Source organism: Corvus cornix, chromosome 6 (genome assembly GCF_000738735.6).
Source record: "Corvus cornix cornix isolate S_Up_H32 chromosome 6, ASM73873v5, whole genome shotgun sequence".
NCBI lineage: Eukaryota > Metazoa > Chordata > Aves > Passeriformes > Corvidae > Corvus > Corvus cornix.
The window spans coordinates 25,408,220-25,517,922 of record NC_046336.1 but is presented as its reverse complement, the minus strand read 5'-3'; the positions used below and the strand labels follow the sequence as shown (position 1 = coordinate 25,517,922).

General features: G+C 40.0%; 5 protein-coding genes across 11 annotated transcripts; 2 read left to right on the top strand and 3 right to left on the bottom strand.

Moving 5' to 3' along the window:
* The first annotated feature begins 3,192 nt into the window (after positions 1-3,192).
* LOC104690210 (rap1 GTPase-GDP dissociation stimulator 1-like) lies at positions 3,193-34,854 on the top strand. The gene is made up of 13 exons (XM_019286601.3): positions 3,193-3,548; positions 14,750-14,860; positions 15,686-15,808; positions 15,967-16,092; positions 17,686-17,814; positions 18,965-19,090; positions 19,817-19,960; positions 24,097-24,231; positions 25,828-25,953; positions 28,986-29,125; positions 30,017-30,143; positions 31,168-31,296; positions 32,482-34,854. Exons 1-13 carry the CDS (start codon positions 3,413-3,415, stop codon positions 32,613-32,615), a joined length of 1,686 nt encoding a protein of 561 aa, XP_019142146.1. The 5' UTR covers positions 3,193-3,412; the 3' UTR covers positions 32,616-34,854.
* TSPAN14 (tetraspanin 14) lies at positions 34,325-69,617 on the bottom strand. 3 transcript variants are annotated; one of them, XM_010400880.3, is made up of 9 exons: positions 69,519-69,617; positions 55,131-55,228; positions 48,101-48,151; positions 43,288-43,434; positions 42,298-42,468; positions 41,599-41,724; positions 40,340-40,384; positions 39,693-39,812; positions 34,325-37,969 (listed from the first exon to the last, which is right to left on the bottom strand). In XM_010400880.3, exons 2-9 carry the CDS (start codon positions 55,209-55,211, stop codon positions 37,898-37,900), a joined length of 813 nt encoding a protein of 270 aa, XP_010399182.1. In that variant the 5' UTR covers positions 55,212-55,228; positions 69,519-69,617; the 3' UTR covers positions 34,325-37,897. The 3 variants fall into 3 exon arrangements, with proteins under 3 accessions (XP_010399182.1, XP_039409677.1, XP_010399183.1); XM_039553743.1 differs by lacking the exon at positions 69,519-69,617 and adding an exon at positions 68,823-69,152; XM_010400881.3 differs by lacking the exon at positions 69,519-69,617 and adding an exon at positions 67,801-67,821.
* Positions 69,618-74,844: 5,227 nt separating this feature from the next.
* Positions 74,845-85,532, bottom strand: PRXL2A (peroxiredoxin like 2A). Of its 5 annotated transcripts, none has more exons than XM_039553487.1 (6): positions 85,343-85,532; positions 78,817-78,996; positions 78,361-78,452; positions 76,362-76,502; positions 75,446-75,610; positions 74,845-75,326 (listed from the first exon to the last, which is right to left on the bottom strand). In XM_039553487.1, exons 2-6 carry the CDS (start codon positions 78,992-78,994, stop codon positions 75,228-75,230), a joined length of 675 nt encoding a protein of 224 aa, XP_039409421.1. In that variant the 5' UTR covers positions 78,995-78,996; positions 85,343-85,532; the 3' UTR covers positions 74,845-75,227. The 5 variants fall into 5 exon arrangements, with proteins under 5 accessions (XP_039409421.1, XP_039409420.1, XP_019142147.1 ...); XM_039553486.1 differs by having other exon boundaries at positions 85,282-85,388; XM_019286602.2 differs by lacking the exon at positions 85,343-85,532 and adding an exon at positions 84,463-84,737.
* Positions 85,533-88,179: 2,647 nt separating this feature from the next.
* EXOSC3 (exosome component 3) lies at positions 88,180-95,201 on the bottom strand. The gene is made up of 4 exons (XM_039553490.1): positions 94,896-95,201; positions 94,644-94,793; positions 93,623-93,774; positions 88,180-92,193 (listed from the first exon to the last, which is right to left on the bottom strand). Exons 1-4 carry the CDS (start codon positions 95,160-95,162, stop codon positions 91,992-91,994), a joined length of 771 nt encoding a protein of 256 aa, XP_039409424.1. The 5' UTR covers positions 95,163-95,201; the 3' UTR covers positions 88,180-91,991.
* On the top strand, positions 95,161-102,543 carry LOC104690214 (translation initiation factor IF-2). The gene is made up of 6 exons (XM_039554021.1): positions 95,161-95,422; positions 96,379-96,776; positions 97,881-97,991; positions 99,373-99,480; positions 100,361-100,447; positions 101,490-102,543. Exons 1-6 carry the CDS (start codon positions 95,161-95,163, stop codon positions 101,535-101,537), a joined length of 1,014 nt encoding a protein of 337 aa, XP_039409955.1. The 3' UTR covers positions 101,538-102,543.
* The last annotated feature ends 7,160 nt before the right edge of the window (positions 102,544-109,703 follow it).

Here is a 109,703-nt window from a genome sequence, read left to right as displayed (position 1 = left end):
CAATAATGGTATTTGCTAAGATGGATTCCCCATCAATGTACTTCAGAGTAATCTGAATTGCAGAGATTAATAAATCTCTGATGTCCTCCACACAGCTGGAGCAGCACTGCAGCATGCCAGGAGGTGCAGCCACACCTCTCAGAGCACTGTGAGTTGTGCCCTGCTCCCTGTGTGGTGATGTGTCCCCATGAAAAGGATGGCACTTGCTGTGCATCTTAATGTGCTGCTGTAGATCAGCTTATTCCCAATTCTTTCCCCAAAGCAGTTTACTGAAGCATGACCACAGGCTCCAGCTTCTCCTCTCAGATATGCTCACCCTCCGCTCCAACTCCTCCATTCTCCCTTCTGTTCTGTTAGCTTTATTTTCACCACAGTTACAAAAGTTTCACACTGAGCAAGTAAAATGATAGCTCCTTTTCTAAAAATCTTCTGATGTTTCCCAAAATAACTGTATCTACTAGACCTGTGAATCAGACCAAAATACCCTTTCACTAGTATTCAAAGGCAAAGATAAACAGTACTATATATGAAATCAGCGCATGTTCCCCAGTGCAGAAAGTCCTTTCCAAAAAACCTTTTTCTGGTATTTTACTGCTCAGAGCAGTGCAGGTACACACTGTCCACCTTTTTTTTTTCCTCCTAGAAAAAGGACAGTTTACTTGAAGCCACAATCAAATGAATCCCATTTCCACCTTGTAAAAAATTAAAGCATCAAATTAACCCTCAGATGAGATACATCACACTGCAGAATTATTAGATTAACTTAACTTAAAGCAATCCATCAACTAAGAAAGGAAGGAAGACTCATCCATTTATTCTAGATAATTTCTTTTGCTGAAAGGAAGCTTTTTCATTGGTATCTGCAGAGAAAATATTTTCTCCCTGTCTATCAGTCCTGGGATGTGTCTAGAAGAGGAGGCATAAATACAGCTCAGGTCCCCCAGGTGGAGGCCCAGCTTTACCTCAGAAGCTGTAAAAGCACAGGGTCTGCCTGAGACTGGAGCACATTGTCCCTCTCAGCAGTACTGACCAGTTAATGCTTCACCAGTGCTGAGGTTGTTCCTCACCTGAGGAGCAGGAACACTGCTGGCTCCTCTTACTGCCTCTGCCACTGACCCTGTGCCAGGTTACTGATGAGGTATCTTTTGATTTTTCAGTTTGGCTGTAAACTTTTCCAGTGCAAAAATTGCTCCCTGTGCATTTGTACAGCACCCACCATAATCAGCACCTGATACTGGTAAGAACCTCATGCAGTGTCTCTTACAACAGATTTGCAGGATTATGTGCAAACAGAAAGAGCATTTTAGCTTGACAGTGCAGTTCTATAAATTTGGATTCTCATATTTTGTCATAATCTTTGAAACTGATTAGTTTCCATATAAAATCACAGTTCATTTGGCACAGGATTTCCATACCTGGCTGCTTGTCAGTGCTTTGTGCAGTGTTATGAACCTCTCTTTCCCCATTAGTATTCATTGCAGCAAGATGATGAATGACACTGAAGATGTGTTTATCTGATGTGATTTCTTACTTGTCTTCACCCATTTACTAGATACCTCGTTTTGTTTCCCTTGTGGTCTTCAATCTTTTACCAAGGAAAGATGTTAATTTTTTTTCATTATTACCATTTTCTACATATCTATGAGCCTGATCCAGGTTCTTTGAAAAAATTCCTATTGACTTCAAAACACACTGGAACTGGCTCCTATGGAGGATGAATGTGTCTGGTATGTCTAACGCTGCAGTACCGCCTCCTACTCATCCCCCTTTGGTTCTTGTCCCTTTTGGGGCTTCACACTTTACCAGCTCTGCCAATAAAATGCTCTTGCTTGCATTTCAGAGATATCTCAACCTCTGGCCATGCTGACAGCATGTGGCAATCCCACCTAAGCCTCAGTCTGCACTCTGACCTCAATAAACAGTGGTACCTTTGATACCCCAAAGCCAACAAGAACCAGCTCATCTTGTCAATCTCTGAACCAGCAACAAGGTCTCATCATTTTGTGACATGGAGCTTAATCCATGACTGATCCTTGGTCCCTTTTAAGCAGTCAAGCATACATGCTCTATTTCTCCAGCATCTGCAAAAAGCATTTTTTTCTGGATGTGACAATGCAAACACAGTGCAATACACACAAGAATTTTCCCCATTACAGGATGTAAGGTAGCAATCTTTACCTTAGGACTATTACCTTCACCTTTTGTTTTCCAAATCATATGCAACTTTGGAAGACATGTCATTTCAAATGGAAAAAAAAAAAAAAAGTCAGAAAGAATTCAGCTCATCCTCCCTCTCCATAAGCCCAGTCAAAGGGAGCAGCTTCTTAATTACTGAGCAAGAGAGTCAGTAAAACATCTCCACCTCCTTTACAGGATCCTCAGGCTCCAAACTCATTATCAGATTGCTTTTTAAGAGTCAGCAAATTAAACTCCCTCCAGCGTTATAATCACCACAGTGATTATAATTCCATGGTGCAGTGAAGTTTTAGGATGCTACAGACTTGCAGCCACTGTTATAGCCACAGACACTGCAATACACAGCCCCCACCAAGCAGCACCACACTGGGAAGCTCAATCTGCTTACTGGAACAATCTTTAAATAGTATTAACTGGCAGACAGCATTTCCTCTAACTCAGGCTGCAGCAGGGGTTGTAATGCATCCTGAATAGAACACAGCACATGCTTCTTAAGTTGTCCTATAACTGGCTCTTACTTATTACAGGTTCGACTTTCCCATAAAATGGGCTTAGGCAACAGAAAAAAAAAAACAAACCCTGTACATTTTTTTCAAACTATTGCTCTCAAAACACCATTGCTTTTTTGAGAACCATTACAAAATAATAATTGAGAATATTTCAGAAAACATTCTACTTGATCAAAAACAGTAAGCCAGAAATAGCACCTTCAGGCTCTAAAATTTCCTTTAGAGAAAAAAAAAAAAAAATAAAAAAAAAAAATAAAAAAAAAAATCCTCTTTTATATTTTAGCCACAAACTTGAAAGGTGAGTATGAAGAATAAGAAGGGCTTGGACCATGCTTTCTCAAGGGCTTAGCACCTGCCAGGTGGGGTCCAGGTATGGATGAAATTTGGCTACACTTTAGAATCAGCTTCTAGGAGCACTCTTAAATCTGGCTGTAAGTAGATGCCAATCAATCTAGTCTGTCTTGGAACTCTGTCCCTTACTAGATTCAATAATCACTCTTCTGAATGACAGCAGAGGGAAATACAGTATAAACTGTTTTGAAGATCTGAAAGGTTCTCTCCCAGAGTGATAATTACTATGTTTCCATTTCTGTTAATGACATCTAAGAACTGGAAACAAAAGCCGTGGTGGAGGATTAAGTAATTATGGAGTATTAGATGCATTTGAAGAGCAGGGTCACAGAAAAAGGCAGGAGGAAAGAGTGAGCATGCTGTGGGCTGCTCATCAGCTTGAAAGCTATAAAATATTCTCCCTTATTCACAGCTTGGGCACTGCAAAGGACACAGACTCACAGATCAGCTATTCTTTATTGTCCCCATTCTGGAGAGCTACAGCTTTTATGGGTAAGTAAAGTTCTTGTTAACTATAGATAGATACAATCTCTACTATGTGATTCATTTTCTCTCATCTAGAAATTGCAGATGTGTGTGACAGAAATAGAAAACTAATTTAGGATCATTTAAATATACAAGCGTAGGTCTATGTTAAATGCAGTAATATAGGAGACCTAAAATTCTTGTGTCTTCTAATTCAAACAACACTTAACACTTATAGTCACATGAAAATACAGGCTGGTTTAAAGAACACTAGCAAATTATGAGAATGGCAATGAAAAGGGAACTTAAAGCACTGGAAAATGATGAGTTCTCATGAAATTTAAGTATTTGAAAGAGAACTAAAATTCATTCTTCTCTATTGACAGTACAACATCCATCAAAGCAAATATGCTCACATGTGCCTCTGCATACATACTGCACTTTGCCAAGTGCTGCTGGAAGGACTGGAGCTGCATTTAAGTGGTCCAGCCTTTGAATATGCTTCCTTATGACTCAGCCCTCAGGACAGGCAAAGCTGGAGAACAAGCCCTTGGCTATGACCTTTCCATGTGAAAGGAATGCCTTTCATACTGCATTTAAAATACACCTTTGAGACTTTAATTTCCATCAGTCTCCAGATCATTCCAAGGTATTGGTTAACTGGATCAAAGGGTTCAGTCTTCCACCTTCATTCACATGATGGCAACTCACGTCACAAGTGGACCTTGTGACATCAGCAGAACTAATCTTAGTAATACTCAGTATGTTTAAGGGCAAAATAATCTGTCTTTAAGAGCAGTATGACAACTGAGCAGCCATTTAGAGTAATTATCTTCCTAGTCAATTAAATAATTATTCAAGCAAAGTTAAACATCTCAGTAGTTGTGGGACACTGATAAAAAAACAGATCAAAATATAACTTAAAAGGACCTTAAACAGTCAGAGAGATAGGAACAAAATATAAGTGGACTAAACCAGTATTAGACAGGCAGTGCTTCTGGCTAAACTACCTCTATTTGTACAGGGTCATTTCTGCAGGACTGACTTTCTATCGCAATTCAGGTGGAGATAGCTGAACTTGGTGGATTGTTTCTTCTACTCCTCCATCATTTATGTGTACCTGTCCCACTTTCTGAATGTTCTGCTCAGAAGGCTTATCCTTTTGATATATTTGCTGGTCGTGGCTCAAAGTTTTTATTCCCACTTTTGTTCCTACTCTTTACAGCCTGCTTTTGCTCACACGGCACTGTTCGTGCTGCCCAAGTATGAAACTTTGGGCAGCATAATAATAAACAACAAACAGAAGCCCATGCACTTCTAAGTTCAGGTTTGTCAAACTTACCTTTTCTAAAGAAACATTTATTCATGTAAAACCATGTAAGAATTCAGGCAATTTTTAAATGTAAGCTGTATTACCTTCCTTACAACTAATACTACTAAAGCCAGCCTGGACAATATTACAAATTCCTTGTGTGTGCAGTTTTCAGCATTCCCCAGCACCTTGCCATTTGCTTCAACAGCATTATAAATCCATAATATATCAATACCATAGGGAAATCCCACAGCTGCTGCTTTTAATTCAAGTTGTTTGGGTTTTTTTTTTCCTTCCACGTTTTAAATCATTGTGTCAGAGGCACTTAAATTAGAGTCAACAAAGCTTGTTGCTAGAACCTAATGAAAATTCAGCCACTCTTACTCTGTAGAACTAGAAATATTCTGCACCAGAGTCAATAAAGCCATCCTGACCCGTACAGGCTGCAGGAGGGCAGACAGAGTCCCAGAAGCAGTTTTGAACTAACTCCTCAAAGGCTCTCAGCCTCATTTCTGAGGGGCTTTGTGAAACAAAGCTCTTGCACTTGAGGAAGGATGAGATTGTGTCTGAAGGCCCATAACCTGTATGTGTTTCCATCTTCTCTGTTTCTAAGGACTTGTTTGCATCACAGGGTCACCAACAATCCAAAAAAAAAAAAAAAAACAACCACCACACCACCCCTCTTCTTGCTCTGTTGCAATCCAAGTAATTTTTAATATCCATTCAGCTAAAACTATCACTCTTGTGCTTTGGGATCCTCTCCACACACATTAAAAACCCTAAATTAAATAAATAAAATACGGTGCTGCTTGGAAAGAGCTAAATTATCTTTTCACTATTCTAATATCAAAATCCAGTTTTCAGGGGGAGCTGTTTTGTAATGGAGATATAATTTAAATTAAAATCTATACAGAAAAAGTACTTCATCCAGGACCCAGTCCAGGAAAAGACAGTGCAGTATATTGTTATTTATAAACTGGAATGGGGACTTTGCTATGGTGCTTGGTAGTCAAGAGTGCAAAACTATGTCCTGATCAGTCTAGAAACATTTGGGAATAAAAGCAGCGCAGCTTTACTGAAAGACCTGTAGAAACTCCTTCAAAAACATCAATTCCAGAAAGGAAAAACAAATACCCATTTGAAAGAAATTAGCCCATGTTATAAATTAGAGCATATTTTAAGGCTATAAGAAATATCAGAAGTTTTTGGAATCAGCGCTGTTCAATGCAGATGTTGAAATATTTAGCATCCCAAAACAATTTTATCCAAATAATTTTATCATTCTTTAACTTACTTGTGCAAAAAAAAGTAGAACAATAGGAAGAAATCTAGTCAGAAAGTAATTCAGCTAAGATGCACAAGCTCAGCACAGCAAAAGAATCTTATGACTTGTTCAGAGACAGTCCCTCCCTCCCTATATTAAACATTTCTTTTTCCTTTTCTCCAAAGCCCCTCCCATACACTTTGATAATTTTGATATTATTAAGATTATTTAGATAATTTCTAATGATTGCAAGCATTTCTTCCAGACAAATAAAAGTGAGAGAAACCTGCCAAGATTTTGGAACCTGATAGTGCTAGGTACTCTCAAAAAAGCTTACACAGCATTATGTAAACATATACTTGTCCAGGAAAACCTTACTGCGACCTTCAGTGCCCAGGTAACACCAACCCACTCACACAGCAGAGCTCAAACCTACTCACACAGCACAGGTAACCAGGTCAACATGATTAAGTTAAACCAAACAAAAAATTACCCAGCAAAAAAATACCAGATTTTCAAAATTGTTAAGACACCTGTGTCCATCTGCATACATTTAAAATCTGATCCTTCTTGCTCTGCTGGGAACAACCATAAAAGTAACACTTTATAGATATTGATAAAGTGATGCACCAGTAAGCAGATTCTGCTGAGCAACTCAGGTTTGGAGCAGAGCTCTGAATTATAAGTCATATCTTACAGCAACATGTTACTTGCATTAAGCACCAACAGAGCTTATAAGGCCATAACTTTTCAAACGTGTGTCAGACTTGAGAATGGTCTTTTTTTACAGTACAAAGTCTCTTATACTGCACAAAAATAGCCAAACACACACACAGACCCACTAAGCAAGAAAAAAATATTCCTGGCACATCCACTATGCAACCAACTTTAATACTGTGTTCCAAGGATCTTCACATCTCTCTCAAGTTATAAAATGGGTCAAACACACGTCAGGATCAACATTATAATACTCAGCACTACAAAATTGCAGACAGCGTCACAAAAAAAATTTACATTCAACAGAATTTAGGCAAATTCCCACTGCTGTCCACTTTATTCTGGAGACCTCTGAAATTAAAAAGACACCTCACTCCACAGGTCATACAATACCCTTATCTTCAACAGTGCAGGAACAAAATCCTCCTCTCTCAGTGTCTTTTTCCAGATCTTGAGTGGAGTCATACAAGCAAGAACAAGACAGGTGCAGGTGGCAGACAAGCTGCAGACAAAATATACTCTTTTTTTTGGTGTTGTACCAGAGAAGCAAAGAGAAATGAATGCCTTTCAAGGCCAACAATATATCTTTGTACTACAGCCTCTTCAAACAACATTTGTCACACACAAGCAGAACAGACAAATGCTCAGGCCTATGAGTTTACTTGCATAGAAGCAATCATTAATTAAACCCTAGAAGTTCAGGAATCTTAATCTGGACAGTGGGACCTTTGTGCTGTGCCTGTTTAGGTGGAGCCCAGGCACAAAAGGCCAATAATTGCATTTGCTTTGTTATTTATCATCACTCCATATAGCTCTCCTGCCACTGGGCTCCCTGGCAGGGCCTCCTTGCTCTGCCAGCCGTGCCCATGGCTGGGTTTGCAGCCCTGTTTCCTGCACCCTGCCTGGTGATGCACTGCACACATGTTCTGGCTTCTGCTGTGCATCAGCGTGCTCCAGTAACACCCACACACCAACCAAAACACCTGCAGCCAAGCAGGGCTTTGCAACAAGTCCCTGTTCTGGTTCACACACACTGCCATGGCCAGGGATGAATGACCCTGCTTCACTGCAGAGGCAGCAGACACTGGGGTCAGGGATGGAACATCTTCCCAGCTCTCCAACCCACCATCCTGTGCCCAACACCCACTGACATCTTTCCTTGTGACAACACATGCTGGGCCTGGACACTGCAGCTTTCTTGTCACTGTCCACAGTCTCCAACATCCACCTACGCTCCCAAGAGACTGCTTAGCAGGGAGAGATGAGGGCTGGGCTGTTGCTTTCATACCAGCAAAAAGGCTTATTTTTTCACAGCTGTTTTTTGCTTGGCTAAAAAACCCCTTGTAGGATTTGTCAGCCAAAGGAAATTAGTGTTTTCTCTGCCATGGAGCCTAATTGGTTTTGCCTCCACTGACAGCTCTTCAAGCTAAATTTAGGGAGCCAGGAAAATGAGGCTGAATGCTCTTTGGCTGAGACTATGGCATACTTCCCATACAGACACGATAACCGTAGGGAAGGGTTCCTTTAAATCACTTTATGCTGCAAAACTGAAGATGTATATTAACTGTGTGATCAAAGGTATCTTTAGAGACCAACATCATTCAGCAAATGCAGAAAACTAGATCTCCAGTGAGCAAGACACAGACTTCATTTGTTTCCGTAAATGAAGCCAATTTATCCCTAGCAGTCACAATTTGTCTGATTGCTTACCTGCTCACATGTAGCTTTGCTGTACTGACAATTTACTCCTCTTTCACAATACATGATGAAATCAACACCTCCTGGAACCAAACAACTGTGAAAGAAGTTGAACTTTGATTTAAACCATCAAGTTTTCTGACCTCTTGTTTATTAAAAAAAAAAAAAACTACCTGAAAATATTACCCAAACACAGATTGTGCTGATGGTACTTTACTTCTTGCTTTTGAGCACAGCACATTTGTGGCTATTCCTGCTAGCATAACTTCCAGCCTTTGGATCTAGAATTTCCTTACCTTGCATAATGAATTGGAGCATCTGAGAGCTCAGGCTCAGCATTAGCCTGTGAAGTTGGTCTATATCAAACAGACCTAGTCCCTAAGCACTAAGTCACAGTTAAATTATCAGGCATGAAAAAGGCACATCCTGGTACACAAGTTTACAACATTTTGATACCCTTACACTGAAGTGAATTTTACCCCTATTCTCCACCCCTCAAAAAAAGGAGTAAGTTTAACAGAATACAATTAAGCAGCTTTTCATGCTATAGGTCATCTCTTTGGCACATATGCTCTCCCTGACTGCACTTGGCTGGCTTTCTTTTGACTTATCTCACTGACCTGCTTTAGGTTATCATATTTTTCCTCTTATCTGTTTTCAGTCAGGGTTCTGCAGCCATTTTTCTCATTGACTCCACAGGGCATTACATCAGCCACAAGCCAACAGGATCTCCTTTCTACCCACAGCTTTCCTCATACACATTCTTTCCTGTAGTCCCTCCTTGGTGGGAATTCAATTATCTGAGAATAAAGCCAAAAATTATAAAAATATAGAGTTGCTTTCCCCCTCCCAAACAATCTTCATTTCACAATCAATCACCATTTTTTCTCACCATAATAGTATATCAGTATGGGTTACCACAAGACTATCAGTATCTCCTTTTACTAGGGCCTCTTCGGAGCCTGCATTTCTCTACTAGTTTTCTGAAAATTTCTTCGGGCCATCTCAGTTTCTCACTGTTAAGGAAGAAAAAAGCCTTTGTTTATGCACTTAGAGCTTCATACTCCAGTCATGCGCCATGAAACTCTAAGCTTCAACCGTACAATTCCCAACCAAATGATGCAACACTTGACCATCTCCTTTCACTGCTTCCATTTCCAACTTCTCCATTCACTCAGTTTCGCCCAAGTTAGAACTATGCACAGGTTCTCAAAGGGTGTTATCAATTGGAACCCCTTCCTGCATCAGCACACTCTTCTTTTGAAATCTCTCTTTTAAGTTTTTTCTGCTCACCACCCCTTTGCAGCACCCTTTGTCTAGCAGTTGGTGTTCAGGCATTGAAAATCCAACACTCTGTATCAAGCCATGGAAACCAGATGATGACCCACTTATGTTCCGTGCCTCTTTTCTTCTTCTACTTTACTGCTAGGTGATTTCTTTATCTCATTTAAAAAAAAAAAAAAAAAAAAAAAAAAAAAAAAAAAAAAAAAAAAAGCCATGCATGACACCACATCAAAGAGAGCATTTGTGGCTCTCCGATCTGATTTGCGACAATTAAGAGAATTTTAGTCATGGATTATAGAAAGTTTTTGTAAATCCCTGTGATTAATAGAGAACATTAACGTAAGTACTAGCCAGCCAGGCTTAAATTCCTGTCTTCATCATCCTTTCAACCTGTGGCTCACGCTAAACACTAAAATCTCCTTTGAAACCTGCTGCTTTCTCATATTCTTTGAATAGTAAAATGTTCAAAGGTCCATCCCACAGGATCACAGGCATTGAACAATACTTTAAGGAGTTCAGGATGGGCCAATGCAGTCCAGAAAGGCTGCAAAAGCAAGGGGCAAAGGCTAGATTTTGGGGAAAACACAGTGGGCTTTCCTCTATTTTCCAGTTCTTGGCAAGAGGTATTTTTAAAGCATGCTTGGAAACTGTTATGTGTTTGGCCATTAACATTGAGAATAATTACCTACAGTCTAGACCAGGAGAAAAGAATATTGGGGAAAATATGGCCCCTCTCAGATTCTGAAAGTGGGTGAAAGGAGATATTTCAATTCCCAGATAATGACAGGGTTCCAGCCTTCAAGGAAAAACTATACTCATACATTCCCACTCCTTTCCTCCTTGAAGAGAGTTGCTGAAGAATGCAGAGGAACAAGAGTTAAAAACCAGCCAGGTCAGGAGTTGTTCATAATTATATCCCTTTCATCCTCAGGATACTAGTTTTAAATTCTCTCCCCAGGTCCTTTTAAATCTTGTGATTTTTCTCCTACATCTCATCACCCTCGAGTGCAGTGACAAAGACACAAAATGTATCTTTTAACATGGCCGTAAGTGGCTTTTCATGGAGACACAGATAATAGCTTATCTGATTTATAGAACAATTTTCTTGCCATGGGTTTGAAAGCCTGAAGAGATGGAGGATCTGTTCCTCCAATACTTTACTTCATGCACCCAGATAAGATAGTTCTATTGGAAAGAATATAAGTCAGCCCAGTCCCAAAACAGTTGCATAACTTTCTGGAGATGAAATACAATAATTCAACACTGGAGAAATTTAAAAAAAAAAAAAAAAAAATCTTTCCTTGAATTGAATGGCACCTTTCTTCTCCCTTCCCTGATAACAAAATCAAAAGCAGCAACTTTTGCTACCGTTGGTTTACAGCAAAATGCTATAATCATGTAGCTGCACCACTCACAGCCAGCAGGAATATATGTGACCTTACAGGCTTTATTTGCTCTTAACACACACACACTTACCAGCTCTCCTGGACTTCTCCATCTCTAATTTACTCCTTCATGTCTCATATGAAATAAATTTAATATCACATTCCCAGACAAGACCTAGAGCTTTATTTCGACTACTGTGCAATAATACTTCTACTCAGCATACAGGTACATTTATCACCATAGGTTTATATAGGTCATGCCACAAACCAGGAATTCTTTTTTTTTATTTTAGGGAAGAGCATTAAAAAAATACTGTGAGAAAATGGAGACTTACAGCTACATGATTTTGCAGGCTGCCACACTAACATGAATGCAGGTCAACTTTGCTTTTTGCTTTGCTTTTAATTACATTGCTAGACACACCCAGCAGCTATTTTGCAGTACTGAGTTGAGCTTTTAGTTTCTTCAGGCCACATCTTATGCCTTTCAGCTACTCTTGACTTGCAGAACTCTAGCAGTTTCTCAGCCCTAACCCTCCTCCCTCAGCCGTTACACAGGATATATCAAAATAGAGACTTGTGTGTCCTGCCCTGGTGTTGCAATACATTTAGAGAAAACTACAGTCAAGAGAGGGCCAGATGACAATTTCAACATGAAAAAACAAGAATGAGTTATTTTCTCTCTCAATCCATAGTTACTTTGTGGCACTTATCTCTAGTCCATGTTCTGCAAGCTAAATTTCAAACAAATTTAGCATAAATACTTTAATGAATTTAAGTGCAACCGAGCAAGATTAAACTTCTGGCAAAGAAAATCCCTATGGAGTTGATTACTAGAAGTTAAGAAAGCATACCTGGGAAAGGATATATAGTGTCTTCTTTTACTGTTCTTTAGCCATCTATTACAAGAGACATTAGACAGAGCTAAATAGACCTCTGTTGTGAATAACTACCACATCTTTATACTCTGGAAAAACACATTACCTTGTTTCCCTGCCTTGAATAATAATGATGATAATAATCATCCATGGAAAAACCTTCTAAAGTATACTAAAGGTAAGTGACAGAAGAATAAGCTTAGTATGGGAAATTACCAAAGGAAGAAGCAGCAAAACACAAGGTATTTGACTGGATTAAGTTGTTTCAAGCCCTCCAACAAATTGGCTCATACAGACCTCACACTGCTCAGGACCCAAACAATAATAAGTAACACCAAGAGTACCATTTGTATTGAAGGATAGAGTCTATACTTCCTCCAGAAAAAAAGAGAAAATAATTTCTACACATGTGAAGTGCTATGAAAATGAAAAAATCAGAAGCCATTGCTGTTTTAGAGGGGGCAAAATCAGTTGCTGAGAGAGATGCGTGGGATTCTTCTTCCTCACTCCGTGAGGACTTTATAGGTCAAAACACAGCAATGGGTCAAGGGATTCAAAGAGCTCACCCCTCATGGCTCTTTCCCCACTGCAGAAGCCAGATGAAATTCCTGTGCTACAGCACATTTTCTGCACTATTGTCTCTGCTCTCATTAGGACGATCAAAAACCAACTCCCACAGCAAAAATCTGTTACTATGCCTCTCACTCAGTATCTTATGTACAGATTTATATATGAATTAATAATCTATGCCTTCAGCTCAGGAAAAAAGCCTTTTGTACCTCAGTCTCAAGAGATTTCTAAACTCAGGCCCTGCAGGCAATGAGTGACCATTTCCCCCACTTCTACGGTGAATTACTAAAGCTGATGAGCAATATTCTGGCAAAAATGCTGATTCAAGAAAACGAACAGTATTCCTTCAGAACATGTTTATTCTGCTAAAACCCTCCTCAGAGGCCAGGCGGGCAGGCACTCCCTGCTGTCTGACCAGCTGGCTGGCCTGGCTGGCACCATTCCAGCCTGGCTCCCCACCGGCCGGGCAGTGCGCCAGGCAGCCCTGGCTGGCAAAGAACCACTTCTGCAAAAAAACTAAAACAAATTGTTCTGGTTTGCCTCTAGTTCCACCATTTCAACAATCTATTCCAGCATGGGATGAAACAAAATGTCAACACCCCAGAATTTTCCACAAAAGAGAAATAAATATCCTTTTCTGGTCAGTTTTAGTCACAATCTGTAGGTGTTCTACTGCCTTTTCACAAAAATAACTGTCTTAACAGGGTCTGCTTCAATGCCCCTGCAGAAGCATGGAATTAAACACAAGGACTATTGAGGAATCAGTCCCAAGATGGTTAAATTAATCAAGTTTTTATAAATTATCTGATGAAGTCTGAGGAACTGAATAAAGACTGCTTTTACAATAGAAAGCCAAAATTATTGAGGTTACCTTTACTGGAGCCTGTGTAATTCAATATATTCATAAGTGACCTAGAAATAGCAGAATAGGAAGGAGTTTTTTGATTATTTGGAGTACTCAAAATTGAAATTTACTGTAGAGAATTGCAGGAAAATTGTATCATCCTGCATGACTTGGCATAAAGAGGCACATCAAGTTCAGTGCCTGCAAATGTAAACTACCTACATGGGGAAAAGATGGCCAAATTCTAAAGGATGGTGGGGTTTAAGTAACTCCCTCTGCCCAGAAGATAATGGGTCATTTTGATTAGCTGCACAAAAGCCATTCTCAAATAGACAAAGAATTAACAGAGTAGAAAACAAAACATGACAATCTCTGTCTTAATCCCAGTCCACCTGAGTCTTGAGAACACTTTCAAATTCTAGATCCTCACCAAAAAGAAAAAATAAATAAAAGTGAACTGGAAAAAGATTCAGGCAAGTTATCAAAGTTTCTGTAAATCCTAAGCCAATTGGCAGAGGAATTACAAAGGAGGACTATAACAAAAATCCATCTGATTATGACAGACATGGAAGGGCAAATAGGGATAATTCCTTTCTCTTACTACAGCAACTCAAAGGCCATCAACTCTGACCTTTTTGGCAAATATTTTAAAACAAAGGAAAGTGTCTTCCTCTTACAACAGTCAAACTGTGGAACTGAATGTCACTGTGTGATGTGGAGATAAAAATTGTGAATTAACTTATACAGATAAAAAAATTTTCGAATACAAGTTGATCAACATGTATTAAATGTATATTGATGCAAATACTAGGTATGTTTCTAAAGGCCAAAGTTGACAGAAATAAAGGGAGAAGTATTTGACCTCATCTGTTTCTTGTATTCATTTGGGGCCTGCTACTGGCCACTATCACTGTAGGTACCCAGTTAGCTGAGCTGCAAGTACTGTCTTTATGATAAACAGGTATTTGGAAATGACAGACTTGATTTGGGTCCTGTAATTATTCCTCTCTCCTTCCCACCTCAAACTCTGCCACAGTTATTATATGTTAATTTCTGTTTCCAGACAATTTATCTCTACGTGTTTATGCCTGCACAAGAGCTATGTGCTGTATGAGAAGTGACCAAGCCTTTGACCCCATGCTCTTGGATTAAATGAGCATATTTAGATCTTGACCCTTCAGGAAATGATTTTATAATAAGATGTTAGCACTGTTCCACAAGGAACTCAGTATTTTCCATGCTGCCTCACTAGAGTTTTCTATCCCATTCTGTATAGAAACCCTGAGTAAGCACCTGGAATACCTTGGGCTTTGTGAAGATGACACAGAAGCTGAAGATCAGATCCTTGAAAGTTTGAATGGGATTCTCCTGGCTCTTACTGAAGATAGTTAAGTATCATTTTGGATCACCAATTTGCACAATTCAAAAGCATTAATTGCAGGTTTTGACTATTGTGATAGTCTGTATTTCAAGGAGTGATTGCTGCTGGAACCATAGCTGTCCTCAGGCTGTGTTGCTTTCTTTTATCTCTGTATAAAAATCACAAAGTTACTGGTCACTAAAATACCTAAAACTCCAGAGAAATTCCAGATTTAATATTCTATTTACTACACACTCCTAGGATTAATTTAGGGTGACCCTATCAGGTCAGGCATTTTAAAAGCAGTTTCTAGTCTACTTACACAAAAGTCCCTAAAGCCTCTGCACAGTCTCCTAAAATGACATAAAGCTGCATTTATTTGAGTCTCCTGGCAGATGGTGATTTACCACCTTCAGGACAGCTGGCCATATTGTCAATGAAAAAAGGCTATGGGAATTGTCTGCTCTAATTGCTAGTTTAATAAAAGATGCTGTGCCTAGCTACAAAATTAATTGCTAGGCCATACCTCAGGAATAGCATCTTAATCCCTGACTTCCCATGCCTTATGCAAGCATCCTCTTATAGTCCAAGAAGATGAAACTCTTTTCCTCTTTGCTTTGCCACCCCTGCTTCAATTCAGCATAAAGCAGAGTAATCAGCTGGAAGCACACTTGCTGCAATTCAAGTAGATGACTGTGCCCATATATTCAGAGTGAGACAGACTTTAAGAACCTTGTTAAATCAGAGCCTTGGATCCCACAGATACCCACTCAGAACTCCAGGAAACAAAGGAGCATGTGAATAAAACAGCTGCAAACCTACTGTAGGTATTGCTAACACTTATCATTGCAGAGCAGAGATCCTTCCACCTACTCAGAGAGACTGGCATCTTCCCAACTTTGGCAAAAATCCTGAAGGGCAATCCACAATGCGCAGTGAAAGCAGCCCACGTGCTTTCAGAGATAGCCAAAAATGGTAAGTTGTGCTCAAGTATTACTACAAGGCATCTTACAGCACATTAGCTGCGTGTTTTCACTCCTGAATTTTGTTTCATGGCTACCAGCCATTGCTATTGCAATTGTTTCATTCCTAAATTGCAAAAGCCTGGAATTCCCTCTCTTTTATCTATGCAGAGGAAATGAAGAAACCATGTATTGAAGCAGATTTGGTTCTAACACTGATACCTTTGCTGGAGAGCACAGACCAAGAAATGCTGCTTCATGCTGGGAGGGCCATTGGCCGTATCTGTTACGATAATCGTAAGTATCCACTGAAAAGAAGCTGATTTTCCCTGGCTCTAAGGCATTACTTTAAAAGGCATTGTAACCTGTAACTCATAATAATTTTATGAGACCTGAGCACATAATGCACTTCAGCCTCCAGTTAGGTATACAATTCACACAGCTCACACAAACCTGGCTGAATGCACCCTAAGCACTGCCTGAACTCTGGGTTTCCCCCCCGTATTTTTGACTTCAGGGTAGCACATCTCTGTCAGAACTGCGTTGCAATTACAAGAGGAGCAGAGCCTCATACATATCTTAATCAATTTTGCAGAACTGCCTTGGGTCCAAATCCTGAATGGCTTGGACTTCTTCCAAAGTAATAAGAACATCTATAAGGGAAAGCACTTGTTTAAAAACCATGTTAGAAAAAAGCAGACTTGAAAAAAAACACCAAACCAAACTGAGATATCTATCTATGCAAGGAGTGGTCTTTTCTGAAGACCACTACTTGTATGCAAGAGAGCTTTGTGCTCCAAAGTACCTGGACACCAGCTTGCCTGCTGTCTCACAAACTAAACAATTTTCATTTACTTGCCCAAACCGTTTAAGATTTTTCTTTTAACTCCCAGACTGACCAAAATATTTATTGTATACTGAAAGTAATATGGAAATTTTCACCCAGTATCTTCTATCCACTACCCACTGCCTTCAACCTATCTTCTCTTATCCTTCTGGTGTGGATCTGCACAGCTTTACTTAGAAAGCTGTGGGTTTGCCTCCCTGCACTGTTCTTATGAAATCCAAATGTGATGGATACCTGGTATAGATTCCACTAAGCTCCCTGTGAATTACATGTATTTGCCAGGGAATGACACATAATAGATTAAAAAAAGCTTTTCCTTGCAATAACACTCCTGGCTCATGCAGCTCCTGTATACCAGCATTGCTACAGCATATGGCCATACTGCACATCTGCTTCCCTTCTGGCAGAGCACAGGCCCAGCACAGATTTGCCAAGACGACTGTGATGTGCTTTAATAAATTCTATTACTAATACAGCAATAAATACATCAAAGAGAAGAAAAATTAACTTCACCATTCCCTGTCTGAATTTCCATTGCCCATGCTACAATAGCACCCAGATCCTTCCTGGTGTCTGCCATACACGCTGTGACCCAAGCAGGAGCCCAGCTCTCAGCAAGACACTGCTGCACAAGCAGTGCCCTTGTGCTGGTAAGAAACCATCACTGGCCAAGTTTGTATCTTATAGTTCTTGGCATTCTCAAAATCATTTTAGATATTAAGCAAGCATTCATTACAAAACTAACTACAAAAAGAAAGAAAACGGTCATCAGGGATTTTCCTCAGCAAGCACATGTGGATGGAGAGAGTGGCTTAATTACTTAAGTCAAAGTAGAATCAGGAGGTTTAGCAAAAATTTGTTCCAAACTTGCATTTCCTCCATACACACATTAGCCTGAAGCTACCACACAAAGGCTTTACAAATTCTAACAGTGTGAGAAAGAACCAGACTACATTACTGCTAAGCATCTCAGCTGGACCCTTTCCACTGATTTAATCAGTTCCTGATTTAATCACCTTTAACATCTATGCTTTGCTGACCAGGTGACCTTCAGGAGGAGCTGGTGAAGGTTGGAGTAATCCCATCACTGGTTCGAATATTAACTGACTATGCAGAGAGTGAACCACTTGTCCACGTTGCTCTATTGGCCTTGTACAATCTTGCAGACCTTGGTAAGTAAGGTCTTTTTTAAAAGTTTTTTAAAGTTTTTGCATCTTAGAGCAAAATATCATCTCCACACTGTCACTGCACTTCCATGCCCACACATTTGTTGGCTTTGTTTTGTTTTTCCTTTGGTTTTGTGGTGAGGCAGGGGTGGCGGTTTTTTGGGCTTTGTTTTTAACACATTACTGATACCTAATCAGGAACTGGCCACACTATCTGGATTGGAGAAATAACTACTCTTCTATGGAGCAGCAGCATTTACTGGTACTACATTAAAACAATTCAGATTTAACAGACAGCTTTTGGCCCCAAAAGAAGAGATGGCATAACTTCATATAATAAATTGAAAATTTCAGCTACTTCAGAGATGATACATTAAAAGCCTGTTTATTAAAATCTCATTTCTATTTAATAATTAAGTATCCATACTTACTGAAACAGCTTCAATTTTCATTTACACAATTTTCAAAGCAAAAGCTTTGAAATCCTCTGATTTAGAATATATTTGCCCTACTTTACGCAAGTTGTGAGTAGTAATAGAAGAAAAAGACCAAGTACAAAATTATTATCACTCTCTATATATGGTCTGGCTAAAATTTGATCTACTGCTTCCTCCTTTTAAGGGGAGAAGCAGGGAAGGGGACATGGTATCACACTGTCACATTATTCTCTAAGTAGGTCTGTCCTTATTATAGCTCTTACATTATTCAATATATGCCATTAAAATGTATTCTATGTCAAACAGTGGCAAGCTTTGCTAACATACATCTTGATGGTGTTTAGGAACCCAGCAAGACTAGAAGCCCCTAATCAAGGCAAAAAATATACTACTACAGCAAAGTGACATGTGCTAATGACACTTTCTTGTGTTAAATAATCATACTCCAGGTGGATTTGTAACAGTCAGGTAAATTAAGCCAGGATTAATCTGACACCTATGAGGTCTACAGGAATTACAGAAAAAACAGTTAAAGCAGCTGGAGGGAGAAGGGATAGAGCTTTCCTGTCTCAGTGCTGTCCAAAGAAATAGAGGAGTCTGTCAGAACAGAAAAAGCCTTCAAAAACAGGGTCTAATCACTTCAGATCATAGAGAGATATGCTCTAAACATTTAATCAAATAAAGAAACATTCAAAATCCTGACTTTATCACATGTACAGATTCAGCCAAGGAAGCTCTAAGCATGACCAAAGTTGCTGAACAGCTGGTGAAACAACTGAGGAGAGCAGAGAGCCATGAGAGGTTAGAAATTGTCTTTGAGGTCCTGCAAGCACTTGCAGAAAACGGTAAGGCTCCTTTTGGTCTGGGTGGAACAAGGGGAGACTGGGTATTGAACTGGTTTAAGCTCTGGGTTCCAAGTTTGCAATGGGAGCCTGCTAATGGAACTAGTAACCCTTTCAGGAGAAAAAACCCAAAAGAACATGCAAGATCCTGGCCTGAACAACATTGTAAGAGGTGAGACAACAAAGAAAGGAGGGAGAGAGTAGCACTCCACCGCATTTCAGTAGATCCAAAAGACAGCAGATTCAAATTTATTCTCCACGGTGGGTAAGAGGAAAGCAGCAACACAGATTGTATTTTTAATTTAAAAAATCAGAACAACTGGGTACCAAGTTCAATTCCTGTTTAGGTCATTTACTTAAGAGCTCGACTCACTGCTCCTTGTGGGTCCCTTCCAGCTCAGAATATTCTGTAAATCTGTAAAGATGTGTACTCTAAGCAGCAGTGCCAACATTGGTCCACTAAAAATATCTAGATATCTGACACAGATTTTAAAGACATGAAAGCTCATGACTGGCAACACAAATGTCAAAGACCAATGCAGAAAGTTTTGCTCATTCTGCCTTGGTGTCAATCCTAGCTCCAGAAAGCTGTTACAAACAAAACCAAAACAGTGAGTGCACCTGAAAAAACACTAGCTAAAGTTCAAGGATTTAGCTTTCTATTTAGCTTGAAATGCTTCCACAAAGAGCCAAGAAGTTTTTAATGTACTTTTACTGTGATCTCTGCAGATGCTCTGAAAGTGCAGTTGGTGGAGGCAGGTGTGGCAGAGGTGCTGTCTAAAATCCTGCTGAGGCTTCAAGGCAGTTCACAAGCTGAAGATACATGCATTGTGAAGGCTGCATCGGATCTCATTGTCTCTCTGCTTCTTGGAGGTAAAAAAGGGAATATTACAGGCCAGGTACATAAAGAATCAGCATCCAGAAGTCCCCACAGCAGAGGAGTTGCCATCTTCTCTGTTGCTTTCTTTTACTTAACAGGGACCCATCCACAATCTCTTTTATCATCTGTACAGGAATCCTTCTCAGGCACCACACTTTTCATTTCTATAGCCTAGAGCCCAGTGCTTGGGCTACCATGCTTCCCTTCAGGCACGTACGTGTGTTGCCTCAGGTGATCTAAAACCCCTGTGTCTGTCCCTGGCCAGGACACAAAGGCCACGTGCAGGAGCTTGAGCCATTGTAGCTGTACTGTGGCTATAAGGTCACACCCTGCTTCTGTAACTTTACTTCCAAAGCTGGCTCAAGAGCCAGTCTTAAATTTGAAGCTAATCACATTGAGTTGCAGGGTATTGAACTACTCCCCCATTCACTATTCCAGATCTGTTAGGTACTTTTGAGTATCTGGGTTAGCAAATGAAATGTAGTAACTTCTTGTAGTCCAAGTTCTGCATCTATCTATTAGGAACAGACTACACACATTGGTGACCCAGATGTTTTACTAAGACTTTAAGCTGATTTCAGGAACAACACAAAAAGGCTCAAACTTTGTTTATATTGCTGCTATGCTGTATTTTGGGTAATACAGATTAAAACATCAAGAACTGGACACTTACACTGCATCCCACCACTCTCAACCCCAAAGCAATCAACAACATAAAGGTCTTAAATTATTAACCTTTACAACAATCTAAGTCATCACTTAATGACAGAACAGTTCACTTTGGGGCTAATTATAATCAGATATGAGATATTCTCTATTTCTCATAACACAAATAAGTACATACAGAAGGTTTTTGCCTAGGGCTGTGGCATCATCTCTTAGAACATGGATACTTGCACCACATCCAGACACTTGCAGCTACCAAGACAGGGGCAATGCCTATTGCTAATTTTACAAAACAAATTGTAAGGTTGGTTATTCTCTACCCTTCAAAGATGGAAAGCCACTGTTTGTGAGTGCAGAGAAAACCAACACTATCAGATTTCACTACTCCCTGGTTCTGAAACAGTTACATTCTTTTCTGCAGACTGGAGACTTGCATGCTTTTAAGTTCTAGATGCTAGTGATACTAAAGTAATTTGGGGGCCATAATCGTGAAAAATGGGTCAATCAGGTAGGCAAGCTTTTGCACTTTTCTTTTTCCTGAACCACACCTTATTACAGGGGAGACTCTGGAAATATTTCATCGGGAATATATTTTTTAGAAATAAACAAAAACAAACAAAAAAAAAAAAACCAACAACAAAAAAAACCAAACAACAAAAAACCCCAACCAACCAACCAAAACCAAAAAAACCCACCAAAAACAACACCACCACACAAACAAACAACCCAAAAAAACCACCCCCACACAGTTATTGATGTTTGAGGTTTTAAATCACTTTTCCGAAAGGGAGGGCTACTCAGACACATTGGCAGGGGGGAGAGAAATCTCAAGATAAGCCATTTTATGTTTCAATTCCTATTATAGAAAGCAATGAGCCTTTATACTATGCAGAAGGAAACAGATTCTTATAAGCAGACTCCTGGAAGGCATGCTGTGCTCAATCCATCAGCGAAAGATCCCCACCACACTTCCCGTCCTTTGTCAGCGACAGCTACCGTACTTGCTTCAAACAGAGTTAACAAAATTGCTCAACTTTCTGCACTAATAGGTGCTTAATTATTATAAAAGATTCCCTCAAATCTGTCTGAATATTGGTTTTGTTGGGTTTTTTTTTTTTTAAGCAAGCTATCATCCACACATCTCTTCACCTCCACCTCCATCTTTCCAGGCTCCCTTTCTTCCTTGCCTTATACCTTGTTCTGAATCAGCCATTGTGCCTCATGGCTCTACAAAGGCCATGGAAGTGCCCCCAGTGCCTCTAACTGGCTATTTCAATTTACTCAGCTGAATGGCTTGCTTTGTCTCTTGCTCTTCTCCCCCCATCTTCCCCACCACAGCATTAGATGTTTCATGTGGAAGAAGCAAATAATCTCTCTCATGCCTCACTATGTGCCACTGATGTGTGCACAGTTTTTAATCTGGGAGAAAAAAAGTCCTATGGAAATCTGATCTCAGCATCAAATGACTTCTAGGCAACGAAAAGATGACAGACAGCTTCTGCAGCTATGAAAAGTGGTTGTTCCTATCAGACTTTAACTATGAGCCATTAAATTGAATGTTCTGCTGCTATTAAAGCAAAAACTCCATAGGAGAAAAAAGCAATTTGGAGCTCTGAGACAATCAAAGCAAGGCAACCACTAATGGGCTCTGCCTATTTGCACTTTACTACATGAGAAAAAAAAAAAAAAAAGCTCTGACATTCTTCAGTTTGAGAGGTGGGGGAGAAGAGAGAAATTAAGTTCAATTAAGGTTAGTCTATATGAAGATCGAAATTTTTTCCCTGTAGAATTTTATCAGGCCAAAAGAGGTGACCTATTTCTATGGAACCTGTTCCTAAAGTGGACTGGGCAATTTTTCCTCATATACTCTGATCTCCAAAGATTAGGAGCAGGCAAGAGAACACTTGAAGAATGATAAGCAAAACCATCAGCTTTTCACAATGTGGGCATAAAACGGTATCAAAAGATTTTTGCGTGAGTAGAATTCTAACTATTTCACAGACTAACAGATCTCTCAGGAAAATATCCAATTACATTTTATAAGCTTTTGACAAATTCTTATCTAACATATGTAAGAATACAGGGGAAAAACAGGCTACTAAGTGAAATGTTAAGAGACGAGAAGAATAATAAGCACTTGTTCAGAAGACAACATGTTCAAAGGACAACAGGAGTGTCTATGACTTGGAGGTGGAAATATCATCCAAACCAGCAAAGGTGTTAAAATTACTAAGGCCCTTTTTCACATGCTATACATACAAAAATTAGAAGCCTGTACACCTCAGTCTGTAAATTTAGTTAGAACCATAACAAGTACTAAAGATACTTTTGGCCAGACCATGTATTTGCACGAGGTGTGTACAGTTCCACGGATAACTCTTTATTCCAAGTGAACACGTAGTCTATTTAGTGTTCACACTGTTTTGCCATTATTTAACTAACACCTTCACAAGGTAGGAGCACAGCAATAAGGAGATGTTCGTATGTGTCAGGCATATACTTCTCTTGAGGCATAACAAACTGCATAAAGGAAAATACAGAAAATTATTTTCCAAATGGCATCTTCAAAACACTTCCTTCAGAAAGGATGCCATCAGTAGCATGGAGGGTTTCCTTTTGCTCTTTAGCAGAACTTTCTCATTTCCTAATAAGGTGAGCTAAGCAGCTTCTGAAAACAAAGCTGCCACTTGTACAGAGCCAAGTTCTCAAAGACAGAAGGAGACAGAGACATGCACTGACAAAATACTGCAGAGCATTGCTGGGGAAAGCGGTAGTTTTTTGGAATGGACAAATCTGCTCCTTCACTTGGATTAAATAAACCAGATCTCTTCAGGTCAGGTCATATTTTCCTACCTTTATGTGAGTGCAACACCAATAGACTTTTCATTTCAGAAAGTGTGTTTCTCAAAAGAGGTAAGAAAAACCTAGCTCTGATTCTTTCAAGGAGTAGTTAATGATAACTTATTTCATAGAAAACAAGGAATAACAGCAGTACAGAACTAGTAATCAGATTTACTGTTGGTGGATAACATCCCTGGTTTCACAATAGTGTCTTAAATCAGTAGAATAGTGAAATTAAAGGAGTGTTAAAGGTATCCTGGGAAGAAATGGAAGATGCCACTGGTATTCTACTACATATATAGTGGAAAATACAGCAGCACTGAGGAAAACAAACAAACAAAGACTGGAAAACCTAGGGTTTTGAATTTGACAGTGACTGTCCCTTGAAAGCTCTCTTAAGCTAAACTTTACTGGAGTCTGTCTCAGCATCAGTTTACAGGTAGCTGAAGCTTACCTCTATCTAGAGAGCTGAAGGTTGCAAAAAACAATGCAATATCTATAGCCTTGATCTTAGCAAGACATGAAAACAGTCAAGACTCCCTGAATTCTGAATTTGCATTATTAGTTTCTATCATTGTGTTTCTTACCTGTCTCACCTGCTTGGTTCTGCCCCTTTCTTCAGATAGCAGCTGTTTGCGCATGGTCCAGCTGGGAGTCATACACCAGCTCCTGGACCTGCTGGAGAAGCACGTCCAGAGCAGGGACACCTCTGTCCAACAGGCTGCACTCAGTGCACTGCAGAACCTCGCTATTCCAGGTACAGTCTGAAGACAACTGACTCACTGCGACTCTTTGTAAAGATGGGTCATCTGTGCAGCTCTGTCCAACTCACCAATGCCAGTCCCTTGTGTTTTGAGGGGCAATTGACTTTTCCCCCTCTCCTGCAGGAACATACAGTTGAATAATTCATCAGGACTTCCTCATCTACATAAAGAGTTTAAATATCATAAACCGTAATCTCATTACCAGCTGCTAAAATTGTTTCATATTAATAGCATACAGCAGCTCAAGACAAAAAAAAAAAAAAATCAGAACAGGGTTTATAGCTTAAAATACAGAGTACAAGGTGGAGATAGCTGGTAGGGATGTCAGACTTTCTCTTCCATAAAGCCAATATTCACTGCTACATACAGAACCACTAAATCGTAATGTTCTTTGAAGATGCGTTGTAAAAAGCTCAACTGAATTATAAAATATCAATATATTAATACAGAGCATTGTGATTATCTGTTCTGTTCAAGTCTATTACAAACGATTTTAGAGCTTTCCAAGTGTGTGGACACTTGAAATGCTATTCCTACACTGCAGTTTTCCTCATCAATTCATAAAAATATCTGTAATATCTGTTACATATTCTAACAGAAATGCAACACTTCTAGAAACACAAACTCTATCACTTTCAACAGTATAATCTGCTACCTGAAAAAAAAAAAGAAAAAAAAACACTGAGTGGAAATCCATAAACATTAATTAAATATGGGTCAACACTTGGAAACAGACACAGAAGAACTCTTCAATTCAAGTATTGATCTTAGAGAACAGATGCTTATAAAAAAAAATTGAAAAAGTCATTATGGTCTAGTAAAATGAGTCAGTCTGTGCCACTGAAAAACAAGGACATTAAGAGCAATTTACTTAAGAGGGTCTGCTTCCCAATTTTCCCAATAAAAGGACAAAGGGATATAACAGTTCTCTCATTTCACTGTCCAATCTTCCTCACTACTCCCCCAAAAATGCATGCAGAAATGGGAAAAAAATTGCTCTGGGGGAAGCAGCTTTTGGTAGCACAGCTAAGCAGTATTAAGACTCCTTCCAGACACGCTTATGATTATTACCAGGGATTACTGCACCAACCAGTGGAGTAAAGATGCAAAAATGAGGAGAGGGAAGCACAGAAACAAAGGCATGAACAACAGGGGATCAGTGAGCTCAAATATGAAAAGAAAATCCATTTTCAAGAAATATGGCTGAGTAAATCACATCTTCCCCCCAGTTCAGTTAAGATGAACTGGCACAGAAAGGTTTCCTCATGTGAGCAGGCAAGTGGATGGATAACCTATTACAACTAGAAAAAGGAAGAGAAACAACAATGTTGTGTTTTATGTACTTATTCTGGCCAGGGCTAAGTTCAAAATCAACCAAAATAACCCGAGAGCAGTTCCCTAGGGAAGTTTTAGCCCAACAGAGAAGTCTAAACAATCATGTAGTCCTGACTTAATTTCCAAGCTCTCTAACAAGTTGAACTTTTTGCTAGAAGCCTAACACAGCACACAGTTCACAACAGTTATATCTATATTTCAGATGTTTGTGTCATTACTGAGCCTCGCATCAACATCTCTTTTCCATGTTCTAGTTGTCAGCAAGGTTCAGATGCTGGAGGAAGGTGTTGCGGAGCGGATCGAGGCGCTTCTAAGGTCAGAGAGTCCTCCTGTGCAGTGTAAACTCCTCGGAACATTACGGATGTTAGCAGATGGTCAAGGTAGGCACCTACTAATGTTCACTGAGATCAGCTATGAACTCCCCTCCTCCCTTACCCTGCAAAACAAGGGCTGTGCAAGACTATGGGCTAAGTGTCCTCCTAACCTAATTCCACTCAATCTGGAGAGCTTCCAGCAGAGATTACTGCCAGAGGCTGCACACTTTCCAGACTGACCCAGTCAGCCTCAGAGGTAGTTGAGAAACAAACCACACAAAGAATCCACAGTAGTCGGTGAGAATGGGCAAAGGCCTTAAAAGATGATGTTTTTCACCAGAGATACAGCAGCAAGGCATGAGTATGATGAAAAAGAGCCAAGCTGTAGTGTCAAATCACAGGACAGCAAATCAATAAAGAACTAGAGAACATAAAAGGAATAAAGGGGGCTGGGTTGGAGAGAGGCAGGAGAAATTCATTTCTACCAGTCTTTCTATACACATTGGCAGTTTTATCGTGCTCATGTGGTTCAAATGTTGAATTTACTTTGCATGTTAATGTATTGGATTATCTATTTGCACTTCAGTTTAACACAGAGGGGGGTATGCAAAAGCAACAATAATCTTTCTGTGCACATCACTGCATTTTGAGAAACATGCACAATGTTGGAATTACATTAAGATCTACTTCAATATCTTAATATACCCTTAGGCTTACTTAGCTCTTACCAGAGCACAATACAAAAACAAGCGTCGTGGGGTTTGGTATTGTCTTTCATATTGCCAGAGCAGCTGCTCTAGAGCACTAATCAGTAGTGATCCCTTGATATGCAGGAATGAGATATGCCAAAACCAGAACCAGAATAGTTCTGACCATTTTGTGACAGGAAGTGACAACTGACATGGGACAATTACAGACACCACTTCATTAATTATATGGAAGAAGATAAAACCTCACTCTCCTACATTTCACGCTGCTTTCAATTGCACTACTGCAGGCACCCCTTAATATGACAGCTACTTGCATCTTTTATCAAATTAACATGCACAATAGAAAATTTAGATCTAGCCCTTGTATTACTTTCCACTGCTTCCAGTCCAGTGAAAAGCTGCTTTTACTTATATTTCACTGTGGTAGGAAATGAACATTACAAGATATACAGAAACCTAGAATCTTCCTGCTCTGAGGCTTTGAAGAAGTCATTTTAATGTCATTTCTCTAAAGTTGTATCTCAATTGTGACAGGGGGGAGCATTTAACATTTGAAATTGAGACATCACAGTAACACAGATCTAAATTATCAAACACTAAACTGTCTTTTTTTTTATTTACCAGCCCTAATACAAAGTTGGAATTTGGCACAAGGTACAACTTCTAAATCTGACACAACATTCTTATCAAAATGCAAAGTAGAATAAAATATGAAGGAGATTCAGTGTTTATCCATTCCCACCTCTGAACATAAAATTCTATCACTTTTAATTACCTTCTATTCTGTTTACCCATTGCCCTTAATTAACTCAGCCTGAAACTCTTATGAATACACATCTACTAAGAAGTCCACACTAAATTAGTTAATTGCCTTATCTAGTATAAATTCATTACTCTGACTATCAGCAGGCATGCTGAGGCTTACAGACTAGAAGAGGTAGGTTTCTTCCTAACCACAGAAAACTGCAGGCAGATCTGTCACCTTCATTACTATAAAGAGATGTTAACTCCTGGTTCTTCTACCATTTTACTTCAGAGGAGCAGAATAATTTGTGCACTTCAATAGCCAAAGGACTTTCAGCACAACTGAAAGTTCAATCCTATAAAATGACAAATTTGAATAAATTTTAAGTTAAAAGGTTTTCCTGTTAGGAAAAACTATCAGGTTTTATCTCAAAGAGCTCTATTGCCTGCCAAACTGAGTAAAGAACCTGCCTTTGCAACAAACCTCTTACACTGGTTCCATCCTCCAGCCTCTTTCTTCAACTTCCTGTACTAAACTGATTACCATGATCTCTGCAGACTAATGAGTAACATCTGAGTAGAAAGAAAAGTCTTGTGTTACAGGCAATAACATGCAGGTAGCTGTGCAATGCCCTGTAACTCTTATCTCAAACTATGGCAGCTAGGCTATAAGCTCCCAGATTCCTTGTGGGATTTTGACCTGTGGATTGTTCCTTAGTGGACTGGACAAATTAAAAAGGAAGTGTGTGTACTTCCCCACCTCCTTCCCCCAAAACAGAGTATAGGCTAATTTACAGCTTCTTGAAAATATCCAGAGCAATCATGTGGTTTACTGACACTGACCTTCTGGTGCATGCTCTATTTGACCCTGCCAGCATATTTCAAAAGAAATGCAACACACAGAGGAAAGGGCCAGATAAAGGAACAGGAGCAGGGTGATGCCTCTATCAAATCTATCCCTTCTGTTACAGGCGTTAATATAATTAGAGTTCCACGTCTCAGGAAAAGTTATCTAGTGAGGTTTTTTCAGATGTCAACCATACAGACTAATATTTCTAGCAAGTCTTGAAATAGGATTCCTGAAACACAGGGGAATGCAAATTAAAAGGCTCTTCCACACTCAAGGGGAATTTCTGATGATGCCTTATATGTGGTTCAACACACATCCTTAAGACTCAGGTCATCCAATTACTGACATGCTGCAGTTCTGTACTAAGACTTGACTTCCCATGCTACCAACAGTAATGAATTATCACTGTAACAGCACAAACAGGCTCCCAAGAGCCCACGGTTACATTCGTGCAGGGCTCAAAGTGCAAGTGCAAAACACCAAGTGGGAAAGGGACAGGCCCCCTGAAGTATCACAACAGATTATTTGCTTTCATAGAAAGCTGCTCATTTTCAGCCCTACTTCAGCAGCCTCTTGAAAAGGATACGTCTGTTGGAACAGCTTGTTTTGTCCTTCCCCTGCACAATTCCTTTGGTAAGTATTTCCAAGATCCTTTAAAAGCCCAAAGCTTCAAGCAGAGTTCTTAGAGGATGCTGAGTGCATGCACGGCCCTAGTGACTTCCACATTCACATTCCTGTGGCAGACAGACAGAGGTCTGATTTCAAATGCCTCTTGATGATGCTTTTCTCTTCAGCTGACGCAGCTGAAATCCTGGGCCATGACCCCATGCTGCTCAACAGGCTGGTGCAGTGGGGCAGTGTGAGTGACCACAGCAGCATCTGCAGAGAGGCAAACCGGCTGCTGGCATCGATCCTGCACCACAACAGATCCCAGGTATGAGAACTACTGCTCTGATACATTTCTACTTCACCCTTCTCAAATATTTTTAGAGCTTGTTGACACAGCTAGGGATTAAACAGCACATACAGCTTTACAACAAAAACCATGAAGGCTCACAGTAAAAACCTCTCTGGTCTGCCTCAACACCAGTAAGGGCGAAGTGAGGGGGAAACCTGTGCACTCTGTAACCACAGACACCTCACAGAAACAAGCACCATGGTCACTTACTGTCACTTGTCAACACTGACCCTCCTCAAGTAAGGCTTGACAAATGGTAAGCAGGTAAAGCTTTTCTATGTCCATAAATATGTTTCAAATTTTAAATTAAAACGGTAAAAAAACCCCAGGCCTGTCCTAAATGTCAGTCCTCCAGCAGCTCCAAAGAGCCCAGTTATCCATGATGAATGAATCTGGCATGATCTTTATCTGCTGGTACTTTAGAACAGGCTTCTGTCTTTTGTAAATTGTGCTATTACACACAGGCATCCCAGCCATGCTTTACTATGAGGTAGTGATTAAAAACGTAGATATTATCTTCACAGGCTTTGATAAAGCAAAACTAATCCTTGCTAGTTTGACGACTTGAAATGAAAGAGTGGAATAAGGACAAACTGAAACAAGACAAAATATATATATCTTACAGATATGCATCTATATTTAATTCTAAGTATTGATATTCCAGGTAAATTAGACCAGCTCTAAGCAGACACATATGATCAGTGCCAAAAGCAGTGTTATCTCTAGTCCTTGAATACCATCAGTTTGCACTGCAGCAGACAAGTAATTTCCATCTATTCAGAAGCTGAAGAGTGCAATCTCATTTCCCTCTCCATTCTACTGTATTCCTATGTCAGATTTCCATCTGTTTTACCTTTGCTTTAACAGGAAGTGGTCAGAGCCATCCAGGCAGCACAAGGAGTGAAGCATCTGGTTTCCATGACTACAAGTGAACATGGTGCCATGCAGAATGAGGCTCTGAATGCCTTGGCAATAGCATCTACAATCGATTTAGGTATTTTCCTCCAGAAGCATTTATCTGTGCAAGATCCTCAATTATTAAGAAACATTGTCATGCTGTTAATTCTAGGTAACATGTATGAAAAAGCATGTTTCCTTGTCTAGATTTAGCTCTTCAGCATGAAATAAAGGTTGGCAGCCATTCAGATCATAAAATCAATAGGCTTTGGGAATGGCCTGAAGTTTTGCTTCTTATTTAGGATAGAGTCAAATCATCATGCTGTGTGGACAGGCACTAGCTATTCGAGTAGCATGATATGATACTAGAAACCTACACAAAAAAAAAAAAAAAGAGGGAAAGTAAAGGTGACTGAGATAAGAAAAGATGGTAAAGGCTAAATGAAGGACAAATTATATACCCGAATGGTCAATGAAGACTATAAGTAAAGGAAATAATCTTAAGACATACATGAGGAAAGAATAAAGCAGAAGCATAAATTAAAATGCATTGTAGAAGCTGCAAATGAAGCAAATAAGAAAACTGTAGATTCAAATGACTTTTCCCTGAGCTAATTTTCAGTTACCACACAATTTTTTTCAGATTTTTCCTGTATGACTTGAAAATGGGTCTCAATTTATTACACCACCACAGAAATCTACAAACATCAAAAGATGAATTGAAAAGAAAAATAAGCTTGACATTTGTAACTTCCTACAACAACAAGTATGATTGTGAAGAGCCCACATTACAACTTGCCTACCATTAAATTCTCAAACTCATTTGGCCAACTAATGTGAACCAGCATTTTTAGCACTGAATATTTCAGGTTTTAATTTATTATGAGGTTAACTTTATACAGCCAATAGTAGACTGGTCCTGTCTTCAAGAATGAGGCCAGTAAAGAAATTCTGTACAGAAAAGAGCACAGAAATTCTTCAGTACCGAAGGCAGATGCTCAAGACACAGCCAATCTGAAATGAAGCCAGTGAGGAATTTTTTTTTTTTAAAAAGCATATTCACTTTCTAATTTCTTTTCAGATAACAGCTATGGGTTACTATTTGTTTACTTATTTTTCAGAAACCCTTGAAGAATCTTTTAAGGAATCACAACTAGTTCAAAGCTTACACAAACTTCTACAAGATGATGATACAAGTCCTGAGGTGAAATACAATTCAATGGGCCTTTTGTGCAGACTTCTTAATTCAGGTAACTTCATCTTAAGTTGTCTGTGATGGAAGGATGGGTATTTGTGATGAAGTGTTTTCTGTCACCAAAATATGCTGCCTGCAATGCTCCAGTGAGTAAGTAAAGGATATTAGAGGTTCATTCTGTATTGATCACCAAGAATCATAGTCAAGTAGCTTCCTTCTTTATGAAAAGCTGATTAAACCATCCGTTGATTAAAACGAATAAAAAAGGCTTTATTCCACTGAGTCAGTGGCATAATCAAGTCCCAAAATAGCAAAATTAGGGCCTTGGAGTAAAGGGATCTTTGTCCAACTTGACCACACACAATTGCCTGGCAGTCCCAGAGAATTTTTGTGTCCAAAGACACAGTCTGTACCATGCTCAGAGGCAGGCATACATTTGCTCCGCCTGTGCAGTAAGCAAACCAAAGCTGAGATAAAGCAGCCACTTCAGCAACGCTGCCTTCACACAGCAACTTTCAGTAATGCATAGCAAGGGTATTATTTCAGTTTCACTCCATGGTCAGGGAAGACTTAAAATGCTTCAAGCAGGATGGGACGATCCTGGATGTGCAGCAGTACACAAAAACAAGCACCTTGAAACCAGGACTCCGAAGATCTCATTGCAGTTTCTCACATCTAAACACAAAAATTACTTAAATTGAAAATAATGATTGTACTTAGGCAAAGATGGATCACAAGGTGAGCTGCCTTTCAAATCCTGGAGCCACCCTGTATTGACAGACAAGCTGGATTTTGCAGTATACTCTGTTTTATCCCTGTAGCCACACAGATACTGGAATAGGACAAAGCACTTGCAGTGCTACTATGAAGTGTTGACATAACAGATGAGATCTATAAGACTTTTTTCCAGAGATGTAGATACTTAGCATTTTATAGACTAACTAGAACACTAAGAGCTGTCTTACTAGTGTGGAATGGTAGCAAAAAGTGCTAGAAATTGTCCTGTATTAAAATTTCAAAATTTGGGTTTTTTCTGTTGATCAGCTCTTGGAAGTCAAACAGGAGGAAAAAACCTTAATCAGTCCAATACTTCCAATGGCTGAAAGAGTACCTATTGAAAAAAAGAATGCTTTAATTAAAGTAGCTCATTATGAACAGCAAGTACTCCAAACTTTTTATCTTACAACAATTGTTGGGAGCCACTATATCATGGCAGGTCAGCATTTCATCTCTCGTTCAGGTGATCTGAGACAAGAAATAGAAGAGGACAAGATTAAAGACACACTTGAGCGACTCTGCAGTCACAGCAATGCAAATGTGGTCAAGGAAGCCATCACAACATTACAGGTTTTGAGAGGAGAGACACCCCACTAACCTCCCTTCTCCCACGTGGCAACCCAGTACTGCTGCGGAGGCAAACACCACCAGCTTTGCAACCCTTGCATTTGTCATGCTGCTGCATGAAGCCCAGCTGCAGCTCCTGCTTTGAAAGCTGTATATAAAAATCCCTCATTTGCACGTCTCTTTGGCCTGATACTTGCACCACTGCTGCTCTTCACTGAGCCTCTAACACACAGCAGTAGGAATATGTCCTGTCAAGCAAGTGGTGTTAGAAAACATCACAGGAGAAACATCAGGCAATTATCACTCATACATTTTTCAGCTGCTTGGTTTTGTGACATTAGGACACACACTTGCAATTTTTCTTGTATCAATAGGACTTTTAAATACTTATATAAAAGTCTTAAGCTTTTATCATGCAACCTGACACAGGAGTTAGATTACATCTGTAGCTTAAACAATACAAAGGGTTAACCAGCACCTGTTCAACCTCTGCACATTGTGAATCACACTGTGAGCTCAATTGTTAGGTGAACATGTTAAAACCAAAACTGTCTTTAAACTAACTCCCCCTTCAATCTCCAATTTTAAAGCTCATCTCTGAAACTTTACCGGCTCCTGTCACAAGTTATATTCCTAAATACTTGAGGCTACAGTCTTGTCCTGATTTCAGAGGTGCACGTGCTGTAAACCTGGAATGAGACTCTGCAAAAGCAAAGTTTTCAAGAAACTGCAGTCAGTGAACACACAGTGCTTGCACAAGACACAACAATAAAGTTGGTTAGAAATTACAAGTGGGCAGGGGTGAGGATGTGAAGGCAGCCATTATCACCCATAAGAGAAACTGGGTTTAACTTCAGATAATGGAAAAAAAAAGTAGTAAACAAATGTCTTTGAACATTTCTGTGGAATCCCTTTGTATCTAAACAAGGTCACTAGATGAGAAGGTAACAGATTCTATTCCACAACTTGTTCTTATGGGAACTTTTTGAAGCAGTTGAAGGTATGTGGTAATCATGTTGTCCAGACCTAGGAGGCCAAATTCAAAATCATGTAGTGGTAGAGATTGAAAAGCTCAGGAGCAATTACTTTTTTTCCAGCCAGCAGAAAAGCTGAGAAAAAAATAGACAAGCACTGATCTTCAGAAACCTACTATAAAGCAGACTGTATTTAGAAGTCAACAAGACCTCATGTTCTCAAACAATTTGAGAACTGGCCTATGTCTGCAAACAAACATGACAACTTTGTTCCTGCAAAAGCTTTCCCACTTGCAAAACTCAGTAACGCTACCATGTGCACTACACTCATCATGAAGTATCACTCTCAGGAGTACTCTTCAGAAAGGGAATTTCATAAAACCACCCCAGGCAAGTGCCACTTGGTGAGGAACACACAAGCAGGTTTTTACCACATAACAGGAGAAAAGAAAAACAGAGGTTTTAACTTCTTTGATGTCCAGAGATTTAATAGTTACTCTACACCATTCTGCAGCTGTTCCCTTGTTCATGGCTTTCCATTAACAGAGCAGAGAAAAGCATCAGTCTTATCTATTATTCAACAGACCAAAGTGAAAAGAAAAAATATCAAGAATTAGTTTCCGCAAAATACACAAACAAGCACCCCTGGACCTTCACCATTTCTGAGTTATCCACAAACTGCAGTCTCAGTAGCCAGGCTAAACCTTAGAGAGTGAAATACTAGTGGACTGGAAACAACAAATCTTAGGAATCATACTCCAGGAGTAGAAAATATTAAATTTTTATTTAATCAAATTTAAGGCTTGAGAAAAAATATATTGAAAGTCACTCGGAAAAGCCATCTCAGAAGAGGAGACAGAAGCTCCCCTTCCAATGGCTGAACAATGTTCAAGCAGCATGACAATGCACAGGCAGTAAGGGGAAGAAAGAGGGAAGGATGGAATGGGGAGACAAAACCCAAGGCAATTCTACACAGAAATCAATCGCCACATCAAGCTCCATGGACTGGAAGCACAAGTCTGTCCACATGGCACTGCATGAGGTCACCAAAGCTTAAGACCTCTTGGGAAGAAACATTCAGGTTTTCACAAGGCAACCCAAGGTCCTCTGGTCACAGCACTTTTTTCAGTGCTTATATTCACCCTCCTCTTCATGTACAGGGAAACTGTGTCCAAATGCAGTTATATTAATAGAAACAGAGGCAGTTGCACTGTCAAACAGACTGACAAATACATACATTGCTTAACAGAAATCAATTGTACTCATTTCTGAGAAATAAAAGTGATCACATTTAAGTTTGCTTCTCTCAGTCCAGTTCTTCAAGTCTGACCTCATTTGACATCTTCATTAAAAACCTTGGTTCCACTGTAGTGTTTGTGAAGTTGTTCCAAATGCAACAGCTGAAATCTCAACATCAACAATGTATCAAACCTCACTGTGAGATCACTGAATTACTTTCCTTTGAGGTTTTAGAGGCAGGCTCACACCCAGCTACTTTTATTGACAAGACTTTTTTTAGACCATAACCTAAATCTTTCGCCATGAAGTCACTGCAGGTCCACAGAGAAGGGGCTAAATAAAACTAAGTAGAAAGTATTCCCATTACAAGCCTGAAATTACACTAGCCATGTACGGGGGTACTTCAGAATGTACAGAGGCAAAACAGGATTTTAAAAATGATACTGAATAAGCACAAAGAAGTTTATCCACAGTGGCAAAAAAGAAAAATCACTCCACAGATTTAAAGATCCTCAAGTAAAGTTGAACTTCTCTCTATTTCAGTTCCAAATAACTGAAACACTGATACAAAAGCTGGTGTTAATATGGCTAAAGCCATTAAGAACAACCTGTGGAAATACAACACTTCAGTTAAATTCTGTCTTGCATGCAAACAGTACTTCAAAAAGAAAAAGTATTACTTCATCTTCAGTTAACTTGGTAAGATTTGCAGACCCTGGAATCCTAATCTGTAATGATGGCTCCTGTCAGCAGCTAATTTCAGTGCATGAGCTCCACAGCCATCTTTGACACCGGGATGATTTTCACCAAACTGCTGAAATTCCTTCCTAGCACTAGGAGCTGACAGTGCCAAAAACTAGCAAAGGGGAATGTACTCCCTAGCTGGCATTTTCAGTGCACTGTTTTATGAATAAGAAGTTACAAATCAGAAGCATCCTTCTCCAATTTTACATCTATCAGATTATCACACATAACCTTAACCAAGCAAGTTGGTTGATGAGGTGTTGCAAAGTTTCAAGCACCAGAATTTAAAGCAAAGTTTGCTGGACACTGCTCTGCTGCTTGCAAAGTTGTAGTACAATCACACATTCCTGGCTGTTTCCTCATGGATCAGATTCAACAAATAAGTAATACAGACCTCACATTCAAGGCTTTACAGAAGAAATGCCTCTTGCTCTCCCCTCAGTGATCTACTGCTATGGTTTTCTTGTTGTATACCAAAGTTAAGAGTCACAGGTGTACTTCCAGCCATTTTACTTTCAGGTTTTCAGATGAGTTAATAGCAGACTACCCTCTGCTACTGTAAGGAAATCAGCCATCCTTAGACAAGCTTCCTTTTCCTGTTGTGTCTCGATCACTGGCCAGAAAAAGAACTATGAAAGCTGAAGTACACATGAGGACTGTCTGAAGTGCTTCACAGATTGCAAGCTAGAAGGATGCCTGGATAATCAACCAGAATAGATTTTTACTGTTGATCAACTTCAATCAGTAAGAAAAGATTCTTACTGTTGATCAACTTTTGCCAGTGAAATGTTTGTTAATACATGCATAATAGAAAAAAAGGACATAATATATTTAAAAGTTTGGCTTCCAAAGAAAGCCATATACATTAGAAATACAAGTATTAAATCCTTCAGGCACACTACATGTAGTAAAATATCATTATAAAAATAGATACTTTTCTAAAATTTACACTGTTAGGCACTGTAAATGAACCTGCTCTCCCTGAAAAACCTGGTGTCACTGGAAGCAGTAAACGATGTTAGTTATATGGCCCACAGTAAAACTGACAGCTACAGCTACTTCCAAGAACTCTTCAGACACATACCTTTACCTTAAAGCTATGGATACACCACCACAGTCTTACAGAAAAGACTTGAACTCCTACTGAACTACAGATCCATCTACTAACCCCCACATAGGGAGGACTGGAAGAAGAGTTTTGTTTTCTCTAGATTAAAATAAAAACCCTGACATAGGAAGGACTAGTTAAGCTTCATGTAGAAAATGACTGAAGAAATCATTCTGGTTCACTGTATTTTGATTCACATTTGAACCATGAACCAGGCAGAACTGATAATTCAATAGCTTTAAAGATGACTTCAAAGTTCAACTTAATCTTTTGCTAAATCTGTACTTCCTTACTTAAAAACATACTTCAGTAAGGATTAACACTGAATTTGTAAGTCTTTCATCAGTCCTGGTAGTGGCAGTTGAGACTTGTGAAGATCAACACAGCAATTGTGAGAGAAACTACAGGAATAACAAAAGCCATCAACAGCTAGCACAGCATGCTTGCTACCTACTGAAACAAGCTGCATTTTGAAGTATGTGCAGACAGCACTTTTTAAAGATATTACTGATCATTGAAAGGATAAGCATTTTTAAAGAGGTTTTTCTTCTATAAATAAAGAATATTTACATTATTCTCAGACAGGAAACAGCATGAGGGTTTTACACCCTCTTGCCTGAAACAGAGATTTGTAACACATAATGCTACAGATAGTCAGATTTTTCCCATCCTGGGAACTGGCTTGCATTTTTCAAAACAGAGTGGGGTTTGCACAACCAAGAATCAATTAAAGATCTAGACAGTTTGTGATTTTTTCCCAATTTCCAATTATGGTTGCTGGATATCTTGCCAAAAATGACTGGATAAGTCTACTGTAGAGATTAATACGATTGCAAGATTCTGAAGAAATCAGCACACGACATTTGAAAAGATTATATTTTAAGACAGATGACAGGAGTGAAGACAGGACAATCTTCACAGCAATCCTTCAAGGAAAGGGCTTACAGCAGTTTCATGTCTCCCTGCTACAGTCTTAAAATCTGTTCTGCCAAGGTCTTGGGAAATTACATTTCTTCCTCAGAGAACAACACTGGTGCACTGAGTTGTCTTGTTAGAGAAAAGGTAGACAGTGTGCGTTTGGCAATTCTTTTGTAACAGCTTCAAACAAAAAGCATAAGCAGGGGAAAAAAATCCACATAAGGCTTTTAGCAACAGAAGTATTTCATGGTCCGTGCATTTCTTCCACCTTGGTGTCCAATCAATAGTCTCAAAATAGATTGTTTTGCAACATGTGTCTGCTTTCGTATTCAGAAGGCATTACTTGCTTTTACAGCTTCAATATCAGAAATCAATGTCCTGGCTAGGAAAATCCCAAAAATCTAAAAAGATAAAAAAAATACCATTTGTGAGATAAACTTGTAATGTACCAGTCTATAAGATGTTTGTTTGCAGGTTCAGATATCATTTCATAGCCAAGATCATCCATCAAAGCATAGCTATTACTAAGAAGTAGTAAAGGCAACAGAACCTTGCAGGTAATAAAACTCATGAGAAAGATGCTTTCATGTAAAACTTCAGCAGCATTCTAAATAATAAGCTTTCAGATGCCTTAGAGCTAGAAGAAATCTACTCATCCACTAAGTTTGAGTGTCATAAACACCCATGCTTGCCTATTGCTAAAGCTACAAACCAGACATTTTCATTTGTTCCACAGCTTTGAATAACAATCCAGTCAATTTTCAGATCAATTTTTTTAAACAGACTGGACAATTACCTGTACTAAAATGAAATTATTGTCACAGACAGCAGAAAGAGAAGTCCCAGATTTCTCAGAGACATTTAAATTTGAAATTTTAACATTCATGTCAGTTCTCAGGGAAATCTTCCTTTACAAATTGAGGATAAATTTGTAACTCAGCCAATTTCCTGTAACATTCTTACAAATAATATAAAACTGGGGTGAAGTTTTTAAAAGCTAAAAGATTTCATTTAAATGTAGTTAGGTTATGTCTAATTCTCAGTCCCACCATGAAATAGCTTAAAGCACAAGAAAGACCCAATTGGAAAACACAAGTAACTGAAAGTGGTTTCACAGAGACCAGGGACACAAATAAAGAACAACATTGTCAAGTTATTGTCAATCTACACAGTGCAAGAAGATCAAACTTCAAGTCTTGACCATCTTCCTAACAAAAGATCCTGTTCTTAGCACAGCATTTCTCAAACCCATGGAAGGATTATCACTAGATAGTGATAAACAAGTATCAAACCCTAAGCTACAGAGGGCACTATTACCAGGGCTGGAGAAATATATTTTACCAGCACTCTATACTCCACTCTTGTCAATTACATGGAAAATACTTTCTGTAGCAGATTTACAAGTTTATTTCCCACTGAATGAATTTCATAGCAGAGAAATTAATGTAGTGCAAACAACTGCCACAACAAAAGTAAGATCCACCTTGACAGCTGCAATCTAACATGCTTTACTGAAAATTTTAGCTCTCTTTGATGTACCAAGCACTGATGAGGCAATAGAAGTCACAGTGACTCTTTCATCTGGTTCTGCTAACATTGCATTTGCAACCTGGTCACCTATTTCCCTGCTCTTACATTCCCAACCTTTGTGAGCAGCATGCTACACCCACTTACAGCTGGCTGAGGTAACCCTAGCATGAAGGACAAGGTTGTATCTTAATCATTTCTGGTTTGGGATAGAAGGCTGAAGTTCAGATCTACTGGAACAGACAGCAGATCCCCCCTCCTTCATGGCATTAAAACACAAGGAGTATTTTATATAATAATCATATATTATATACGACTACATTAATATTACAATATATATATCAATTATCACACACTATTATTAATACACTATTTTTATAATGACCTTCACTGCTTCGAGCAAGAGGTATTTTCACACTAACTCCCCTTTACTATAATTGCTGTTTCTGCCATATTCTTCTTGTAACTTAAAAAATCCATATTCAAGATATTTATTTTACCTCTGTCCATAACTCCTTTTACCTTCAGCAGGTCTGTATCTGCAATCATGTGCAAACATGACATTTTTTCCAAAGAATCATAATAACAACAACTAACCTGGAGCAGTGAGATAGCTATGAAGACACCTGCAACAATGTAGATATTTCGGGGCAACCAAGCTTCAAGTGCATGAATACATCCTTTGACAAAAATCTGATCATCCCATTGACTTTTGCTCTGAATGTAGAAAGGAAAAAGAAGAATATTACTTTTCTGCTCCAGTTTATAATAAGATCAATCACATGATCTAGCTAAGCTAGTGTTTTGTCACTTTTGCAGTGAAGTTTTTAACCACACTTCAAAAATACACATTTGGATCAGGGAGTGCCAGACATTGATATTCATATCTTCCTGAAAATCCTGTTATTAGAACACTGTAGAATTATCAGTTAATAGACTAGCAGATAATAGATCAGCAGTGTTAGACTATTAAAATTGATAATTGAAATGCACACTTGAAATCCCAGTCCTACCCCTTTTTGAAACACACCTTCCCCTTCACCTGTTTTATCACTTGTTTTCTCTACCCTCCCACAGTACAAGCTTCTTTAAACGAAGGACAATGTCTACCTTGCTCTACTTGTAGTATGATGTAGCACAGTAAATTAGCTCCTAGAATTTTGAGCTGACACATCTAATCAGCAATCCCACCATTTTTATAGTTTTGCCTCTGCAGGCCCAGAACATGACAGACAGCATCTTACCTTCTTTCTGATATCATAGCCACACTGTGTATTCACAACTTTTTGCTGCAAAGCAAAACAGATTTTAAATAAACCAATTGAATTCTACTCACTTCTGTTCACAGCAAGGTTTTTTTTAATATTCATAAACATATCAGAATTGTCAGAGCCAACCATTTTAAGAAGCATTTTTAGCAAAACCAAACAAAGCCCTAGCAGAATACAAGAAAATTAATGACAAAGCAAAGATGTGTACTAGCAAGATGATATCCTGCACCAGAAATCTCAGCTGCTTTATCACTTGGCATTCAACTAGCAACTTTTTAACATGAAAACTGCACTGCCAGCACACAGGTAAGACATGTGCATTTACAAAATGCATAGTAAGTTACATTGAAATATTAACAATAGAATCTCACATTAAACAGATTTAAGCATCCTTTTGCCTCCTTAAATACAGCACCAGCAACAGAAAAATGTGCAGCTGAACAGTACTGCTCCAAACTAAACTAGAAAATAATTACTGGGGAATCTGATTATGGAATATATCCCTGACAAAGGTTTTCCTTGGCTGATTTCCAATACAATCAGAAGCCTATATAAGGTATTAAATATAACAATGGCTATCTCTCAGCACAAGGATTGCTGGACGAATTTTGAGTTGTAAGTATTCCCACTAATAATACCATAAAGCACTATATGTTAGCTCCTACCTCCACATTTTGGTACCTGCTGTAAGGCTCACAAAGTCAAACTTTACTACACAAATTAACCAAAAAGCACTTAAACCTTCCCAAAATCAAGGATTGACCCCGAAACTTTAAACTTCATACATGAGCACTTTACTAATTACTGACAAACAAGCAGCAAATGGAGTTACTCCTGCCTGTCTGGCAGAGGGGTGGTGAAACATTAATCCTAACTGGGGCAAGCACAGTGCTTCGACAGTGATCACAGCTCCTTACAAACCAGGTAACAAAGGCCAGGGATGCAAGGAAACAACACACTGGGAATAAAAAAAATGTCAGCCACCACTACTTCAGATCCAAACCATACTAAAATAGCTTGAATTCCTGGGGACAATACATTTTCAGCTGTCTAACAGGTTGCCACATTTGGACTCTAAAAAGAACACAACAGAAACACAAAAAGTTTGCCTGCACAAGAGTAATTTTTGGTCATTTAGGACATCTCAAAGCCCTTCAACACCTTATTCAGGAAGTACTTCCTGTCATAACTTTACAACCTCAGAGCAAGAACAAAGCCGGGAAACAACTTACAGCAGGATCAGGTATACAACAGGAAAAAGGAACTCCGCACTTCTCACGACTCTTGCTTTCACTCTTGCAGTCAAAGTATATGTTAAAGTCCCAGTCTTCTGGACCTTGGGCACCACAGCAGTGGTTCTGCAACAGATGAATACATTCCAGAAGTTTGTTCAGTGGATAAGTCGTCTCTAAAATACCTCTAAATAGTAAGAGCTTGCTTACAAATCATCACCATGCTTAAGTCTATGCAGAATCAACGACAACAGCAGAGTAAAAAAAAATGAGTAGTCACTAACAGGGCTCTATGAAATCAAAGCAATATGTCAGGAATACTGCTTGTGGAAACAGGTGTCAGCATGTCAAGCAAAATCATGAAAATTATCACTTTAGATGTAACTGTCAGATACAATCAGTTCCATTACTAAATTTTTTTATGAGAAAGTTTTTTCTTAGGGAGCAAGGGAAAGGGGAGCAAATGAGAAAGGTCAAAGGCAGATGAATGCCTGAGAGAGCTTCCACAATGGACATCAGAACAAGCCTGGATCTCAGGATATCTTCCTTCCCCACTGCTTTCAATACAGAAGGAAGAAAACCAGCACATCAAACACAGTACTATTAGCTACAAAATATTATAATTCTGTAACAAAAATGAAAACTTTTAAATCCACATATTCTCCTAGAAGACATCAAAGTGGCAGGATTTGAACTTACAATTCTCTGTAGTGAATCAATGATGTTCTGGAGATCAATGTCATCTCGGTAGGATTTAATGTTATTCTCAAAGAATTCTTTTACCCTGTCCCTCACCCAGTCCTGGAACAGGAAAGCCATAGCTGCTACTGCCATCTCCAACAGGAATATAAACACAATTGTTCCACAGAACTGTAAAAAAAAAAAAAAAGAAGTCCTAATGCAGGAAATATGAATTCATTTTGAATGCATCCCTATACCACCAGAAACAGGCACAGAGAATTAGGTTCAAATTTTGCCTCAGTACAGACACTGAGGGCACAATGAGAATACAAGGTAAAGAAATGCCCAAGAGACAGTTATCCTTTTATTTTTGTCACCTGAACTTGACAGTAAAAAGAGCATCAGACACAGTCATTATGCACAGCAGTGAAAGTATTAATAAATGAGAATCTGTAAAACACAGGGCTAAAAAATCTTGATATTACCTCTTGGATTGTTCCTAATTTTATAATTGGTTTTTTATAACTTTTTGGCCAGCTTAACTGTTTTCAGATCTAAAGCAAAGAAGCAGCCTCAGTATAAAAACAACCATTTAAGAAATTTCACATCAGTCACTAAGTCCCAAAGTTTTGTCCACCCAACATCTATAAGAAACTTTAACGTTTTAAGGGATTTTGTTCCACTATTATATATTCTCACAGCAATTCCTAACTGACTAAGCATGTTCCATAACATCACAGTGTTAGATTCTGATATATGTACTATAACATCACTGCAGAGCAGAACAAATGGAAAAAGGGAAGGAGGAACATGTTCCACAAAGAGGAAAATACACAGGCTGGAATCACCCCTGCTTTCAATACCACTACTCAGAGGTTTGTCAAGGCAGCAAGTTTACCATATACTTTGTCACAAACCAAATTCTATAATTAATTAGCTGGGTTTGCTCCCAGTTCATCATTTGCAGCTTTCACACGTATAATTCCCTCATATAATGATGTTACTTACAAACTTCAGCAGGCAGATGTTTTCCCTCAGTGCTCCCACACAACCAGCAAATCCCAAAGTAAACATCACTATTCCCACCACTAAGACAAGCACCACTGGGTCCAGACCATGAAGACCAGTCACCTTTGTCAGATCAGACAATACACCCTGAAGGAAAAAACCAGAACAGAATGTGACCACTACAAGCATTGAGCATTCCTTCTGGATGACTTCCACATGATTCCAAATGAACTGGTTGCAAACCCTTGAACTTGCCAACAGTGACACCAACAAAAAAAGTCATGTTGTAAAATTGTTATTGACAACACCAATTTTCTTCAGCCCAGCAGAGGAAGTATTAAAGTTATAGCTAACAATTCTTTTAATAAGTCAGTTTCTCAGATTACATCCTCCTAGGTCTATGTGCCAAACAGAATTCCACAAGATGGTGCCAAAAGCTCAATACTATCACTGAATGTTCATTTAGCTTCAAGGCAAAAGAATTAATGTTTTATATTAACTTGAAATGCATCAATCAGAAGGGCACTCCAATATCATGGTCTAAAAAAAAAAAAACAAAAAAAACAACAAAAAAAACTTAAGAAAAATTTTCCAATCCTATTGTTTAAGTGGCAGAAAGGGAGAGACATTCTAAGGATAAAGAGGATAAAGCACCTTATGAATGACATTTTGAAGAGGTGAACAATCTTGTTCTGGTTTTTGAGGAAAGCAGACTTTTCCTCTCATTTTAGTTACATGCCTTCTAGTGTCAAAGAGTCTTAGTTATCCTCCTCCAAACTCAAAAATATAGAGGTATAGTCTAAACTTTTTACCTTTTCAACCCCGATAAAAATTCTTACACCAAAAGGTGTCCCTATATTTGGAATTTGCCAAACATAGAAGCAATGCTTTTTTTGTTAACTATCCAGAAACCACTTATCTTGACAACAACCTTTGCTATGAAGCCTGTCTGCCTAGATTTCTAAGCCTATGTGAAGGTAATGCTAACACAGTGAAATCCTTCCTTATAGTTTCTAGATTAGGTTTTAAAAAGTTATTACACCAGCTACCATTAAAATTCCATCAAATATACATAACAGGATTCTCATGTGATGTGCAATAACAAGATGGAACATGCAAAAGACAGAAGGGGCAAACAACTGAAACTCTTCATGAGAATCCTGTTATGTGTATTTGATGGAATTTTAATGTCATGTGTATTTGCAGGGACATCCAGGCAGCCTTGCAGTTGTCTGAGTGTTTATTATACAACCATCACCAATACACAGAACAACTTAAGGAAATATTTTCATTTTAAAACAAATAACAAAAATCAACACACCACAATATCCCATCATCATATGTTTACTACTTTTTTTCCTTTATAAAGTATATTCTCAAGCTAACCGTGTTTAGTGTAAGAGAAATATCAGAGACACTTGAAATAAGATGCCTAATTCCATCAACAGAATTCTCATCTTTCTACCCAGGTACTTGTGCTAGAGTTAAGTGCAAAGAATATACATCCTAAGACAACACCTTGGAAAACTCCATATCACTTCTTATTCTACTGCTCACTTAAAAAATAAAATCTTCAAAATACAGCTTCAGAAGAAAATGTGCCCTTTGAGAAATTTCATCAGCTGAAGACACTGATTAACACTGATCACTACAGTGATCCACAGGACTTCATCATCTTTCATAGCATCTTCCATAACAGATTTTGTCAGAGCTGATAATTTGGTAACAGCAAGACAGTTGTTTTTATGAAAACTGGCTGATGGGATGAAAAGAAAAAAAATAATTGAACTGTAGAACTCAGAATTGCCTTGCCACAGCTGGTGACTAACAGCTGGAACAGGCTATTAGAAAATGGTCCTAGTTTGTTGATAATATGTTACCAGTCACATATTCCCATTCCTAAAAAGAAGTTAGACCTCACAGTTAACTAACAAACTTGGGTCTACCTGGTTAATTATGAGAGTCCCACCTAATCAAACCTTGGCGCAGACCCCACAATCAAGAAATACATGCCAAGATCAGACAGGCTAATGCAGTGTCCTTGTAGAACCAACATGCTGTGAAACCAAACACTGTGTGACCAGGATGCCGAAACATTCATAACTATTGCCAGCCATCTCCTTCCCACATCAAACTCAAGCTTTTTGTTTTCAGATAATCTCATTTGCTCAAGCAATATCTTTTGGAAGAAAACTTCCTCTGATCAAAGCATGTTATGAATAGAAGTTGGCAGGAACCGGGCTTTATTATTCAACCTCAGATGTCACTGGTTCACCACAGCTTTGTCATGTTCACACATAATGTTTATAATATGCTCTTTGAAAAAGAAGATTATGGGGATTTTGCCTAAGAGAAGATGTTAAGTCAAAAATTCTGCAGGAAGGAAACAAGAGAATTAATTCAGAAAACTCTCATCTCACCTTACCCATTTCTCTAAAGACACTCCTGCCTGTGCCATCTGCACGTGGTACAAACTCTTCGAAGCACAGGCTGTCCTTTACAACACAGATTTCCTCAGGTACACAGGAATGCAGTCTGATACGTGCAGTCAGTGTCAGACATTCCATAACAAAATTCACACCTTAAGTCTTTCTTTCAGTCACACCGAACAGTGATTTCTCCATGATCTTGAAGTCCCTCTAAACAATAGTCTTAATTTGAAAACTGACTGCTCCCTCTCCATTTGTTATTAACCATGAACTTGCTGGAATGAATTTAGGTTGACTAGCCTCTAGTTTCCCAGATCTTCCTTTGTGTCCTCCTTGGAACTGTTTTAACAACAGAAACCATTTTCCTGATAAGAGGGCTCAGTGTTACTCACCTTGTTTCTACCAGCAGTTTACAATAATTCACTCTTAGTGACTTTTGCAGTATCTTTTGTGTGACAGATACTGACTCAAAATTTTATGCAAGTTAATTTTTACATGACTGTTCAGAATAACCAAAGCCAGTTACCAAATCATAAGGATAGGCCAATTAGATACACCAGTTAGAGAGACTGGATTTGTCTCAATCAAGTAACAGGGGTCAGGATGGTAACATTTTTCCACATAGTATTTTCAACACTTCTCACAAACCAGCAGTCTCATTTCAACATACTACCAGCAAAAAGAGAAGCCCAGGATTTATAGCCAGAGAAAAAGACTGCTGAAGAAATAATCTGAAGTGTAGTCCTAATGCAAAAAGAAAAGAGACAAAACCAGAATGGACCTAATGTACTTCACGTTGTGGTAATAGACAAGATGTTCAGAACTCTTCCACCACCTGTAGTTTATCTTTGGGTTTACCACAGCAGCACAATTTCTGCAGTGTTTTTCTCTTACTTCCCAACTGTTGTTCACCAAGATGTTTATCTGTAAAACACAGGCACTATTGGCTGAAAAATGGTACTGCTATGAAAGACTGAAAACATGGCACTGAACAACTGATGTAAAAAATAATGAACAGATTTCACAAGCCATTCAGAAGTTCAAAACCACAGAAAAAGGCTTTGAAGCACTTACTTGCAAGACACCACAGAAAGCAGAACGGGCTCAGGCAAAATTTATCAAATAAAGACCAAAAGAGTCTGTCTTTGCCTTTTAGTAACTTCAGTGTACCATAAAGACAATTTGGCAAATGGAGGTAAGTTGGGAGATATTAGCCTCCAACCACACAGATCCTATGTGCTTGTCTACAAAACAGAAGACTGTATGAACATTAGAGAACACAAATTCAAGACAAGTTTAACATCCTCCTTAAAGGGCTGGAAAGAAAATTCTTTTGTAACAACAAAACAGGAGGTAAATGCATTTATGTGTCGAGATAGGTTGCTTACTATATAGCAATGATAGCACTAATCTAGTTACGAGAATGTGTGCAGGCACATAGGGAACAGGGATGAGCAGAATAAATACCTCAGAATTAAGATCATCATAAAACTCACTTCCAAAAAGCAGAGGAATTCCAGAACCTCTCTGTATGTGGATAGCTGCTGTGTATAACCACTTCAATTAAGGAAAAGTGAACTTATGATGGTAATTGAAGTCTTACTACTTAGCAGCAAAACTGAACAGTGAGGGCACCTGCCCTCCACTCCTGATTGAGAGGCAGATCAATGAATCTAGTAATGGTCACTTTTACCTACTGCTTGAATTCATTAAGTCCATGCTTTTACATTCATTCAAGGGGTTGAACCATTCATTTCCATACCTGCATCATTCTCTTTTCTTGTAACAGGAGAACTGAGTACATGTGCACACAACTTCCTTCAACTGAGGAAGTTTTTTAGCTACAAGAAACCTTTGCTAAAAACAAGAGTTATTCAGCTACATCAAGTTCCGTAGTTTTGCTCCTCTATGTGGAAACACAATCGCTTAAGCACTCCATGGGGAATAAAGTGGACAACAGATGGCCAACAGACTGGGACCATCTTTCTGAAGTATTTCAAAGATGCACATTTAGATTTAGTGGTGCTGTTTTTAATATAAAGACATCTCATGCTCTTTACAAATATGTTTGTAATTAAAGGAGGTGAGTAGAGAAACATCTATTTTAGAAAACATGCTTTTGAAAGAGAACCTGTTCATCGAGGCTAAATTCTCCCTAGCATCCTGCTCTTACAATTTCATAAAAAAGCTCTGAATATCAAGGGTCACAGCTTAATTCCTGATCAGGGACAAGAAGCAAATTCCAACTAAACTCAGTTTAGATTATTTGAACATGGTCCTGAGCTCAGATGCTACATTTAACCTTTGCTGCTTCCTGAGGAAGTAGTTTTACTGGAGCAGGAAGGGGCAGCCACTGAAGTAAGACCAATCGTTTCTACCCTTACCTTTTCACTCCATGCCCACAGACCAGCTGCAAGGAAGGCCACTCCAGCTAGCTAAAATTAAAAAAAAAAAAAGAAAAAATTAATTAGATGCACTAATCAACCACATTCTCAAAAAACTTAGCCTGTAGCACTACTGCTCAAGTAAAACAAATACTGTAATTTGAGACAATAGTAATGGAACACTCCTCCCCATGAGTCAATCTTTTACAAAAACGATTTGAAGGGCATTTATTCCACAGCATTTATGCATTTTATCAACTACTTTCTAAAAAGTATTACAATTTGATTCTTCATGATTACTCAAGAAGCACACGGTACTTAACTGACAATCCCACACAGTAGCATGCAAGCAGGAGTTATCCTTGTCCCAATGACTTGCCATAAAACGTCTGCCAGCACACCAATGAAGATGTCAGAATATTTAATGCATTTTGAGGTTATTCCCTATTTATACATTTAATAGTACCAATATTATGGCTATGACAGTAGCCATGCTTGACTCCTTGTAACTTCTCAATGTCAAGGCTCACTATATTAGCCTCTTCTCTGATTAGGTACAGTTTGTCTTCTGAATCCTTACCTTGTTTAAGCCCATCTGAATCAAGCTAGATTAATGGTCCATTTGCTTACTTTCCATAAGCACCAAATCTGACAACAAACCCTCCACTGATTCATGTGTTTGTATAATAAACACTTCTGAATTATAGTCACCCAAATGAAGCAAGAGTTCCTTATTCTAACATTCACTCCCTTTCTCCAACACTCAGGCAGCTTATTTTTAACATCCAATTTCAATAATCAAACTAAAATGACCTCTCTATAATCCAAGGGCAGCTCTTCCTCATTACTTAAAAAGCATTCAACCCTGCTATGGCCTCATGGCTCTCTACAACTACCTGAAAGGACATTGTAGTGAGGGGGATATCAGTCTTTTCTCCCATATAACAAGTAACAGCACAAGAGGAAATGGCTTCAGGTTGCACCAGGAGAAGTTTAAAGTGAATATTAGGAAATATTTGTCCCCTGAAAGGGTTATCAAAGCATGGGAGCAAGTGGCTTAGTCACCATTCCCAGATATATTTAAAGGATGCACAGACATGGCACTTAGGGACATGGACTACTTGGCAGTTTTGCCAACAGCTGAGGTTGATCTTAGCCATCTTTTCCAGCCTAAATGATTTGATTATTCTGTAGAGAGGACTGAGGTTGCCTCTCCAGTGCTAAGCCTTACACACATTGAAGAGTAAAACTCCCAAACTGAAAAAACACTTTGAATAAGAAATCCTCTTCTCTAGGAAATGCAGCACCTCCCATGAACTAAATGGGCATCACAGGCAATTCCCTACAGCACAGGCAAGAGGCAAAAATGGAACCCTCTTACAGAAAACAGATGTGTAGGTTTTGAATACTGCTGGGCTCATGGGCTGCTTGCCCTAAGCTCACTTAGGGCAAGTGAAGATGTTCTGCATTTACTCTGCTGGGGAGGGCGGGGGAAAGCAAAGCCAAAAAGGGCTGCCAAGCATCATTCATATTACTCTCTAAAAATTACTCAAATTATGTTAAACACTTCTGTCTAAGGAGCAATTATTATATGCCATATTCTTGGTCTTAAACACAGATTAAGCAACCAAAACCACCACTAATACATGGAGTTACAACTGGACAAAGGAGTGCTAAATAAATTCCCAGATGCTGCTTAATAAGCAGTAGCACAATGACTATTCATCTTGGACTCTGAATGGGCTAAGAATACCTAAAGTGATCATTTAGATCAAAGCATAACTTGCAAAACACTATTAAAAACCACATCAATATAAACAGAATATTGACCCAGATTAACCCTAGATCTTAACCAGTGATCTTCAGATTAAAAAAAGAAGGGAAAAGAGTCAGGAATCAAACTTGTATGTCATTAAGTTGCACAGTGCATGTAATTGATGCATCCTTCATCCTTTTCATTCCAAATGCTCCAGGAATGCTGGGAGACAGATGAAGACAGCTGGTATAATTTGCAGTAATCAAGGTAAATTATACAGACTAGATCTTTGGAAACTTTTTCTACAGAAAACAGGGTGAAAAATAATAAGTGGGAAGACATATTCCACTCTCTGTATACAAATTAAGGGTACTAGAATGCTAATATTGTGCTATTGAATTTGTAACTAGGGTGACCTCTTCAGACTGTCTGCTTTTCATTATAATTACCTTCTTAATTAAATTGTAATGGATTTTTGATTAAGTAGATTTTTCACTAGCATGCATTATTCTCACCTTTGAACATGAACTTTGCTCTCATGTTTTTACAAAATGTCCAGTTTCAAGAAACTATACTATTTTTGCAAAATTATTTCCATAAGCATCTATGCAAACTATCTACAAGTAAAATAGAGTTTATCAGAAGAAAAATAAACTTAGTCTCATTAAATCAATGAGGATAAATCTAAAACTTAATTCAGCTAAGACAAGCAACTCATAATTTTCACTAGAAGCAACCAAACCAGACACATTAAGTTTCTTTAGCAAAAATCCAGTAAAGTATGATGTACTTGCAGAAGAAACAAAGCCATCAGCCACTACATTGACAGGTGCAATTACCAAAAAAACCAATTTACAACAAAGTAAAGTAGTAGTGAAATGGGAAATGAAATGAAATCCTTTTGTTTTAAAGACTTGAAAATATCTCACTGAAAACTACTGTAAAACACACCATGGTGATCAAACTAGCTCAGAAGTTAGTGTGACTGAGCATGCCCAGAGTTCTACAGAGAATTAGCACCAGGAGAATACCCTCTCTAACACACTTGCACAGAGGCATCCAAGTGATGGCTACAAGGCAGAGCAGGGAACTGATCCTGCCTAAACTAAAGGCCAAGCTTTAACCTTCTTCAGCTCACTGAACTAAATGGCTGAGTGAATGGGACAACAGGCAGCTGAGAAGAAGCAAGGACAACCAAAAGTGCTCCCGAGGTGAGAGAAGGCTAGTCAGCCATTTCAAAAACGCACAACATTTTGAAATTTGGCTTTCACCAGAATCTGAATGACGTGCAAACATGAACAAACTGGACACCCAATTCACTGCTGTGCTGGAGAGTCATGTAAGCCATATACTGCATGAAAGGTTAGATGGAAACATACACAAAGCAGCTCAGTTGTGTCCCTTGGAACAGGAAATCAAAACACTGTTTACCAGCATTTGGTTATTTCCTGCTTTAGAACTAAGAAATCCACTTTTTTAACATATTGCATCAAACTGTAGGCTCTGCTCAGATGTACAATACTGATGCCAACTTGGTGACACTGTGCCCAAGACACCACTTTTAAGCATTATTCATTTATCCATTCCCAATCACACTTTGAATTCCTGTGATTCCTTTGACTATGCTGTCAGAATCACACTACCAACTGAGAAAACGGGGGCAATTTGTTTCTCAAATGTAGGCAGCAGCTAAGTAATTCTTGCAAGACAACCCTTGCACACCAACTGATTGTGGGTCAGTCTGCTCCTAGGTCTGATCAGGAGCAATAGGAATTGCACTCAGTTTTTGTATACTCTTACAGAGAATACATTTCCCACTCCCTGGATAATCCTATTCTACACTGCAGCTCCACCCACACTGGAGCAATCAGCAGCCTGCAGCCCTTCCTTCCTATCCTTGTCTCTTCAGACTCTTCCTCTCAGAGCCAGGAAACCACCTGGTGGTACATTCTTTCCTCTTCCGGGCACAGCCTTGCTGTTTCAGAAGTTCCTGGAAAACAACATCCTCTGCAAAAGCCAAGAAAATCTTATGCTAACCTGGATCTTCTCTTATTTTTCAAAGATATGAACTCAGAATTCTTTTCCAGAACAGAAGAGGATTTTTGCCCTTCATCCCCATGTTCAGGGCAAAACACCACATCTCCTATACGATGAGTAACAAGTTCAGGTTTTGTCTCCCATCACCCTTAAGAGTCACACAACTACAGACCTTTAGAAGATAAATCCAGAAGACAGTAGCTAAAAGCTGTTTTGTCCTCTCCTCTCAATTCATGTGGGAGACAGTGAGCTCATATGTAACCTAAAAGGCTTTGGCACAGCACACATGCAATCCTTCACTTCACTGAAAAAGCCATGTCCCGGATGAGGTGCCATTCTCAGACTACCCAAAAAAAACCCTTTCAGCTGGAGGCAAAGCAGCAAGCACCAGAGCTTTCACAGAAGAGCTCACTCAATTGCAGAATGACTCAGAACAGAAAGGTGCCAAAACCAAGCTCTTCACTTGGCATTACTGCAGTCTTTAAATTGCACCATGACAAATGAAGTTATTTGACAAAAAAAACCAAAACGCTTTCAAACACAAAAAGGTCCAGCCTTCTTATCTTTCTCTCTTGCAGGGCTATCTTAACAGCTGCAGTACTGCCTTATCACTACTCATTAACAAGAGTGTGCTCAGACAAGCTAAGTCTTGTGAGCATGCTTAAAAAGGAAGGTGAAAATAAAGTAATGGCACATCAAAATCATGCCTAGGAAGGCAGAGCCTTCATTCTCTTTCTTAAAAGAATAGGGAAGTGATAATACAACCCAGCAGTGCACAACTAAAAGTCAGAACTTTCTATTCCCAAGTCACTCACTTAAAAAAAAGAAATACTTCCAAAGAATGAAGATTTACAGATTTCTAAAGGCTGATTACACTGAGCTCACCATTATTAGTCATATTTGTCCTCTTTTAGTTCAGTATTTTGTTTTATCCCAACCTATGTGAACTGTATTTGAAGCATGACACAAACTACAGTAACCACTCACTGAAAAGTTTAAAAATTCTGTAAATTACTACATCACCACATGCTTTAAAGTTTATACAGTCATTGATGTTATTTTTAGGGCTACAATGGGAAAGTCAACATTTACCTTTAATAAGTAGGACAGAAGAACACATGCAACTATTTACACACACATAACCTGGCTTGTGCATAAACTGTCCTGAGCTGAGGCACAGGAGAGCTCTAACAGCTTATATGGGCAACAGGCTCTCTGACATCTATCTAAATCCATCCCTCACACACCTCTAGAGCAGCCATGCTCACCAACAAATGCTCACAAACAAGTTTCCACAAGCACCTGTCCTGTAACCCAAGGAAAGTGAATCAAGATTAACATTCCCTTCTTAAACGCTGCTTGTGAGGTATGGTTACATTTTCCCTTCTGGTTTTGTAGCCCTTCAGCTCTTTTAAGGCACATAGAAAATTTACTGTTTCACAAATGGTGAATTTGCAGTCATCCCAGGCAGCAGGATTTCAGAGGCTCCTGAATCCTTGTGTCAGCTAAATGATTCATGTGTTGCCCATAGAGACGTCTACCTTCAACATTTACATAGCTTGTTCTACAGCTAAAGGTGCCAAAAATCTTATCAAAAGAGCTGTAGCTGCACATCATTGACCAGGTCAGCCTGATAACATCAGTAGAAGCCTCAGACTCTTTGCTGAGGAAGCTACCAAGACTACAAGTACCTGTTCAGAAAGGTAGTTCCTCCAGCCAACAGATCAGCTGAAAAACACAGGTTGTATTATGAATTCTCCTCAATTTTTGGCATCTCTTTTAAAGTTTTTCTTTAAAGAACAGAAAAACCTTTAGATCTTCATCATTCATTTCAAGAGAATACAGTTTAAAAAAAGTGAAAAAATGTAATGACTGCAGACAAGAAAAAAAGATACAAAATTGATTCCTGTGAAAAAGCAGAGGCAAGTTCTTGACTGTCTTCCCCTTACAGTGAAGACAAAAATTTTCAGTTTTTAAAAGGTGGTCAGAAAGAGTCAGTCATAGACCCCACTTCATGAGACACTAGGAAAAAAACCCAGAAGTCTAGAAGAATCTTAATATATTAATGAACAAGAATGTCAATTTCTCACATATCCCACCAGGAACTGCTGAAGAGCATCCACCCAGTTATGACGTGATTTCCCTGAAAACCAGAACAGTCTGGCAAGTATTACTTCTTAATGCACCACACTGCACTACAGGTACGTGGGAATTTGTACAATACAGAAGAAAAGGAACTGCAGAGCTGGTGGCTTGTAAGCACCTGTTGCAACACAGAAAATATCATCCTACTGAACACTTGCACTATGCAATATTGTAGCAAATTAACCCTTACTGGAACAAAAGTTTCTACACATCTTTTCTGCCCTGCTATTCACACAAGGATAACTCCCCTGTGGCTTAATGCTGCAGTATCATGTTAGAACATTGCACTAGTAAACAAGAGGTGTTGACAGTAGCAAAAAGTTCTGTGGTTTTCAGCACCTATACTGCTAGCACTGGACAAATCACTGTATCTACACTTACCCAAGCCCACCCATGCCTTTCCATGACTGCAGTTCCTATGACTTCAGGTGCAAACTCTTAACATTTGACCTGAAAGCTCCAAAAGGAATTATTGAGTTGATCCGAATTGCATCCTCACCTTCCCCTCACAGACGTCTTAATTCTTTCTAGTGCAACACTATGCATTAACCTTTAAAGAGCCTTGTTTTCCAAGGCAGGTGCCATTAACTTTAACCATCATACACATCTAAAACCACACTTCTATTGTTGTACATTTTCACATTCACAATTCTAAACAAATACTATAGGCAGGTTAGTCCATAGCAAAGTATTTCAAGACTGTATCAGACAATTCAGCTGCCCACAGAGCAGACATGTACTGCCAGCGGCTGACACATCTGAGGCAGCTCCTTTTTCTTCTGCATAGTGTATTTACAGCTACATCACCCAACAAAGATCAAAGATGATCTGAAAGGAAACATTGTAAGAGGATATTCTTTTAACAGGGAAGCACTTAACATAAATAAGATGGATACTGAGTCCTCACATTTTCAATAATAATTAATTTCTCACATAGGACAAGCTGCTTCAATTACAAAACATCTGGGGCATACTACACATCAGTTTCCTGCTTTCAGGCAACTATTTCAACTTGCTCTCTTCAACAGAGTAATGAAGTTAATAAAATTGAGCTATGCCTAAACTATTTCAGTCTCTACATTTTGTACTCACCCAAAAGACAATGTTGTAGCTGAAGAGCAAGTATTTGTACCAACAGCTGACTTCTGCATTAGAATATCGGTAATAGTGCATCTTCTATAGCACAGCGTCTACACAGAAGAGAAAGAATGACAGGGATTAGGTAAAGATTTCAAAAATAATGGATTTTTTTAGGTCTCTCTTGTTCTGTTGAGAAAGGGAGTACAGTAATCTGTACCATATGCCATCCAGAGTTATTTCAAAGTCAGCTCAAACTTCCACTGACCCTACACTTCCCTTTCAGTATTTGTTGCTTAATAATCCTATCTTTAAGCACCCTAATGTTGTAACAGGGTGGGCACACCCACAAAGGAAACTCACTATACAGTTAGCTTAGGAAGATCTACATCAGCAAGTTGACATTCATCTGCCTTCTCACTCTTTCAAAACCGTTTTACTTCTGCAGATGGCTGCTTGGACTTATCCACAAACCCTGTGGATTGCACATCCAGCAATCCAGCTAGCGGGACATCCAAAGTGATTACCTGGAATCTCTCAGTGTCTGTGGATTGCTAAATACAATAGGTAGCTGTACCCGGCCTCTTCCATACTTGCATGTTCCTTTACCAGATCATCTCCTGTAAGGGGTTTTATATTCAAGAACAGAAGTCCCACCATTCAAAACCAATCTGCTCTGTTGGAGTTTGGTTTGCTTCCTTACACACACTAGAGGGATAAGGTTCAACTGCAACTCTTGCTCAAGTATTTCAGAGAACTACAGCTGTTCAGAGTATCATAACTAAACCACCTCTGCAGAAATGCCATGCATAAGAAAAACAGAGAACAAGCTGTTAAATTCAGAGCAGGAGTGAGCACTTGCACAGCCCTCACATTCTGGACTGCTGAGTGCTGCCTAACACAGACAAGCAGCGTTTCAACCCTCCAGTTCCTGGAGGGCAATGTCAGTGAAAGGTTTGCAAAGGCAAGGAAACAGGAATACAGAATTTTCAAACACCTCCTAACTAAGAAAAAGTACTGTGCCACCCTGGTCATTCACAGACAGCATGCAAAAACCAAGCCTACCCAGTAAAGTCTGAAATCCAGACCATGGAACAGACAACTGAACTGCACCACAAGCACAGCTATGAGAAGGTAAACTAGGTTTTTTTAGGGCTGTTTGGTTGGTTTTGTTTTTCTAGAAAGGAATCTGCCCCAAAGTATAAAAAAAACACTCCACCTTAAAGAAGAAACAGAAGTTAGCTTTGAGAATTCCATCAACTACAGACTAGAATGTGAATTAATACTTGAGCTTGGTATTTCTAGAGTTCAGATGTTGATTTCCATATAATTTTAACCAAACACTGAAAACAAGTTTTCTTCCTTCACCTTACAATTTCTAATGCACACAGTTCATTTATAGCAAAAAACACTTAACTTTTGTTAAAACAAAGGAAATAATACTTTATGGCAGCATAGGCAGTAACTGGAAAGGACCTTCCTACATGTGGCCCAGTCATACCACACAAAATAAGTTTTGTAATTTTGTTACTGACCTTTTCAACCCATCCAATATTACAGACAAAATTTAGGAACCTTTACAACTGTGATGAATCCTAGCAAAGAACTCTTGCTTAAGCACCATCCTCCTGCTTATCTAAGCCCACAACTGAGAGAATATAAGAGAAGGAACAAAGTTTGGTTTTCCCAACTTAATTTCAGTTTCTAGCTCCAAATTGCAATTTATATTTCAACAATCAATACTCACACACTTGTACAACTCAGTAATTCTGATGTGCCTGGAGAAAAGAGGAAAGAGAGGCTACAAGAGCAGAATCCCGCTAATCTGAGCAGAGTCCAAGACTCCATTTGCATGAGTGTAATCCCATTTTACAGCAATACACTGGCTGCCAGAGCAAATATATTCTCCAGATGCAGACACACTGAGGCCTCCATCACTGCTCTGCTTCCTTCCCTGTGAAAATTAGCAACCTGGTAAAAGACAGGAGTAGCAACTGCAAAATGGTGATAAGGAATGTTGCTTTTGGTGCTGCTACATCTACAAAAGAGAAGACAGCATTTAGCTAGCACATCATTAAATTTCATAAAAATGAGGTTCTGCTAGACAAAGAGGCCTAAAATATAATTTGAGGCAAAAAAGCAAGCACACCATTTCAGGACCTTAAGGATACACATCATCTGAAGACTTACTTTTTGTTAGGTTACCCTCCCTGGCACTGCACTTACATCCAACTGTTCAGTCCCAGCTTCACTCGAACTATTCACAGGAATAAGAGCATTAAAAATATCCTTACTGATAAGCACTACTCCCCACCTACCTCGCTATTATGACCACCAGCTTGCAAGACATTTCTCTACACTTCAAATAGCTGCTAAGATGCCCCAGTCAACACTAATCACAGTATTTTAACAGAATGAAAAAGCAAAATACTCCTTTCAAAATACTCACTACTTAATGCTTGGAGATGATGGGGGGGTATATTACCAGTACTAGCAAGAAGCTGTCTGTAACAGCAAACAGCTCCTCAGACAGATATTAGCTTCCAAAACATCTGCCTATCTTAAGAGCTGATTCGGCTTGCTCTGTGCTTACCCTCATCAGCATTCTTTTGGTGGTTCTTGAAAGACCACTGAACACTGTATGGCTGGTATGGGAGTGGCATGATAAATCTGAAGTGCAGGTAATGTGATTTTTTTTTTTTCCCCCCTAACACTACAAACAAATGAAGCAGTCCACTCAAGGTTACACAGCTACCTTCCCTGTGTTTATACTAAAAGCAGTCATGTTTCCTAACACAGAAGGCATCTGTTACCAGTCTTGAAATCTGCTATGCCAGTAATTCACTTCATTCACAGCACAGGCTGCACAGCTATGGTTAGGCAATACTAAAAACACTTGGAAGATTAAAGCAGTATGTGGGCAGCACAGACTAATAACGTTCTCTACTGTGTTTCAGACAAAGCAAGTCACATTGTGTCAGCTGACAGTTATCACCCACTCACAGCAACAGGAATTTCTAAAAATTAAATACAGAGCACTGCTGCTTTGGTAGAATATAATTGTCTTGGTGTTTACAGCTTTAGTGAGGGGAAAAATACAGTCATTCATCAAGAGGCTACTGCCGTTTCCAAAGCTTTTCAACAACCACAATTCCACTCTTACCTTCAAAGTGCTACAGCAGTGGTATTCCTAATGTATATTCCTCACTCTAACAAAGCAGATGATGTGATCTATTGACTAATCTAACATGGGTATGCAGAGAAATCCTCATGGATAAGATGTTAAGTTTAGAACAACTGAAACAAAACAAATTTCTAGATTTAGGTCCACAAATTCTTTTAATCCTCCACAGGCATTTACTTTACAAAGCAGACCTAAGTCACACTGAAGTTCCAAGTTCAGCCAATACTGCCACCATATACAGAGTCCTGATCCCCTTCACTGCCCCTCCTAAAATCCACAACCATTCATCAACCTAACTCAGTGGAGCAAACAGCCACAGAGCAAATCATGTAGCAAATCTAGTCTTGTACCACACACCAAGAAGTAAACAGTTTTAAGCCTTCCAACCTACCTTCCCAGAGCATGTACAAATGCCAGCATGGGGGCAGTCAGGAGGTGGCAGGAGAACAAGGATGGGAAAGCAAAAGCACAGGTAGCTTGAGCGTGCTCATGGAAATGCAGCACCCCTCTGGTGCCAGCCTATGCCAGCACCACGCCTGAAGCCAACATGCCAAAACAGATGAAGCTGGGGGAACAGGGGCACAACTGAGGCAAGAGAAAAAAAAATTCATTTGCCAAGCTGTTGGCTGCTCCTCCACTGTTCATCAATACAAAGCATCACATCTATATGGAGCTGGTGAAGCAAATGAACAAAGAAGAATATGCTGAGGAGCAAGAATTTTTAAAATACAGCAAGAGATGTACTTTGGTCTATGACTTGTTTTGACATGACTCAATTCCATTACTCCATCAACACCAAATCTATACCAAAAAGCATCAGTTCATTCAAGACATGGTGCCCTTAAAAACTACTGCCATTCTTTGAAGGTGCCCAAATCATTAGTGGTTTTTGTGAAAGTAAAAGGCAGCCTTATCCCTGACCAGGCATAATTCAGATATTCTTAGGACCTTCTAAAAATGGAAGAACTAAAAGGCACCTATAGACTGCTCTTTCCACATCCTAGACAGAGCTGACCACCAAAGGGTTCCTAATGTTCAGAACAGTATCTGGGTGTTAGCCATCAAATCTTCACATGTAGGGGCTGAGCTGGTACAACAAAAAGCCAAGAAAAACTGACAGGATTTGATGCTCTTAAAATGATCTGTTCATGGAAACAGATAGAGTAGTCCTGCTGATGACTCAGGAACTCCAAGCAAGCACCTGTGATTTTGCAATTTTGTCTCCAAGGAACTCAGACTAGGGCCTCAGAAAGAACAGACAAGCTTCTCTTAAGGAATGTAAGTATAGTTTATTTAGTTCTGCTGCAGTTCAGATGAGCAGAAAAATATCTGCTCATTCTTAGAAGAGACCTGAGGATTAATCAACAAAAGGGTATTTTCTTAACCTGAAAGACTTATGATGAAAGACATTATCATTAATAGGTTATCCCTGTTTCACCAGAAAAATCATGGCAAGCAACAAATCTCAGAATTCAAGGGAAAACATGGCCAAAGACAGACAGAATTCTTAAGACATCATCTTTTGGGACCCTTATTTTGTACTGTGCTGAAGACTCTAAGTCCTCAAAGAATATTTCAAACAGAAGTCGCTCCAGTGCAAGCACTAAAAAACAATCCCTCAGAGAAGAAAAAATCCCCAACCTATTGGGAAGGGTTTCATGTTTCAGTTACCAGGCTTTGTTCTGCTACTACAGCACAAACTACAACTTAGGAAACTTGTCAGAAACATACACCAGTGTTTCCAAACCCCAAACAAGGAAGCAGTAATTCAAAAGAGCTCCGCTCCAGGTCTCTATAACTCACACTCAAGTTATGCTGTGCTTTTGGCCAAGCCACTACTTCTATGCAGATGAGTTGCATCCAAAACACAATGTAAGTGCTCTGAACTCAGTAACATTCCCAAAGTGGACACTCCACCTTCTAAGGAATAAGCTACATGGTCATCAAGAACCTCTTCTGAACAACCCACTTGACTAACAAACATCACTAATCCTTTGGCATAAAGGCTTTACACTGCACAACTGTAATTCAAGGAGCTATTCAAGCTATGATTCATGGAATATTTTCAGCTCCATTTGATCTCCTAAACTAACAGAACCACACTAAAGGAAGACTTGAAAAAGGCAAGCAGAATTCAGTACTGCTCCCACAGCAACTCAAAAGCTGGAACAGAGGACAACAGCAGTTCTACCAACTTCACTTTTCACTGTTCTTCATACAGAAGCTACAAAAGATACAGCTGGCTGGCCTTGCTTCCACGTGTGGAAGTATTTATTCCTACTCAACAAAAAAAAAAGCTATTACTAATATTTAAAAAAAAAAAATCCACAGAACAAAAGAAGTTCCAGAGATTCCATATTTTCATTTATACAAACCAGTCAGAATGCAAGTCAATGACGCTGTACAGTGGAAGTCTTGACAATGTAAATTCAAACTGCAAATATTTTTAGTTATTGACACTGAGAAGAGGCACAACTCAATCATCCACAGAATTTTAGTACATTTATGCTAGTTCTGTCTTACTGACCCTCAGGTTCATTGAAGTAGTAACTGAACAGATACTTTCTGCTTCAAAATACAGAGGTGCTTGACAAAGGTATCAACTAAAATGCAAGGATCTCTTACCTAGTTCAAGGAAAACCTGCTCGAAACAGCTGATTGCAAATAAAGCATATACTCCACATTCTGACTTAAAGCAAGAGATAGCACAGGAAACAGAGAGAAAAGGAAATGCAAGCTTCATCTAAAAGCCAGCAATTTTCCAAACATGAGGAGAACACAGTAGAAGCACAGGATGTAGGGCCTTCACTGACCCTATGCTCAAAAGCACTATTGGATATACTTCTGGAGTTAAAATTCAGTTGGGATTACACCAGGGTCAGTGAAAACAACACTAGATATTTTCACTACAGTTGAAAAGATGCCTCGTTAACATCTTAGAGAAGTTTAGAAAAATCTTTCATGTCCATGAAAATTTTCTTTAATAAAGCTATTGAGCAGTTTCATCTGAATAGGAACTTGCCTGTGCCACAACTTACTCACTATACACAACAAGCCACAAGTCATACTTTCCTTTTACTTCACAGAAAGTTCAGGTATTGGGAAACACAGAAGCCAGTTAGTCATTCTGAGCAGGAATTTATTCACCCCAGGGTGCAAAACCTGCTGGAACAAGTAACCAGAATAATCTGAGCTGACCCAAACTTCTCAACTGCTTTCTACTACCTCCCATTAGAGCAGATACACACCCACTCTCTGTAACATCAACAGTTGCAAGGCAAAACTCAAAGTCTTAATTTAAAAGAAACATGTAATTTGATTTTTTTGTTGCCTTCCAACAGAAGGTTTTGGAACCCTTACAAAGTGAGTATCTTAGCTGAGGAGCCAGAACTTCCAGTTCGGGGAATAATTTTAGTTCTATTTAGTAATCCAACAGTAACAGAACCTATTCCATACACTCTGTCTGCTCCCTCCCATACCTCCATACAGACCAAAAGGTTTCAAGCACAAAATGGGTCCCTCCATTTGCTATACCACTTCATATCATAAAAATAAGGCAGGAAGCCACCAACTCTCTTTGCTGCCAAAAATACTCTTTCTTCAGAGAACATCCTAAACTTTCATACATATTGTGACTTTCCTCCACTTCCAGGAATGCCACTTGTTCAGTCTCCAGTTACATTTCAGACAAAAAGAATATACCTTCATTTTCTCTTTTAAGAAAAAACCCCCAAGAGACTGATTATAGCAATACACAATAAAGAAGAGATGAGCATATAATTTGCTTCGGGTTTTGTGGTTGGTTTTCTTAAAAATGTTCCTTGCTTTGGATATAATGTGCAGTCTGTCTACATCCACACCAAATTTCTTAGCCTTCACATTGAATATTCCTAAAAATGAATTTATATATGTAAACTTATATATTACATATAATAAAATAGATATTTATTGTAACAGTTTAAACCAGACCAAGGTATTTCTTAGTTAAAAAAATTTTAAATTCCAGTGTTGAAATCTGATCTCCAGTAATGAGCCTGCTAAGAAATGACTGCAATATCACATAACACTAGTTACCAGTCATCACCTGTTCTGCTTAAACAATGCTGACTCCATGTCATGGAAACACGATGTGGAGTTCAATCCATAAAACCTCTTTTTTTTGGTCCCCTCCCACCCCAATTAACAGGGCTTATGCTTTCAACACCAGAGGAACACTCATTTCAAGTGATGCACCAGGGAATGCTACTTTCTGGGGAAAGGCATGTAGGGTTTGGGGACAATGCTCTCAAAGCTTTCTTTTGCTGCCCTCCACCTCCAGCAACTGCATTCATAACACAACCGGGACAGTCTTATTTTACTTGCTAAAGACAACAATCACCAGCTTACAAGCCACAAGAGAAAATGGTTCTTTGTGGCCACGTAGACAGCTCAACCACCATGTAATTCATCTCTTTACCTCCTTTCTGGTAAAGAAACACACTTGTGAAACTTGCAAAACCCAACGAGAAGATAAACCTCTAAGGCAGCACTAGCAAATCTTAAAGATGTGACAAAACAGCCTTCAACAATGTCTCACAATGCCAGCCACTGTCAGCTCTTAACCAGAATAAATGTCTCAGCCCAAGTACATAGGAACAAGCTAATGCTTCAGGAGTTATAGCAAGTAGGTTTGCAGAGCACCCTGCACACGCTACCACACGAAAAAAAATTAAAAAGGCAAACACCAATGCTGCTTCAGGACAAGCCTGTGCTTGAACAGCTCCAGCCCCTCCCCCAAAAGCCAGTGTTCTGGCAGGGCGTGAGAAAGCCTCGACTGTCTCGCCCAAAGTCTCTGCATCCGCCCCTGGGGAAGGAGGAAAAACAGGCTTTCCACCTCTCAAGATGATGCCAAGAACAACACTGTGCCATTTAGAGATCAGGGCAACAAAGGCTGTGAAGGGACACAGTCAGTACTCCTTCCAACGCAGACCTCAGTCTCTGCAACAGCTAATTACTAACACACCAGCAGAATTAGAAGGCACAGAGCTTAGACACAAACACTTCCTAATCTGTGCCTTTAGTAAAACGAAAAGCATACCTCCTGATGGAAAAAACGTGACAACACAGGAAACTGCCATCTGAACAGGCTGACAGTACAGTATGACTAGTTACACAAGCACCACAGCTCAGAGAAAACAACAACACAGAGCTGAGCTACACCTTCCCTTCTCACTCGCCCCAGCTGGACAGGCTCTCTCAGTTGAACACCCTCCTGTTTTGCAGGAGCAGACCACTGCTATGACCACTTTGCCAAAATACCGTTTTTGCAGCCTCAACATGCTGGACACTTTGCAAAGAAAGCCACCTTGTTGTCTTCCAAGAGTCATCTCACCAATTAACTTTCCAAGAGTCATCTCACCAATTAACTTTCCAAGAGTCATCTCACCAATTGCCTGCCATTAATTTCAAGTGAGACAACTTTTCTGACGAACCTTCCTGCTCCACAGGCTTGCATGTGGCCAAACTGAAGTAACTTAGTACTCAGGGCAGGGTAGAAAGCTTTGCCGTTTTTACCCTTTATTAGATACAGCTATACCACTGCAGGCACATTTCCCACCCATGAAGTACTTCCCCGAGCACCATCTATTAACAAACTGTTGAGGGAAAAGCAACGTGCATCAAAAGAATCAGCTCCATATTCTGGCAGTCAGAAGGCTGCTGTCACATCAAGACCGAAGTCCAACCTCTCAGGTGTCTTCCTTCAGATGCAAGTTACTCGAGGCTATTCCCTTTGTTTTCTATTCCAGAAGTTTCTAGATGTCAGTGAACATATTTCAGCATCCATTTTATGCCCCAAAGCAAGAGTACATCACTTGCCAAGCTGAACAAATGAGGTTTGTAACACATTAAAATTCACAGCATTCAGGCACCTCCAAATACTCTGTTTCATCCTGTAGCTGCAAGTGCAGCAACTCAAACACCTTGTTACCTTCAAGTCCATCAATTATTTAGAAGAAACTCCTTTCCAGAGAGACTCAAGTATCATTTATTTAGTCTTTGAGCAGGAAACAAAAACCATTAAAAGAGGAAAAGAGATTTCTGGAAAGGGCCATTGGGCCACAGGAACATATTTGGGGTTGTACACCAACAACCTGCCTGAAACAGAATGAGAAGGCCAAAATAAAACAACCACATGCACACAGGAGCTCATCAAGTCCCTGAGCCAATTAGTGCCAAAGAGCCCCAGCTACATCAGGGGGTTTCAGGACAGGTCTTCACATGGAAGACCTTTATCAGTTTGATATAAATGCCTGTTCTCTAGCCCAGGAACATAAAACAGAAAGAAGCTCTTTTATAGTACCACAGGAGCTGGTTTACAATACCAAGACAACATTCAGCAATGCTTACTACAAAGATCAAGGGGAACCAGAGCCCTGTGTTTATTACACCCTTGCCTTTCCCACACAGGTTCAGATTAAGGATGAAGACAGGCCTAAGATTTTCAGCTTTTACATGGACTTCTAAAGGTAACAACACAGAAAGAGCTCTCAAAAGAAACACAGGTAAGCAGTCACCCTAGGTAAGAACAGAAATTCTTCCACTCACACATATCACACGTAAGCAGTGCTACAATGAAAAGGACAAAACACTGTTGCTTTGCTCCCAAAGAGCTGAAGAAAGACAGGAAACCTGAACAAGTGCTGGCCCCCCCTGCCAAACAGGGGCTGAGGCACACTTTGAACCAGAAAGGAAAATGAACTTATTTTTAAATCCAGCTAAGAGCCCTGGGTTTGGATATAGCTCCTGTTGTGGCCAGCATATTTGTTAAAGGATTTCTGCACAAGCGATAACAGAACTCACATGTGAATAATCAAGCAGAGTGGTACTGCTCTCTGAGGGCTTTGATCCCAAGATTTATGTCAGATTGGCCATCCAAGGCAGTGGTTTCAACTGCAAACATCCCAATCCCTTATACAGTCAATTTTTAAGGATCACCACTTTTGCAGGTGACCCTCAACACCTGCATTTTGCTATTATCTTCACCTGTGACATTCCTAAAATAGAAGAATCTGCAGTGAATCAACAGTGATTTTTCAGTTCACTGATCATCTGAAAGCAGATTTCATCCAGAATAAAGTTGTTTTACAACACAGAAAAATTTCAAATATGACATTCAGCCATAGTTATGTAGTTAAATTATGGCTGCATTTAAAATTAAGTCATCAGAGCCTAGACATTTCAATCCCCCTTCTTTTTAGATCGCTAAATCAAAATCCAGATTCCTGTATTCTTGGAAGGACCCAAACTATTTTGCTCTTTAAAACCCACACATACCTAATCTTGATAAGAATTAGTCTGATTATCTCTGACATTGTGCTTAACCTCTATGAGATGCTTTTGTCTGAGCATGAGCCAAAGGTTCAAGGAGAAGGATCCTGTTCCTGCCCAAACTGTCCCACGGGCTGAAGGCAGCATCAGTGCCTCCACCCAAGCCACCAACAGCACAGCTCTGGAAGAGCCAGAGACTTCAGGACTGGGCAGTACCAGAGAGGAAGACACACGACCACCCTTTGGACGTACAATCAGAAGCCATCTAGAAATAACCTCTGCTTAATTCCCCTGTAGTAACAGCCTGCACCATTTACTGTTTGAGGGTCTAATTTACTTTATCTGACCTACTTCAGCTTAAAGCAACATGAGAACCACAGCACGTCCATGGATTTTGTGAACTGCAGCCCTCTTAGCCTTAGAAACACACCACAGGTGACAGAGTACAGAAGTTCCATTCTACCCAAAACCAGGAAGTTTTGACACAGGAAGCCAAAGTGCAGGGCAACATAGCACAGAGAGCCCCCAAGTAAAGTGTGTCTGAAATCCACACATTTTTCCATACCCCACCCAGGTGAAAATTTTTGTAAAAGCAAAAAAGTACATAAACAGAGGATCTGTGGAACAGTTTTGACAATAGTTCCGTGAACTCCACTTCCCCTCACACACACCCCAATGAGAATTCTGAACAAACACAATGAAATTAAAACAAGAGTTTCATTTATTCACACTAATCAGTGCTCAAACTGTGCCACACCTAAACCACGATGAGAAACTTGATAGACTATGAGAATTAACTGTAGCAGTTTGTCAGCAGAAAAATTCCTCCTTTTTTTACCAAACACCCATTTACAGGTAATGGCACACTAGTAGCCACCCACTAACACTTCATAAACTAATTAAAAAAACTCTCTAAGAAAATCAGAGATCAGCCTCAAAAGCACTCCAATGGATCAATATTCCTCAGTTATTCATTAGAAGCAAGCATACAGCTTAAACTTATTCATCATCCAGATATGACCAAATTCATGACACCATGTCAACATTTTTCTTGCTACATCCAAGAGCAAAAAGTTATACTTTCAATACCAAAGAAAGCATCCCAGTTAAATAGCATCTTAGGGCTCAGAGCAAGAGCTTTTTATGATCCTTTCATTAAGTATTACAAGGTCTAATGCTAGTAAAAGGTAGCCCAGAACACACCCCCTTGCAGTCCTGTTAGGTATGTTACCTATGTGAAGGCTCTGCACAGACACTGCTCCTAGCAAAAGATCATACTTTTTCCTTCTTTTCTGCCACCCTCCTGCTCCCCACAAGGAGGCCAGAAGGACAGGAAAGAGGCTTTAAACAGGAAACAGTAAAATTAGTTTTTCTACAACACACTAAATGTCAGGCAAAGCCTGTGTCCAGAAACAAGAACAAGACTCAATTAAAACTTAAGTGAGTTTCCTTCTGATTTGATGACTGGAGGTAACACTTCAACACAAAGGATGCTAACCAGACCAACTTACACTAAAAAAAAAAAAAAAAAAAAAAAAAAAAAAATCAATAAAATCACACTGCACACACACCACCCAGAAAAGCAGCTTTCCGTGATTGTGATTTAGACCTAGACTGCATCTTCAGCAAGTCCTTCTGGGAACAAGATCAACAAAAATAAAACAAAATGCCAACTGTGTAACTTACTTGTACATTGTTTTTTCAATATAAATGTATTTCCAAACTTTTGGGAAGCTATTCTAAAAATTCCTCTTTCAGTGGCATTATAGTTTTGAACAAGACAATCTTCTAAGGACAGGCAACACTATATTCCATCCTCCAAGAACAGAACAAAAAGGTTATAGATCACACCCTACAAGTACTTTCTTCCAGTGTCATTAACCAAAGGATAAAGAACACCATTCCACCAACACAAGTGTCCTGAATTCCTTTAGAAAAAAACAAAACCCACACAAACCAAAAGCTGCAAAATAATTTCCACCACAGCTCATTCCTACTTCACACCAATGACTAGACTTGAATTCCCACCTGACCCGTTCTCTCTGCACACAATTCTTCTGTTAAGCAGATAGTGCTAGACCCTCAACCTTCCACACCAAAGCATTTCACACACTTATTGCGAGTATAAGGTGTCTCAGTACTGATGCCTTACTCCCTGCTGGAGATAGCCAGAAAAGAGATGGATCATCTCACCAGAGAGCACTTATGAACAAGACACACCCTGTGCTTCCATTCTCTAGGAACTGCTTTCCTTCCATTTTATCCAGAGTTCTAGGTCACAAGGCTTCTGTCACTGTAACAAACAAACAAAAATCCAACCAAATAAAAAAGCAGTGCTGGAAGAATTTTGTCCTGACATTTTACAATATCCTTCCCACCTTCACCACCACCTCCTTGGAAGACCTAGTAAAGAAAGGAAAAAACAAACAAGTAGCTTCTTTTACAGCATGGATTAAGTTTCTTTGTGGGAGTTTATTTCTTTTTTTTATTCAGAATGTCTCAAAATGAAACCGCTAAGCCCACATAGAGTACAGGAGGTAAAGCAAGAGGCAAAACAGAACTGACCACGGAGCATCACCTCTGGTACCCCTGCGCTCCACGGCCGGGCCTGTTTCGGCAGGAGGCTGAAAGGGTGTCAGAGAGGTCGCTCACTACCACAGCCTACAGGCAATTACAGTTAAAATATTTAAAAAATTAAGTTACGGGCCTCAATCCTTACACCCACTGCACCGTTGCTCCCTCTAAACATCCTGGGCTCAGGTCAGAGTCTGGCAGCAACCGAGGCGACGGCGGAGAACAGAGAGGGCAAACTCTAGCTTGTAGCACTCCGAAAGGCCTTTTTCTATTATTTCTATTATTTTTTTTTTTTAAATTTTTCTCCCTCGTGGCACCTCAAGGAGACAAGCTAGCGTGAACTCCCAGAGGAAGCCTCACCCGGCCTCTGCGGCTTCCTTTAATGGACAAGGACAATAGCAGGGGCTCGCCATAGCCCCGCACTGTCGGGAAACTTAGGCGGCCGGAGGGCTGCTGCCCGCCCGGCTCGGTGGCCGCCAGCCCCCAGGGGATGCTGCAGGGAGCAGACGTGCTCCGGGGAGAGGGAGCAGAAACGCCGGTGCTTCAGGACGGGGAGAGGAAGGGGGGCTCCGGACGGCGCGACCCCCGGGGCAGGCGGCGGAGGGGATGGGATGCCCGGGCCGGGGCGGACAGGGACTCACCGGGGCAGCAGTCTGCTCGCTAAGTTTCGCCGAGTTGGGCGGAGGGCGAGGCGGCGGTCGGCGTAAGCGGGGGTCCCTCCGCTGCCTCGCCTAGTCCATGGACACGGCAGCGCTCCCGGACCCTCCTCCCCGCGTCAGCTTGGCCGGTGCGCCAGGCGTGCCCTTGTGCCGAGCCGCCCCACCGCCCTCCCGCCGGGCCGAGGCAGCGCGGAAATGCAATGTCCCCGGCCACGCCCGCACGCAGCCGTGCTCTACACAAAAGGGGCGTGCGGGAAGCCCAGCTCTGCCTTCGGACTCCCCGATTCCCGCCGGCATCGCCCGCTGTGACCCCCTGGCAGGCGTCCCCCCAAGCACCCCCGGGGCTGGGGGGGTGCTGCGGGCGCCAGTGGCCCCCGCCCCGCGGCGGCCCGTCAGGGTCCCTCCCCCGCAGCCCTGGGGCGCCTCAGCAGCCGGGGGAGCGCGGCTCCTCGGCGAGGCCCAGGGCTTTGTTATCTTGGATTCGCTCCATGGCCGAGGTGGCCGCGTCCCCCGCCCCGGCCCTGCGGAAGGGGCTCAGCCCAGCCCGCCTCAGCTCGGCTGAGGGAGCGCTGCATAGCCCTCAGCGGCGCCTCTTACTCCCTCAGGGCTTTTGGAACATGAACCGGCATGTCCGGGACAGCACATGCTGAGCAATATTGAAGGCGCGGTCGAGCCTACCTGGAGAGCCGGAAGGCGAAGGAAAGACATAAAACGATCCTGAAGAATATTTTGAGTCTTCAGGCGGCCCAGGGCTTTTACACCTCGCGGGAGAGACGCTAAGAAGAAAGGAGGGAAGGGAATGAGGGCTGAGCTGTTTAAACCCATGTAGTTAGCAAGTGATAGCTCCCACCTGAGGCAGCCACCGCCTGGCAGGTGGGAAGTGCTCCCCTGCCGTCTAGCTTGGCTCCCAACCTCCACGCTCTCCTTCTGTTCCCTTTCCATACCTTGTGATCTCTCTTGACACATGGAAACACTTCTGTCACCTTCATTCCCTTCCTCATATATAGAGCAAAACTAATTAGTCTTCAGTGCCTCGCTGACTGCGAAAATACTTTTGTGTGCAGGAAGGCAAGGCCCAGGGAAGCAGTGCAGCACCACATGTGTTCTTACAGGCTGCCTCATGTTGTCTACACTTTCTTCACCTGCTCCAGCCCTTTGACTTTCAGGAAATCCTTATTTCCCCTGGATCAGGATGAAGCCCGCTCACAAAGACAGCAGCAATCCCACTGAAGTGAAAGGAACTGTTGAGCAATCAAATGGTGTGAGCTTAGCAATTCTCTAGTGTGCTAATTCTCCACTCATCAAAGCTGACAACCAAAAGCATGCTAGAATTAATAGTAAATACACAGTTCCCCTCACCCACACCCTTCTGATGTCTGAGAAAGCAGATACACACCAGCGTGTCACCCACTCACCAGTCACATTATCAAGATTGCTTCTCATTTCCTACATGCAGTTATTTAAATAAATGGGGGGTTGGGTTTGAGTTTGTTTTTTTTTTTTTTTAAGGGAGGGGGAGTATTTGCCAGCCTCCCCCAAGCTTGCTCAAGACTTCTTAGAAACCAAAGCAAAATTGAACTGAGTGTTAAAGCTGACAGAAGATGCTAGAAGAACTACCTGAATTTTAGGCAGGATCTAAGAGGGGAAGGGGAGCTTGGAAAGGTCACTGGATTATCAGATGGTTAAAAGAACTGGAAGAGATCCTTTCTCCATCTCGGAAGTACTGAAGTAATCTCACAGAGCACTGAGTCACATCTTCAGAAAGTCCAGAGCCAAGACAGAAAGCTCTAGTGTGCTGATTCTGTAAGAGATAGGAAGATGGTGCAATAGCAACTGCAAAGATTCAACAGGGAAAATGGGAAATTTCAGGGAAATTCAGCAGCTTTAGGATGTAAAGACTGTGGAATTGGGAAGGGCATTTGTCGATAAAATAAGGTTCTCTTGCAATTTACCATTTGTAAAATGGTCAGTGTTAGCAGTTCACAGCGTAGTTGAATTGACTGTGTTCACTGTTAGCATGGAGCTAGTTTGAACAGCCTCTCTGTGTCCCATTTATTTGCCTCTGACATTATCTCTGCACAGTGCTTCACTGTGTTGCCAAGAAAATTAGAGTAAAAATCTCATCCATCACAGAAACCATTAACTAAGTGCTAGGGCAAATTGGAACACTTTTAAGAGACAGTCACTTCAGCAGTAAGAGGTGTAATAATCCTGCAGGAATGAAAATGGGAAATCTGATTTTTTAGTGAACATGTGCAGGCTGATGTTCATGTATAGTTTGTCAATGCTCTTTTCCTCTGACTACTGCACAATATTTTCTGCAATTAATGAATTCATCATGAGGAGTAGCCGGCGGAAAAAGGCCCAACCAGAGCTGTTCACCACTATATGTGTTCAACATTATCACCAAACACCATTTTTGAGTGTAAAAAAAGGTCTGTTTATGGAGGAAGGCATCCGGAAATCAGAGTTACACTTGGAATTGTCACGTGGTTTTGATAATTATGAGGTTAAGAGAGAGGGGTGTGCAAGGAGCCAAAGCCCACAGAAGCTACTGAGAGACCTTAAGCAACTTTAAATACAAAGAAATCAGTAGCTGGATCTAAAAGACAAAGCAGAAGTATTTTAGGGAGAGCCTTTATAACATGTTCGAGATCGATGAGAAGAATAATAAATTAGGATGGAACTGGTCAGATTAAAATTCGAGGTGATTAGGCTGAATCAGTGATTTAAGTTTTCCCTCCGTCCCACAGCGTTTCCCCACCTCCCCCTTGCTGTTACCAGCGGCTGTCGCACCTCTCTCCTGCGGACAGTGTGCAACAAAGGCAGCCACGCACACCCCGCAGGATCGGAAATTAGTACCCCAAAAGCGTAATAGGTAAAGTTTTTAAGTATTGTAGTGAGTCTCTTAATAATTTATTCCCTCTTAGAAATGCTACAAATACTAGTACTTAGAAATATCTATATACCGCAGACTGTCATTCAATACAATATATTCTTCCTCCAAGTTTCTTATCCTTGAAGGGAAAACGTCCACACAAGTGAAAAGGTCGCAGGGATAGATGTCTTTTCCAACACCTTTCTTCAGTGGTCCTACAGTGGTCTGTTCCTGGAACCTGTTAAGCAAATCTTCTACTGCAGAAAACCCCTCGGGTTTACCGCTCACCTGCATTTTGGCTGGGTAGCAGTGACATCCAGCGGTGCGGAGAGAAACTTGCTCATTCTTTTTTTTTCTACCACAGTGCATCACAGGAAACGCATCAGAAAATGTCAGGGATCCCTTGGCATTCCCGTCTCGTTGTGGATATTCGCAAATGGCACCAAGAGCAGGCAATTTGAAAGCCGTGGGAACAGAGAACCCGCATGGGGAAACAAAAATGCAGAACCAAGAACACCCTCTGCAGCAGACCATCTTTCTAATGGCCCTAAAAGGAGACTACACATAGAAAATACAATTGGTGATCCCTTAAGTTCAAATAAAAAGCTCTTTCCGATATTACACTTACATCATTGACTTCACGGCATTTTCATTTTTAAAATGTTTTTATTAACCCCGGTTATGTTCTGAAAAAAGATAAATGGGCTGGCAAACAAGGAAAAGTTGATTGAAGAGAAATTACTATAGCAGAGTTTTGTTTCTCAAGCCCTACCCTTGCACTTTGTGCACTTTCCTACTGACCTGATCCATCTTCATCTAAAGGTGAAAATAAATAGTATCATACTGCATGGGTGCAAAATGCACATCTCAGAACAACAAACAAACTTTCAATTATTAGTTTCCAGTAACCAGCTGAGTGTTGAAGCATGATGTGATATTTGATGTGCCTAGAAGTGATTTAGATTTTGGGTACATGTCGTGTTAAAAGAAAAAAAATCAAAACATTAAATGCATACGAAGAACTGGGCCAGCAGAGGTAGCTGTTAGCACAACAAAATAAACAACTAATTTTTTTTTAAGTGAACATTCTAAATTCAGTCTCCAGTATTGGAAATTCACTTAGATTTCATTTGTTCCTCCTTTACTATTTTTGCTGTAATTTTAGTTATTTGGCTTATAGCCCATTTCCAATGGTTATTAACTGTTCCTAGCTTCTAGGTACCACCTATTTTCTATCCTTCCCATTTTTATTTTGTAAACATGGAGTTCAGAACAGGTGAGTTAACTCCAACTAATCCCAAGGCTGGCTTGAAAAAAAAGATCAGATTTATCGATAATTTTTCAGAACAATTTCAAATGTCATTTTTACCTTCTAAGGCTCCAAATTTTGATTTCATTTCTGAAATACAGAGTTCTAAAACTTTGAAATGCAGGTAAGCTTATGTAACTCTCAAATCAAGAAATGCACTAACTGTTTACAGGAACTAATGCTGTTTAGAGCAGGAAAAGACCTCTGACGTGGTTATTGTGTAAATGCCTCTGGGGAACCTGCCCGAGCAGAGAACTTTCAGTTTCCATGAGTACTTTAATAAATTCAAAAACTTCATGGGTCTTTCTAAAAAGGTGTTTACCCTACAGGAACACTTCAGCACGTTGTAGCATTAGTGATTTGTATGTTTGACAGCCATTATACTTCCAATAAACATTCCAAATGCTGGACAACACAGCTTCCTGCTTCTGTTTCCAATCCCTTTGGGTAGGCTAAGAGCAGGGCTGCAGCCCCATGGCATCCTTGTCACCATCTATGGCTCCCTGCAGACTGGGCAGCCAGCTCTGACAGAGTAGGTGGAATTCAGTTGCAAGTACACAAAACTGTAAGGAAATGCTCTCCAGATTTAGCAGGTTCTACAGGCACTTTACTTTATCTTCAATTTCTTGGAATTTATCTGGCTTCCATCCCATTCTCCAAGGACTGTTTATGCCTTTCACATTTCATGTTTATGTGATATGCATGAACAGTCCTCGGGACAAGGCCTGAAATGCAGGTCTAAGATCAGTACCTCCTTTGCTGGTCTTTGTGCAAGATCCATTCTCTGCAAATGGCAAAGCTTTCTAGTTCCCATCAGAAAGAAAACTCAGAACTCTGCAGAAGCCATGATCCAGAATACTCCTGCTGTAAGATCTTTGTTGTTCACAGCCTCTTGCAACTGTAAGGAACCGTAGCTCACACCCCTTTCTTTTGGCATCTCTCGTGTTTCCCACCACTTGCACTTCCAAGTATCCATACACCTACTGCAGACAAGTGGACACTTACACGATGCTTTGAACTTTTTAGGGGCCTTGTGTCAGCACACAATACCAGTACTGCCTTTCAGCAGTTAAACCCAGGAAAAGAATCCCTCAGGCACATTTCTTTATTTCATGGAACAGCCTGGCTCCAAAGAGCCCATCTCCAGCCAGGCATTTTATGTCTTTGAGAATCCAAGAGCATTTATGGGCATGGTGACGTGGGCAGCTCTGAACATGGACAGAGACAATACAGGTGCTCTGCACCTGTCCATGGCTCCAAGGAGGGCCTTTATAGAGGAAGTCCATATCACAGAGTCAATTTGCTATAGACCTTGCTGCTGTACTCTCCAAATCCTGTTCCTTCATCCCCCAAAACAGTCAAACACAAATTTCAGCTGATAGTAGCACACGAGTCCAATTTCTGTTTAGTTTCCAAATGAAACATATGAATCACTCAAAATCCTCACTGGTAGTGTTGTTTCTGGGAAATGTGAAGAACAGACTCTGAAGAGCATATAAATATTTTTGGTTAAAATCAGTTTTACCTGGACATAAATACTAAGAAAAAAAGGTCAGGATTTAATTCATAATGATGTAATTTTTTTAAGAGAATCTTAAACACAAAATGGAACCTGTCCTCGTGCCACAATTATCCTCCTTGCAGGGAATCACATGGAGCTAGAAGATCTACAGCCAGTAGTTAACTAACAAGAAACTCACTGTGCAGACATAGTGCCATGTCTTGAATGCAAAATCTCAGAATTAGACTGACAGGATGTAGTCCTCTAGAAACGCAGATGTGTTTACATGGTAATGAAAAAGCAAAAACCAAAGGCATTTCATTTACATGAAGTTTTATTATCTCTTCCCCTCAGCTAGTACTCCATTATTCCAGCCTTAGCAGAGTTTTGTTTCCCTAGGTAGACAGGTTTTCAACTGACTGTCTCTCACTGAAAACATCTAGGCTAGGTCAGATTTTAGACCCAGCCTTTCATTAATACAGTCAGATACAAAGGACCAGTCAAAATCCTGACCACCTGGAAGGCTGCAAAGGAACAAAAAACAATCCAAGAGGATTTTCATCTTTTTCTATGTTTGCATAGAGAACCTTTCCTGTGCATTGTTCCCTAAATAGTTAAGCAATGACACTGCACATTCAAGACATGGATGCATTCTACATTTCAAGCTCTAATCAGAAACATGTGCAGCTGTTTTTCCACTTATGAAGCTTGTGGTTTTATCTTCTCAGCAGCTTCAAGGACAGATGGAAGGCTGACTTTGTCTCCAAATTCTTTCTCACGATGCTCCAGTAAAACACCCTAGTCAAAGACACAAGAGAGAAATTCAGATACATCTCCCTACAAGAGATCCACTGTTTCCAGGAAACAACTTCTTGTCTTATACAAGACATAAAGGCCTCCTAGGTGGCCTGCAGTACCTGTCTTCCTGCCCCAATCACATATACACCTCCCAGGGTGAATCCTTCTCCTTCCAGATTTCCACTATATCCACTTCTCCATGCACGGAAGAAATTTTGCCAAACTCCCAAGCGGAAAAAGCCTGACAACATCATTTTTCGTCTGCGTGGACCGTAAAAGCCTTTCTGCAGGGAAACAGAAAATACATCAGCAAAAAAAGTAAAAAAGACTTCTCATTCATGTGGATTTTAAGCTCATCCACAAGTATTTAAGCCCCATGTACACCAACATTCCTATTGCTGACAACAGTGGTGCTTTGGGATAAACATGTTTTTTGTTCAGTTGGTTGTTGGTTTTTTTTAAATTCAGCCTGATTCTTTCACACAGGCAGGGGGGACAGAGAAAATAAAGGGATCATCTAGCTGATTTTTAGTATTATATATTCTTTTTTTTTCAGCAGACAAATGATTTTTAAATGTATCTCCTGGTATAAGGAGAAAGCAGGGCTGTGGTTCTGTATGACATGAGATTGGCAATCCAGCACGTGCCAGTGTACTGGGACAAGCCATATCACTGCAATCTGGCCTGTACACCATAAATTGTGTCACCTTCAAACCTTGATTCACACATTGTAAACATCAGCAAGTCACACGGCCAGTGGAAGAAAGGAATAAATATTAACAGGCCATATTGTTTATCTGTTAAAGGGGAGGAATAATCTTGCAACAGCACGTTATCAGTGCATAGCTACACCGCAGTTTGTAAGCTCAGCAGAATGTATAAATATAGAAAAACAAAACCAATTAACTTCTTAAACTACAGTGCTACTAAATCCTTTTTCATTCAGACTACATTCTACTTATTTATACAAGCTCTTCAAAGAAGGCATTCTTAGGTTTGTTTTTAAACAAAAGGAGAACACCGACTTCGCTATACCTTTTCATCCAGAAAGATTTCTCCTTTGAAATAATGCTGAAAATCCTCCACTTCAGTCCCTATCTTCTCTTTCACAACAGCATAGAGAGGGACACCCAGCTTGGACAGCTGGGGTTTCAGAGAGGAGAGCTCAGAAGCCTCCTAAGCAAAGGAAAAAACCCAAACATTTCAGTCAATAAATGGAGGTTGGAAAGGTTCACCTTGAATTTCAAGACCATCAGAAACACATAAGTTCTAGCTTGAGGCACAAACCAGAAACAGACCTGTAACATTTAAGCTAGCTGTACTCCTAGGCAGCTCTTCATCAGATTTACTACAATTTTCTTTGTTAAGCATGGAGGAAGCACATTCTTTAATAAAATATTAATCCCGAAGAAAACATCTTTTTTTAACTCAAAGCTGTAGATATACCCTGCCTGTAATAGGGCTTCAATTATCTTCTAAAGTATTTAAGAATGGTAAAAATATAATGCCTGCACATCACTTAACTTTTTCAGAATTTTCAATTCTTTTTTCCAAGTTGACATCCATCATTATCAGTACTTCTGCAAAGTATTTTGAGGGCTCTGTGCTGGAGCAGGCTATACAGGTTTAAAGCAAGTAATGAAGGTACACTCTCCTTCCTAAATGCCCCAGTAAAAATAATCAGTGAATTCCTTCACAGACTTTCAGTATCCCAGAAGGAATACTGCTTTTTCTGGTGAGTAAAAGTGTAAGGTGTCACCACTCATCTGCTGGGTTTTTTGTTCTCCTGAAGAAATCCCAATTCCCATAGTTTATACAAAGATCCCTGAGGTTTTGAACAGACCAGAGTGTGCACTGAAAATAGATTTCCTATCTCCCATGGAGAAAGGTCCTTTCACTGGACAAAATTCCCACCAAAAAAAACCAACTTCACACTTTAAAAACATGGACACAGTTTACATGATCACTTTCAGTCACCTAACTGAAATACCTTAACTGAAAGGCTTGCAGGACATCTAGAATTTACAGAGTACCAAGTAGCAAACAGATGGGGATGAACAGACAGGAAAATTTGAAACTTTCATTAATAATAATAATAATAATAATAAAGAATCACTCATGGATTCCTGACTGACTGTGTGTGAAAGTTACAGAATCAGGCACGTACGTGCATTCTCCTCCTGCCCACGCTACACCTGTTCAGAGAGAAAAGCACTTTAACCTTCCATGAATTCTACACGTACTTAAGCAATTACTATTGATGGGAGCAGATGCCATAATGAAGTGGTTACAATATTAATTACTCCATGTTATAGAGTAGTGAGTAACAACATAATAACTATTTTTCCCTATAGCTATGAGAAACGTAATGTCCAAGATGCAAGCTCTGGCTGTTCCCAAGCACTCACTACATTCCAATTGTGTTTTAGGTGTCTCCTTCCAAGAAGCTCCACCCAAGGAGCCTAATGTCAACTTAAGGATCAAAATCTGTTTTCCAACCCACCTTGTTATGACAGTAACTCCTTATCTTCAGAGTCTGTACCTTCCTGCCTCACATTTAGCACCCAGAACAGAGAGGGACTCCCTCTAGGCACAGCTCTTTTTTTTGCAGATGAGCTTTATCTGGTGGCTTTCTGCCAATCCAATCTTGAGCTATATTTGACCAGAGACTATCTGGCTCACAGAGATTTATTCTGGACTCTATATGTATAACTAGCTCATAAGACTCATTACCAACTGGATTTTGTGCAATCTCCCTTTTATAATTACCATGGGCTAGGTCCCTGGCAGATGTAAAAATCATGTAACCATCACCTTCAGAAGGAAAATGCTCAGGACCTGGATCGCACAAACCAGCTGCAAAGGAAACTAAGTGTGCTGGTAGCTGGTGATCAGTTTGAAGAAGAAAACAAAAACTTTCAGATGTTTTAGATGTATTTGATGACTGTCCTATTCATCCCCTCCCTTTATTTACAGAGTATCTATGCAAGGAGACCTCAACTCTTCTTAATTAATTCCCAGGCCCAGCAAGTACCTCTCTGCACAAAAATCATCCAGGTCTTCGTACAGCCATGATCACTGCACCATTCTCCTTCCATAGTTCACCTGCTTTGAATGTCCTTTGTTCTGTTTGTACAGGAGAAACAACATCAATAACAGTATCAGCCATTCTTGTTTATAATGATTAATACTTTATGGACCAATACAAAGCACTGCAGAGAATTCCACATTCAAATATAGTTCTAACAGGAGAAGAAATAAAATCCATATGTATAGGAGGATATTCTTGCATTATTGGTTTTTAGAAGGGTATCTTGTTTCATCCAGAAATAACAGTTTTGGTTGCTTTTCCTTCGCCAGAAATATTGGATATCAACTACATGTCATAACTAGGAAAGACTAAGAAAACTGCTTCCAAACCTGGCCTTAGAAAGGTTTTTATAAAAATCCAATTATTGAAGAATATGGTCTGAAATAGCCAGAATCTTACCTGAACCCAAAGTTTTCAGCTCTATCTCCTCTAAAAACTCCAATGTAGCCTTTTCCGGCTTGGACAAAAATAAGTCAGTGTTAGCAAGGACGATCCCCGTCACAGCTGCACCAATGGCTCCAAGGCCAATAGACCAGATGCCCATGGTGAAGGTCCCCAAGTCAGGCAGGAAGGACATTTCTGGAATGAGAAAGAAAGAACAGTTCTGACACTGGACGTCAATGATGCCAGAGGAGCATGAATTGGATTAAAACAACTAAAAGCTCATGCAGGTAGTTTTGGTTTAATGGAGATGATTTGTATATTCATTAATGTACTGAAATGGGTTTTAAAAGATAGAGATTACATTCCAGTTCTGTGCCTGACCCACATCAAAACTAGATATTAACAAGATGTTCTTATCCTTCCCTGCTACCAGGCTGACAAAAACTTTAATTATTAAAGTGCTCGAATGCAATGAGGAGAAAGATGATCGAAGTGCATGTGTGTAATAAAGAGGCTCTAACAATATGACCTGTATGTTAGCCAGTAACCTAAGTTATTACAGGAAGACAGCAGTTTCTTTCAAAAAAAGAAGCATTTGTAAATTAAATGTTTTACACACACTAATCTATATTAAACAGTGAACTTTACAAATATACTACAGAAGGCTTGGGAAAAAAAGAAATCTAAACCTGCTATATCTGGTTCATCATAACTGGTAACCTTTCACATTCCTTACAGTTCCCCACTGAGAACCAAAGCAGGCACCAAGCCAAACTTAGAGCTCATGCTTGCAGACAGAAAAATGTAGACTTGCAACCATTTTATTACCCAGTGATCCAACATTACAAACATGCCTGGGACAGCACCTTCGTTCCCTATGCTAACTCACTGCCACTCTTGCTAAAGCAGAAAGGACAGCAGGAACAAACAGCCTAAACTCACACCCACCACTGAGAACTGATAGCATTGCAATGGGAACCATTACATACAAATACTCCAGCGTGAAAGTACAAACCCTGCTTGTGGTTACGGGTGGCTCGAGTTAGCTGGCAATTTTGTTTCACCACCTTCCATCCACAAACCCCCCACAGCCCAATCCTGACCCTTGCAAGTGTTTCACAAGCCTGGAAAGGGCTGACAGGCACCCTCCAGTGAGGCAGCATCAGTTACTGAGGATGCTGGAAATCACACTTAGCCCTGCCTCGTGGACAAAGTTCAACATCCAGCTCTGAGTAATAACTGGTACAAGAGTCACTGGAGTTTTGGCAGTATAAGAAGTCACTTGCATCACAAGGGCTGTAGATTTGCACTCACACAACTGTAGCATTACACATTATGGAGAATGGAATTTTTTTTTTTTTTTTTTTTTTTTTCCCACAAAACCCCTATTTCCTGAAAGAATATTTTGGTGAATATTGCTGTCTATATATATATTTTTGTATGGGTGATATCCCCACCCTAATAAATGTAATAAAATATTACACTTTTGAACTGTGACTGGCAATAACCCAGACACATACAGATGATTTTTATCCCCACAGCTGTTGCCAGAATTCAGAAACAATTAGGAGTAGCTCCTCGCTTTTGTGCCCAGAATTTTGTTTGAGAGAACCCCTTTCTATCCTTAAGCCCAGCTCCAGAATTCTGCTGATAAACAAATAAAACGTTGGGAAACAAAAAAAAAAAAAAAAGATCACATTGTTCTTTTAACAGCATACTTGGTTTCAAGGAAGGAAGTATCATGGCATCTAGAAATGTAAGTAATCCATGATCCCAAGCAAGAAACAAGGCCAGTTTACACAAACATCATGCAGATAAGAGAACAGATCCTACCCTATTTCACCACTTATTTCTAACCAAGTGAAAACGTCCTTGACCATATCAGCTTTCTTTACATACTTCTTTCAAACATGAAGTCACGTTGTAATGACATTTTTTTTGTATCTGCCTCTGACACCTATCAGAGACCATCCTGACCCCAGCCTTTGGAATGATGCAAATGTAACTCAAAATGTATGTAATGCAGCAATATCCTTAAGACTGAAAATCTCTGTGGCATACCCAAAAGGCTATAGCCCTGCTCCCTCCCAGAGTCCAATTACTCGACTATTCTTTCGATTTCAATCTCGTCAGGTCAAGAAGTGTTTTCTTCTTAACTCATAGTTACAGGGGGGTGAAGGACCCAAGTATTACTCCTTTATGCACATCATTTGTGTACAAAAATGTTGCAAAGTTTGTGGCAAGTGATTAATGAGTAGTTCTCACATAGCTTTTGATTTTTATTAGCATAAATTGCATCTCAAAAGAAGCTTCAAATTAGTGGTCACTGATCCAGGAGATCATGAAGCTTAGTCAACACACTTCTTCAGTTTACTTGGACTCTTCGGTCTCCACACAGTTACAAAAAAATACCCCTATTCCAATATGTGAAATTTTTGCTATTTCTATAAATAGGCGAAAGGAAAATGCAGCTCTGCAGGGTGATACCTAAATTCCTCCCCCGCTAAGCAAACACCATAATGAGCCACTTCGAAAAATATGCATGGGAAGCAGCAGGCAGGATTATTAAAACATTTGCTAACAAGACAAGCTGAGCCCTGACACATCATGTCATTGTACCCCAAGTGGCGAGACTGACTGGAAAACAGCTGAGCATTTGCAACTAGCAGCTTCACTTCTGGTTAGCTGCTGTTTATTAAGGAAATCTGAAGCTCAAAAGGACTTCACAACCCTCCCCCCCCACCTTAAAATACAAACACAACTGCCTTGTGATCAAGTTTTTAAACACCGATCAGCAATACGAAGACACAAGAAAGCATCCCATAAACCATAATCCCTGAGAAGAGACAGGACAGCATCCCGCAAGCCTTTAGCAGGGGTGCAGCACTCACCAGAACCCATGCAGGCTGCATGAGCTTCGGCCACCAGCAGCTCCTGCAGGCGTGGGCAGGCAGGAGAGGAGCCAAACTGCACTGCACGGGTGCGAGGGGCAGGGCTGGGGAGGAGTCCAGCTCGGGAGCCTCTGACTCTGCAGGACCGGGCTCTCCTGCCTCTGCCAATCCCCGCCCAGCCACCCTGAGGTGATAAAACCAAGCGGCTGTCCAATCCAGGGCAAGGTTCATTTGCAGCTATCTTAATCATTCAACCTTTTTCTTTTTAAAGTCAACACGTGTTTACCCTTTTTATGGGGTGGGTAGGTACAGGGAATAGGAATTACAGAAAGCTTTTCTGAAGCTGGGAACACAGCTTTAAGACCTGCAGGCTAAGCCATGCTCTTCTGTAGAACTGGGCATTTTTACAGGAAACGTTTTCCCTATGTTTCAGCCTATTCTACATCTAACCCCTTCACACATGCGCACTGTACGCCAAAACAATACAAACAACCCTGGAAACAATTAAAAAGTCATCACAACACACAATATTAGGAAAAAAAATTAGTATAGAGGCTGTACTAGTGAATTAACCCAGTGTTTCTATGGTCAGCTACCTTCTCTAGTGGCAACATCCATTTGCTAAAAAGCATCATTTTCTCTGGGACTATCAGATCTTCAATCTCTCAAGTCTGCTAAAACTTCCAGAAAAGAATGAACACTCCTCTTTAAACAGCAGAGGCCAAAGAAAAAAAAAGGAAAAACATCTTTTTGTGTGTCTGTTTTTGTGGTGACCACAAGAGATCTACAAAATAGCAGTGAGTTATTTTATGGCCTGTCAGTACTCAGTTAACCAGAATTTAAACAAGATTAATCTTAATCCTGTTTTAAGTGCCAGTGGATGGGTCTTCACTTTTGTCAAGACATGGTTTTCCAGATGTCTCATTTCCCTCCCACCCACAACCATAAAAAAATTGTTATTCAGAGGACAGCTATCCTTAAACATTTATTTTAACAGCATAAACAGGACCCATTCCAGCTGTGTCCAAAAAAAAAAAAAAAAAAAAGCCTCTGTTTTCAAGATGTCAATAAGACTCAGAGAAGCAAACAGATTTACTTACATACTTTTCCTAAAAAGAAAACTGTCTTACAATTGGGACTGCACTAGCAAATACTCTCTAGCCTAAAGCAGCTTTGACCGTTGCTTGTTCTTCCTTTCTCTCCCACTCCAGCTTCTCCAAGACATTCCATATCAAGCCTAAAAATGTTTCAGAGCTTTGTCGGAACTTGTGTATCCCAAACAAGCTGAGCTGATTTTTTATGAGACATTCTGCCCCCTCCCCCCCTCCTCCAAATGAGTCATGATTACAAATATCTTTGTAAGCTAACTCCTATAAAGAAAATTTACAATTCACAATAACCTGGTAACATGCTCATCAAGATTTCATGAGCTTTTAAATACCATTAAGGATTACGAAATACAGCATCCTGACAGACCTTCAAATTTAGCCCTGCTTGAAGCAGGGCTAAGTACTGGAGAAACTTAGGAGGTCTCTTCCAACTTAAATTGGCCTGTAAAACACCAATATCAAAACACAGAGAAGCCTCCTAACATTTCTGGTGGCATGAATGTAATTTTCACAACACAAGGGATTTTTTTCCTTTCTTTTTGCCATTGTAAAGACCTAACAAACCACTCCTTGTGTCAAGAATAATGATCATCTTTTTAGGTTTCTTCCCAATCCGTGCATGGTTCACTGCTGAATTCTGTGCTCTTGGCTGTAGCTGTAGAGAAAGTTGCTGTGTCAAGCAAACAAACCATACTCCTTCCTTTGAAAGGAAGTTAGTTGTTAGACCAAATAATCGCTCCCATTTTCAGACTGTTTTGAAGAAACCCAACATCTCAACAAGTCTTTTCTTTCGAGCAAGCAAGAGCAAAGGGCTCTGGCACACAACTTTGGAAATCTTCCAGCTCTCTTGTATTGAGAGGGAACAGGCAGCTAGATCCTGTATATGGAAAAATTCAGATCTCTGATCAGTCAGCAAATGGATACCACGGAGATGGGACATATTTCATGGAGCACAGAACTGCAAAAGGTACCTATCTGAAGATAATACAGGATGAACTCATGGCTTGGTCTGCTAGTGATCCAGAGCAGGAAAGCTGCACCCTGTGTCAGTCTGCAGAGGTGGGGGAGGAAAGGGAATACCAACAGACCCGCTAATAATAAAAATCAGCATTCACTGAAAGCACAGAAGGTGCTAGGCAGCAAGTGATCCCTCCTGTTCCCACCCAGCAGATCCAAGAATTCTAAGTCCTGCAGATTCAACCTTAAATGAAGATTTTCCCACCTTTTTGGGGTTTTAGGCCTTGCTTATATTCTAACTTTCACAGTTCTCACACTATACAATTAATAACAGCAAAATTGTTATTAAAATCAAAGACACAAGAAAATGGACACGTTTCAACTCCACCCCATAGGGCAGGGGGGCTCTATGCATAAACGAGGCTGTAACACATCGCCATACACCCAGCCAGTGCAGAACAATTTCCCCACAACCTTGCTTCCCCTTTTATCGCCTGCTATGCACCAGGTCTGATGGGAACAGTGCCCCTGTGGTCGTAAAAGAAAAGGCTGGGAGAGCTCCAAGCTGGTCCTTCGAGCAGCTCAAAGGTGGATTTCCTGAGCTGTGCCATTGCACCCAGGACCCAACCAGCGCATCAGGAATGAAATGAGAAACGAAGCACGGAGTCTCCTCGTCCTTCACGGATCTTGCTGTGCCTACTTACACAGGATAAGTCTGCGAAGCAAGCAGGGATCTCTCAAAATGTTAAACCACGAGAGCAGGCATAAGCAGGATTTCAAACCTCGACAGCTCGGGGTGGGCAGCAGAGCTCCGATGGCGAGAGTCGCCCCTCGGTGATCAGCAGCCGGCGATCACCGCCGCCTCCTCCCCGCCGCCGCACTGCGGCTGCGACCCGGGGACCAGCGGGGAGGGAAACAGCACCCCCGCGGGGACAGCTCGGCCCGGGGCGGCACAAAGCGATCCCGTGGGCCCGCCGGGCGCCCACGCCGCGGCCCCGCGCTCACAGCGCCGCCCCGCCCACCCCCGACGCGCCGCACGCACCCGCGGCCGCACGCTCGCACTCACAGCGCGGCCCCGCACTCGCACCGTCACTGCCCCGCACTCGCACCGTCACTGCCCCGCACTCACAGCGCGGCCCCGCACTCGCACCGTCACTGCCCCGCACTCGCACCGTCACTGCCCCGCACTCACAGCGCGGCCCCGCACTCGCACCGTCACTGCCCCGCACTCGCACCGTCACGGCCCCGCACTCACACCGTCACGGCCCCGCACTCACACCGTCACTGCCCCGCACTCGCACCGTCACGGCCCCGCACTCGCACCGTCACGGCCCCGCACTCGCACCGTCACTGCCCCGCACTCACAGCGTCACGGCCCCGCACTCGCACCGTCACTGCCCCGCACTCGCACCGTCACTGCCCCGCACTCGCACCGTCACTGCCCCGCACTCACAGCGTCACGGCCCCGCACTCGCACCGTCACTGCCCCGCACTCGCACCGCGACCCCCGGCCCCGCACTCACAGCGCCGCCGCTCCCGGCCCGCGGCCGCCGGCACCGCCCCCGGCGCTCTCCGCGCACGCACCGCTGCCGGCAGCGCTCGGTGCCCTTCGGCCCCGCGGCTCTGCGCCGGGGCGGCCAGCGGGATTATCCCCGCCGTTAGCCTTCTGTTCTCTCTCGGAACCCACTGTCTCCTCTCCGGGGCTACTGTAGCTTCTGGCTAAGCAAAGAAAGAAACGAAATACATTATGGGATACAGTGCTTAAATATGCAAGACAAAAAAAAGCACCCAACCCATAACGACCCGAGTCCAAGAATGTAGTGAGCTTATCATTCAAGTAATCTGATTAACGGGGCACTTAAAATGTTTGCATATATATTGCATTCAAGAATATACTTGCTCAGATAAGCCAGCCAATAACATGTCACAACATCCTTTAACAAACACGCTTTTCAGATGCTTGTGGTCATTAGGCACCACTCCAACCACAGACTCAGAGGACTCATCTTCACTACCTTGGGACTATTTCCTGAGGACTCCTGTTAACCTGGCACCTAAAATCCCAAAAAACAACCAAAAAAAAAAAAAAAAAAAAAAGGTAGTGTCAATGACAGACAGAACAGTCTGGTCGGTAACACAACAGTAGCTCAGGAGAATGAACACAACCCTTTTGATAGTACTGGAGTGTCTACGTTCCACCATACAGTTTTTCATCACGTTCCAAACTTAACTAGACAAAATGGCCTTTTCTTATCACTCTGCTCCTACAGCAGAGCACAGCAGCAGCTATGTGCTGCCAGAAAGCCACATGGAACAGCAAGTTCTGCAAGACAGAGCCTATTGCACCATGTTGCATTGCACATGTCAGAGTGGCATTGGCGGAGGTAGTTGCAAGGAAAAGATTTTGGTCTTTTTGCCCAAAATTGTGGTAGTTATGCTTTTATCTATACACGTTCTTTTAGAAATCAAATGGATTATAAAAAGCACTAAAGTCACTCGGTCTTAGCAGCAATAAAAGAATAACCTAAGCAAACCTCATGGCAGAAACAGCATTACCGGACTGCCTGAAAGAAATGGGGAATTTAGAAGGATTGAGAATTTGTGGCTGCTTTTGTCCTGGGAAATACATGAAACCATATCTCTGCTTTTTCTCCTCAACCAGTGTGGGAAGGTTCTCTGTCAACACCAAACATGCTGAAGTGACTTTGTCATTTTTTTTAAATGCAATCAGCATTAGAATATATGTATCTGCCATGCTGACACAGCAATCTTTGGAAAAACATTATGAGCAAAAAAAATAGGCAAATTTTGTCACTCATCTTGATATAATTAAAATCCTAATTTCTGCAGGCTGTCAACATTCCTTTCTTCTGAATTTTACCATGGTTGTGGACCCAGCTGACATCATTTGGCAATGGTAGAATGGCAGCTCCATTATTTTTCTTCCATGGTAAGCACACTAAATGAATTTTTTTCTTAATGATACTTCTGCACATTACACCTCTAACAACCTGGCTGCTGGCCTTCACAGTTCCAAGGTAGCCAATATTGCTGAGGAGGAAAAAAAAAAAACCCACCTGTCACAAAAAGAAAATATCTATTTATTCTTTTCCCTGGCTAAGAGTCCATGACAAGGCACCAGGCAAGAATAACAAGCAGTTAATCTCAGAAGTGACTCTGACTTCATGTGTCCCTATTGTAAAAATGTTCCAAAAGATGCAGAAAAATCTGAGCCCACACATCCGGATTCCATCCAGGAATACTGTCCTACTTTGCAAAGCAGCAAAATCCTTTGAATGCATGCACACATCTAATAGGCACAGAACTCAAAGAAACACGGTCTCATGAAAATACTGGAATGTAACCTGCCTTATCCACATCTCCAGAAAAGCTTGCTTTCTTTGAAAAGTTACTGTGTTGCATTAAGTGGAGTTGCAGCAACCTTACTTTGTCCTTATTAAGACTATCCTTGCTTTCATCGCTTCAGAAAAGTAATGCAATTTTGTCAGGAAAGCTGAATGGGAGTTTGACTTCTTTGGTTTTCTGGTTTTCCCTCTTGATAAAATCATATTATGATTGATCTATGATCTATGAAAAGTTTAGCTTTTCCATACACCCTTTCAGATATTATTCACATACTCTTCCTCTTACAAAAACAGACTAATAAACTAACGCACACACATGCACATTTCACAAAGCAACAGACACCATTATTTAATCTTCAAATCCCCAGGTTCTGAACAGTGTTCTTAAAAAGCCCATTCAGCCCTTCTCTTCCTGCCTTCATAGTTCAGTTTTATAGCAGTGAATGAGGAGAATCAGTCTGTGAACTGCTTGTACATCAGTTAATTAAATTTCCCTGGCATGCCTGTGTGTAAGTCAGAATGCACTGTATCAGTAGCTGTGCTAAAACATGATCTAGCATTACGAAACTTTCAATTCATGTACAGAATGACAAAGCTGTGTGTTATTTCAGGGGTTATTTCTTTTTCTTGTTGGATCATGCTTCTATAGATCAGCCTTAGACCAAGGGAATTGTTAGACAAATGGCTTATACTAAACAAGTTGTCTTTTCTATGAGGAAACAGAAGATCTCTAAAGCAACAAGGAAAGACAGTGGTGGACTAAGGCAGGATCTAGGCCCTAGGTCTGTAAAACGACTTCCAGACTAATTAACATTTTCAATACCAAGCCAGTAAGATTAGATGTAGATACAAAAAAAAAAAAAAAATACAGCTTGAACTTTTCACCTATGTGCCATTAAAGGCAAACGCACACAGATGCAGACTGACGTAGATCTCTGCTAGGCCATGCAAAAGCTGTCTCTTGTTTGGAGGCTGTACAGTGACATGTACTCATGTAGTGGTGTTCTCAACCTCATCCTGATTCTCAGGAAATAAACACACCAGTCTGCCCAGACACAGAATCTCAGATTTATTTTAGCTAAGATTAGAGTGCAGTAGTCACAGAAGAAACCAAAGGAAATACAGGTCTTTTGAAATTAGTTCATTCACATAAGCAGTTCACAGTGGGACACCAAGAAGAGATTGGTGCAATACCCTCCATCTGGACAAGAACAGGAAGAAAGAATTAGTAAGTCTTTTCATCGAGTATACAGATTCTTATAACAAATCTCTTTTGCAATAGCCTAATAAACACTGAATTACAGAAAAGCCTACCATTTACAAGACAAAAGATAACCAAGGCATTTGGAAAGTGCAGATGAGGTCATCAGTCCTCCCACTGTCCTTCAGTCTTTAAATATCTTTGTGTCAGGTAAGTGTAATTACTAAGTGTAAGCAAAATAGAATCTGTGGGCTATAGTTTGCCTGTCTCCTGTTTATTGCAGTGCTACAAAAAATGTCACTCTGATTTTTTAGTATTGTCATATTACGTAGGACACTGAAGACCAGTAAAAAAAGGTTATTTTTAATGGCTATTCAAGCCACTAGAATAGGGATCAAGCCTCAGGCTCTACAAGCAAAACCAGGGTCATGAACATCCCAAATTACCCACAACACACTTCTGCTCTTAATATTTAAAATATGGGAGAAAAATTCCATGGCCTCTTTTGCTAAAGAACGTCCATGTTATACAACCAAAATAGCCCTGGTATTAGAAGTGTTGAAGCCAATGTGGGTCATTTTGACAGAACTTGGCTAGGAATCAAATATACATGCCAGAAAGCTTCAGTTCCAACTCCTGGTGGCAAGGCTGTAATGAGTAGCTAGGCACAGTAAACTACTAATCTAGCAGAGTTCCAGCCACACTCTCTAACCACAGCTTTAGAGTTAAGCTCTTAATCTTCTTATTACACTGAGCTATTTGTCTGTGTAACCTTCTTCTGCTAGAGGAAAACATAAATGTGTTACTATCAAACTGAATTTCAGCACTGCATATCTGTATTTTATGACAGTATTTGTTCTTGGTCTTTATACAACATCAGCCTAGGAAGGGCCACAAACTATGTATTTCATACTTCCAACATATGCTTTCTGTTTAATTCTTGGTGAACTTTCTTTTTAAGAGGTTGTGCTCTCATGAGCATCTCTCTCATGGGCATACGCACAATTTTCATGCTGCTATCTATCATTTTTACATAACTTGATCACAACAGCTTGAAAGAAAAACAATATAACAGAGTATCCAATGCACAATCATAGAGTATCTGAAATGAACAGCTCTAAATAATGACTTAACCTGGTAAGCATGAACATCATGGAGAAATGCAACAGAAAAGACATTCTACTTACTTAGCAAGGTACATTCCAAGTCCACAGCATCCCTTCTGCAAGTCCTATTTCCAAAAATATATGGATTTATGCGCCTTTAATGGGAATGTGGAAGACTTACAGCAGAATACATAACTAAATCATGATCAGCCTTTCTTCCTAGAACCAAATTATACTCCATAACTCTTCCTCATGACTGGTTTAGTCACTAATCTAGAACTAAAAGTTTGCAAAGATATTGTTTAGATTTTGCCTGAATGTTTTGTTAGATAAAGCCTGTCAAATTGCAATTGGTTTGAAGAATGTTGATAAGCTTTTTTTTGCCCAAGTAAAAAAAAACCAAAATAAAATGTATCGCCTTCTGTTAGTACGTGTTTAAGTGTACTTTCTTTCAAGCTTTTTTCCCCACGCCCATTTTGTTCACATCCACTGTATTTTTTTCCCACTGTATAAACTGTCCAACAAACTTAAATGTAGCAGATACTTAAAATCATTGTGTAGGGGGTAAAACCCAAGAATTTTTTGGTTATTTCATTTTGCTAAATTAATAACGAGCATAATTTTAATGCCTTTTGTATCCTGTTCTTGTATTTGGGTGATAAGCGGGTGAGGGTGGGACAGAATGCTGTGTGGTAGGAAATAGTGGGCTGATTATGCTAAGAACTTTCAAGGTTGCCATTTGCTATGCTGCACTACCAAGCCAGCATTTTAACAGGGGTTGTTCATTTGTATCTTGCAGGTTAAGCTTGGAATGCAGGCTTTTGGGAGGGAAAGGAGGTTGCTTAGGTAAAGGGGAGTGCTAAAGCTAATTCCATTTCAAGCCACAACTATCCAGGAAATGATCCATGTCATTGCCCATTCCTGTGGTTTTATTATGATTCCAGAACATTCACAAAAAAACAAGTTAGCACCCTGAGATAATTTGGCAAACGCTCTTCTGCCTATGCCAGCTATTGTTCCAATAACAGACAACCTGGAGAGGCCCTGGTTAGCTGAAATTGAAAAAACTCTGGAGAAGAACAGTTCTTGAAATCCTTATCAATTTACAGCTTCTCAAGTGTAGTAACAGAAAGATTACAGACCCAAAAAGTTTATGAGATATGAATGAAAGTCACTTCACCTGGTAGCTGACAGGTAAAAAAAGATGACTAAAGATCTACCAAGCCAGATGAGCAATGCCCTAGATGCTAAATAGGGAGACCAGAGAAATTCACAAAGTATTCTGAATTGTAGCCATTTGACTCACATGGAAACCATTAGAGGTGTGTTCTTGTCGAACCAGGGGAAGCCCAAGGTAAGCACATTACAGATGACTCAGAGGAGTGGCTCTGAACTGAAGCAATTTCTAAACGGCACAGATGCCAAAGATGCCCTATCATCAAATGCCATAGGTTGAGCTTTGGATGAAATACAGAATAAACAGGAAAAATTATCTTTCCACTTTAATTAAGATGGTATTCAAGCTTACCCTAATTAGTTCATTTTTAATAATTTCCTTTAACTATTGCTATTAAACCATTCAGCTTATTAAGAACCACAGAACGTCACAGATCTAAATGAGTGCCTAACAGCTGCAAGCAGTTCATTAGGTACCTACAATCAAGCTTTTCTCCCACAGGAAGAAGGCATCAGTAACTACCCTTCCATTAATCTTTCTCTCTCAGAACAGTAGCAAATTACACACATACTAAAATTCACTGAGAGTTTACCCTTCCTAGGACAGCATCTCTTCCATATGCATCTGAGGGACTGTTACACAAAGAAGCCCAACATAGCTTTTTTTAGAAATGTTGATTTTGTTAAACATTTAGCAAAGCTCTATGGTATCTTTATACTGTTAATAAAGAAAATAAATCAGTGTCTAGAATCAAGAAACCCATGGCTATTGTTATGACATCCTAATCACTATGCCCTTAATACTACTAGGCAGGCCATCTCTTAGGGAAAGTGATAATGTCACTGTGAACATTTTTTGGTCTTATCTGATCATTTGCCTTAACCACCCTATGATTCTTTTATGTTACACCCTGCAATTTTTTTCTGGTATCCTCTACCTGCATTTCTATTCCCAAATTTCATAATATATTATATAATTACTTCATGTCACTCTATAAATAGAGCACCTGACCAAAATTAAAGACCTGTGGGATACTTTTTGCTACCCCAAGTAAACATGATTGTTTGAAATGTTAATAACTATAAAAAAAAATACATGCAGTTCATAAAATCACCAGTTTTTTAAAGAAGTCCCAAGTAGTTACGCTTCAAAATTCAGAGCTAATTAGACAGAAAATTCATGAACCTAAACAGGGCTTCATAATCACAAAAGTGAGTCGAAACCAACTCCTTAAACAACACAAAAACAAGCTGAGTGGATAAAGAAGGGAAATGAAGAACAACCAAAGTCTAGTACTTAATTTTAAAAAATGCTTTTAATATAAATCTGAATACAAAAATAACCAAAACAGTCATCACAAACAAATCCTCAAGGTTTTCTCTTATCAGTTCCCTGACAGTTTGGCAAGCGCTTGTTTTCTCTGTTCTGCAGTCATATACTCACAGGCTTCCAAAATATTTACTATAATTAAAGTCTGTTGAACTGTTTTTGCTTTTACCCATATTCTTCCATTCATTCCCAGCACCAGCTCAAATGGGTACAATTGTGATAACTCCTGAATTATTTCACATTTGGGAGCCAAGAGCCTGTGAACAAGACCAAAAAATGTCAGAGGAAGAAGTGCTCACACTTACAGACACCACATTATTATTGACCAATAACTGCAGCAGTATTGCTGTTATGGGAGCTATCTGAGAAACACAGAGATGATCAAGTTGCATATACATCCAAAATAGCAATACAGTATCAGATTTTTAAAGCTCCCCTCGTATAAAATACATGCACCTAAAAAATAAAACAGCTGTAAATTTAGTTCTTTTTTTCTCATTAGATTCAGAAGTAATCCCTGACAAATTTAAAGTGAATTGATACTTTTACAACAATTTTGTGATCTAATAAATTCTAAAAGCACGATGTTTGAAAAAATGACATTTTTGAAGTGCTATTTATAAAGCTGACACCCCAGAGGTGTCTTTCAAAACAGGACTTCCTTTCTACTTCAGGCAACAGTATTAGCAGCAATAAACAGACTACTTCATTTTTATTAGATGACAGTATACTAAATACTGCAATATGCCTAGGATTAAATCAAGCTAGAACAAGTATTTACAAAAACTAAAAGCATATCAGGATTTAGTAGTTGTAATATGCTGGTATTTTTTTACCTGCATACAGACAAAATTTGGAAAACAGAATGGCTGCAAAAAGTTTTCATATCAGTTCATGCACACTTCTGCTAGGACATATAAATCAGACAGTTATAGGTACGAAAGAGCTGCTCTGCACCTCCAGATTGCTTATCCAAAGAACAACAAAAACAAACAAAACTCCACACAAAAAGCAACAACAAAGTTTGACTATTGTTTATCCATGTAATCTGGTATTCTTTGATAGTCACAAAAAAAGTCGTGTATTTACATCAGCATAAGTAACTCCAAAGCTCACAATACATTTAAAAGTTTATGAAACAGTTCCTGGATTAATGTGTCAGTTTTAAACTAAAATACTACCATTTTTTAATCTGTATCTTTATTTCAATACAATTTATTTTTTCTTTGGAAGTTAGAAAATAATGTGTACTGATATGCAAAGACCCGTTTAATCAGCTGTCAGCCAAACATACGCCCAAACATATGCCATTAAGCAGAAAAAGGACAATAAGCATTACCAAGTTTTAAACTCCAACGTAGTATGCACATAACTGAAACACTATCCTAAATGTTTGATTTCCCGAGGTCACTAGTTTATTTTCCATACTGCCTTGGCAACCACACCACTTTTTTTAAACAGGTCATGCAACACCATACAAAAGAGCTTCTAAGCCTCTTAAGAGGAAAAATAAACTTTCCTTCTAGGTCAATGTCCATACTCTATTCAGTAAAACTGGTTTAAATGGACTATAAGAATTGTACAGTCTGATTTACAACTGCCTACACTGCTCAGAGGAAATAGTTGTGGGAATCTTACCCACCACATTAGACATAAGAGCGACCATTTACATTTGTTAGTACTTACTTTCTTATTAGACCTAAAGAAACTTTAAAGAGGAAGCCATCTTGTCCAATTAATCCCATTCCACTTGATTTTCCACTGCTGTCTATACAGACCATCTCTGGTTCCATGTCTTTATTTGCTACAACGAACTGACCATAAACAAGATCTCCCACCTAAACAAAACAGTGTCAAAAAGCAAAAGTAATAGAGGAAATCATAGTGCACATTTATAACAATTGATAAGCATCCTCTAGTGAGGCCACAAAATAGTTTCAAAACAATAGTGACACAGAACCGAACTGATATACTACGAATTTAAATTTTCTCTTCTTCTACTAGAGACAGCACCCTCCACAATTATCTTGTACCCCTACTAGAATTTGTAAGATAAAAGGACAGATTTTTTTTTTAATGGAGTTAGATAACTCTGTTTTTGTTAAATACCAAATATTAACTCTTCTTTCTTCAGACTTCAAGGATATGAACAGCCTAAGCAACCTGCTCTTATAATCACTTAGAAGGACAAGAAAAAAAAAAATATCACACCAGCCTATTCTGTTTTTCTTTACAGTTCACTTTACATTCTGGTGATGGCATTTCATCCGAGTGCAGAAACTGTGGCATGCATGTGCCACACAACCGTTCACAACAGTGCTGTTAGAAACCCCACACAACTAACATTTTCCAGCAGCATCATACGGCATAAAAGCTTGTTTGAAAACCTTAACGTCGGAGTGCTCTTTTGGATGCACATTACTCATGAACTGCATCTGCTACTGGCAAATGAAAACATGAGGGAAGCTGCCAGCCACCTGAGAGAGAGCAAACCACTAGTTACAGTGCTCCTAAGAAACCACAGAAAGCCCGGGGCCTAATGGTGTAAAACCCTCCGAGGAGGGCCAAGGCGAAACCATTACAACTAGACCTGCACACCTGCTCTAACATGCAACTTACACAAACACTTGCACTAAGACAAGCTACTGAAACGCAACAGAAGCGCCACCAAACGACGTGGCTGAAGCGCCAGCTACAGGGCACCCACCTGCACGTTTGGCCTGTTCCTCTTCGTGGCGCCTTCGAAGGCCAGGTAGGACAGGGACGCCGGCTCGCTGCCGCCCACATCCAGTCTGAACACATCCCCCGCTTTGGCCGTCACGATCCCTATAACGTGGTCGCCCTTCACCGGCACGTACTGCAGCGGGGGAGGCGGACAGAGGGTCAGGGGAGCGCGGGCGAGACGGGGACAACACACATTCACATACACACAGACAGCCGGGTCCCGCCGCGCCCGTACCCGCTTCTGCTGCGAGTCCACCCAGTACGCGCCGCCGCCCGCGGGCCGGTGCCGCAGCAGCCCGCACTTGGTCACCAGCAGCCCGGCCCCGCTGCGCCGCAGCCCCGGCCCGCAGAGCAGCCGCCCCTGCGGCGCCGCGCCCGCGCTCAGCCGCAGCCGCTCGCCCTCCGCGTCCTCGTCGTAGTGCGCGGGGAGCAGCAGGAGATCCCCGGGCAGCACCACCTGCCCCACGAGGGCCTCGGCCGCCATGCCGCGCTCCGCTGCCATGGCCGCGCCGGCGCAGGGCCCCTCGGCCCGGGCACGGCTGCGCTCTGCGGCCCGGGGCGAGGCGTTCGCGGGGCGCCAGCGACACCCCCCGGCCGGAACGTCCCCCGGCCGGAACAGCCGCGCCCGCGCAATCCACGAACCGCTGGAGCCGGCTCCTCACCGCTCACAGCGCCTCTGCCAGCTGCCTTTCCTTCAGCAGCCCGTCTGCAGCCTTCCATTTCTGCCAGGGAGCGGCCAAGATAGCGTTAGCGCACTTAAGCGTCGGAATTAATAAATACACGGAGTTAATTCTTCCAGCTGCAGTTATTTGCAGGGTTTTTTAATACCCGATTAGACGCTGACAGTAGAACAAACAGCTGGTCAAATTTGAGGTGAACATCAGCCAAGGAGTTTGTCAGGGAGGAGAGAAGATCACGTCAGTTGTGAAGGGAAACTGCTCACAGAGAGAGGGCATTAAAACAATTGGAAAGGATCACAATAGGTCATCTGGTCCAAGCAGGGTTGTCCTAGAGCACACTGCACAGAACTGTATCCAGACAGTTCTTTAATGTCTCTAGATAGAGAGATTCGACAAGGTCTCCGGGCAATCTGTCCCAGTGTGTGGTCACCTGCACACAGTAAGGAAATTCTGCCTGTTGTTTAGACGGAACTTCCTATGCATCTGTTTCTGCCCATTGCCTGGTGTCTCGGTGGTTGGCACCACGGAGCAGAGCTTGGCACCTCCCCTTTAGGTATTTATACATATTAATAAAGTCCCTTATAAACCATCTCTTCTCAATGCTGAACAGCCTCAGCCCTCTCAGCCTTTCCTTGTAAGAAAGATGCCCCAGTCCCTCTAGTTATCTTCATAGCCCTCTGCTGGACCCACTCCAGGATCTCCATGTCTCTCTCATGCTGGGGACCCCAGAACTGGACACAGCACTCCAGGCAGAGCCTCACCAGGGCTAAGTAGAGGAGCAGGATCACCTCCCTTGACCTGCTGGCAATGCTCTTCCTAATGCACCCCAGGATACCACTGGCTTTCTTGGCCACAAGGGTACTGCTGGCTCATGGACAGCTTGTTGCCTACCAGGACGCCCAGGTCCTTCTCCACAGAGCTGCTCTCCAGCAGCTGAGGCTCCAGTTTCTCCCGGTGTTCAGAGTTATTCCTTCCCAGATCCAGGACCCTCCATTTACCCTTATTGAATTTCAGATTCTTCTCTGCTCATCTCTCCAGCCTGTCGAGGTCTCTCTCAAGGGCCACATAACCCTCTACGGTCTCAGCCCCTTCTCCCGGTTTGTGCCACCAGGGACCTTTCCGACCAGGCCCTTTATCCCTCCATCGCCTGCTGCGGGCGGCGCTGGGGCCCGCTGCGCTCGCGGCGCTGTTGCGGGGCAACGCCGCTCGTTCGGGCGGGGCCGCAGCCGCGGGGCCGGGGCCAGGGCCAGGGCCGGGCGGTAGGAGCGGGGCGGGCCGGGGGCTGCTGTCCCGGGGCTCTGGGAGCTGCTGCCAGGAAGGAGCCAGAGCGGGGCTGCTCTCCGAGGGAAGGCGAGCGGCTACAGCGCAGCCCCGCGGTGCCAGAACCAGGGCAGCGACAGCACCGGGTCCCAGTGACTGTCGCGGGGCGAGGCGGGGTAACGTGCCAGGCCCTCCCAGGGTTCCGAACACCAGGCGTAGGGATAAGCAGCGGGCCCGCCCTGCTTGGAGCGTAGGGGAACGGGAGAGGCCCAGACTGTGCTTAAATGGAGCCCGGCGGCAGAGGTCGCGGGGGAGGCTCCGGGTTAAGAGGGTCGGCACCAGTAAGGTCACCCTGGAGGCGCCGCGAACGCGGAGGATGGGACAGGATTCGCTGCTGTGCCAAGTGCCCGGGCTCTCTGCCCCGCCGGACCATGGCTGCCCCACACGGATTCAGGCTCCTTGACAGCAAAGAAAGGGTTGTGTTTACTTAAACTGGGCTAGTAAAGTGTGCACAAGGATCTGTGCCTTTCCTAACTATAGAGGGAGTGCTTCAGGCCCTCGCCTTGCATACATATCTTAAAGGTAGCTTTGACAATTCAAACTAAAATCCCCCCTAATTGTTCTCAGAACTACTTGCATTTTCTTCGGATATCTGTGTAGAAGTTTTCTATGTCGTGTTGTGGTTTTCAGGTTTTTGGTTTGTTTGGGGTTTTTTTGTTTTTTTTTTGGTTTTTTTTTTTTTTTTTTGTTATAATGCACACCTAGAATTAGTCGCCTCTTTCCAAGTGATTTATGAATTATACATGTAAGATGGGGTTTGAGCATTTTTTTCTACAGTGATTGGTGTGACTGTCCTGTCACTGGAGCTTTTAAGAACTAAACCACTACTGAATAACTTTCCTGTCTAAATTGCAAGCTTACTAAAAAGTAATGTCATAGTCAGTGTTTGGCATCTGAAGCAAGAATTTTTAAACCCCCTGACTTAATTCTGACATTGGTGCCTAATATCTGTTTATTGTCAGTAGATTTAGATGGAATCTCAGTATCTGAAGCAATGCCTGGGAAGTTGCTTGACGAAGGGACTGGCAGAGGTTGTAGAGCATCGGCCAGCAGATCCCATACAGTATCTTGCACACTGGATTTACAATTATAGAAGAAACTTAGATGAAGAAAAAAAGGTGCATCCAACTTAGGCAAAAAAACATTGCTACAATATAATTGATGCTATTTAATATCTTTCATTTTTATGTTTAATTGATTCTATGTTACCGGTGAAATAGAGAATGCTGGAGAGAGCTGAGCTGGAACAAGAACGGGAGGCAGCCATAGCTGAACTTGAAAGGTTAAAAATCCAGGAAGAAGAGGAGCGGAAACTTGAAGAGCAACGTCAGGTTATTATTATTTAATAATAGATAATTCTAAGCAGCATATGGTGCTGTGGCATCTTGGAGTACATCTTTGTGTACTTCTAATAGCTGCATAATGACTGATAAAAGTGACATAATGCAAGTATTTTAATCTCACTTTTCTGAGTAAAAGAAATTATTAGTCAGCACATGGGTAGGAAAACTTACATACTAGGCAGTAAAATGTTATTAAAAAATGAAGGCTGTTAAGGTAAAAAGCAGCCAATTTAGGACTTATGTGAGAAGTAACTGAAAATATTGTTTGGGCTTATAATATGAGAAAAAAAATACAGTATCTGTGTTTCTAGCCATTCTTTATAAAGACATCATGTGAATTCAGTGTTGTTGTGGTGATGTTGATGTGATCTGACTGCACTTTTTTTGTATGGCTGACTTTCATGATGTTAAAATCAAAAGCTTAATTTTAAATTTATGCTGATCACATTAAGCCCAGCTCTGGTGTAAGATGCATTCATTTTATTTCACTTGCACTTACAAAATTTGGAATTTACTGATTTGCAAACCAAAAGTAATGTGCTTAAGGGTTTCATGAGTGATGTAAAATAGTAAATGAAAATGACAAGATTGTGTCAAGAGATAATTCACAAAGCATTAAATAAATCATTTCACATAAGCTGTGGGTAAGATGTTGAACAATGCTCATATTAGATGCATTTTTTTGTTAACCTAACTCAGTTTTGGCCATAGTCAGATACTCAGGCACGTTTTGATTTTATGTACCAAAAAGGAATAGAAAACTATGACCATACTTCTATTTACGCACAAAACGCAAGAGCAAACAGTATTCTCTAGTGTTGTTGAAAGTAAATACTTAGATCATGCAGTTTCTGAAGTTTTGATGTAATAGGACTTAAGTTCACAATTAATAAACACTTTCTGTTAGACATTTCCAATTGTAAATACTAAAGGTTGCTGATGGGCATGATTTATGTTAATGACATTGCTTGCCAAATTTTTCTATAGATTTGATTCTATATTGATTCATCCATCTGTGCTAGATATTACACAAAGTATCAAAGAGCTCAATCCAAAGGATAGGAGATAACTAATACAGACTGATAAAAGAGCATGTGTAATGAGACAGTATCTGAAGTGTGTACACTAACTTCAGTTAATTGTTTCTTCTTCCTCTTGGTAGTAAAACCTTTTTATCCATAAGAGTCTCAAAACTTTGAAAATGTTGAGCCAGATGATACAGAAATGACTTTGTTATTAACATAACATGGCAGCTGTAAAGTTTTTATTTACAATTTCAGTTATGAAATACATTGTAAACAATGTGGTAAAAAAGATAAATGTGGGGGGTTTTTTCTTCCTAATTTGTCCTTTTTTAAACTGTTTGCAGGCTCAGCTGGAAAAAGAGCGTGAGGAGTTGGAGTTGCAAAAAAAACTTGCGGAGTTGGAACTGCAGAATAAAGAAGCTGAAATGCACTTGCAGCAGGAAGATGAAGAGGTTTAAGCCAATACTTAGTTGGTGGTTTGAAAATACCATTAATCAACCATTTTTTCCAGATGCTGGCATCAATTGCAAAACACAGAGCAGAAGCCCATGAGTGTTGGACTAACACATAATTAAAAAAGCAAGAGTGTAGTTGGGGGGGAATGTCTAACACGTGGCTTCTGCAGTCTGGATTTTAGACTTGAATTCTGGCCAGAACAGAAGTTTATTGCAAATATTCAGCATAAGGTCAGCTTAGCTGATGCTTCCACATTCCTTGGTGGTATTTATTAGAAAATTTTATAAAATAAGCATGTCTAATTTAAATATCCAGACAGTAATGCTTTACAGGGTGTTAGCACAAAGTCAACTTACTGTATCTGGAAAAGGAGCTGTGTTTTAGAATTTAAATGCCTCTGGCTTCTGATATCTTCCTGGTGTATGGGAATTTATACTAATATAAGAGTGTGTGTACCGATATCCATGTTTATGGTCTTTTAATACTGCTTCAGTAAGAACATACATGGATAATTGGCATGTTTATCTCCCTAAAGCTTTTAAAAGTGCATATTTCTTAAATTTATGTGGAGCACAGAGTATTTTAGAAATATCGAAGTTTTTAGAGCACTCTTAAAATACTGACAAAATATAATCATAGGAAGATGAGAGTATGAAAGTGACAGAAAAAAATGAATATGTAAAAATTTTAAATTGCTGTTAATTTAAAAAAAAAAGATAAAAATAGGGTTAAGCATACAAAGACCATATTCCCATATAGTAAATTTGTGTAGCACTTATCTAAAGTATTATCTTTATATTAACATGTAATGTCATTTTAACACATGATTTCATGGCATGGGACATTTTAACTGAAAACTAGTTTTCATTACCACAGGAAAATGAAAAGACAATACCTGACGATATAGATGGATCTGGAACACCTACTTCATCCAAAGCTGAGAAGCCAGATGAGAGTGAACAGGTAAGTATTTAGAAAGAGATTATAAATTATTGATTCTTACAGATCTGCTTTTCTGTGCTGACCTATCAAAAGGTTAAAACTGTTGGTGGCTCTCCCCTGTGGTTTTAAGAGATGGTGTTTTGGCCACAACTTCCAAACTGCCCATAGCAGCACTCTGGTAGGAGTTAAGGCATTCTAAAAGACTCTGTGGTGCTGGCTGACTATATCCTCAAGAATTAAAACACCCTTTTGTATTCAGATATGTTACTGACTAAAGCATGAATGTACTCAGAGAGGAGGCAGCCTTCCTGTGCTGTGTGAACCATTATATCACTTCATTTCTGACTAAATCACTTCATTTCTGGTACCAGTAGTGTAATTCTAGCTCAGAATTTATGTTGTGATATTAGTATGCTTTGTACTTAGGGTTACTTTAATAACAGCCTGTTTTATTAGTGTTCTCTGTATAGATTTATGAAAATACTTGTGATTGTTCTTAGGGTAAGGTTTTCACTGGTGTTTTTTCCACTGAGGTAAATCAGATGAGTATGCAAGATCTCATATAGCCCAAATTTTTATAATTTCCTGATAATTACATATTAAAAAATATTCTTGAGTCTTTGGGCATATTTTATGAGTTCTTTAATAAACAAATTGCAAAACCAGAAGTGAAAATGAGTAGTGAGTAGTAAGTAGTACCTGCTGGTTCCTACATGTGCCAGGTTTTCAGGCCTAAAGGTGTTAGATTACATTGGCTTTTGGGGATGTTTTTTCAGGTTTTACAGTGATGTGTTTGCTACAAATTAAGAACAGATTGATAAAATAAGATATATAAGCTTGTACTGTTGATTCTGCCCTCGAATCACAGTGCTTCATCCAAATTTGCTGGATTTCATAATAGAAGTCTGGTGATGACATTCATTGTATTCCACTGAATGGAAGAATACATGGTTATACTGATAAGTACCAACTTGTTTATCATGGGCAGTTTTGTCTGTTTTCCTTTTTACAAAGTTCAGTGAATGCTGGTAAGTCATAGAATTTTTTTGTTGTCATTTTTCAGAGCCAAACAGATCTCTCAACAGTAACAGAAGAAGAAAGTACCAACTGACCTGAAAGCAGTAAAAATATTTTCTACTCATTAATCGCTGATCCTGAAGTTTAGTATCTTGATTTATGTATTTTATAAGTAGAACTGATTTACGTACCTGTTTCTCCAGTGTCTGTTTTCAAGGTGTTTGTATAAAGTCTGCTAATTCTGACACTGATTCTTCCTTTTTGTTCTTAAACTGTAGCTAGCATGGCTGACTTGAAGGAAGAAAATTGCAGTTGAAATGAAAGCAGCAAATACTTTTTCTACTTATTGCATATCTAAGTAACCATAATAAATACAAATATAACTAATGTGTCTATATTATTTGAGGATCGATGCTACAATATAAGTTGGATCAGTATTAAATAATAAAATAAATAAAAGAATAAAATATTACTGAAAATTATTTTCCAAGAATTTGAATGGTTTTTGATAGAAAAAGGGAATGCTGTACAGATTAGAAGATGGACAGAGTGTTCTGGACATCAGACTTGGTGCAAAAATCCAATCAGAAGATTTCCCAAATATATTTGGAAGAGATAAATTTAACTCTGACTCGGTAGACAGATGTACTAGATCTTGTCTCTTCAAAATCATAAGGTGGTCTTTGTAATATGGGGTGTTTGCTCCAGGCTTTATTAGAACCTTTTTTGGGTATTGTGTGGTACTAGGTGAGCTGCAAGTGTCTGCATGTCAGTTTTGATTAGTCAAGGTTTTAAGCCTTTTCTGCATTTTTCTTGAATTTGTAAATCAACAAATTAAATCTGTGTTGTCTACTAAATATCATTATTATTTCTCAAAACTTCACTTCTAAAAATCTGGAAGAATATTTAGCTCTATCCATAGGTATCTATAAAAATAAATTTTATAATCCTTAAAGATGCATTTTTATAAGAACAGATGTTTGTAATCACTGGTATCTTGATATAGGTTGTCAAGAGTGTTCTCTGTCTGTTTGTTATAAATGGAAAAGACATCAGCATTAAGAAATCCTGCACTTCAATAAAATGTGCCTTTGCATCTCTGTCTTCTAATACAGGTTAGTTGGTCATGGCCGATACTGTGTAATGAAAATGCCTTTCATTACAAAATCAGTGCATAATTAATGCATTCACTGCATTCTTCAGTTTTGGGATGAAAGAGATTTTTCTGATAATTTCACTTCAATTTTTTAATAGTATCGCTGACTCTAAGGGGTTTGCTATCCTTGCCAAACTGTTAAAAATATCTATGCACCCAACATACAAAGGACAATCGCATAATAAATGGTTTCCTGCTCTGAATAACTGGTTTTGATCATGTAGATCAGACTAAGGATAATCCTATCAATTTTTAAAAACATAATAACTATTGATTTTTCATACAGTAATATATTATTTTTTCTCTTAAAGTACATTTATTAAAAAAATCCTCTGCCCATTTTATTGCTACATTGCTTTTTGGATGCTGTTAATAACCACGTCTTACATGAGTATCCTTAAAATCAAAAGAGGAAAATGTCATTACCAGGTGTAAATACTTAGAAATGTTTGTGTAACTTTTGGGACAATGAAAAATGGAACTACTTTTGTGACTAGGTGGTCAGGCTTTGCTGTCTACATTTATTCTGCCTGGTACAGGTTTGCAGTTTCTATGATAGTCAAAACCTTTCCTGTGGCATGAATACACCCTTGTGGCTGATGTTTCAGTAAGCAGCTTTTGGCACAGTTTATGATTATATTTATTAGTAACAGTTACAACAGAATCCTGTAAGGACACTATTTGATACCACAGTTCTAATTACACCTGCATGCACAGGAGCTTCTGATGCCAATCTCAAAAGGGTGGAGTAAATGGAAAAACATACGGAGTTTCTCTTTTAAACCACTATTTATAACTGATTCTTAATTTTTAGATTAACATTTTCAAAAATTGGTAACTCATGTCCATTTACACTTAATGTCCAGTCACGTTGACCGTGAAAATTCCAACCTCCGTACAGCCTTCAAAATGTAAGACACTATTTTAAAACATGCTAGAAAATAATTCTAATGATGCGTTGCTTTCATTTTTTTAATCTTTTAATTCTATTTGTATCTTTGTTTGATTTTTTTAATAATGTGTCCACTAGAGTGCATCCTAAATAAACACACTGGGAACTGTCAGTTAAAGCCCATGGAAACTACAACTTCTGTTTGTCATTTTGTTTCAGCTTATTTTTAACTATGACTTTTTCTTTGTGGTCCTGCAGTCCATATTCCCCACTTTCTTTCAAGGTAGGAAGTTTTGGATGGAAACTTTTATCAGAAAATTACTTAGCAAGGGTCAAAATAAAGTGCTAGATTCCAATTTACCTCTTTCGTTATTGTTAGGTACAGAAAACATTTGTTGTTAAAATGTTATTTGTAGGAATTCTCATTTTTTTCAGGATTTCATGTGCACAGACCTGGGCCATTATTCCCCTTCTACAGCTTTATAGGAATTCTTATCTTGGGTATGGGACAAGAGGTAAACAGTTCTTGGCTCAGTGCTTTCTTAAAGTGCAAACCTGCCTATTGGTAACTTGCAAATGTAGTTCACAACAAAGATGACTTCTGCCCGAGTGTCTGAACTGGGAGGGAAATTAAGGCAGCTTAAAATAATTTTTTACCTTCTCTTTCTGAACTTTCACCTTCTTTGGATTATAGCAAGCTAGAGCCTGGAGGAGGACAGATGACTATTTTAGTTACTGCACATGATGTGATTTCAGAAGTGTTAACACAATTTAACCGCTGCATAAAATGTAAAGTTGTATGTTGGGGAAAAAAAAAACCAATTACTAAATGTAACTTCATCTATGGCTTACACTCCCTTTGAATACATTTTTATGGAATGAAGAAAATAGAATTCAGAGACAGATGATGGAAACTGTCACTGAAAATAAGGTGCTGAATACTGACAGATTTATGAAATCGTAGTTTTTCCTTTCTTCAGAGTAAGAGCAGTCCTGTTCAGGCCATGTCCAGATCCTTCAGAGAACATGCTGATAGTAACATGCCCATTCACAGCTGTTCTCATTCCAGCAATACTGAAGCACAAGGATGAAAACAGATATGAAGCCTAGAATAGGACAAAATGATTCAGGTTAACTATCAGTGTGCTCACAGAGGTGAAAACCCAGCTCTGCAGTGTGAGAACCTTCTCTTGCATGGAGAAATACATGTTGCAGCAAGCACATTTTAAAGTTATCTTTTAATAGAATAGGTTTTATTAAGTTTGCAGTCCCCTTTATGATGAATGGTTTTCCTTCAGAGTCTAAAAGAACTAACTTATCTTTTTGTAAGCAAAAGCTTTTTACAGTAATTTGCTAATGGTAATGGGAGCCAGATGAACTAGTCTGGATTAAATGTTAAATTGAATTCCTCTGAACTTCGCTAATACAGCTTACTCATATTTGAAGTCAGCTATTAATTGTTTTACTTCAAAGAAGTTTTTCCTGTACTTAGGTTAGGAAAAGAGTAGTGTTTTCTATTGACTACAGCTAGCAAAGAGAGTCTAAGCCTGTTATTTGCTGATAAGGACTGATGTACTTTTTAAAATACCTTACCAGTACACTTGTTTGCTTTTTGGTTTTGTTTTTGAGGCGTTGTTTTTTTGGGGGGTTTTGTTTGGGTTTTTTTGTGGGGGAGTTTGTTTGCTTGGTTTTATTTTTTATTATTACTTATTATTATTTTATTATTACTTATTATTTATTTATTATTACTTTTGTTTGTTTTCTGGCACTATCATTATAGACCTTCATGCAGTCATTGTATTTTATACTCAGGTATTTGTTATAATTCATACAATGGAAGAAGTTACACTATTAGCAGCATTTGTACAGGTATTGGGCTAATTGTAATGGAAGAAAGGCCAGGTAGAGAGGAAGGTGCCCTTTTTTTGAGCTGTCACAGTGTAGCAGAATTTTTAAGAAGTTAAGCAGAAGACTCATTCCCAGAATTGGAAGTTCTCAGATGTATATGCAGCTTCAATACTGTGGGTCTTCCCTGTTAAATTGCACCTCATAGAATCATTATCATTAACCAAAATCAGTGTCTATTTTGGATGAGAATTTTTGCAATCTATACTATTTTTTATTGTAAATAAATTAGAAAATATTACATCATGAAAAATTACATTCATTAGAGCCTGTCTGAAGATACTGAGTGCTCCCATTTTTTCTTTAATTGCAGGTCATCCAAAATCAATGCCCAAAAAATTGAAACCATTTTATTATTAATACTGGACATGTTTGTTTCATCACCTAAAAGTAAGTGCACGTTCATACTGTCAAGTAATGTAATGAGCAGAGAAGGTTGCCATTTGGTTCTGGTTGATTAATCTTTTTTGAGTTATCTGGTACAAAGGCTCCATTGACATTTCTGTACTGCTGCAGTAATATATGCTTCACTGAAAATTCCAAATTTTCCCTCCTTGCTTTGCATCCGGCACAATTTAAAATTCCAATGTACTTTATATGGTGATGTGAAGCTTGGATTTGATTTAGAAATAAAAATTGATATTTAGGCATATCACACCAAAATTATCTGAATTGTAGCTTCTCTAAGGGCATTTTGAAGGTTTAGGAATTTTTAAATAAACTCTCCAAGGAGATTCTGCCACTTTCTCCATGTAGTCATTCATGGATCTCAATAGAAGTTGATATCATAAAAGTTTTGGGTTTTTCTTCCCATAATCTTGGGAAAGTAAATGTGAAAAATGTGACTTTCATTTGATGCAAGAACCAACGGGTGTTTCAGTTCAGCAAATTATTTTATTTAGTGGTCCCTCTATAATTTAGATGTTGTCTAGCAGATTCCAGATAAAGAAATTGGCTTTTCCTGGGGGAGGAGGAGGAAGTATGTTTGAACTTGATTAGTGGTTTGGTTCGTCTGTTTTTCTTAATGAACTGAATCATATTTCCAGCTCCATTATAGAGCTGATTGGTTTTGTTGTTTTGTTTCAAAAAAAATTGAGGCAAACCCTTTTTTGGTGCACTGAAGATATCTTCCAAGGATCTCAGTCTTGGTCTCCTTGAAGTTGCTGAAAAAGTTGTGGTTGAAATCATAAGAGGATTGAGCTCTCAACTAACATGGAATTCTACCTCTGAGAAGCCATCTCCTCGTTATTAAACTTTTAATGTACATAATATTAAAACAGGAGAGAATTGATTGCCTCAAACTGTATGCAAGGCAGACATCACAGAAATAAAAAGAGATTAATTGTGGGGAGGGTTGGAGAGAGGAAACATTCAGATAATAAATCATTCCCATTTCAGCAGAGGGGCACTGCAGCTCTCTTTTGCTCCGTTTCAAGTCACATTCCTGGGAGTGTGTTAGGCTTCTCCAATCATTCTGCTTAATTTCTACTCCACCTCTTGGATGTACTTTCTTCCAGAAATGACTGGCTGCACACAGACACACCTGTATTTGGTTCATTATCTTAAGCAATTGCGGTTTTGCCACTGATGTGTTTAGTAGATAAGTTTAAAAAAATGTTATTTATTTAGCTGATAATTGTAACCCTGGAAACAGGATCTGTTTGTTTCATTGTAAGCCAGGCTGCACTGAAAAGTTACCCTTAGGCACTGACAGCTGAAAATTTCTTGGGCTGGGGCTGCGGTGCAGTTCTGAGACAGCTGTTCTTCAACGTTTTTCAGTGGGCATATGTATCTAAGAGGAGCCTATAGCAAAAATGCACCAGTGTTTCATAGCAAAAATGCACCAGTATTTCGTTTCTCACTTGAACTTGGGTTAAGTGTTATTGTATTTGCTTGTATTTAAAACCTATGGAGTCAGATTTATTGGCAAGAAGTATGAACTCTGCAAAAACTACAACTGATCGTATACTAAAGCACTATACTGAAACACTAACTATTCTCTTATCTCAAAAGATCATGTGTTTATAGGCACCTTTTTGCCACTGCTCACATGTAGGCTGCTGTTAACCCAAGCGTGTTTTCCCCTTACCCTTCTTATGTGACTTTTCCAGGGGTTTTTTTAGCTATCACTTGGAAACTCAGCATAGTTACAATGTGTGAATGTGTCTATAAATTTGCCCAAGCTTTGCATGGCACAAAAAGTCAGGAAATACAGCCAGACCTATATATTTCTATTTCTATACATTTGGTCTGCCTCTTGACAGAGTAAAGGCAGGCTTCTTTATTTTGGTGCAGTTTCTTCAAAAGTCTCTCCAGCAGCTACAGCTCTCTCATTATTCTGTGACTACGAGAAAGTTGCCACTTTTGTCTGTGCTAAGCTCATGCAGCTGGCAGCTATACACCAATACTCTTTTTCATACTTCTTTAAATCAAAGGACCATCTAACCTTTAGAAAAAGATCCACTGACTTCTCTCAGTTTTGCTTTGTCTGGTAGGATAAGTAAAATCCTAGTTTTAAGTAAAATAAATTTTTATTGCTTACAGTATTTCATTGTTGTAAACACCATAAAAATGAAATCTGCAGCTTTGAATAGGTTCAAATAACTGTGAACTCAAAATCTGGAAATGAATTTCATATTTTAGTTTCTAAGGAGATCAGGTCTGTGCTTTACTGAATTTGCTGGCAGGAATCCCATTGAGTCCTAGTAGAACATTCATGCCAACTGCGTGGGAATATCTGTATGTGTCTTAAAAATAATTACACATTGAAATAACCTTGCTGCCCTTGCCTCTAAAGACTTACAGAATCCCAGTGAGATATTTTATGGTACTGCAGAGGTGGAGAGGGAACAAACTAGAACTGATTACCCAAAGCCTCTGACTGTTGCTCTTGGGATTCTAAGCCATTGCTAGCAAATGGGAATAATTTAACAATAAGCTGCAGTATAAATTTGCCATTAGTTTTCTCATTAGCCAAGGTTTCTAAAACTACAGAAAAGAAGATATCTGAGAGGAGTTGGCTTATGCTAGGTGCCAATTTCAATACCAATTTTCAAAAGCAGAAAATGGTGTGCTTCACTTCACTGGCTAAACTTTCTATGTATGAGTCAAATGCTTTTTCTTCTCAGAGTCAATAGGAGTAGTTGATAGGTTTTGATTGTGGCAGGTCTGCTCTGATCTCTGTTTTCTGGCTGACTTACCGAACTGTTGAGAGGCCAAAGGCAACACTGGTGTTTAATTACAAGCAACAGAGATTGTGGACATAAGAAAGAAGCAGTAGCAGGAAACCTGTAAGCTGTCAACCTCAGAAACAGGAAAGAATCCTCTGCATAGAAACACAATCAGTGATTGGTATGAATGTAGGAAATTAGGGTGCTCCTTAAATTGATTAGTAGGAAAGCCTGGAAGAGGGAAAAAAGAAAAAAAATCAAGGGGTAAGAAAATATTGGAGTAGAAGAAAGAGATAGAGATATACCCTAAGAGCAGCTCTTCCACATGTTTAGCTATGAGCTGTTACCTGTGGGTAGCCTATATACCTATGTAGGGTAGGGTTTAAGGTGGTAGGGAGAATAGATCTGTCCTTCTCTTTCCCTGCCTGGTAGAGCTGCAGGCTTCAGTTTCCACTTAAAGGACTAAAACCGTCTTCTTCCTTGAGATGATCTAGTGTTGCTGGTTTATTTTCTGGAGTACTGAGATTTGTGCATAACTTGAATACTCTCCATTGCAAAAATAAAAAAGTTACTGATCTTAAACCTTAAGAATAAAATTTGAAATTTATAGTCTTACTTCACATTGCAAACACTGATCAAATTCAGGAGGTTTGTTGGGGCTTTTTTTTGTTCGTTCGAATCATTTTTCATGTTTTAGTACAACAAGTAAGGTGTAAAATTCTAGATACTGATATTTCTCATTGCTAAAAGTATTCTTGTTGCTAAGGGTCAAAGCAAGATTGTAACACATCACAAGTTGAGCTTTCTAGCTTGTTTTGGGGCAAGGGAGTTAGAAGAAAAAGAAAAGAGGAAGAGTATCATAATGAAACTGTGAGATGGCAACTATATCTATAAGCCAAAAGATCTTTTGGTGAGATCCATTTTTCATTCCATATTTTGTCTGTGAACAGGAATCTGTTGATTGTGTTCTGATTGTTGTATGAATTTTTCTATAGTACTATTTATGTCCTTGTGTTAGTTGATGCTACATACCCTTCATCCATTATCTAGTATCCCCTGTTTAGACAGATGTCTAAGAATGTTTTTGGCTGTGTTTTATTTCAGACTTGCGTATCTGAAACTGCTGAATCACCAACT

Coding starts and splice junctions, on each gene's coding strand:
- LOC104690214 (XM_039554021.1), top strand. CDS start 95,161: ATGGCCGCGCCGGCGCAGGGCCCCTCGGCCCGGGCACGGCTGCGCTCT. Junction 95,423..96,378: donor TAGCGTTAGCGCACTTAAGC/GTCGGAATTAAT, acceptor TCATCTCTCCAG/CCTGTCGAGGTCTCTCTCAA. Junction 97,992..99,372: donor AACTTGAAGAGCAACGTCAG/GTTATTATTATT, acceptor AACTGTTTGCAG/GCTCAGCTGGAAAAAGAGCG.
- LOC104690210 (XM_019286601.3), top strand. CDS start 3,413: ATGCTGTGGGCTGCTCATCAGCTTGAAAGCTATAAAATATTCTCCCTT. Junction 14,861..15,685: donor CCTGGCTCTTACTGAAGATA/GTTAAGTATCAT, acceptor TTATCATTGCAG/AGCAGAGATCCTTCCACCTA. Junction 24,232..25,827: donor GCAGAACCTCGCTATTCCAG/GTACAGTCTGAA, acceptor TCCATGTTCTAG/TTGTCAGCAAGGTTCAGATG.
- EXOSC3 (XM_039553490.1), bottom strand. CDS start 95,162: ATGGCAGCGGAGCGCGGCATGGCGGCCGAGGCCCTCGTGGGGCAGGTG. Junction 94,794..94,895: donor TGGACTCGCAGCAGAAGCGG/GTACGGGCGCGG, acceptor CCCCCGCTGCAG/TACGTGCCGGTGAAGGGCGA. Junction 93,775..94,643: donor GGAACAGGCCAAACGTGCAG/GTGGGTGCCCTG, acceptor TGTTTTGTTTAG/GTGGGAGATCTTGTTTATGG.
- TSPAN14 (XM_010400880.3), bottom strand. CDS start 55,211: ATGCACTATTACCGATATTCTAATGCAGAAGTCAGCTGTTGGTACAAA. Junction 42,469..43,287: donor ACATCTGCCTGCTGAAGTTT/GTAAGTAACATC, acceptor TTTTTTTTACAG/TTCTGTGGAACAATTGTGTT. Junction 37,970..39,692: donor TAGCTATCTCACTGCTCCAG/GTTAGTTGTTGT, acceptor TTATCTTTTTAG/ATTTTTGGGATTTTCCTAGC.